Source organism: Aplysia californica, unplaced genomic scaffold, assembly GCF_000002075.1.
Source record: "Aplysia californica isolate F4 #8 unplaced genomic scaffold, AplCal3.0 scaffold00012, whole genome shotgun sequence".
Taxonomy (NCBI): Eukaryota; Metazoa; Mollusca; class Gastropoda; order Aplysiida; family Aplysiidae; genus Aplysia; species Aplysia californica.
Window position 1 is genome coordinate 166,479 of NW_004797282.1, and position 123,879 is coordinate 290,357.

Below are 123,879 nucleotides of genomic sequence, written 5' to 3' on the forward strand. Positions count from 1 at the left end.
GCTACCTGTTGTTGTGTCGGAAGGATCAATCTGATCATGTATGCAAGGTAAGAGAAAGAAAACAAGAAGCTTGCACAGAACCCAGTGGATGGGACCAGATTATGTTTAGTGTGCATGGACTTGGAAGAGGATTTATTGTTAGTACGGCGTTGAAAGCATCTCTGCCGCACTACATCATAACAGGTCCAAATTATCTGTCTATATTTTTTTAAATTTGGTAACCAAAGACCTGAATTGCCACGCTTGGCACCAAGGAGAAGGACCATTGATTGCCAATGAATTCTCTTCTTTTGTCAATAACTTCCTGGAGAAGCCTACTGACAATAAATGCCACGTTCATTACGTGTATATAGTGATGGCTGTACTTATCAGACCACAACGGTATCTTGTCAAGCACTATGAAACTCAAATACCTTGGAAAAGAACAAACGCAAATGAAAGCGGACAACACACACAGTGTAATCGAAAGGTCCCTGAAAAATGGTATGGTCTATATGCTCATGGATAATCTTGAATGTTTTTAAGAAAGCAAGACAATAGTCCCGCCCCAACCTCCCCCCCCCCCCCCCCCACACCAACTTTTGATGATCGATTTCTGGACCATTCAGACCTGGCTGAAACAAAAACGACCCCGTTGTCGCAAACGTTCATTTCTTTCGATACACACCGAACAAAAATTATTATATTATATAGTCGGCTCTTAGGCGGAGACTACTGTATTATTGATGAAAGGTGTGATTGGCAAGACCATATATTATTAGTTCTGTTAAAAATAAATTAGCTAATAGAAGTGTACTGTAGGTACTGCGATTTTGTTAAAAACTAGATCCTTACTTTCAAACACACATGAGCTACAGAGAGCACCTAGCACACCTCTGTGATTGGCTCAAATATAGATACATATTTCCGCCATCTATTTAAATTTGTCGTCTTCCGGGGCTTCCCTCGTCAGTTGACTAGATCTCACCGTGGCGGGCCCGTGCCATGGACTACGTCACTAGGTTTCATCGCCGACTGCTTGGGCGGGGTGTGCGTGCGTGCGCGTGTGTGTGTGTGTGTGTGTGTACAACTTTGTTTGTTTTAGTAAAGTGTTTTACGGCGCTCGCAACTGCATAAAAGGTCATATATGAGTACACCTAATATTTTCAGTTGGTAAAAGAAATTTTGAATTTTGCCCGGGTGGCGGCCGAAGTCTACTCTTATTGATTTTAGACCACCAAGGGATCTTTAACGTGCGCAACTTGCACACGGGCCCTTCGAGATTTTTCACCCTTGTCCGAGAAGGCTAGGTGTAGATCTTTCTTACCAGAAGATCAGGGGTGTGGCAGAAAGACAGCAGTAATGAGGAGCCAAGGAGTAGCAGTAGAAAGGCTGCAGAAAGAGTCAGGAGCCCAGTGGAGGGGGCAAAGGAGGTGAAGGGGTGGGGGCAGAAATTGGAAATGAAAGTAGACAACAGAACATTGCTAGAGAGCAGGAAAGGAGCTGAAAGGAGACAAATTTGGAGAAGAACATTTTTCGGTCGCTACCCGGATTCGAACCCGGGACCTTTGAATGAGAGGCCAACACCTTAACCTCTAGGCCACGAGAGCCCCCGTGTACAACTTTGAGGAGAAGGTAAATAAATAGAACGAGAATTGCTAAGACTGTTTATAAAAGATAATACTTGTAATTAATACACACAAAAAAGACAAAGACGGCGAGATCTAGTCAACAGTTACTGGCGAGGGAAACCCAAGAGTCTTGAGGGGGGAAACCCCGGAAGACAACAAAAATAGATGCCGGAAATACGTCATCCATATTTGGCCCAATCACAGAGGTGTGCTAGGTGCTGACTGTAACTTCATGTCTTTCAAACATAAATCCTTATTTAACTCTTTACTTGACACTGTTTTCGCCTCCTTATTTAGATAATGTTAAACTATGGAACAGTTTGCAGAAGATTTAATTTTAAACATTATGGCTTTAAAAAAAGCGGCGCTTTTTCGGTAGTTCCCACCCCGCAATTGTTATTCGCCGGTTTTGGCCCCAAGAGTAGGGGGGGTTTCGGGCCCTGAATTTTACCAATATTTAATGTTTCACAGTTGTTAGGTTTGATCTTAGCTTGCTGTGCATCAAACGTATAGATCTAGATGCAGATCAGGCTCAAATAAGGGGGGTGGGAACTACCGAAAAGCACCAAAAAAGCTTTAGTTAGGTTCTAAGGCTGATCCTCCAAAACTCTACTAGATCTAGAATCTAGTTCTAGATCTAGATATAGATCTAGCATAGAGATAGAAGGCAAGCGAAGTCATTTCATCACACATAATTGGGGTGTAACGAAATGACTGCAGAATACTCACATCGTAGGCCAACTTTAGGCGATGTTAAGATTCCCGCGTTTAATTCCGATGTGCGTTTTTCATACCCTCAGGCATATTTCGCTTTGGTCCCTAACCCTAGGTTATGGTTAGGGTTAGGGTTAGGGTTAGGGTTAGGGTTAGGGCCAGGGTTAGGGTTAGGGTTAGGGTTAGGGTTAGGGACCAAAGCGAAATATATGCCTGAGGGTATGAAAAACGCACATCGGAAATAAACGCGGGAATCTTAACAATCGCCCTACTTTATAACTCTTTTATAAAAATAAATAAGTCAGTTCATACCAGAAACTGCGTCTCTTCATCCACGGAAACTTTACGTTCAGTTCAGTCTCACTCACTCTCACTCTCGGCTCAGGACCAACAACCCAACTCCGGGCCAAGACGGCAAGGTTCACCTTACACTCTTACGCGGTGCCTAATTACCCTTACCGGGGCTTACCGAATTACCCTCTAACCAACAATTTAAACAACGATAGAAGATGATCTCTTCATACTCAACACACACATCTTTCTTTCTCGCGAATTTTTTTAAAAATGTTATATTCAATGTTATTCATTCATTGTCTTGCCCGCATATATAGACCCACCTTGTGATTTCTCTCTTTGCTCATATTTCTCGGCGTGCATTCAGCGAACGCACTCACATTGTTGACCTTATCACTGAAACTTGACACTCAACAACACAATACTAGGACTACTTTTGGAAGGCCAAGCGGGTCCTAGCGTAAACAAACACAACACTGTCCAGGCCGGCCAATAGAATAGAATAACATTGTGATGGATGTGCCATTGTCGATCTTTTCAAAGCAAGAGTTCCCCTCTGATGGCACATTATAGATTGCTGATATCAGTGGGTTGGAAAATCTCGAAATGGTGCCAAACACGTTGACTTGAAGAAGTTCCTAAAAGACCCTGAAACATTGCTAATAAATTGGTTTGGATAATATGGTGTATCACCAAGGCTACCTTAGTACTAAGATAGCCTAGCACTTATCACCCATTTCCCGCCCCAGACTAATGCCTGTGCCACTACATGTACATGTACAAGAGAATGGAGGAGAGAAATAAATTACCAAGTGAACTGGTTTCAGTGTGTTGATCAGATTTAAAAAACAATAGCTGGTTGAGTTCTCGTTTGTTCCAAGAAAGCTGGCTCTGAAAGGGAAATTATGGTTTTATAACGGGTCGTACGCAAACATGGAATAATATAAACGCCCCCCTCCCGCACGCATACACACACACACACACACACACACACACACACACACACACACACACACACACACACATACACACACACGCACCCAAAGTAGGGTATAAAAATATTTAAGTTATCTTCAATGGGTGGGAAAAAAAACAAATTACTCTCTGCTGTGCTTAACATCTCAAGAACATAACGGGTTATCAGCAATCGGAATAATATCTTCTACAATGTCAAAAGCACACATAATTCTGATCGGGATTGTTTGTTTTGTTTTGGGTTGTATTTGTTGTTTTGTTGTTGTTAGGTTGTTGTTTTGTTGTTGTTTTTTTGGGGGGGGGTCGATTAGAGGCTGAATTATGCCAAGAAGAAAAGGACAATAGGGGAAACGAACGAGAGAGAGAGAGAGAGAGAGAGAGAGAGAGAGAGAGAGAGAGAGAGAGAGAGAGAGAGAGAGAGAGAGAACGAGAAAAACAGGTGGGGGGGGGCTGTCTTATAAGGACTGTCTATGAATTTTATGTTTTGATCCCTATGTTGACTAGTCGTGAAATACGGCCTACCAGTAGTTTAAAAATCAAGAAAGGTGATGGGTTGGGGGTTGGGGGAAGGGTAAAGATGGAGTTGTCCAGCAAATTCGGGTGCACACTTGATAGATGGTCAGGGAAACAAAAGCACCGATGAAATCACAGTTCGATGTGATCACATCTGATGTGGCCTTATAGGCACTGCGCCTACCGAATCACGCCTTGCTGTAGTTCAATGTTTGGAGAAATCAAAGGCGTCGAAAATTCCACACCTGGGTGTGATTCTTTCATTGTAAGGCCCCTGTGAGTGAGGCAAACATTGTTACCAATCGTCGAGAAATTTAGAACGAAGATGTGATCGTATGTATGTGTATGAGTGTGGATGATCCATGAAGGTTGGTTTTTTTTGGTCAGTAAAACATGATCTAAATAGTGTGGGAACTTAAATTCAGACCCCAGAGTGGGATCTTAGGCGTGACTTTTCTTTAATCAAACTTGTTGGGGTTTTTTTTGTTTTTTTTTTGGGGGGGGGGTTGTTTCTTTCTCTCTTTTTTCTTCTTCTTTAAACAACGGAATCTTTAGTGAACCGGGATCATAAACGATGGGATCTCAGGTGGAGACTACTATGATAGATTAAACCGGGTACAGTACTATTAAAGAAGACTCAAACTCTTTTCACCCCCCCCCCCCCTTCCTTCATCTTTCATAAACATAAAAAAGTTATTGAGATCGCCGTTGTTGTTATTAAGCAGGTACTGGGTTTTAAGAAAATATGGAGCCGCTAGGACATCTATATTTTGACATCAGTAATAGAAATGAGATAAATGGCTTTTAAAACATAAAATAAATCTACTGAGTTTCCTAATCTCAAGGGCCTCAGAATAAAACCTTCTTTCCTATCTAGATTTCAGTGCGAGGGCGCGGACAGCCCCCAGCGCAGGTTGACTATAATCAAACGCTCTGCCATAATTCGGGTGCGAGAGAGGGCTTCTATGCTATTTTATTATATCAGGCGTGTGTTGCCGCCCACAGAGCAGCCTCAATTACTGTATAACCAAAAATGATTGGCATAACCTCCTTGCACGGAATGGGCCTTTTAATGACAGATTTTTAAAGGTTTCCTGGGGCTGAAAATGGCATTTTTTCATTTCCGCTATTCGATTTGTCATATCGCATCGCTGACAGCCGCAAACCCGAGAACACCAATCCTGACTGTACGATCACCAAGCCTATATAGGCCTACTCTAATTTTCCACCATTTTTTTACGGGGTCCCTTTTTTACGCGTTCGATTGTCGAATGCCAAAACCAGAGCACAATTTCACTTCTTTTTTTTTTATTTAATAAATTCACGACCGAGCCGCACAGAGGGACAATGGTAGAGAGCGCTCAAATAATATGTCTACAATTACTGCCGAGGGCTAGATTCTAGATCTACCGTCTGAGAAGCTAGAAAGGCAAGTGCTCTCTCTCTCTCTCTCTCTCTCTCTCTCTCTCTCTCTCTCTCTCTCTCTCTCTCTCTCTCTCTCTCTCTCTCTCTCTCTCTCTCTTTCTTTCTCTCTCTCTCTCTCTCTCTCTCTCTCTTCAAAGTTTTTTAAAAACACATGTTGCGGTAAGTACAGAATTTCGAGATAATGTAGGCTTCGGGTTTCACAAGGGCAACCTTCGCGAATCCGGTACTTTTGATACCTTTATCGGAATGGCAGTAGAACAGGTCCAACGGTCCTATCGGAGACGGACGTTAAACTAGGAGGCCCCGCCACTTAAATAACCTAATAGTATTGATAGGGGCGTTAAACCCATACCATTTTCACAGGTCCAAAATCGGAAACTAGATCTAGATCAGAACAAAAATTGTATTTTAGCTAAACTTCTGCGGTAAGAGCCGGTATGTCTTCGACATGTCGTGAAAACACGCCACGCCTTTTTTTCCACGACAGGTCGTGAAAACGCGCGTAGAATTTTTTTCCACGACAAATACCGGCTGACAAGAACAATAGCGGTATATCCGGGCACTCTGTATGATCTTTGCAATTTACACTGAAAACAATTTTCTTTTCCACCAAGACAAATTATGTGGAGGTAAAAAGTCAAGAAGGAAAATAGGGAAAAATGTTCTTTCCATACTTATCACAGACAGCAATGGAAGCGAGAAAGTGACGTTCATCTATCTAGCATCTGCGTTTGTCGCGGCCGCGATTTTTGGCAATTAAATAAATAAATAAAAAAATTTAAAAATAAAACCGCCGGGGAAAAAATCGAAAAAAGGGGAATAAATATCTGGGGAAAAAAGAACTTTTAGAAAGATAGTCTATTTTCACTTACACTTCACTTCGTCACTTTCTCACTTAGTTGACACCACGTTGATTTGTTATTTTCATGTGAAAAATATTACTCCATTACAACCTTTTATATTTATGTATAGATTGCTTTTTCTCTTTTATTTTTCCCTCTTTGTTGTGTTTTACTATGTTTTTGTGTTATTTATTTTTTTCTTGTTATTGTTCTGATGTCGATGTGCTGTTTTTCTTTTTTTGTGTTTGTATATATAGCGTAAATGTAATTTAATTTGTTGTTCCTATATATATATATATATATATATATATATATATATATATATATATATATATATATATATATATATATATATATAAATGTGTTATGTTAGAGCGTGTCTCCGCCAAAACCGAACACATGTACTGACACAGGCCCCTTATGTGTTATTCCACAATTTACATGTAGTATCCTGTACTTTTTCTTGAATTACGCACGTTCAGGGTTAAAACGCCAATCTCCGGATAGATGGATGCACGCCCTTATACTTGTTACTTTTTGTGGTTGTTTATGTTCTGTTTTAATTTTGATTTCATTCTGTTGTGAAACCTTTATTTTTCACGATTTTACACTCATTGTGGTTACAAATGATATTCTGGATGCTTAAAACAGAGCACAGAAAAATTCTTTAGATTAATTTAAGTTACCTCTATCAACGTATGCCTGTATATATACGTCGTTACAGAGAGATGAAAGCTTGAAAATTGATGGCAACTTTTATGGCAACTTTTGCCATTTTTGTGGCAACTTTTGCCATTTTTGTGCCATTTTTGTGGCAACTTTTGGACAAAAAAATGGCAACAAACGCAGAAGCTAGATATGTGCCGTAGATCTGACCTGATACAGTCTATAATACATTGTAGTCTATATGGTCTAAAGAAAATTATTTCCCGCAACCTAAATTAGCCCATGTCAAGAAGCAAAGGACAAGGGTAGTGTTAACGAGGAAAATTGAATTTACAATACATACATGTATAAGTAATGTTCAATACATGTACCGGTATACATATGTTTATCTTGTAACAGGCACCAGGTGACAGCAGAAAATTACTTCTTTATTTTAATGCAGCATCACATCCTTGATAGTTTTCTTTCTTTTAAAAAAAATTGCAGAAACATCAGGAGAAGGCATTTGAACGAATGAGCAGGAGCAGGCGTTGAAACGAGATTTTGAAAAAAAAATGGGGTGAAACTGAAAGACCTGCTCCCCGTTAACACCACAACACTGTACGAAAATAGTCTGAGTTTGTGTAAGAACTAGCCCGGGAAACACCGACAGGGTCAAAATGACATCAGGTGACAGACACGGCTGTGTCCTATCACCATTACTCTTCATCGTCTACATGGACAAGATAACAAATGACGCAAATGACAACTCAGAGGAGCTCAACAAACTGCTCTTCACTGACGACCAGAGCCTCATACACCAAGACCAGGACAGCCTCCAAAAACATAAAAGTATCACTAAATTGAACAAGGCATGTGAGAAGTATGGAAAGAAAATGGGTACAACTAAGATTATAAGTAATGAAGTTATCCAGAAACCAAAACCCGTTCACTGTCCACGTCACCCAAGCTCAACTAAAACAACTACAAGAATTTAAATACCTTGAAAGCATGCTCACATCAGATGAAAAAAATGGATAGAGAAATTGAAACATGAGTACTAAAGACAAATGTAAGGCAGCGTGGTGGAATCAGGCTCTCGTCAAAATAATCAAAGTGAGGAAACTTGCATTTTTCCGCAGATTTGTGAATTTTTATCAAATTTTTGTTTTTTGGATCAACACCTTTCATGCCTATCAAAGAACTCATTTCTGTGTTTATTTTTCTGAAAAACGATTAAAGGCACAAAAAATGTAATTTTTCAGTTACCACGGACTCTTAAGCCAAGGATATAACTAATCTTTGGAGGCCATTTTCTGACTAATTTTACCTCTGAAAACAGGTGACCCTTACCTCCTTCTTTCGAAAATATATCGACTTGTATTCAAGACAAATGGATATTTTTTATTCCAAAAAAGACAAGTGAACAAGCTTTAAGATAATACCAAAAACTCCACATGCCCAAAAATTGACGAGAGCCTGATTCCACCACGCTGCCTCACAAATGCAGTCTCATACCAAATAGAAATCTAGCTCCCATTCTCTCCCATCAAAACATCCCAATGGATACAAAGAACCAACTCATCAGATCAATCTTTATACAAATACCAACTCTTTGTTACCAGTGCCAAACTGGACCCTCAACAAAGTGCAACAGAATAGAGTAACAGCATGTAATATGGAATGTCTTAGAGAAACATTAAACACAACAAGAGGGGACAGACAAAGAAACGAAGACATTGGACATCAAGAAGGCGTCGAATCGAGCATGAAATACATGCACATCGAGAGACAACAAATATCGTGATTTGGACATATAACGAGAATGGGACCACAGCAGTCAGCCTTCAAAGCCTATAACTTACAACATGCGATTCAACGGCTTCAACGCAAAAGGAAAGCCACGAAAAAGATGGATCGACGGAGTCAAAGAAACCCCCAAACGGAACAACATGACTATCCAAACAGTAACACAGTTGGCCTATGTCCGATAATTCCACCTTCTCTCGACAACTGGGCCTAGCGGTGTAGGAAGACATACAAATTATATTGCAAAAAGGAAAAGTAATCCAAAAGTACAAAAGGCTGGATTGAAATAAAAGTGGTCAGAGCAGAGTTGACTGTTTCAGACGACAGCTGTTGTTGCAACACATGCTATCGCGGCATGATTGGTAGAAACTTTGACATACATTTGCACATCTTTTCTTATTTTGTATAAAGGGATACGACATTTGGAGAAGGCGGTGGCGATGAATTGGATTACTCTCATGAAGCCATGCAACTGCATGACAAAAGAAATATTGGATTGGAATCAACAGAATAAGCTATAACGGGAAAGGCCACTTGGAATCTGAAGAAGAGTCACAGTGATTGTTTTTGTTTTTGTTTTGGCAAGTGTTTTACGGCCCTCGCAACTGCTTAAGGTCATTTTATGAGCGTGCGGGACACATTAGAAGTATATTAGTATTTTCAGTTTGGTTAGAATTAATTTTGAATTTTGCCCGGGTAACGGTCGAAGCCTACTCTTATCGATTTTGGGACCACTACGGGATCTTTTACATGCACAGTTTACACACAGGACCTCCGAGATTTTGTTGTCTTGTCCGTCCGAGAAGGCTTGGTGTTCGATATCATATCTATCTTAAAAGCTGGTGTGGCTGAATAACAACAGTTAACATAGCTAGAAGTAGTAGAAACAATCAAGACTCAAGACACCGGAGGAGGGATAAGGGTGGCAAAAATGGGCAGTGATTACAAAAGGATGCTTGGAAGCTTCCCTCCTCCTTGAACAAGTCTCATCGGCCCTCCTCGTTCCCCGGCAATCAAAATTAATTTACTTACGTAAACGATGGACACCCATGCATATTACATGTACTCACCTCTCTCTTTCTACCCCCCCCCCCCCTCTCTTTTTATCTCTCCCTCTTAATCTTTCTCTCTTTTTCTCTATTAGACACATACAAACACCTGCACATACTTTACGACAGACACACATGCACAAATACGCAAGCACACACATACACACACACAATACGCATCCTTCCATACACGAAGTACATGCACATGTGGAATCATGTTTCTAGACCCCCAAAATACGTATTTAGCCCCCCCCCCCTCCCCTCTTCCTTTTTTCATGTATACAGACCGGTACGTTACAAAATGTACAATGTATTTTGTGTCAATTTTAAATTTGCTAGTGTGTGTGGCTAGTGTACACACACACACACACGCGCGCGCACACACACACACACACTCACACATACACCACACAACAGATTACTTTTAATTTCAAGGTAAAGTGCACCCTCGGTACTTGGATGTGGGGGGGGGGGGGGGGGGGGGCCCCCCTTTTACTTCTACTTAACTTTAGTGCTTTCTTGCCACAGGAGGCGCTTTTATGTTGACTGTTGCTGCTCTACAGCCAGAACCCGGAGGTTTCACTTGAAAGAACAAGACATATCGTGAAGAATGCGTTTTCAGAGATCCAAAAAGAGTGGTGGGGTTTGGAAGGAAAGTTTGAGTTCGATATACGGAAACTTTGATTCTTCCATTCCACCAACTACCGAACATACACAATATCTGTTCACGGTTTCTCCAAAAACAGTGCGCCGCTCCAACTGGCAAACTGGCAAACTTCGGGAAAAACTTTTACCGGAAGCACAGAATTCTACACTAATTCTGTGACCGGAAGCCGGAAGGGAAAGGTTGTTTGTAAACGCTGTAGTACCGCAACTTTCGGTCTCTATGGCGAAAAAGGAAACGCAAAAAGGAAATGACTGTGAACTTGAACACCAGAGAATCTAACTTTTACTGACTCCAATTTTTGTCCCCTCCAGTTTCATCTTTCAGTTTTAGAAACACTTACTGTTTTTGGATTTCTGTGTAAGAACAGCAGTCTTTTGTACAGTGTTATGTCCTTGATTGTCAGCAGAGAGTCCTGTTGACACTGTTGTTGTTGAGGTACTGTTCCAAGCTCATTGAGTCGAGGGAAACAGCTTGTCGTTGAAACTGTTACAATGCGGAATTCAAGAGAGCCATTTCCCATGCCGGCAGTTCCAAGAAGTTTCAAGAAATATATTCTTTTCCAGATCGTGGGCATAAGCCTCATTATATATATTTGGTATATCATAAATGGAGGTAAGCTTTGACTTGTCATAGTCATTCATATTCATATCATTATATGATGATATTATAGGCTATATTTATAATTGTTTTTTAAAATAATAGTTTATCGGAGTGTCTACATACATGGTAACCGGGCACCTATCCTCAGTGTCTGTACACAGTAATCGGCAACCAGGCATGTAGCCTAGTCTCAGTCAGTGTCACGTACACAGTAACCGGGCATATATATATGTAGCCTCAACATCTATGTACACGGTAACCGGCAACCGGGCATGTAGTCTCAGTGTCACGTACAAGGTAACCGGGCAGTTCAGTTTTTGTCATCTAGATCTAGTGTTGCCTTCAACCCCACCCCTCCCCCGACTGTACCTTTTAAAAAAATCAATAATCCCCCCATTCTGGAGCCCATATAGATCTACATATACTTTGCTTTGAATGAACTTTGGTGACCCCAACCGGTACTCATTATGTGACGCGAACACACAGGTTCACTGACTGGTCACGATGGCGAACCCGACAAGATGCCTTTATATGACTTTCTTTTTTTTGCATCAAGTGACAGCACAGGACAAATATTGATTTATTTTCATTGCGGTTACCGTGTGTGTAGACTTGTAGATACTGAGACTAGGTGCCCGGTCACCGTGTACGTAGACACTTTGATAGTTTATTGACATTGTCATTTGTGCTGAAGCCTGTAGATAGCTAGATCTAGATATCGTCTAGTGTCGAATATAAGTTATACAGTCGAACCTGCCCTGACGGCCACCTGTACAAACGGCCACTTTCCATTTCCCCCCTTGCGTTTTTTCTATATAATTTAACTGTGTAAAACGGGCACCTGTTCAACGCGGCAGCGGCCATCATATTTTAACACACAACCCCTATCACACTAAGCAATAACACCTGTCTTAGACGGCCACCTTAGTGACTCCATTACATTTTGTCATTAATTGTGCATTGACCCCTGGCGTTATGGGCGAGCCGCCATAATCTAATCACCTGTCGTTGTTGTTAGGTAGTCCTTCCAACCAACCATGTTGCATAGGCCCCTCCCACTGTTGACCAATAGGTACCAATTTCCAGCTGCTGGTGAGGTAAGCGTGTGATCCCTCATAACCCATAAGCCCCGCCAAGAACTCATACACAAATCGTAAGTGAGATGAGTGGTCACTGTTTACCCAGTCTGTAACAAAGTAACAATGGACGTCAACATGGACTTGTGACAGAAGCGTCGCTCGTTCTTCGAGTGGTGGCGACCCATATGTTTGTTTTACAATAGCACTTGGTCCTCCTTGTCTGACACATTTCATTTTATTGTCACCCTTGCTCAAAATCAGCAACAAAATAAAAATAACAAAGAAAATACAAACCAACAACAAAAACAACAATAATGCGGCTACTTTTGATTGGGAATGGGATTTGTTTTCTTCATCTTGATCAGTCCTGCCTAAGACGGCCACCTGTCTTATACAGCCACTTTTCTCCTTGACAATGGGTGGCCGTCTTACACAGGTTTGACTAATTGTAATTCTATGAATCTTAACTTGGCTGATAAATCAGTCAATAGTTATGATCATGGGCTCGAGCTTCATACAATCAAACTTGTGTAAAACAGCCACCCATTATCAAGGAGAAAAGTGACGTTATAACACAGGTGGCTGTCATAGCAGGACTGATCAAAATGAAGTCTAAAGCAAATAATTCTCTTCCGAAGTCTGAACAGGGGCTGATCTCAGTCTTTAGACTGCCGTAAGGCTGATTCAAATGGGTTATTGTTTTCTTTTTATTAAAAGTGGGAGGGTAGTGTAAGAATTTTTTTTTGTGTTGCTGTTTTGTTTTTTGGTTAGCTTTCTTTTTGTTGCTGATTTTGTGCAATAAATGAAATGTTGTTTAAGTAAGACAATGTAGACTGAGTGCCATGGTAAAACAAACACACGGGTCGCCACCACTTGGAGAACCAGCGACGCTTCTATCGCAAGTTCACATCAACGTCCATTGTTACTTTGTTACAGTGGAAGGTAAACAAAACAGTGACCAGCCACCTCACACATACGATTTGTACATGAGTTGTGGGCGGGACTTTCAGTTATGACGGATTACGCTTTCCTCACCAGCAGTTGAGAATGTATTGTTAGGTCTACCCATTGGTCAACTTGGGTAAATATTCATTGGGGGGACTAACAATAACGACAGGTGAATGAATATGAGGGCCCGTCCACAATTTCCTCGATTCAACATTTATGGCAAAGCGTCGGGCAATGAGTGACCACGCCTAGCCGCCTGAGGCAGATAAATTTGACAGTGGGTTGATAAAATAAGGTGGACCATGTTGGACAGGTGACTGTTTTACACAGTTCAATTATAAAAAATGCAAGGGGGAAATGGAAAGTGGCCTGTTTGTACAGGTGGCCGTCATGGCAGGTTCAATTGTATTATATCGTAAATGAAGGTGAGGTGAATTTTATATGGTTTTTGATTGTGCTGGGGCTGGAGGTAGTGTCGTATGACTGTAATTTGTATAGAAATCTTTAACCACTTGGCTGATGAATCAGTCAATTAAGTCAAAAGTAAAAAAATAAGGCCCTAACAATGCACTTTGAACTTTTAAAAGTGCCAGCTTGCGCTGGAATTTCTGTAACAGTTAAATCATGCAGTAAATAAGTAGTAACCTGTATGATTTTGAATTAAATATGATTATTATAAATGTAATGGCACCGTCTTCCTTGCACATTATAATTTATAACAGCTCTGTTCAATGTGTACAATATGCAACTGTTTTATGGCTGATTATTGTGTTATATTTATATAAAAAATGTGAATGTTTTAAAATGTTTGTTGCATAAAAATGAAACATTACAACAATGTTTTTTTCATCAATTTGGACTGCCTATCATTTAGTTAACAATGTGTGCCAAATGCATAAAAAATATATTGAATTTAATCTTACTTTGCATTGGTTTTGATCGCAAATTAGTTTTGAAATTCATGTTTTTTTTCCCCAGGTTTTATTCCGAAGTTTTTAGTTCCTCGACTTCCCTTTCTCGATGTTGGTCCTGATGTTGGTTGCCTTGTCTTCTTTAATAAGGATGGGGATGCCAGTAAAGTTAGATGGGCCAGAGAAGTTAACAGCAGGGAAGCAGTTAAGGCTGCGATGAAAGGTGAGTAGAAAATGCTCTTTAAAGTGGTTTTTTTTTTCAGATTTGAAGTAACTAGATTTAATGCAACCCCCCCTCACGGGACGCCAATTGGTGACAGTAAGCTGTTCCACTGGACTTAACAAGGCAACAAAAACAATGTGGGAAGGATCACTTTTTTAAACATACACACTTTTTAAAGTTTTAACTTCCCTCCTCTTCATTGGTTTATGTGGCCTTTATAGCGTGGAAATATGTTTGTTTACAATGGCTGGACTGAGAACTTTTTAAAATCGTTGAGTAGAGTAGACCTAGCGGGAGTGCTGCTTTATAGTGTTGCCACAATGAGGATTCGGGTGATGAATGTGCATATATTTTTATTTTCAATTCTGATCCCTATTTTGATGAACATGTGCAATTGCCACTTGTCAATTTTCTCAATGTCCTGAAAATTTCATAACATAATGATCAGAATGTTTTTTTGCAGAGAAACAAATATAGTACAACTACTGGTGTAGGCCAACTGCTTCCCGGTATGTGGGACAACGGCTTTACATTTTGCGCACTGTGTGTGTGGGGTGGGGGATGGGAGAGTTAAATTTTAATAAAATGGAATAAAAATGTTCAAAATTATATTACAGTTCAGTTCATTACTGGGCTCTTTAAAGTTGAATTCAAAATGTTCTCTTTATGTTTGTTATTTTTGAGTAATGATTTGAGTGAGACTCTTTCCCGTTGGAACACTGACACCGATCACGCTAAAATGTTGATAAATGTGATATGATAAGGTCTTGGCCTTCTTCATGAACGTGGTAAATGGAATGTGTTTTTGTATATATATATCTAATTTAAAGATTTCAATTAAGACAATGTAACAGACGTAACCTACTTTGTACTCTGAACAAAATTTAGTCTTTTCTTTTTTCTTCACTAAAGTCAGACAGTTCCCCCTTAATTGTACAGGTTTGTTGATTTAACTTTTGTGTCCTTCAGATGACAAAGTTGACATGATTGCTGCTGATGTGATATTACGAGGCCACGGTACCACCTCTCAGACACTTGTCCCTGTCATGGCACGACCACCAAAGACCAACAGTGACATCACTTTGAGTGACTGGCTACAAGAAATAAAATTTGGATCCAAAGGCATTAAACTTCATTTCCACTCAATTGAATCTGTTGAAATATCCCTGCAGATTTTAAAAGACTTTAATGAATTGGTAAGTACTTACGGTTCCACCAGACTCATTTAGTGAATTTTCTTTTTGGTTAACTCAAACAGTCACTCTTGTGACAAGTAGAAACACATTTAGTATGTATTTGAGGTTCTGAGTACGGAAGTCCATTTCTGTTTTAGAAAATAAGTACTTTTTGTTTTCTATTATTGCTGCTGATGATGATGAAAAATTATGAATTTTCAAGACTGAATCTGTGAATAATAGTGAGAACAAAGCCGTAAGTCCAGCAGCGAGGTCTTTTGCTACACTTCTCCATTGAATAGCTTAACTTTATTGAACGCAGCAAAGTGTTAGTGAAGGGCGTTACTCGGCTAGTGCACATCATCTTCACCCACTGCCTAGGTGGAATCTATTTAAAAAAATTTTTTTTTTGAAAAGTTGGCAGCTATTTAGATTAATGTCATTAACAATCTGACTTTAGAGCTTGTTCCTCGGTCATCCCCCAGGGGACCAACTCTTTGCTCTGGGGGGGGGGGGGGCTCAAATTGTTTGATAAATGCATAAATGTACTGCTTGGGGAGCAGATGTTGAGTTTCCTTACTTGTAGCGAATTATAAGCAGGGGAAAAGGGCGAATATGAGAACTTTTTTTCTTTGATGTTTGAAGGGAAAATCTGGAGGCCAACAGTTGTGCAGGACTTGTGAGACTTCTTCAGTGAAGTACAGTTCAAGATTTCAATGATGCATTGAGGGCTAATGTTTTCTCTTGCAAAAATGCTTTTGTGTTTAGAAATTGTCTCTATTTGGTTTTACTTTTGTTCAAGGTGAGCCCTATGTAACAGGACATAAATCTATCATTTAGCTAAATGGTTGAATTTCACAAAGCTGATATTACTTTTTTGACTACAATGTCATTTTTTAAAATAACTTTCTTGCATGTATTTTTTTAGAACCCTATGAAATATCCTGTTTGGATACATGCTGATGTCTTACAAGGGCCCCATGGAGGACCAACAGTGATAGATCTTCAGCGCTTTGTAAAGACACAGAAAAGACTGTTTCCCAGGTTAGTACCAGAGATTTTGTTTTTGTTTTTCTGGTCATTACAGACTTTAGATTTAGATAATTCTTTGATTAGGATGTAGAGTCACTGTGTTTACGTTGGTGTGAGCTCAATTTACAAATAGAGAGATTTCTTGGCTGAATATATGTTAATCGCTTTCAGTCTGTAAAAATGACAAGCAACAGTATTGGTGTATAACATCTGTATGATGATGACTTCTTGTGAGAACTGATGTAATCAGAATGTAGTATGAGGTCATGTCGGTCGTAAATCAGTCGTAGGATGCAGCTTGCATCAATGTGATGCAATGAAGTAGCCTATGACAGAAGTCAAGCAACAGCATTCTTGATATTTTCATCCGCATTGGTTTGCTGGTTTCCAAATGCTCTGTCTGTTATGGAAATGGAGCTATATATATGTGTCACAAGTTTGAATCGGGTGCTCGTCAATTTTTGGGCATGTGGAGTTATTGGTGTTATCTGCAAGCTTATTCGTTTTCCTTGCTTTCAATGTAAAAATACCCGTCCATCTTGAATTGAAGTTGAGATATTTGCGAGGGAAAGAGATGGAGTCGCCTGTTTTTTTGTTGTAAAATTAGCGAGAAAATGGATGCCAAAGTTTGGTAACTTCAATACCTTGATAGTCCTTGAATACTGAAAAATTATATATTTTGTGCCTTTAATCATTTTTCGGTAAAAACAACATGGGAATGTGTTTTCATGTGAACATAATAGATGTTGAGCCAAAAAACAAGAATTCCATAAAATTGCCTAAGTGGTGAAAAATGCCTTTTTGTTTGATTTCATTATTTTGAGAAGCGCCTCATTTCACCACGATGCCTCACATATTTCTTATTGGACATTGCTTTTTCCCTGCCGATGAACATGAGTTGTCAAGATGAAGCTGTTAAAAACTCAACCCTATCTGAGAATGAATCTGACACTTTGAGTTTTGACATTTCAAGTTTAAGATTTAATTGTGATACATGCTGTTTATCTGAGTTTACAGTTGCTTTAGGTAGATTTTTCTTTGGAATAGCCTTACTCCGTCCTAAAAGGAGACATGAATTTCTAGGTCATGTCATGGAATGTCAATGTGACAATGACAAAAGTTTTACTTTTAGTTAATTGTCTGAAATATCAAGTATCCTTTCCTCCTGCTCGAGTTGATGTTGGACTAAATCTACCACAAATAATGGACTGAGTTTTGTATATAGGGGCATAGCTTTGAATTATTGGGGAGTGATATTTTATGGTCCCCCCACCCCCTCTCTCTCTCTGATAAAAGGGTCTTATAACTTCTCAGTTACTCTTGTTGCTCACTGACTCGCTCTTTCCACCTTCCCATTGTATTGTCTCAGTTTCAGCCCCTTGAGGAAGAATACCGCATTCCTGGTTCAGTTTTCTTCCAATTCAGTTGTTTTGAAGATCTCTTGAGCTGTGATCCTTGTATAATTATTTGTGGGTTTATGTTTTACAGATGCACACTCTCCCTGGGTTGGACGACGGCCACGCAAACAGACATGCGCCAAAGTGCTTACACCTGGGAGATGGTGTGGGACATGTTGGACATGGTTCAAGAGTGGGATTTTGAAAATCAGCTCCTCGTTTTCCAAGTGGGTAAACTTTTGACCGGGCAGTGAAAGATTGAGATCATTTTTGCTGTGGTTGTCAGCGTGATGTGTGGTGTGAGCTTGTTAATATATTGTGACTTCGGGCAGTGTGTGAGTTTGTTGATGTGCTCAGTCTATTAATATTAGTTACTGGACTTTGCCAATTCCTTTTGATGCTATGTTTGAAGATGTGTTACTCTTGTGTAAGGCAAAAATTTGCCTTTGAATATAATAGACTATTTTATTCACTATACAAATCAAATTGCAGGAACTGTGACTGAAACGGTAACTTTGTTTGCATGCCTTTGATTATCAATCTTTCATTACAAATGTTGCATTACCTTCATAGAGCTCTATTTGTAACTTTTATTTCAAATTCACCCATACTGAACTATATGTAATTTGATGGTGTTGCTGGGCAGTCCTTTTTTGTTGTTGTTCTATTTATAAGTTTGTTTATCTTTGTTTTGTTTGTTTTCCCCCCTTACTATGATCTGGTTCTCTCTCTCTCTCTCTCTCTCTCTCTCTCTCTCTCTCTCTCTCTCTCTCTCTCTCTCTCTCTCTCTCTCTCTCTCAAACCAACTTAAAACCTTGTATTGTGATATTTTCAGGCCCGGCTCTCCTTGACCCACAACTCGGTGCCACAACTGAAGTGGTTAGCGGACAACACCGGCGCGAGTCTGATGGTGTGGAATGCGGATGGTGACGCGGTGATCAATGAGGATATTATGCATCTGGCGTACCGCTTCTCACTTGAAAAGATTTACTTTGACTTGGGTCACCCTGAGCTGCAGTTGCACCTCGATCGACACCGGTATTACTCAAGGACAAAGCTGGACCATTTTGCGTTGAAAAGAGACGAGGTCATGTTTAAGCACGACATGTGGCTCAAAATGGGTTTTCACCGACAGAAAAACTCAATTTTGGCGAGTACGGAGGCCATAATTCTTGCGTCTCCTTTGGTTTACATCATCACCAAGTCAAAATACCTTCCTACTTCGGAAATTTACATTCAAGGACGAATCCGCTTTTTCAATCGAAATAATAGGGAAGCAGAAGATTATCGTACAGGCTTGGACATTTATCTTCGAGCAACAAAATACGATTCATTTGAAGAAATTGTGGGGATTCGGTGCTTCATAGGTGTTGGAGGTGAGGTGGAAGTAACAGGAAGTAATCTGCCAGAAAAGATAGAGAAGTTCCGAAACACTGCTAGGGTCACCCCAACAAGTTCCAACTGCTACCGTTTTAAAATAGTGGATGAGAAGTACAGAGTCACAATTGCAGTTCAGCCTCTTCATGATTGCACTACTCTAGAAAGTGTAGAGGAGGAGGTTGAAATGGTTCCACTGGTTAAAGTTGAGATCCCAAGCAGATTAACTAGCAATGAGCAAAGACCCTTTATTCTTAAAATGGATGATGTGAAACGTCAAGGTCTGATAGATGAAATAAGTGTGAAACATAAATTATAGAATGGTTGTACCAAGGAATGGGGATTGTTCATAGCTTCTGAAACAGCGATTCTGCTTTTACCTTTATTCTCAACAAAAAACATGTTTTTGAAATCACATGTTTTCTTAAAAATGATGAACTTGGAATGATCATTTTTTTCCCCTTTGCTTTTCACTTCCATTCTAGAAAGAAGTATTTTACAGTATAAGAAAATGTACATGTCCCAGGTTGTGATTGTCATTACAATTCATTACATACATGTTTATTATAGAATATACAGCAGTTTCTGCGAACAGCAACCCCCTTGGGAAGCAAGCTTTGGTTCCTTTTAGGCAGAGATTGTTGTTAACTGAATTTACACACACACACACACACAAACACATGCAAATATGAGTCCCAATCGAATGATGGGATGATGATGATATATAACGGATTAAACTGATGCTCGATCGCTGGGCGGTAGTGTTATACACATTTGCTGAGACTTTTCCTTCCAGCCTGCAGAGACTTTGAGGGAAGGTTGCTCTTTGCAACATGGTGTCAACTGAGAGCTCCTGTACTCAGCATTGTGTATTTTCCGCCCAAGCAGTCAGTTGTTGTGAGCTGTCAGGTGATAAACAAGAGAGGAGGGATGCAAACATTCTAGGAATTTAGGCCAATCTCGGTGTTCACACTGTTTACTACAAATTGTCAAAAGTTAAGGGTTTGGGTTTTTTTTTGGGGGGGGGGGGGGGGATTGGTGAGGAGACAATTAATTGCAACAAAGGTTACTGTTAGAGTAAAAAGTTGTTGTTAAAGGGTATTGTTTATTGAAAAATTCTGTTATACAAACTAAGTCGCTGTTTGGAGGAGGTTGCTCTCCTGTGGGTTGATGATAAGTGGACAGCACTGTAACTGTATACAGTGTATACTAACTGTATACAGTGTATACTAACTGTATACAGTGTATACAGTGTATACAGCAAGGTTCAGTCTATGCTGTAGTACACGTGCTACATTCCTTTAGAAATAACTTGTTTTGGTATTTGTGGATATTTTGAATATATTATGTATGTACCATGTATGCCACGACTACAACATTTTGTTCATGTTTTGGCTGTTAGTGTGTCATATTACTTAAGCTACAGTTTTGATAAGTGTGTTGTGTATACATTCATATATATATGTGAAAGCCTGATTTAGCAAAAATGTGTTTCTGTGGCTAATATTAAATAATTCTTCCATCATTCAAATGGTATGACTGACTTGCAAATGGAATAGAGTCTCGCGTTCACCTCGCGGCCAATTTACACTCGAAATTATCAGAGCAGTTTCCTGTGGTTTAACAACGCGTGCGTCGTGTTTAGACGGCACGTCTCTTGGGTTACGGCGAGCCGTCACGACAGGTCAAAGTTGACATATCAGAAAACATAGTCTATTGAAAATTTCGGGTATGTTGAATTTTTCTTTTTTTTTGTAAATATGAATATTTGTTTACTTGTATTTTGGTATGGATATGTTTTAAAATACTTGGTAATGAAATTGGTAGGTAGAAAAAGTTGGTTTTAAGGCAAACTGAAGAGAAATGGGGGTGGCCGCATGTAAACCATGCTATATTTCATGTTGGGCCAGATGCGGCCAGACTGGCTGCACCTAGGATAGAAAGTTTTTTAGTTATAGTCTGCATCTGACATCATAGCAACCGCCCTCTCTTATCAGTGACCAGCAATTTATTGACATTTTGATTGAAAAAGAAGAAGAAGAAAGAAAGATGAAAAGGAAAGCGGAAACGGAGAAAAAGAAGGTGGAGAAAGCACAGAAACATGAAGAAAAGAAGCGTATGAAAGAAGAGAGAGAGAAAAAGAGAGAGGAGTTTAAAAAAAAGAAGGAACAGGAGTTGAAAAAACGGAAGGAAGACAGACTTAGAAAAAAAGAAGAAAAGAGGATTGAGATGGAGATGAGAAAAGCTTGTAAAGGGAAAGAAAAGGAAAGCAAGAAGAGACTCAAATATTTCAAGCGACAGTTCAGTATGTAAGTGAAATGGTACTGGACGATTGGTCTGATGAAGATATTGATGCGGGTATGATAGATGACTTGTAGGATATATACGTTTGAGTGTGAGAAGGAGTTGAGAGCATTGGAAGATGGAAAGCGGGTAGAGGAAGACAATGTTGAGAATGAAATGATGTGCCTAGATGTATGGAAAGAGAGGTACCGGTAGTTAACCGGAAGAGCGTTCATATCGATCGATGACCCAGTTACACGCGGCGTCGAGGTCAGATAGGGGTCAGGTGAAAGTGCCGTGGGAGTCAAAAGTGACAGAACAATGAAAAACATGCCTCATCTTTTACAGCGAATTGATGCGATCTATGAATAAGTATTACAACAGCATGAATGATCCCCTTAATTTATCCCCTTGTCGGTTGATCAGACGCTGAGAGTTGGGTTTGTCTTGTGTTTTTGTTTGTACATTTATTATATGGCTGCTCTTAGGCTATGCTTTCAGCTGCACCTAGGACAGGTGGCCGCACCAATGGCTGACCGGCGACCGTATCTTGGCTGGGTGGCCGCACCATAGCCGACTTTTCACTAATTGTATGTTAGTCATTTTTGCCATAAAACAGCAGCAAAAGCTTCGCGACACTTTGGACTTAGTACGTTCACATGTCCAAGCTGCGGCCAAAAACAACCTTGCACAATATGATAGTGTCGTGAATATAGAGGAAGCTTCTCTCATGGCCGCAAGTGGCCAAGTGACTATTTTTTGCTTAGCGAATAAGCCCAATGAATTAGATGTGATAATTTGTCATCATGGAGGGTCAGGTCATATGTTCTTGTCCAGCATTCCAGAATGTTAATGAACAATACCTTTCAATGTGCATACTTCAAGTTCTTGATGATAATTCTTAGCTGTTGGGCTTACTGTGTATCAGGTCTGCACACATGTGCCAGCCAATTATATTTTGGTAAGTTGAGAAATACATTATATATGGGCCTAATTCTTATTGCATGTCTATATTTTTCAGTTGTTTCCAACATTTCAGGGGTTATGGTTTTAGTGTTACCTGGAGCTAATATATCTGTACTGTCAAGAGACTCCTTTCTGTTCTCACATTTGTCATTCAGTGCCTCTCTGAATAAGATCTCTTTATTCTTTTTCCAAGTCTGTGCTCATCCCTAAGTATGTGGTCCGATTCTTGGAAACCTTTTCTGTTCGTCTTACTTACTGGTACTTGAACACAACAAGTAACAAAGTTGTGTAAATTGCCTTTAAAAACCTGTTGACAGATTGTAAAAAAGAGCTAAATTAATTTTCAAATTGACCAATTTCACTTTACTCTTCAGAGAGCCTTTGAAGAATCACAATCTGGCTACTGCTATTGGGTTGAAATTTATGTCTTTGACCCCAGTCGTGGTATTACAAATATTTCATTTTATGAAAAAGACATTTTTTTGTGAATGAAATATATAGTTTCCCTGTTCACATCAGTGTTCCATTATAATGTGTGTTTTGCAGTGTGATGATGTGGCTTATTGCTATTTCTGCTGATTATTGTAGCATTATTTAGTTTTACACGTTACTCTTTTTACTTTTATGTATGATTTTCTTATCAACTCAAATGAAACACTTACCGGTACTGGTATGTCTACTTTTTGTACATGATGTTTCCTGTTTATGGTTGTACGTTAAAGAAACCGCGAACAGTTGTTTATTATGGGAAATTGGAAAGACAGGCGTAAGAGCAATATATGGAGAAAGCAAGATGTGCCCAGTGCCATTTTTATGACATGTAAAAAAATCACTCCTACATTCCATGTAATTTCATTCCCATTATTGTATTCATGAAAAGTTTTGTATAGTCTTATTTACTCCATCTGTGAATGTGAAAATAAATATTTTTTATTCTTTATTCCTGAAGGTCTTGTATTTACATTGTTTTGAGTTTTGAGAACCGTCTCCTCTTTTTAACTTAAGGAGACCCTCACCTCTCTGAACCTGAGCTTTCCTTATTAAACATTTGAGGTGGGATTTTTTTCCCCCAAGCGTTTGCACGCCTCCATCGACACAATTTAGATCATTTTGGAGGCAGGCTTCCAACCTTGACTGTCTAGGCCAAACTGGGCTGAAAGGGATACAACATCCCAGCAGAAAGACCAAGTTACTCTATAAAAATTCTCCCCACTCGGCGCCTTCCACTACACAACAAATGCTGGTAAGGCAGGATTCTGAACATATGAAGAGGGTCATCATTTTTATTTTGAAAATGTGAGTTCAAACTAACTTTCAGCAGCAATCTCCACCACTTCTTTTCCTTCCGCTGTCGCTTCTGTTTGTCAGTATCACGTATCAGTCATGCTTTTGCCCTCAGCACTAAATGAGCTTTGTTGTGTCAAAACACAACTTTTAAAAAAATGCTGATAGTTCTTTTTTTATTTTTGCAGGTGAACGCAGTAAATCTAACATATCAAATTGTCCGTAAAACAAAAAGCGTGCGCATATTCTAAATGGCAGCGCAGATTTAGTTCCAGTCTGGGTCGTCCATATGTTGTGTTAATCAAGTAGCTTTTGAGTGTGTGCCCCTCAGCCTAATGGCTGTTCATATGAAAGTCAAATGTTTTCTAAGCTAAGATAATGACATGACCATTTTCCTGGTAAGACTAGCCCATGGATAGAAATGGATTAGGAATGGCAACAGACTTTTAAAAAAAAAGAGAAGTCAACATAGACTATAAAACACCAAGAAAAAGAAAACGAAAATTACATTAAAAAATTTAATTTTATGCTTTTCTGAGTACAAGTACAAGAAAGAATTCAAAATTGTTGACATTAATTAATCAATCTCATTGCACGAATATGCAAGTATAGCGCTTTAAAATCTATCATGGAAATGTTGGCTCAAAATTGTAAAGAAGGCGAAAAAGGCAAGGAATAATTGAGCTGTCACTTCTTGATTTGTAGACAAATTTTTTGGCAAATTCAGCAGAAACTGAATTCATCAAAGGGTTCGACAGAACCTATGTGTACACATGTGTTAGAATCTTGTTCTTTTTCCATTCTGACAAAAGCGAAAGAGAAATATCAGATCACCCAAGCAAAGAAAGGCAAGCACCTATAATAATAATAGCAATAATAATTAGTGGGCTATTATTGGAACATGAGCAACGAAAAATCTATAAATGAAAATATGCTGCCCATGTTTTTTTCTACTTCTACACTTTATATTTAATACTTATCAGGCATTTATGATTGTACATTGACAGCATGGGCATTATGCTACGAGAGCATATAATGCAGAAACCATTACCTACTCAAATAAAATAAAAATCACTTGCTTGAAAAATCTAGAATAATAAATCTGTTGCTCTGATGAGGATTACAATAATTCTGAGGAACAAATCTATTGACAAGTGATGTTATGTACATAGTCACATGACAAAGAAAAGAATTCATTTTCTTCTATTTATTTTTATGTCATCCTGACAATTTTCATTCAAAGATAGCTCAGCTATTGGTGACCGAATACCCTTTGAATTGAAAAAATGGTCGAAACCCAGCGCTGTAACATTTTGAAATCATAACAGACAAAAGTAAAAATTTGCAGTAGCTTGTTTGTGGTGCCGCCCGTGAGAGACAGCTTGAGTTTTATCAGAAATGGTGCATGAGTCAAACAAAATCAAGGACCCTGAGTTACAATTTATTCATTTTCAAGTGTAGAATATCAATGAAACAATACAAACATATCATAATGGTAAAAGTTCACAAAGCACAAACAAAACATCTGCTCAGTCCGACACAATGACGAGTGAGCGACTTCTTGTTTTCCTGGAAAAAACCTGCATAACTTAATTTCTCTTGTTTTAAAAATACTGAAGAAAATCATAAAATCACTTGATCCAAAATAATATCACCAACCGCCCAACCCCCTCCTCAAACACAGCCAAACCATTGAACAGGAAAACAGTCAATCTCTTTTACAATCTTGCCGAAGACTTGGGCTGGATGTCTTTCAACTTCATTGCCAGAGCCATGTTGCCTGTGATCTTCAGCTTTCCTTGGAAGAAAGCCTTAAAAAAAAAAAAAGAAAGAAAAGAAGAAAAAATGATAATTAACTGTTAACTAAACATTCTGCCTGTTTGTAATAACAATCAAAAGATAGGGGAGGGAAGGAGTGAATGAGGTCCAACTTAGCTAAGTTTCTAAGATAAATCATATACGCAAAAATTTCAGCAGGATTCCTAAGTTTGTAAGACAAATCATATGCAAAACTTTCAGTAGGATTCCTTGTACATATAAATACTTTCACAAAGTAGTCACTTCACATTCATAAAATTATTTTTATTACCTCGACATTTTGATATACTCATAATATGTAACAAACGTAACCATAAAGGCACTGAATCCCCACGATCACAGGAACAGGGGTAGACCACGAATAACATGGCAGGAAAAGGTGGTAGCAGATGTCCAGAAACTGGACAAAACTTGGACACAATTGAAGAAAGATGAACAGGACAGATATCTTTACAGAGTAAATGTTGATGGAATATTTGCCCGAGGGAACTAAAATACCAGTGACGGAAGTAACAAGTAAATATTAAAAATACAAAACAGACTTTATAATGGAGATGGAACTTGGCCCCTTTCTTTTCGGTTTAAAATTCTTTGAAATACACAACTTTGCTTTGTCTCCCCATAATACTAGTTTTGCTCAGCTTGGAAAAAGAAAAAAATATACGATGCAATTTTTTTTTTTCCGGTTCTGATTTTCAAAAATCTCATCATGTTTCCCATCAAATAGTCTAGCATGAGTACTTCGCATCTTGAGGTTATGGTCAAAGATTTGAAGAAGGTGACGGACAGATCTGTCAAAGTGTACTCACGTTTTGGGGGTTCAGTTTTCCAGTCATCAGTTGCACAAGGTCATCATCTTTCATGATGATAGTGGTGTCAGCTTTATCTGAAGAATAAGATTGACATTTTCATCACCCAGTAGTCAAAGGGGACTACAGGCCTTGACTGTCCAGACCCATACCATGTTAATCAAAAATATTATCATCATAATATCATCACCACCCTGAGCCTGAGTACAGACCACCAACAAGAGTTCAATCAAAAAGACGATTCAGTAAAAAATATACAGTCCGTGCCGGCTTTAAGCATGCCGGCCTTAAGCACGTTTCGGACTTTGGCACGCTAAACGGCTCTTACAGAATTTTTGCTATATAAATTACATGCCTTTAAGCACGGCAACTTCGGCTTCAAGCACGCTTCATTTACAAGACAGTCAATATTTTCATGATGACCCATCGAAGTTCGAACACAGTCTACACCGCAGCAGTGGAGTGTGTCAAAAGAAACACAAAGAACGCAAGTGATGGACACACACACACTCACATGGGCGGGGAGGAAGGCAGATGCACACAGCCGCGCGCGCGGACGTAAGATCTAGCCTAGGCCAAGGGCAAAGCTACACACAACCAAAAAAAAAAAATACAAAGAGAGTCGGGGAGACGAGAAAGGGAGGCTGGCTGCGATTTCACCTTTGACCCTCGCTATCCATTAATCCTGATTGTGTATCACGCGCGAGGTGGGATGAAGGCGGTGGTATGAGTGGCACAGCGGGCAGTGGTACGCACAGGCAGTGTGTAGGCCTAGTGTGCTGTATCGTGACTGGCTGTCTAAATTAAGTTTTCATTTCCCATTCGACCACAAAACAAAAACAAACAAGCGAACAAAAACTACCATTGTGGGTGTCTAAATAACAGTGCACACTTTTGCGGGACCACTATAGGCCTACTTACAGACAAAGGGAAATAACACAGGAAATTTTCAACAAGAAAATCTCTGGATTATGTCTACTTCGCACTCAAGCACGCTTCGGCTTTAAGCATGCTTAAGCTTTCTCCCGACTACCGTGCTTAAAGCCGGCATGGACTGTACATCAATGTCACTAGAGCAACTGGTATGTTATGCTGCTGTGAAAAGCACCACCTACTCAAAACAACCCTCAGCTCCTCCATTAATCCTGTTACTGTCTTCAGCGCAAGTAAAATAAAAAATCGTAAAGACCTCTCTTGCAAGAGTATCAAAATTACATATGTAAGGAAGTTTTTGGCTTGATACAGCCCAAGTTCTGGCAAGTGAAAATGCTTCTAATGTAAAGATAATGTTATCTGCCAAATATTTATCATATCAAACTGCGCCACACAAAATTGTAAAAAAATCGTTGGTGGCTAGACATTACTTTTCAGTAGTGTTGTCTGTGAAACAAAATAAGGCATAGACACATATAGAAGAAAAAGCATTCAAATTTTCAGCCAGTTCATTGAAGGCTTTGACACAAAAATCAGGAGGAATAGTGTATCACAAACTGATTTCACATTACACCAAGCCATGAATGCTAAACAAAAGGAAAAACAATGAATTAGAATAGCATGTTTCACTTTTAAAAAATGAGACAGCCATACATAATATCACAAGCTTAAAACATATTTAAAGCAGTGACAAAAGAATAGAGGGAATAATGCTAGCTTTAAGAAATTATTTTTCAAAACAGTGATTGTTGTTTATGTTCTTACGAGTCATAAAATGAAATCCAGTTTTTTAACTCTTTCTGGACGTACTTGATTTGGGGTCTAGATGTAATTAACTTGCGGCTCGATTTCGCTACTCGGGTGATGTACAAAATAACTTTATATAAGCATAACCATCATCCAAAACGTAACATATTATGATATATCAAATAGAAGGTAATTGAATAAAGAATACATTCCAACATGAAACAAGGATTATTTTGAACATAAGTATGTATTACAGGGTTAGAAATGGCGATGAGAAAAATAAATTTTGATGGACAAAATTCCCCACACTAAACATGTGAAAGCAAATCAGCATTGCTATCTTGTTATATTATATACAGGCCAAGAGCAGATTCCATAAATTTCTGAACATGCAGCTTTTTATTTGAATGCAGTATTCCAATTTTTGTTTGATGATATTTATACTGAGTCCGGTTACATTGTTTTGTTGACGCAAGACCGCAAGAACTAATTCACCCGTTTCAGATTGACGCTTTGACAAAGTGAAAATTCATGTTTTCATTTCCTAAATCCTTTCCAAGTTTTCAATAATAATAGTAAAAGGGAGTACTTATAAATAATGGATCATGTTAAAATGAAACAAAACTGAGGCACCCCATCACAGCCGATATATCGGCGATATGTCCGCAAGGGATGTGGACTCGTGCCAATATATCGGCGATACGTCCGGAAAGAGTCAAATGACCAAAAAAACAGTCTCTTCTGTTTCTTTCTTTCTCTCTAAACAAGAAACAAACAAAAGACAAACCTAAGCAAAAGTGAGCTCGCTTAAAAGTGAAAAAACAACAACCCCCCAACAAAGCACAAACCTGTAGCATCAAATTTGACAGCACCGTTGCCATTCTTGACGTCAACAACCCAAACACCCTCTTTTCCATCAGCTCCCTTGACCTTGAAACAATAGACACCTTTGATCTTTTTCACAAGGTTTGCACCATCCTGAAATGAAGAATGAAAAACAGTAAGATCTTGCAAGGGTGCTCCTTAAAGTTACAGGAAAGGTGCTTGCCTCATATGCTCAATTACTAGATGTAACTACAAGGCTTTTTAAGTTCCCTGGGCAAGCAGGAAGCAACTTGTCTTTTCAAATAAAAGACACCCCTTCCCCAGAAGTCAAGCCTATGTTGCACATTAAAGACACCTTAACAGCTGAAAGACAAGAGAAAAAACCCCCAAAGGAACAAAAAACAAAACCCACACAACATACACACAAAAACACCTGAGAGTGAATCCTAAATTAATCCCAATTTATATAAAAGAAAATCTGTCGGTATAAATAAATAGAATACATTCAAAAGCAGAAAAAACATGCTAAAAAAAATAATTTTAATCCACTAAATTCGGGGAAAACAGTCACATGTATGCAAAAATTGGAATGGGAGGTTAAGGAACCTGGTAACTACTCATGAGATCAAACTGGGCCACCAAGAAGAGAAAGTGTGATGTAGAATAATTATAACTTTTACAAATCATGCAATGTTTATGCAGAGACAGTCAGTTGGACAGCTGTATGTTCTGTAGTCTCAATTCCGGGACGAAACTAAATTGCAGTTCACAAAATTTAAACACGAGATTATAATCTCAACTCATCAAAAACAGATTTTGGCTAGTATTAGTAACACAGCACCAACCAACTCTCTGATGTTGAAAGTAAAAAAACATTAAAACAAGAGCATTTGACTCCAAAGTACTTTTCAAAGCTTCATGAAAGATAATATGGCAATTTTAAACTTGTGCTACCTGGTCAAGCGCCTTCTTGACTTCTGTAAAAACTGCTGATGACTTGAAGTCTTTCTCCGTAGAAGAACTTGCAGCAGCGGCTTGGATCTGCTGACTACAAAAAGAAAAAAGCAGTTAATTTTCACCCAACAGCCTGTGTGCTAAACCCTTTGAACCACAAGGGCCAGAGTAAACGAGCCTGGGGCATATTTTTCTCAGCATCCTGTTAGGTTGGTGCACATGGGGTAAACAACCATCAACCTTCCAGCTGTGCAGGGATTGGGAACCATCAAAGCCCAGGAGCCTCGCATTAACTTGAAATATCCCCCCCCCCCCAAAAAATGTTTCTTTATTAAAGAGCGATGAAAATGAACCACATTTTTAAACACAGAGATGACAAATAATTTATTACATGAGTTATAGTGTTATATCATAATTTATCCTACGAGTGAAACTCGTGATTACAACTGGCAATTTCACAAGTACAATAAATCATGGTCAACCACTATTGTTTGTTTTAGTAGAGGTTTTGTGGCGCTCCCAACTACATAAGGTCATATGAGCGCCAAGGTGTGAATGTCAACAGAGAAGCCCTTACAGGGAATCAGACTTACTCTGCTCACCTCTCTAGCTTCAACAGCACAAAGTCTGCTTCGGCTACCAAGGCACCCCAGAAATAGCGGGCCATAAGACTGTGACGAACATACAAAAGAAGCAGAGGAAAATGACGATAGTAAGGATTAGAAACGAAAAAGCAGCAGTTCCCTGTTGTAGTTCAGGCACAGTTATGAGCAAGACATTGTTGGATCAGCCCACTTATTCTACTGTGCATTAGAACAAGAAATGTCCCCCCTTTCGGAAAGGCCTAAAGACACTTCAGTCAGAGGCACCGCCCCGGGGGTAGGTCTACCACTATGACGAGAGTAATAAATTTTTTATACCATACTGATAGTAGCTAGCGAAATAGATTTCCAACGACACATATCCTTACCCTGCCTCCTCTGGGAAGCCATGTCTGTACAGAGAAATGACACAAGCTCCACCCAAGCCCAGGTTGTGCTGCAGGGCTACCTTAGCCTTTGGTACCTGTCTTTTACCAGCCATTCCTCTCAACTGCCAACAAAGCTCTGCACACTGGGCCAAACCTAAAGTAAGGAAAAAAAACAAGGAATTGCAAAATAAAAAAAATAAAGACAAATATTATTTTGCTGCCTCTCAGTTTATGAAACATTTCACAGCTTTTGACCTTCCATCAGTGCCACAACATAGCTGAAAAGTTTGTATCAGAACATGAATTCACATTTCTCCATTCCTTTTCTACTGTGTGATCTCAGCAAGTTTTGGGTATTCCAGATAGCATCCAATCCCACAGGTCTAATGTCCACAGAACTCTTTCTCAAGGTGGGGTCATTCCACTTATAATATCTTTTTCCAAAGAGATTCGTGAAGACTTTACTCCATTCTAAATACTTCAGAGGGCTGCAAATTTACTTTCAAACTAATCTCTATTTTCAATAATGGCCAGCAAGTGACCTACAATTAACTTACAGCTGCTCATATTCATGTCTCATTGTTACTGCTGTTTGTTCTCAATTAACTCTTGACTTTTCTCTTCAGTCATAAGTCAAAGTTCCTTTTTGATTATGGAACTCGTTCTCCGTCTAGATTTTATTGTCGTGTGTGTGTGTAGAGAAAAGCACACATCTACAAAACATCGGCCATATAGTGCAAGGGAAAATCAAAACAGAAACAGAGGAAAGAACAGAAGTAAAGCTATGATTTTTAAAGACTTGCAATGCTTCCTTATCCCCCACCTCCAACAAATATGGGCAATTCTATTTCTAACGTTAGTTTATTTCATTTTTTAAAAAGAGAAAAAAAATATATTCACAGCATCTTAACCAAGCTAAAATACAAGTAGACATTGAAGCTTCATGGTTTTCTTTTTCCAAGACAGATTTATTCTATTTTTACCCCATTTTTTTGAAAACACAACAGGAGCATTATTAATAAAGCATATACTCCAAAGTTAACAATCCGGGATCAAAAAACTTCAGCACGCTGAGCTATACAACATTGCTCTCAAACAGAGAAAAAAAGGTCATTTTTTTTACTCTTCGACCCGTCTCAGGGTTAACATTCTATTTTAAAAACATCTCTTGTTCATTTTTATCTGCTTTACACAAATTTTGACTTTATATCCATCGCAAATTATTAGCATGAGACATATTTTATATGAACTATATCACAACAGGATCAATGGTGTAGTAATATTTGACTTGTTTTTAACAACATCAGGGTTTTCAGCTCTGACTTAAAAAAGAATGTCAGGGGCTCCAGGGGGCATGTCCCCTGTACTCTATTTCACTATAATTTTATGTTTTGGTAATGGTATTTTCTTGAAAAGTCGATTTGCAAAGGTTTTAGTCGTGCGTTTTGCAGCAAAAATATGGCAGTTAAGCCCCAAAAACAGTGCATCTGTGGGCGTGTCTAAAAGTAAAAACTTACAGAAAAAAAGTCAGTCGACTCTAAGTCAAAGTCAAGCCTAACAAAACTTCTCATCATACATGATGATAATTGCCATTTATAATGTTATCCATCATTTTCACATTCTCGTTACACGTGTAATTAGATCTAGATCTATAACGTTTCAAGTTATAATATAGATCTAGATCTAGATCTAATCTAGATCTAGCCTACTTAGATCTAATAAATCACAGTAACCTATACTTTTAAATAATAGCTTAAGTTCACTGTCCAAGTCCAAGATTCCACTTAGAACGCACAACACAATATCTTATTATTCTTATACAATATACAGAAACTGACTTGTTTGGAATGTAAGGCCTGTTTAGTAGTCTAGTTAATGTCCTACACTAGGGCTTAGCATTTGCAGCACTGAAACTGAAATTGGCTTCTCACTCTCAATGTCAATGTAATGTAAGGCAAGGCGCAGAAATGAAAGCGCTAAAAAGTAAAATAAAAATTCTATTGAATATCCACCTCTGGTATAAAACAAAGCAGAACAGTCCAAAGGTCAAGAAAGAAAACTGACTGATAGTATCAGTGTCCGCCGGTGGTCAAAGTCTTCCGATTTGTCCAACCATGTCAACTTCAATCATGCGACCCTTCATTCAACGTTATGTACTATCATTGATTCAACTTCCTCTGCTAGGGCCTGGGCCCAGATCGATCGAGTAATGAGCTGGAACTGGAAAAGCTAAGCCTAATACTGTATAGGCAGGAAAAGTCAAAAGGCTATCCTCGATGCTACAATCTAGCTGCCACAGAACAAGAAATTTAAAATAAAATAAAACCAATGATAACGTTATGCAAACCTGAAGTTGTCTTCCAGTCTTCCACCACACACGATACTAACAGTAGCAACGATTAGTATTATTCCTCTAACTGGCCGACCGACAGTAAACAGCTCAGTATAGTTAGGGAAGGGACACTACTCTATTCGAAAGAACTGGTGACGCCCAACATGCTATCGCCTATTTACCGAAACTTGGCGAATAAGACATGGCGAAAAAAATAACTGCGCAGCGCACACACTACGTCACTACGAGCTCGTCCAGTTTCAGTGAGAGTTTTTCGGCACTTGCAACACAACAAGGTCATACAAATGCCAAACACAAAAAACAAGGAGAGATAAGGACGATAATATGTTTGATGGGAAGGAAGGAGCAATTACCACTACCACAACAGAGTCAGAGCTACGACCCTCACTGCGTGCTCAGAAGGAGAATAAAATAACTGGACTACACAAATCTCAGGGTACAAAAAAAAATCACTTAACAGTTCCCAATAAAAATTATAATAATTTCAAGAGGAGATAGCTTAAATACGAAAAAGATGAGTTGATGATAGATATCAGAAGTTGATAAAAAAGAGACTAACCAAATACAGGCGAACCTGTCTAAGACGGCCACGCATTGTAGAGGGGAAAAGTGGCTATATAAGACAGGTGGCCGTCTTAGGCAGGACTGATAAAAAAAACCAATTTATTTCTGAGGCCCCAACTGGAGGTGGTTGCATGCCTAGGACTGCCCTAGGGCTGATTAAAATGTGTTGTTGTTGTTTTATTTCTTTTGAAAGGGGGGAGAGGATGGGACGGTTTTTGTGGGATTTTCTGCTGTTAGTTTTAATTTTCTTTTATAATAAAATTACAGGGAAAGGTCAAAACAAAACAAAATGTTTCAGACGAGGATAAAGCCAAGTGTCATAGTAAAATAAATAAATGGGTCGCCACCACTCGGCGAACGAACAACACTTCTGTTGCGGGTTTGTGTTGACTTCCATTGTTATGGACTTGGTTTACAGACTGAGTTGGGGTGGGCCTTATAGGTTATGACGGATCACACGCTTTCCTTACCAGCAGCTGAAATTTTATTGTTACCCATTGGTCAACTTGGGCAAACATTGGGAGTGACCTAAGCAACATACATGACTGTTTCATCTATTGGAGGGACTGACAACAACAACAGGTGAATGAATTATGACGGAGAAAATGCATAATTTTTTACACAGCCTGGCCGCCTTTATAGGCAGGTAGATTTGGCTGAGGGTTAATAAAATATGGTGGCTGTGGCCGCGTTGGACAGGTGCCCGTTTTACAGTTAAATTATAGAAAAAACGCAAGGGGGGATATGGAAATAAGTGGCCATTTATACAGGTGGCTGTCATGGCAGGTTCGACTGTACATGCAATAGCAAGAGGGGTTAACCCTATCCGGTCATTTTGTACCCCAGGGATAGTATCCTTCACAGTTAAGAATACTTCTAGTATGAAGATCTCTTTGAAACTTTCAGTATTTCTCAAAAAATCATTTTGACAGACTGCTATGCAAAGCGTACGGATCGGATTTACGAGTAAATATTTCCTCTTCGAAAGTGGTGGCACAGTCGAGTTCCCCAGGTCGTACGGATACGATAATAAAACATGACATACAGATAGGGTTAACAAAATGGATTATTAGAATATGATATTTCACTTTATCAATAATATGTACATGTTAGTTGGCCATCGGCACAAATTTGACATTAACATAGTACTTTTCATAGCCTGAGTTCACTCACAATCAGTGACAAACGTAACAATAAGGATCACAGGAACATATAGAGGAAGACCTAGAATAACATGGTAGGAAAAAGGCTGTGACCGATCTCTAGAAACTGGACAAAACTTAAAATTAGACACAATTGAAGAAAGATAAACAGGACAGACATCTCTACAGCAAAGGCCCTTAAATGTTGGGGGAATATTTGCCCCACACAGCTAAAAGACCAGTGACAAAAGTAAAAAGGATACAATGATGTGCTCCTTTTTTCCTGTTAAATAAGTGGTGACAAGTATTGGAAAACTCCAATAAAATCAAGCCATTTCATCAAAGAGCTCATGAATTCTGAAAAAAAATCTACATAGGCAGTCAGTGCCAATTGTAAACATTGTTCTTTTTTCTCTCCATTCTCAAGACAGAAAACATTTCTCAGTGCTCTACTATATAACTTCAGTACAAAAAAGATTATCCTCTAATTCTTTTCCTGCCATTCCCCCATATGGGATCACAAGGGCAGCCAACTGTATATATATATTTTTTAAAATAAAAAAATAAATTCAACCTGCAGAAATTGTTTGCTCCATAGTATGATGCCTTTCATTTTCCAAGCAGCAATAAACTCATGTCAAAAGTTAACAAAAAGTTGCTTCAGTTTTGTGAAGATACTGATAATGGAATTTTACTACTGTGGTTTGCCCTGTAGGATTGTTCTTCTTTATCTTTTGACAGCTAGGATGTCTTTAACGTGAGCAATGTAACCATAGACCTGTGAATTTTCTATCTTTAAGGAGATGAATGGTGCTTGATTCCCTCAACCCTGGGATAACCGGAGTGGGAACATGACAAATAAACTCAAATTATCTGCAAACAATGCCAGCATCAACTGGGACAGGAACCAGACACTTTGACAAGAGAAAGCTCCTTACCTTCCCCTGAAGAGCCCCACATGTCGTTTAGACGCATTACTTAGTTCTCATTTTATAAGGAAACTGGAGAACATGGTCAGGGTGAGAATGTAAACTTCACACTTTCCCTGTTACAAACTATATTGAATTCTTTAAATTTCGGTACATAGGCCAACTATTACTGAAGCAGATTTGCCACATGTCCTCCAAGTTAAATAAACAAGAAATAGAAGAAAAGACCAGTCTTTGGTCAGCAATAGCTTGGCAGAAGTTCTTTGATTTATTGTGCGTGGCTCAAACTCTACCAGTTCTTTTATTCTTAGAAAACCTATAAATATGACAGCATGCAACTCCACTGCCATCTCACAATGTACAGTCTACAAAAGCCTTTGCCAAGGTCAAAATTGGAATAATCTTCTTAAAAGCATCAATCAAGAGATAGAAAAATAGTGACACAAGGACATATAAAGCCTCCACCATCCTTAAATCACCATTTACATACACAACAACATCTGAACTCTTTAAGGATGTAATTTTTATGTGGGGTTTTGACTGAATAAATTTTTACCCCATTTTTCGGACGACCATGTTCAGGAAAAAGGCCCTAGAAAAGTAATATCAACAGTTAAACGAAAAGTTGTACACCAAATAGGAATGTAAAATTTAAAAATATGGGTTAAAAAAAACATTGTAAAATTCAAAAGCCACACTTTTTCAGTTTAAACAGTGGTAAGTAAAGTTTGTTATTAAAAACAAAAAGTAATTACACAGACCTAGTTTCCTCAGCTTTGCCTCCTGTCAGCAATGTTATAATTCATTAATTTGAAAAGGTATTCCTATTGCAAGCCGGCTGCACCTCTTTATTTGAAGGAAATACACACAAACAGGTTTTTAAGAATATTTTTACAACATCCACAGTATCCAATGTGTTAATGTATTTGTACTATTTACAGTTGGTGTAGCTGTTGGTCTAGTAGTAGTGGCAGTACTTGTCTGAGTGGTAGACCTGCTGGATGGTGTGTCTGAAATACTGCTACAGCTAGTCCATTCTGTTCTAAAAACCACCTGTTCAAGACAATCAGCTGTACAAATGCCCCCCCTCCCCCCCGCATTATTTCTATATCATGATGACACTGTCAAGATGCTACTAAGAGAACTAATTTTTCAGGTATACATTCGATATATGGGGCAGCCCTCTGACCGGAAATATCCGAAACATGCTAGTAAGGAACTCAGTCATTGCAACTGAAACAATGGCAGTCCAGCACGCGCATTGAAAATGTTTTCCTTAAAGGTACAGCACAGCTTACTGAAGCATTCCAGTAGCCTGACAGAAAAGCAAAGAGCAAAAAAAAAAAAAAATCACCCCAAAAACAAACAACCCCCCCCCCACAAAAACAACAACAACAAAAAACCAACCTACAAAGAAGGATTCATGTCTTACCTGTGGCTCCCAGTGGGTGTCCCTTAGAGATGAGGCCACCGCTTGGGTTGACAACATATTTCCCTCCATATGTATTGTCTCCCTTGTTGACGAACGTCTCTGCCTCACCTGAGAAAAGGATTTTGAAAAACAAAATTACTTTAAACCTATACATAACAGTCTGATAGACCCATTGCATTACTTCCATTTACTTCTTTTACAAAATGGATCAATTCTAATACACAACGATACAAATTGTGCATCTGTGAGTTTTTATGTGAGTGTGTGTTTAACTAGAGGGAGAATGCGTGCATGTGAATTTTAAAGGCTAACTAGTCTATATACATATATAAAAGTAGACAAGTGTATATATCCATAAAACCAGTACAAAAAGCTTCTTCCTGACCTATAGATGCAAATACTAATCCAAAATAGAAGATTATTATAAGTTATACAAGGTCTGTTTCAGAAGTATGTTCCCTTGTTATGTAAAACGAAGAACTTTGTTCATATCTACAGAAACATGTTTCTTTCCAACATTACAACTGTAGATCTCAATACACTTTTTCATGTGATGTAGCCAGTGGTCAAACGTAGGGACCATGTCCGCTCCAGCCAGAGTCCTAAGTTTAACCACTGGCTTCATCAGATGAAAGATTTTTTAACAAAGTGCATTCAGATCAACATTCGCTATGTTGAAAAAAAACCCCCATGTTTCTGTGGGTATGTATAAAATTTCATGTCTGTTTAATAAAAATTTTTGATTTAACAGAGCAGGGAAACTTACTTCGGAGACAGACCTCGTAACGTATCAAAATGAGGCTCCGAATCCTGGTAACGATACTCATATCAGCTTAGAAAGTCAAATTTGATTTGTTCTTACGACACATTGTCTTGCATCAACTGTTCCAAAAAAAATAAATCCAGGTTTTTTCAACGGACAATTTCTCACCCACTTCTTTTTCAAAGTTTGACTGCCCAGAACCACCTTCGACCATTTAGTTGGGATTTAACAAAGTGTGATGAATGCTTACCTGGTCCACACAGTCCCAGGGCTTCATAAGTGAGAAGCTCATTGGCAGAGAAACAGTCATGCAGTTCCACAACTTGGACATCATCTGGAGTAAGACCTGCAACAGAAAAAAAAGTTAAACATCATCTACAGTAAAGACTTAAGAACAGGAACTAAAAAGTTAAACATCATCTGGAGTAAGACCTAGCAACAACAAAAAAAAAAGATAATCTCATGCAAGATTTAGGAAAAGGAAAAAAGTTGAGAATCATTTGGTAAGAGACATAGCAACAGAACAAAAGAGTGGAACATCATCTGGTGTAAGGCCTAGCAACAGAAAAAAAAGTTGAATATCAACCTCATAACTCTTCTCAACCTTATAAATGTGTCCCTGGAGGTCAATATCAGTCATATGAAGGAAATTTCAAAACTGAGTTTGCCTTTCGAGCCTCGTAGCTGATAATAGTACAGTGCATCTTACGACTGATATAGAGCTGGGAAGACAGAAATATAACACAGAGCAGTTACAACTGTGATTTTCATAATTTTCAACAAAACATTTAAAAAAAAAAAAAATTTCAATGAGTCACAAGAACTAAGAAACAAGAAACCACTATGAATGCTGTAGAAAAAGCTTCACAATACTTCCGACTCAAAATCAAAATTGTGATTGCAGAAGTTTTTGGCCCTCATAGACACAATTTAAATCACTTAGAAGAATGGCTTCAACATTGCCTTTCAACTTACATTGACCTCTGCTGAAGTGCATCAGTCATTAAGTAGTTTTCCATTGACTCAGGTATCTGTTCTTCTCATATGGTCTCATGGTCACACCCCACCCCACCACCGGCTTCTATTTTCATTTCAGTATCAGGATCCCGCACAGCTCATACAAAATATTTCAACTTAAAACAAAAATAGGTGGGAACCAGGCAGATAACAACTGGGAGCCGAGTGGTATCCCTTGAAATCTGCCTTAGATAAACCTGCTCTATGTAAGAACTGGCTTTTTCTGTCACCTGGTGACTGGGTTCTTAGGTGGAGACCACAGTAGGCCTACCCGCTTATCCTTTTGGTGACAGCGAAACACAGCACAGCATCTAGAGATTAAGGCTAAAACCATTTAAACCAGTTTATCAAATGAAAAACAGCCCAAAATGGATCAGAGCAGAGTAACTGAACCATACCTGCATCCTTGAAAACTCTTTGTGCAGTATTTTTTGCCATGTCGAAGCCGATCTGAAATGTAATTCAAGAAAAGGAAAATCGGTACGAGATCAACAGAACAGAAAAACAGATGTTGGCTCCCTATTCCCATAAAGATAGATGGTGGAAAAATCAAATAATCAATCAATACAAACAATAAAGGTAGAGGACAACCACTGACTAATCCATTAACTTTTTGTTTTAGTGAGCATTTTATGGCACTTGCAACACAATGAGGTCATATAAGTGCCAAAGATTATATGTGTTACAAAAGAGTAACCAAAAAAAAACAAAAAAAAGAAGGAAGAGAGATAAGGAAAACACATCATATCGGATAGGAAAGAAGGAGTCAACCATACCAGAGCACCCGCCAACCACCCATACCCATTAACTGAATCAGCAATTTTAAACAGAGGAAATCTATCTTGAGCTCTTAGCCTTGTATAGAAATAATTCACTTATTTTTTGTTTCATGCTTTTAGATTTTAGGCAACTTGCAAAAGGACCTAAATATAGCTTGAGCATGAGTTGATATAAGCGTGATGATAACACTATGATAACAGTTTGATATTATGAAGCTGGTTATCACCTCACAAGAAGTATCGATAGAAATCATTCTATACATATACATATCAGTTTGACCTCATTTCACAGGTCAACAAGGGGGACCTTTATCATAAATTACTATCTTCATTGGAAATGAACCAACACAGCGAAAGTGTAACACTACTCGACCTATCAATCCACACGGACAGCAACCAATTCATTGCTGTGCATAATGTGAAGAGGCTTTAATAATAATACAAATATCCCTTTCAAAAATTAACATCTTGAGAAATGCTAAACAATACTGCAATCAACCCCAGGTTTTAACTTTTAGCTTTCAAGTTGCTGAAAAATTCTAAAACATCAATTAACCCCCCCCCCCATCACAAAAGAACAAAGATTGAAAACAGAAACATAACACATGTAAGCAAATACGGGAGGAAAGTTTCGTTTCATCTCCTTGAAGATTACTGCCTCTCTCTGAAATATAATTTGTTTTAAAAAGTAGCCTACTAGCTGGGCACCCTTTCAATGAAAGGAATGATCGATGCATCTAGCACCAAGTAAAAAAAACAACATGAGGCTAGATCTATACGGGTCGTGCACTTAAAATAGTGCTCAGTATTGCGCGACAATGCGCGATAGTATCGAACGGAAATACGACTTGAAATAAACAAACCTGGCGGATTTTCTAAAATTACAGAGACAGAAGAGTCAGCCTACAAAAGTGATCGGCGAAATAAAGAAATTTAGCTTTTTGCAGCAAAACTGTCTCAAAACTGAAAAAACGAAGGGCGTCATGATCTGGAGAATATTTTAAAGAATCTTTTGACAAAAACCGCATGTCGATTGATGAAGCCATTAAAAAGCCTTTTGAATAGAGCCAAATTCTGCCACCTCAAATAGATAATAGAAGCAAAATCAGACCAACTGTAAACGTACCCTATGATTATTTCCTGAATTCAGCAGCAAAGTGGGTGAAATCAAGCACAATAAAAGCAAATTTCCATCGACCTTAGTTAATCTGTAAAAACTTTTTTGTTGTTTAGTGCCATCACAAAGAAAATGGTCAGAAGTCAATCTTCTTTAACTCCTTCGATGCCTTATGACGTTCCTGGTATGTCATGAAAATGTGTGAGTACGTCACAGAAGTTGGCATAATCTGCCGCTCTTGGTTGCCTATATGATGTTATGTTATATATGTATGTTACGCGCTAATAACTTGGCACTAATTCTTCTGAACAAATTTTTAGCCACAAACACTGCGTAGATTCGTATTCCGGAATAAACGATGCGCATATCGGTACCAAATTTGCCAGTGCCCTATTACATAACTGCTAGGCCTGCAAGCGATTGATGAACACAGATCTAGGTCCGCGGGCAGCCGCATGCTCTCGTAAAATGGAAACATCGAAATGACTTTAAAAAGGCAAATAAATTCACCTTCGACTTAGATTTGCACGTTATTCAAAGTTATGAGTAAGATGGGAGGAAATGGGGTATAAGAAAAGTGACAATTGAAAACTAGTGTCCGAAATATGTCACGAGTGCGCTAGATCTATACAGCGCGTCCATTAATACTGAGACATCAGTGTTGACAGTAAAAAGGGAACATATACCCCCTGGCAACGAAAGGGTTAATGAACCAAAATAAGAACGTGGGAACCTCATACCATTTTTATGCAGTTTCTGTCTTTAAATACACTGGGCAAATCAGTTCCAAGGCCCATGGCAACAATCTCTACAGCCTGACTAATCAGGTTATTTTTTTTCACAAAGTCTTCGCTGGCCAGGATAGCACAGGCAGACCCATCAGAAGTAGGGCTGAAAAATAAAACAAAAACCAGGACAAAAGAATTTAAGCTTTATTTTTCTTCAGTATCCTTTTCTAGAGATTTTAATTTTGAGCTAGAAATGTTCTATTAGACAAAAACGAGGATCACCTCATTCTGACAACAGTAAGCAAAGCCCCTAATCTTAACATTTTCCAGAGTAACTGAAAAACTTCAGCTTTTGAAATTTCAAAACTTCCAGGGCACAACTCAAACAAAACCCATACAAAACTGCAACTGTTATTTCTGCAATAAATATATCAGGAACACATTAAAAAATGCATTGTATTTAAAGGAAAAAAAAGTTAGTTAATATAGTTTTAATTTCCTAATTAAAAAAAAAAAGTACTTTCTATTTTCTGAAATTCACATAGCCCAAAAAACATGTGAAAGTTTATAGCAGACTGATTGCTAAAGTTGTACAAAATGAGAGCATATTAAAGTTGGTTATAAATCAAAACTTTGTTTTAAAAAACCCAAACAAATGAACAAAATGAATGCAAAACTAAAAACAAAGTATCAATACTATTATATCTTCTAACAGAACAAGAAAATAGAAAATAATTGAATTTCTTATGAAGTTTAATTTTACAAGGACAAAAAATATCCAAGGAAGTAATTGTAAGTTAGACTGGGCCAAGCTGAAGAATGACCTTACTCAGCTATTTTGCGCTTGAGAGCATAAAGGATCCTCAGCATGTTAGACATTATGCAAATACAGGTCACATATTTCAAATGATGACATTTAGCACTCTACTTAAAGAGCGGCTTGAACACCTGGTACCCACAACTCTCTAGAAAAGAAGAACCCTAACTTTTGAGCACTATCATTTACATTTGCTAATGAAAGTCCTGTGACAATGACTTAATTAAACTGCAGAGACAAGCACTTTATAACAAATATAATAAAAGATGATTAATGACATTTTAGGATATAATACCTTTACTTGGTACCTGAAGCTCATGGAAAATCAGTCTTGTGCACTTTAAACCATTTATGAACACATTAGTATATACTATATTGAGGTCCTCAACCGATCAAGCTCACAAAGCATAGAAAGCATGCTCGTCAAAGCCCATCTGAGATGGGTCGGCCATGTCATCAGCATGGAAGACCACCGAATGCCCAAACAGCTGCTGTACGACGAACTCGCAAGTGGCAAAAGAAATCTCGGGAGGCCAAAAAAGCGGTTCAAAGACATTATAAAGGAAAACCTTCAGCTCGAACAGGTAACCCCCAAAGAACTCAAAAGAACTGCCACCGAAAGAAACGCCTGGCGCAGGGCCGTCCGTATTGCCATCAGAAACTGTGATATAAACTACAGGGAGAGGCTGACTACCAGAAGAGAGAGGAGACATAAGCCAACCACCACAACCACGACATTCCAGTGTCCCCACTGCAACAGACATTGTACATCCAAGATCGGATTGCACAGCCACATACGCGTCCACAGGAGCTGCAGGATTCATCGTCATCTTTGGCAACGAAGGACTACCTACCAGTATATACTTTTACCCTATATATTGGACCAGATTATCTGCTAATTTTGTGAGATGATACAACTCAACCTTTCGGTAATAACTAGACTCAACTTGAAAAGAAACAGAGGAAGACAAATTAGCCCTTTGCTTGGGGCAATCTGTCAAATACAACGGGAGCACGAGAGATCATAGATCCTTTAATTTTAATCATAACTACTTTCAAAGATCTTCTTCAGGTGTCTGGTCTGGAGCAGACATTGATGATCATGGTACCCCATTCTTTCCTGTTGTCTGTCTTCTTGATCAGCTCGGTTTTTCTCTTTGCTTTATTTGTTGCAAAGTTGTTCAGCCTCTGCTCTTCTTTCCCTCTATCTTTCCACACAGCAGCAGTTTCTCTAGTCCATTTGATCTATTTACATGGCCACAGGATTCCAGTTGTCTTTTTCTGACGGTTCCGATTACAGATCTTTCATGACCTGCCATTTGGAGCACTTTTCTGTTTGTTTTCCTATTTACTTACAAAGATAGGGGTCGAAACTGCAAATGGGATTCTGCGTACCGCAGCACTTTAGACAGACTTACCAGCACTGCAGCTTGGTCAGAGGAGAGTGAACTTCAGGAGACTTCATGATATCCTCAAGGCTGTACTCTGTCTGAAATTGAGAGTACCTGAAGACAAAAAAAAAATTGCTTTAAAAAAGTCATCCTTACTTGAAATGTATTAAAGAATTCATCATTTAATCAATTTAAACAACTTTCTCAACAGCACATATTTAGAGACCTTTTCTACAGATAATTTACTAGTTTATTCCTGTAATATTTTAAAGAACTTAGCTTTAAATGAGAAGTAGTGGAGATCATGAACAGGCACGATATACGTAAAGAAACTGGAAGGTGGCTCTCCTTGCCTAGAGGTTAAGGTGTTCGACTCTCTCTCAAAGGTCACGGGTACAAATCTGGGTAGCGACGGAAAAAATGTTCTTCTCTAAAATTGTCTCCTTTCACTTCCTTTCGTGCTGTCTAGCAATGTTCTGTCGTCTGCTTTCGTCTCCACTTTCTGTCCCCATTCCCACATCTCCTTTGCCCCTTCCTCTGGGCTCCTGACTCTTTCTGCAGCCTTTCTACTGCTGCTCCTTGGCTCCTTCTTACTGCTGTCTTTCAGTCACACCCCAGATCTTCTGGTAGGAAAGATCTACACTTAGCCTTCTCGGACAAGGGTGAAAAATCTAGGAGGTCTCGTGTGCTAGTTGCGCATGTTAAAGATCACTTGGTGGTCTAAAATTGATAAGAGTAGGCTTCGACCGCCACCCGGGCAATATTCAAAATTTCCTACCAACTGAAAATGTTTCATGATAATGTGTCCAGCGTGCTCATATGGGACATAAAATGTCTCAGTATGTTTAATTGTGTATGCACATATTCGATTAAGGCTTCTTGAAGAGGAAACGTGTCATTTTCAATATCCAATAAATGATACATGTATCAAATCCAATCCTAATGTTATGCATTCTTATGAAAGAACTTAAAGGGCTCAGAGAATGCGAGTTTCTTTGCTTTTCAAGATACTTGTCAGGTTGACAAAAGAAATGTGGAAGAGGAAGAATAAAGAGTTTGACTTTGAGACAAACAGTCAACAAATTAAAGTATAGGAAAAGTATGTACAAATATCATAATACTGGAAAGAGATTTTTAAAAAACAACAAACACACTACTTACGGATTATTTGTGGAATGCTTGTGGTTTTTCCAGGCAATTTTGGCAAATGTTTCAGGCTTTGTACCTTAAAAAAGAGAAACACAATCTTTTTTTTATTATCTTAAAGGACAATCCTTTGACTTTAAAAATATTCATTTGCACTATAGAGTCATTTCAGAGGCAGCAGCCACAAGTTTCACTGTTTAATCTCTATAAAATATGGCAGGTAGGCCTCTTTGTTACTTTTATGTAATAACAGTGTTTTGAGAGGTAGACACAATAATGGTACTAGAACACTACAAACATGGTTTGACCACATATGTCACTTGCTCTTCTCTGACTCCAAATATAAATCAAGTTATGATCACTAAAAAAGAACAAATGGAAATAATGCTGAAAAATTACCATATTTCTCCATGTGCTCTCTCCCAGCATTTCCAAACATTTGTGGGGCAAAGGGAGCCTTTGAATAGCCGTGTCCTTCTAACATCACCTCTACGTGCTTGTCCATAGGATTTGTTCTGTCTGTATACTAGAGAAGAGAAATCAGAGTATGCTCATTTACTTTACTTCAAATCTAAAACAGAACATAAATCATTTTACATTATCACTATCCATCAGCAGTCCTCAAGACATGGTGAGTAGCAGATAATAAGAACTGAACAAAAACCAACAAACTGAGTTCCTTAAACATTAAGAAGTCATGGTACTAGTGATTGCATTGTAATGATCCTGACCTATTACAAAAATTGACAATTCGTTTGTTTAATTCTACTGAAAGAAAATTTACTAAAGCAAGCTCAAATACAGCCATTTTCATCAGATTCAATTTCAATATATAAGCAGTAAAAAGTGCTCTGCCCTTAATATTCTATAGAAAGAAAGATTTCACTCACTCATGTTATTCACATTCCATGAGCATTTGATGCTGTTCTCCTTTCACAAGGATAAAAACCACTCAATAGCCTTGTGGACTAACAGTGTGAGATGTCGTCATGAAAATGTAGAACATACCTTCATGGTCAAAGATCCTTTTTCCATTTTTTCAAATCCCATAGCCATGACACAGTCAGCCAGTCCTAAGTCACAAAACACATCATTAGTAAATCAATGATGATGTGTTATGTTCAAGAGGAAGAGATCAACATTCCCACATCAGCAATTTACAAAGTAAAATAAAGACCATGTTTGTTAGCAGCCCTTCAAATGCTGCTATACTGGGAAGGGGGGAAAAAAGCCAAATTAAAATCTTTGCAAAAAAAAATAAAATAAAGGTGTTTGGATACTTGAGCCTCAGTATATAAGCCCTGGATCAGAGACACACTGTCCTGCATACAGATGAAAACTCAGTGTATATCTGGATTATCAAAAAAAGTAACACATTGGCATTTGTGTATATTTCAGAATTCTGGAGGCTGAAAACCCCCACCTACCTATAAATCGTTTTAAAAGTTAATCTCTACATGTGTCATGATGCAATGGAATCAGGTGCTCGTCAATCTTTGGGCATAGGGAGCTATTGGTATTGTTTTAAAGTTTGTCAATTTATCTTGCTTTTGATGAAAAAATACTCATCTAACTAGTTTCAGAGATAAAATTAGCGAGAAAATGGCCACCAAATTTTTGACGACTTCCAAAGCCAAATACGAGGGCTGGCCCACGGAAAACCGGAATTTTGCTGTAATTTGAAAACTATTCAATATTTTCACATTCTGTAAACGCACACTTGTAAAACAATCATATTGGAATTTCCCGATTGAACACCATGAGCATCGCACAAACCAAACGAACACAGCAGTTCTCCAAAGATGGCTACCCACTTGGAAAATTGGTCAAGGATAGAAGTGAGATCTGTCATTCGGTTTCTGACCGCAAAAGGTCTCAAACCTATAGAAATACACGCTGAAATAAAGTCAGTTTACGGGGAGAAAGTAATGGCAAAGTCACAGGTATATGAGTGGAGTAGTAAGTTCAAAGCCGGGCATACGGATATCAATGACATAGTCCACCCAGGACTTTGTTCTTCTGCCAAGACTGAGGACAACAAGAGTCGCGTTAACGAACTCATTCAAACAGACAGGCGCCTAAAAATTCGCGAAATTTCCGAGTCGCTAAACATTTCAAAGTCAACTGTCCATAGGATAGTGTTTGATGAGCTGCACTATCGAAAGGTCTCTGCTCGATGGGTCCCAAAAGAGCTGACAGCTGACCACAAGACGCGTCGTGTTGAAGTGTCTCAGACTTTGTTGAATCGTTGTCGCCAAGCTGTCACAGGAGTCATGAACGCATCTGGAGACCTCCAACAATACGATGAAGCATTTCTGAGAAGCATTATTACAGGTGATGAGACCACATGACCCCTGAGACGAAGAGGGATTCAATGGTTTGGAAGCACACGTCTTCACCTCCCCCGAAAAAGTTTAGAGTTCAGCCATCGGTGAAGAAACTCATGGTCACGGTTTTCTGGGATGCTAAGGGTGTTCTGCTTCTTGACATTCTGGAACCAGGACAAACTGTCAATGCTAACAGATACTGCCAGACTCTTGATAAGTTAAGAGAGGTTGTGCGCCGAAAAAGACCAGGCTGGTTGTCCAGCGGGATCATTTTGCAGCATGACAACGCAACGCCACACACCGCAAACGCTACGAAAGACTGGATCCAAAGGTTCGGCTGGGAAGTGCTGCCACACCCACCTCACAGTCCTGACTTGACCCCGTCAGATTATCACCTTTTTGGACCAATGAAACGCCATATTTCTGGACAGCGATTCACCGACGACGAAGACCTCGTGGAAGCCATGAAAGATTGGTTGAAATCCCTTGATGAAAAATTCTTCAGGGACGGTATCTTCTCTCTGATCCAGCGATGGAAAAAATGCGTCCAGCGGGATGGTGATTACATTGAGAAATAAAGCACACGTTGAGGTATGATGTGTTACATTTTTATTATAATAGGACAAAGATTGTTGCTTTTATGGACTTTTTCCGGTTTTCCGTGGGACAGCCCTCGTATAATTGGAAATTGGTAATTCATATTTTTGTGCAAATATCATAATACTGGTTTTTCAGTAAAATTCACACAGATATGGTTTATACACGGAAATAAAAGGTGGAACTTCAGTAAATTATCATCACTGGGCAATGATTATATAAAAAATAGTTCTTACCTCCTGCAACAAGGTTACGTGCCATAAAAAGAGCTGTTGATCCTGTTGAACAGGCATTGTTCACCTGAAAAGTAAGTATAAAAACCAAAGCTCAGTAACTGAACAAGAAGAAAAAGAAGCAAAAATGAGCTGACAGAACTGGCAATTTCTTGTTTTGTTTTTGTAAGTGTTTTACGGCGCTCGCAACTGCATAAGGTCATATGAGCGCGCGGGACACACTAAACTTTTTCAGTTGGTAGGAAATTTAGAATTTTGCCCGGGTGGCGGCTGAAGCCTACTCTTATCGATTTTAGACCACCAAGGGATCTTTAACGTGCACACGGGACCTCCGAGATTTTTCGCCCTTGTCCGAGAACGCTAGGTGTAGATCTTTCCTACCAGAAGATCAGGGGTGTGGCTGAAAGACAGCAATAAGAAGAAGCCAATGAGTAGCAGTAGAAAGGCTGCAGAAAGAATCAGGAGCCCAGAGGAGGGGGCAAAGGAGGTGAAGGCGTAGGGGCAGAAAAAGGAGACGAAAGCAGACGACAGAACATTGCTAGAGAGTAGGAAAGGAGGTGAAAGGAGACAAATTTAGAGAAGAAAATTTTTCGGTCGCTACCCCGATTCGAACCCGGGACCTTTTGAATGAGAGGCCAACACCTTAACCTTTAGGCCACGAGAGCCCCCTTGGCAATTTCTATATGAATCATGAAATGTCAAAGGTTCACAACCAATACATCTTCGTATTTAGACCAGAGTTTTGTATAATCTTAACACAAAAAAAGGATTCATAATCAGAAGACCTGCTTGAGGGAGTACTATAAAAATCTATCAAATTCACAGGCACAATACTTACTGAGATTAAGGAACATGCCTCTCTGAAACTTTCTTTATTTCGAAAACATATCATAATCATTTTTTTGTTTTTCAAAATAGAATTCAGAGCCATCACTAGATCTATACGAATTATATGCCAAATGACAGAGGACTCACGTTGTAGATTGGAATGCCTGTAAATCCCAATTGGTAGAGCGCTCTCTGTCCACAAGTTGTATCACCTGTATAAGAAGACCTTACATTGTGACGCATATATACACTTATCAATAAAAAATTATCTTCATAAAACATGAATTAAAGGGAGATAATAAAATGATAACATTAACACAAAGATAACACATGTGATAACCATCTCTTGTTGTGCAAAATCGTTAGGAACTTCTTGCAAGACCTTCTTTACCCAATAAAAAGTTATTTTCAAAAGGGGAAATAAATACAATGAACTTTTTAATTGCACTGAGCAGAAGAAAATGAATTCTTAAACTAAAGAATTATGATTTGGTAGCTATACTATACTCTAAGCAGCATACTGAACGCCTGATACTTATACGTTGCTCTGTTACAATTATATATTTTGTTTCTGGCAGTATAAGCCATAAGACGATCAATATAAATGGCATCAATTAAAAATGAAACCTTATACGTAGCTGCTTACCATACACATAGCCACAGCAAGCTTGTTCAACTTGATCATATCGAATTCCTGCATCTTGCAAAGCTTTTGTTCCTATTGAAAAATACAATAAAAACAGATAATAACAATAATTTACATTACACACATTGTTTTACTACAGATAAAATGACAGATTCTGTCATAAAAAAATACCAGATCATGACTGTTCATCACAATCATTACTCAATAATTATGAACATGTGTCTCAGCAAGAAGGAATCATTTACAAAGATTTTAGCATACAAAAACAAGCATGTACATTCTACAAAAGTTTGACATATATATATAAAAAGTACCGTCAAAATGGTATCAACAAACATTTTAATGCAGTCTTAATAGCCCTCATCTACACAATTTAGATCACAAAGGAGGAGGGCACCCAATGATAAGGGCCTAATAGGGCTGAGAAGGGTACACCATCCCTGCAGAAAGGTGGAGATGCTTGACAACAATTCCTCTCCACTCGAGGATTGGACTTTGGTCTCCTGCATCCGACAATAAAGTATTATAAAGCGCCTTAGCACTATGTACACAACTGAAACCAGGTATAGTATAAATGAATCCTTATCCCATTAATCAAACTATAAATTTAAACATGATTTTGATAATGCAAGGTATTAAACACGAATCAAAATGTTGAGCAGCATACAACAAAATTAACAATGACACACACAAGCTGCTAATAGGGCCCATAATTAGATATATAATTTACTTTTGTTAAAAAATGTCACCAGAATATTTAAATTAAATCACGTTACCTGATTCTTTGGCCATGTCAGGATAATCAAAGTTAGGTCGGCGACCAGGCTTTTCAAACTGAAATAAAATGATATGCAAGAATCTAGGCTTAGGCTCCGCACAATTAGATTTGAAAAATTTAAACTTCACACTATTGAAATCAGTGTACCTCTGTTCGATTGCATAATTCTACAAAACATTAATCAATGTTAAAAGAAGAAAAAACATGAAAGAAGAACCACCCCGCAAAAGACAATCAATAACATGACAAAAGGACAAAACAGTTTTTCGCGCTTTAAGTAGGAAGCTTGAATATCAATCTTGATGCAACTGAAAATCTAAAAATAAATTATTAAAACAAACAAAAAAATTAAAGTAATGGGTGGTGTCGCTGTCTCTAAATGAGCTTTTCGGAGACAAGTTTACTAAAAATTTTACTGACCCTGTGATACTGATCCAAATAACAGTTTTTAATATAGGGCCCAAAAAGAGAAACTTTTTAATTACTGGATCCAAAAACAAAAAAAATTAGTTTGGTTGCTGATTTGCAAAAGTGCCACGCAAAGTTTCATGGGCACAGGTTAATTAATTAAATGATTATAAGCCTAGAGTCTGTTTGAATGGGGATCCACCCCGGAAAGTCAAAAGTCCTAGGGATAGAGATGCACTTCGAAAAAAGCAAGTCACAGTAGAGGGAAATGAACTAGAAGACGTCGAATCCTTCTGCTATCTTGGGAGTATAATTGACAGAGAGGGAGGAACAGGCGCTGAAATAAAGTCCCGTATTGGAAAGGCACAGACTGCATTTATTTCTTTGAACAGGATATTTTCAACTCAAATGTGAAGTCCGTCCTGTTGTATGGATGTGAGACATGGAATGCATCTCAGACGTGCATAAAGAGGATCCAGGTTTTCTTGAACCAGTGTCTGAGGAAGCTACGAGGATCAGATGGACAGACAGGATCACCAACGTGGAAGCACTAAGAAGAAGGAGACAGAGCCCAGTCAGAGATGAGGTGGGAAGAAGGCGTTGGCGATGGATTAGACACACTGTTAGATTGGAACCCACAGGGTAAAAGATCAAGGGGAAAACCCCATGGAACCTGGAGAAGAGTCACGGAAATGGATGTGCAGGAAAGTGGGAAGATATGGAGTGACATCAAGCGACTCGCCCAGAATAGAGAAAGGTGAAAAAGGTTTGTTCGTGGCCTATATATCCTGATCCAGGGTGAGAAAGGCAATGATGAAAATGATGATGAGCTAGAATTTTTTTTTTTACGTGAGACAGACTAGTATTGCTTGTCCAATTTTCTTCCACATTAAATAAAATCCAAACTGTCAGTAAAAATCAGTCTAGTTTCAGAGTGGGCCATTGGATCTATTAGAAGTTAGAATGAATCCAATGAGTGTAGGCAGGCTAATTCTTATTTTCTAAAAAGAAAACCTGAATAACGAGATGCAAAAAATTATTGCCTGTGGCTATGCATACAGCTCTCTAAAGTACAGACTTAGATTTCCTTGATAATTGCTCAGCTGGACCGCGTCACTTTATTGTGTGCAAACAAGATAGTTCACAACCCTATTTGAGCCAATTAAAAAAGTGTCCTCAAAATTGGGTGGCGCCCTCTTCGAAAAAGTGCGGTTGTGCCATCAGTTACCCTACTTGGGTGAAAATTATTTATAATAAAAGTGAAACTAACAAACTGTGCTATAAATTTTTCTGCTGGAAAAACGAAAGAGAGCTTCAAAACAAAAACTGCAGCGTCATCTTTTTTGGTTGAGTGAACTATATTGTTATGTACAATCTTTTTGGACAAGAGACGCTTTACGAGGTCAAGATAACTTGCAAAGTCACTAGTTACTATTTATAACTTTGACCTGTAATTTACTACGTCATTAATTCCCTATATAAGGAATACAGAAATTTTCCATTGAAAAAAGATAATCGTCTATGCCTTTATATATAGCTGTGCGCTTCCCAATCCAAGTAGGTCAGCCCTATATATATATATATATAGGGCCTGCACGCTTCCCGGGTAGCCCGGCTCACACCTTTTAAAAAGGGCCTGCACGCTTCCAGGGTTTCAGTTTGTCCACTTAATTGTAGTGTCCGGTTTGATAGTTTAGTTTATGTGCCGCCACAGAATTTTATTAGAGTCTAAAGTAAAATTCTGTGTGTGCTGCCTTCAAAGCCTAGCTTGTTATGTGAAGTGGAGAGCTGTACACATAGCCTCGAGGCTATGTATACGGGAGGGCATACGCATAGCCACGAGACGTACGCATATATCACTTCGTAAATTATTTGACTGTTGAATTTAGATTCATCTGACTGCTTGTTTTGACCTTGGCCTGGTTTAGTTAGCTCTATTGTTGTAGCCTTGTTCTTGTAGTGGGACAGTGACTATCGCCAACCACCACATTAGGAAAAAAAACCAAAACAATGGAAACAACAATCATTGGTTAAATTATTACACCCCTCCCCTAACATAAAAACAGTACCAGTTCCCTTTGTTGTTCATTCTATGAATCAACTAAAAAGTCGATTAAATTACATGAAAACTTCCTGTTGAGATCTAGATTCTAGTCTTTAACAACCTTAGTTTTTACGACAAAAGAAGGCATGAGGGCAAGGTACAATGTTTTGACCGACTTTGCTTTCTCGTCAACTCGTTATAACAACTTATGGAAGACTTTGACTGACACTGACTTTTTTAGAATTAGTAAACTTAAAAGAAACTGCAGAATACATGTCATGTGATAACAACCAAAGAAAAATACAAATGATTCACCTTGGTCATTCCCACACCAACAACAAAAACTCTACGAGCCATCTTTTTGCGTTAGTACAAGACCGTAAACAGAGGGTTCCACCGAAGTCCAAGCTCCCAAGATTAAGATAAACTGTTCTGCGATGCTGCTGACTGCTGGCTGAGCCTGATAAACAGAGAGCAGGCCTTCCTCGGCCCCGAGTGCACTTTACCCTCTTGGTGGCCTCAAACTACACGGCACTTTCAATGACGTTCAAATGACCTGCTTGCTTGATTGTACACACTGTATGTAAGTACTATTTTCGACGATCAAAAAAGGTACACCGATTCATGCGCTAGTAAACCAACTGAGCAAGGCATTGTAAAAAGCAAAGTTTTTACAAGAAAAATGGTCTTATTTTATGATTAAGATCTTTTTACTTCGGTATAATTAAATATTAAACGATAATAAGGATATTTTCTCTCAACCAGTGAACTATTTTACAGTGGATGTTACAGCTTGATGTGTTGTTAGGTTGTGCTAATTTTTGGCGCGGGGTACTGACGGATTCTCGGAAGTTATTGCAAATTTATCGTGTATTCAACAAATGTCGAACCATGGATGGATGTAATTATTAATTTGTAAATTATCTTGTATTGTTTAATGTACATTTTGTGTTGAACTTTGCCTGCCATCGCCCAGGGAGGACTGTATAAATCGGGTAAGTGCTAACTGATCAGAGGTCCTCCATGCAACAATGGACGAAATTTGTTGAAAGCTAGAGATATCTAGCAGATCAATCAGAGCAGTCTGTGTTTATTTGAACTTCTCGGTGTTGTTTAGAATATTTAAATAGATTCTGTAACAAATTATGACATAAAAAATGTTTTTTTGTTGCTCTGAGGTCCGAATATGTTATGGTTTTAATGATTTGCTGTGAATGTTTTGATTACATTTTTCTTTGTATTCATCCGCCGTGTCGTGCGGCATAACAGCTGCAACACGGTTGCGCTTAGCTCGTCAATTTTATCATTTTGGTACCCGTTTGAATTTAGAAAGTTGAAATGCAGAGAAACTTCTACTTGTACAGCATTTTCACAGCGTACTCGACGTAATTTATGTAATATTACTGCCTAAGTAGCTGATGAATGTGATCACGCTCTCTTTTGTTTGCAAAATCACCCTCAGCCCCCCCGGCATGTTTTGCTGTGTAGATCACCATTCTGGCTGACGCTGTGTGGTCAAAACGACGCTAGGCCTACTGCTACCGATTTGAAGTCATGCAATGATTGGGTAGGCCTAGTGGTTTGTTAATTGATATTATTTGCTAGTGTGGTTCCTTTCCTGATTCCCATAGATAATATGTTTGAGAGATGCATGCCACAGGGGAGCAATAAGAAAGCAAATCCTCATTGTGCCTGTCCATGGTCATGGTGTTCCCAATTTTGTGTGCTGACTGCAGTGTGTCGGTGTAGTGTAGTTGTAGTGTAGGCTAGATCTAGATATCTAGATCTAATATCTAGAATCTAGATCTGATCTAGATCTGGTGTGACATTGTCTTTTGTTTAGGTGTGCACACTTTGCTGCTAGATCTAGATCTAGAATTTAATCTAGATCCACACACCTGCAGGCTCCATCAAGAGAATCTAGATTTCTAGAGATCTGGATGTTGATCTAGATCTAGATCTAGTATCATCTAGATCTAGATCTAGAATCTAGTTTCTCTTTTTTTTCTGTCCATGTATTAGATCTCGAAGTGTATACAGACCCAGTAACCGGGAACAAAGTCACGAAGTATACAGACCCGGTAGGGGAACTCTTTTGTGATTTCGGGAAGTTTCAGCGCCCAGACCCGGTAGAAATCTAGTGTGTGTGTGAGAGAGAGAGAGAGAGATGCCCCGGTTAGCAGGAAGGAAAGATAGAGTGGGAAATAGGTGGGGACAAAGAAAGACAGAGACAAACAAAGAAAAAGAGAAGGCGAGCGATACACAGAGGAGAGAGAGAGAGAGGATGACCACTCGATTGAAATTATGTTCTTTTCTTCAAGGAAGTGGCTATTCTCATCCGGGGTGAGAATAGAAAAACGATCTACCTCTCACCGCGGGTGAGACTTGCCAGCGTAGGCTATTCTCACCCGGTGCGAAACAAGACCTGCTTTTCCTCATTTTGGAATCGAAGTGGCTAGCCGTACTTAAGTACGGCTAGACCGAGAGTTAAGTACGGCTAGACTGCCTGTCTAGCCGTACTTAGATCTAGGTTTGGCCCTATCGACTCAAGCCTGTTAAGTACACAGGTCTCAGATCTAGATCTAGTAATTATTAAGGTTCAAATACATGCAAGTCAGTAAGGCACCTTTTGGTTTTGTCTGAAATACAAATACTTTAGGCATTGCAAACTAAAAATTTCATTTACAATTCAGCCATCAATATTAAGTACGGCTAGCCTGGCTGTCTACCCGTACTTAAGTACGGCTAGACAAGAAGTCTAGCCGTACTTATCTTAGGCCCTATTAACATTAGAAAACAGGAGGTTTAAAATGCATGTACTGTCATTAAGGCACCTGGTTTCGTCTCAAATACAAATACTTTAGGTACTGCACACTAATTTTCACTAAAAATGTATATTTACAATTCAGTAGGCCTATTTTTTGTAAATGGTGAGTCTAGCCATCATATTAAGAATAAGTACGGCTAGACTGCGAGTCTAGCCGTACTTAAGTACGGCTAGACTGCCAGTCTAGCCGTCATTAAGTACATACTGTCTATCGGGGCCACCTCTATTCTCACCCGGGATGAGAATAGTGCAGGCGAGTCTTTTGGCTATTCTCACCCGGTGCGCGTTCACCGTTATAGCCTAGATCTAGGCCAACAAATTTTGCGTCCACCCTAAACCACAGAATTCTACACTGTGATAACAGAAAAATTGTAGAATTCTGTGCCGTGAACAAATGTTCCATTACAACAGTAGCCTACTAAAAGCGTACAATTTTGTCTGTGGGCAGTGGAGAGAGAGAAAGAGAGAGGAGTAGCGCGAGAACTTCCGGTCAAAACAAAATGGCGACCCGCGTAGTTCGGCTCGATTCGAAAAGTTAAATAGCCATAGCATCTTTTTTGTAGACAACCAAATTAATTTACTTTTGTATTTTAACATCATTTTTTAACTTTGTTTTGGTCAATTTGATCGTCCACACCGATAGACAGTATTCAGAAAGAGAGAGAGGGGAGGAGTAGATCTTGCGAGAACTTCCGGTCAAAACAAAATGGCGACCCGCGTAGTTCGGCTCGATTCGAAAAGTTAAATAGCCATAGCATCTTTTTTGTAGACAACCAAATTAATTTACTTTTGTATTTTAACATCATTTTTTAACTTTGTTTTGGTCAATTTGATCGTCCACACCGATAGACAGTATTCAGAAAGAGAGAGAGGGGAGGAGTAGATCTTGCGAGAACTTCCGGTCAAAACAAAATGGCGACCCGCGTAGTTCGGCTCGATTCAAACAGTGAAATAGCCATAGCATCTTTGAAGACAATCAAATTAGCTTACTTTTGTGCTATAACGTAATTTTTTCTTGGCTTTTATCAATTTGATCATCCACACCGATAGACGGAAGTGAACGCGCACCGGGTGAGAATAGCCAAAAGACTCGCCTGCACTATTCTCACCCCGGGTGAGAATAGAGATGGCCTTTCTTCAAATTGCGATTCCTCCAACTCCAAAATGGAGGAAAAAACGATCGCTTATCGAAAAGACATCCGCAATCTTCTTTTAGATCTAGATCTAGGCGAGCCGGGAAACTAGATCAAAGATTTATGTCTGTCTGCCTCGATCTAGTCTAGATCTAGACCTAGGCCATAGATCTTGAAGAACCTAGATCTAGGTCTACCCCACAGAATTCTACACTAAGTGTAGAATTCTGTGGTCTACCCTGAGCCAAGAGGGAGCTGAAACTCTCCGAAATCACAAAAGAGTTCCCCTACCGGGTCTGTATACTTTGTGACTTGGTTCCTGGTTACCGGGTCTGTATACACTCCCATTAGATCTAGCCTACATATGAAAATGTGAAAACGTCTGGAAATATAAAATATGATTTTCTACTTTTATTAGCATTTTAGTAAGGGAGTGTGCGCACATAGACCCGGTAAATCCCCCTGGGAGGGGGGGGGTGCCGCTGACTGAAGTGTCTTTAGGCCATTCCCAAAGGGGGGGGGGGTGCATTTCTCGTTCTAATGCACAGTAGAATTGTAAAGGAAGAGGCTAGCCGTACTTGATGACGGCTTGACTAGCCGTGCTCTTAAGGCTAGACTGGCTGGCTAGCCGTACTTGTACTTATTTGTGATATAATGGCTAGACTGACCCCAAAAAAAGGCCTACTGAATTGTAAATAAATTTTTAGTTTGCAGTACCTAAAGTATTTGTATTTGAGACGAAACCAGGTGTCTTAATGTCAGTGCATGTACAGTGGAACTCGGATTCAACGAGGTCGCCGGGCCTGACTTAAAATCTCATTGAATCCGTGTTCGTTATAGCAAACATGAGGTTTTGTGTAAATTATTACAGGCACTGAGCACATAATGTGTAAAGAGAAGTCACAAGTAGTGCCTGAAATGCCTGTGTATTATGAGCTGTGTAAAAAAAAAAAAAGAGCGATTCGTTCAAATGCACACGCCTGTGTCATCTCGAATGTTTACCAAAAAGTGGTGTTACTGTGTAGAGCCTAGCATACAGCAACTTTTGATTCCAGAGACCAGCTCACAATTCATTACGTAGATCTACGTGAAGACTAGCACTAGCTTATCATTGTAATAATGATCAGTAACCGAATGGGAAAAAAGACTGATATGTTTGTATCTGCGACGTTCAACACCCGGACTGCTGGTGCCCCCGTTCTGGGAGAAAAATGAGCGAAGCCACGTCTACGGGAACTGTTCACTCTGGAAGCGACCTCGTTGAATCCGAGCTCGCTGATTTAAGTGCTCGTTGAATCCGGGTTATTTTTATTGATTTTAAAGAGGAAGAAAACGGAATCTATCTCATCTCGTTGAATCCAAGTTCCACTGAATTTAAAACCTGAATAATTACTACTGAGACTTGTTTTCTAATGCTAGTAGGGCCTAAGATGAGTATGGCTAGACTGGCAGGCTAGCCGTACTTAAGGACGGCTAGACAATCAGGCTAGCCGTACTTATTATTGATGGCTGAATTGTAAATGAAATTTTTAATTTGCAATGCGTAAAGTACTTGTATTTCAGACAAAACCAAAAGGTGCCTTACTGACTTTCATGTATTTTAAATCTGAATAATTACTAGATCTAGATCTAATTGGACCTGTGTACTCAACAGGTTTGAGTCGATAGGGCTGAACCTAGATCTAAGTACGGCTAACCACTTCGAATTGTAATTGGGCTGATCCAGCGTCATGCTCTTAGCTGTGCCTGAACTACAACAGGGAACTACTGCTTTTTCTTTCTTAATCCTTACTAGATCTAGGTCTAGATCTGTCCTCATTTTCCTCTACTTCTTTTGTATGTTAATCACACTCATGTGGTCTTGACAGTCAAAGCAGACTTTGTGCTGTTGAAGCTAGAGAGGTGAGCAGAGTAAGTCTGATTCCCTGTAACGACTTCTCTGTTGACATCCACCCGTTAGCGCTCATATGACTTTATGCAGTTGCGAGCACCATAAAACCTCTACTAAAACAAAAACAACCATGAACAAAGTCAAGAAGGATACAGACCTGGTAGGGGAAATTTGTTGTGATTTTGGAAAGTTTCAGCACCCTCTTGGCTCAGGGTAGACTTGACTTTGCCACACCTGAGCACCCGCCGAGCACTCGCCAACCACCCACAGTGTGAATGTGGGGGGGGGGGATTTTTTGTTTACATGAAGGATTTTAGTTTTTTGCTTTAGGGGTGACTAAATGCAAAATTCACTGCGCACCAAGATTCGACTCTTTAACTGAAACGTCAAGTCTGTGCTCCTCTACGGCTGTGAAACTTGGAAGACAACGAAGACAATACTGGATAAAATCCAGACTTTCATCAACAGATGTATGAGGAGTATTCTAAGAATTAAGTGGCAGGATAGAATAAGAAATGAAGAGCTGTGGGAAAGGACAGGACAAAAGGATATAGGAGTAGAAGTAGGACCAAGAAAGTCAAGTGGTGATGGATGGGACACCTTAAGAAAGCCCAGCGGAAACATCACAAGACAGTCACTGCAGTGGAACCCACAAGGAGCACGAGGCAGGGGTAGGCCACGGGAAACATGGAGGAGATGGGTGGAAAGGGACATAAGAGAAATAAAGCTCATTGGAACGAGCTTGGAAGGATGGCCCAGGACAGAGATAAATGGAAGGAGCTTGTATGTGGCCTTTACCCTGCCAGGGGTGAAAGGCACTGATGATGGTGAAATGCAAAATAGATTACTGCCAAAATCGAACCGTCTTGTTTTCTCGCAGTTCCTTTTGAAGGCATTTTCAAACGAAGTTTAGTCCGTGAACGTTGCCCTAGCCACAATTGAATTATCTGAACATTCAGACATTTAAAGATCTCTAGCTCTAGAAAGTGAATTTGATGCAAAAAATGCTTCCTCCCTGTCCTTGCAGAATCGCAGAATAAAAGATGATGCCAAAATACTCAAATAACCAAACAGTCTCGAGAGTGGAAACCGTTTGTAGAAATAGAGGTCAAGTTTATTTTCCCGAGCGTTCACAGAGAAACAGTCCCTTCGTTTTAAAAACCCACATGAAGAATGATTATAAAGTTGAAAAAGCTCATCATGCACATATGTATTTTTCATCAGCCTGTCTTTGCCTTCGACTGGTGAAGTTATATCTTCTACTGCCTTTTTGGATTTTTTTGTTTTGCTGTTGTTTCGTTTGTTATTTTGCTCTCCTAGTGCCTTCATTTTTTCACCATGAAGCTATCATATTTTGAATATTTTTTTAACTTACTCAAAATATTAGTGTTTTGTTATTGCTTTGCTTAGTTGTGACCAGTTGACTGGAAGTTTGACGACACCGGAACCAAATGCGGGTAGATGCAGTATACATTTAGTGGCCAAATCAACTTTCTGGCTGCCAAACACAACATACATATGACCAGTAAAATTTTCAAATCAATAGTTTTTCAAGACAGTCTCAACCTGAGTTACAATAAAACATCAATGCAATGGAATGTTCAAACAACCATACACACACATGCTCACAAACAATTCTAATTCTCATAACATCCCAGTGCTGTACTACACTGCCTGTCTTTGATTACACCCCTTTACCCATCACCCACCCTCACATGAGTAGATTCAAGGAAGTTCTTGCACCATACACTACAAGTAATAAGGGAGGGTGCACCTTTATAATAGCATTTTATCGTATCATGCGGTAGGGGTGGGCAGATACCGTTACTGTACCGAAACTCCCAGTTCTACCGAAGGCGGTGTCAATGTTGGCTCTGGGAAGGAGCAGACATAGTTGTTGTTTTTTTACCGGGCCACGGGAAGTGTGCAGTGTGTAGGCCTAAGCTAAGGCCTAGTAGCTGTGACGTCAGATGCACAAGGCAGCGGGTAACCATGATACATGGACTTCAGATTCAAAATTGATAATCAAAAATGAAGTTTGCTTGAATTTAAACGTGGCTTCAAATCAGGTTCTGCGCTAGCTACTTTGCTTACTTCGATACCCTGACTCCGAAAATGAAATCAATTTTTAGCGGTGATAATTATTTAAAAAATTCTGCATGCAAAGTTTAATCCCGTGCGACAGCAAACTTCAAAGATATTTTGCGTCACAGTTCGCCTCTCCAATTCTGACTTGTGGGGGGGTGCGGGCGGTGCTGATAGCGGTGTTAGACGCAAGATGCGAAGTCTGTGACGTCACATTACCGGTACTGGCGATTCTCGCAGAAAGTACCGACACTGGGTTTTGCCGGTACCTCAAAGCACTACCATGCAGGGGTGAGTCAGGTGGGCTCGTGTAACCTCATACTCTTGATGATGATGAATGGGTGTTCCCCCATCTTCAAGACTGGTCAATGAAATTTAATTCGACCGTGAGTACAGGTTACATGTTATGACTTTGAGTGAGTGTCACATGTGTCGGTGATAAATGGTTATTGGGATCACGGAAAATCATTCCCACTTCTTGACTTCTAATGTGGGTTTTATGTGCGCTGAAGTGTCTTTTGACACTTATCAACAGCAAAGGAAAATGCTTCAGGGGTTTGGGGGAGAAGGTAAGGAGAAAAAACATTTTCGATGTACTTGAAGAGCTTGACATGATACGAGAGGATAAGATTTGGAATAAAAATTCTAGGATTAAAGCATTGTGCCGTATTCCGTATGACACTACTGTCGATTAAAATTGGATCTGTGATTTAGTATTTTTAAAATGCAGTATATTTACGCTGTCCGTGATACAGTGACTGCCAGATTTTCTGCTCTCCCTCAGTCCTACCAACTCCAGCACTCCGTACATAATACTCTTTTCCACTGTCAATGTTTTGTCTCCTGAATGGTTTCTTGAATGCATGAAGGCTGAAACCTAGAGAAATGGTTTTATCGCTTGATATTCTGTCCTTTCCACGGCCCCAAATTAAAATTTAATTTAAATAAAAAGAGAAAACTAGTCAAAATTGTGTGTGGCATACCTTAGTCGTACAGGACTCGCAAGTGCCCTGTTGGAATGTCATTGTGAGACAATGTTGCTTTAATAGATAAGTCTGTTGGTATGGGCTATGGGTTTGGAAGTGATTTTAGCAGTCATCCTGCGCACAAATCCACATTTCAAATGTATTAATTGATATGTGTTTTCAATGGCAGTCCATAACTGTTTTTATTGTTAAAAAACACAATCCTGTTTCAACAATGATTTCTTCACTTATATAGTATATATAAATGTGCCACAACACAGTAGAATCGGGAGTTTGTCTATTTTTGACATGTAGAGTTTTGGGTGGAATCTTAGAGCTGTTTCATTTGTCTAGCTTTCAATTTTTAAAATACTCATCTGTCTTGAATAGCAGTTGAAATATTTGCGATTGAAGGAGGTAAGGGTTGCCTGGTTTCGGAGGTAAAATTAGCAAGAAAGTGGCCACGTAAGTTTTGTGACTTCCAAAGCTTCGGCCTTTGGAGACTATAGATTAAAAATTTTTTTCGTGTCTTTAATAATTTTTTCCCCCAGAAAAATCGACATAGAAATATGTTTTGGTAAAAATTATATATGGACGTAAAAAGCGTTGAGCTAAAATAGTCCCCCCAAAAAGTTAAATGCCCAATTAAATGCGATTCTTTGTGATTTCACTATTTTGAAGAGGGCCTGATTTCATCATGGTGCCGCATATATGCACACACAAACACAAGGAAGTGGTTGGAGGGTGTGACTGGTCGGTCCTGCTTTTTTACTTTACCTCTGTTGTTTCTGTTTGTCTTACCTTTTTCCAGCACTAAACGTTTTTTCTTTCCTCTTGCTTACTATCGTCCTTTTCCTCTACTCCTATGTTTGTCACTCTCTTGGGAACTGCTTTTTTCAGGGTGCCTTGATAGTCGAAGCAGACTTTGTACTGTTGAGGCTAGAGAGGTGACTAAGTAAGCCTGATTCCCCGTTTGGACTTTTCTGTTGACATCGACCCCTCGGCGCTCGTATGACCTTTATGCAGTTGCGAGCACCGTAAAACCTTACTAAAACGAACTAAATGACCATTATGTACACTCCTCCTTGCTCAAACAAAAACACATGCATTGATACACAAATACAGTTAACCCTATCCGTTGGTTGTGTTTTACTATCGTATCCATACGACGTGGGGAACTCTGTGCCACCACTTTCCAAAGAGGAAATTTACCCGTTATTCCGATTCGCACACTTTGCGTAGCAGTCTTGTCAAAATGATTTTTTGAGAAATACTGAAAGTTTCAAAGATATCGTCGTACTAAAAGCATTCTAAAATGTGAAGCCTCAAATGGAGTTATTGGTATCATCTTAAAGTCTGTCCATTTGCCTTGCTTTTGATGAAAAATATATCCATTTGTCTTGGATACAAGTGAAGACTGGTTTCATAGTTAATATTAGCGAAAAAATTGTCGCCAAAGTTAAGTTGTGGGTAGTTGGCGGGTGCTCTGGTGTGGTGTGCTTCTTCTTTCCTATCAAACTTCTATTGTTAAATCTCTCCTTCTTTGTTGTGTTTGTTACTCTCTTGTAACACCTAATATTTGGCACTTATATGACCTTATTGTGTTGCAAGTGCTGTAAAACACAACTACTAAAAAAACAAATGTTTAGTTATTTCCATATCTTGAGTGTCCATGGAAACTGAAAATTTACATGTTTTGTGCATTTAATCAATGTTTTTCAGTAAAATCCACACAGAAATGTGTTCTTTAATTTACTTGAAAGGTGTTGAGCCAAAAAAAAAAAATCCAATAAAAACTGCCTATCCTGCGGGAAAATGACTGTTTCTTCACTTTCATGATTTTGACGAGCGCTTGATTTCACCAAGCTGCCTCGTATATATATTAGTATTAATAGAAGCAAGCTCTGCTCAAACGCAACTATTTGTACTGGGGGTAATCATTGTTTTACCCCTTCTCTTCTTTGTCTTTCCTGATTTTTTGCCAAAATACCTAAAATTGACCCTAATTCTACGTAAAGTGGGATATTTGAGGGAGGCTGCCTTGGTTCCGTTTTTCAGTTTCCAGTTGCAGTCTGCTGTTTGAAGAGGCGCAAAGTTTTGTTAAATGGCACCAATATTTTTTTAATCTAAAAAGCTTAGCTAAATCACTAGATATGTGCCAGTCAGATACTGGTGCTGGTCCATGGGGTCTCGCTTACCGTAAGTCAGTTTGATTAATTCATATGGCAGCTGAAGTCATTTTTGTTTTTAAATTAAGAAGATGAATATTTAGAGAGATTTGCTTTTGGCCAGTACATGTTTTATGTTACTGTTGTATTGTAAAGCACTCAGAGCCTGTGTATACTTTAATCGGGACTGAGCACTGCTATATAAATGTCATTCATTATTTATTATTATATAAAATTAACTCATAAAGAAATAAAAGCAACCCCTCGGGGCGGTACTACTGACCGAAGTGTCTTTGGGCCTTTCCCAAAGAGGGGATATTTATTGTTCTAATGCACAGTAGATGGGCTGATCCAACAATATCATGCTCATAACTGTGCCTGAACTACAACAGGGAACTGCTGCTTTTTCTTTCCTAATCCTTACTATCATCATTTTTCTCTACTTCTTTTGTTTGTCACACTCTTGTGACCCGCTATTTCCGGGGTGCCTTGATAGTTAAAGCAGACTTTGTGCTGTTGAAGCTAGTGTAGAGAGGTGAGCAGAGTAAGTCTGATTCCCTGTAAGGACTTCTCTGTTGACATCCACTTGACCCCCCCCTTGGCGTTCATACGACCTTTAGCTGTTGCGAGCGCCGTAAAACCTCTACTAAAACTAAAACTAAGAAATAAAAGCAATTTTTCATCATGAAAAGAGTGATTCTGACTGAAAATAGTTCGGGCTACTTTTAATGGTCTATAATCTTAAGTGATAACTCAGAACCTTACATCAGGTCTTGGGATGATAAAATAGCAGTTTATTATTATCTGAAACCATAAAAATTATACAGTACCGGTTTAGTTGAAAATCTACCACGATATTTGTGGTTTAGTTGAAGGTCTGCAATGGGACCGTTCTGATACATGTACATGTTCATTTTATGGTCTGCCAGTTGAGACAGGCTTTGGGTTTGTGACATTATGATTGATCAGTATTCATTTTCCCTTTATGTTTATATAGGGTTAAGACTGTGATTGGCTATATAATTGTTATATATTATTATTAAATGTTTTGGGGTTTTGTTGTTTGTCATTGGAGAGTGGGTGAAGTTGAGGGGGAAGGGGGGCTGAGAGACTTATGAAAATAGTTCACTTGCTGTTGCGACTTGCTGTTCAATCATGACGTTTACCTCTGAAAAATTCTTTAACGTAAATGACAACAGGAAGAAATCCACTTGCCCAATTGCTGCAATTGTATAACGCCACTGACTAGTCTAAATGCGTGGTGAAATCAGGCTCTTTTCAAGAACGATGAAATCAAAGAAACCGCCATTTTTCTGAACGTAGGGCAATTTTTTAGAATTTTATTTTATTTCAACACCTTTTATGTCCTTATGAAAACATATTTTTGTGTGGATGTTACTGAAAAACGTTCGTTCATGAAAGGCACGAAAAATATAGATGTACAGTTTCCAAGGACACTCAAGCTTTGGAAGTCTCCAAACTTTGGCGGGCCTTTTCTCGCTGTTTTTATCTCTGTCAGGCGGCCCCTGCCTCCTTCATTCGCAAATATCTCGACCTCTATTCGAGATAGTTGGGTATTTTTTCACCAAATGCAGGGCAGATGAATATACTTTAAGATGATTTTGATAACTCTTTATGCCCAAAAGTTGACGAACTCCTGGTTCCACTGCGCTGTGACACATTTTATAAATTATTATGTAACTGAACTCTTGTTTACCTTTGCATTACCTTAGTAGCTCCCGTGAGCCACCAAACCACTGGTGCAGTTATATAAACATTTTTCAGGAGCAACATTGCTTTGTATTTTTTTTACTTTAGAGAATCATTGGTGTGGTTCAAATCTTAGAAGAAAGGGCGATAAAGATCTTCGTCTTTCTCTTGAACACTTTTTTTTTTTTTCAACCCTTGTTTTCGTTCTTCGCCCATAAAGATCACCCTTTTGTTCAGCTTCCTATGCACACTACAACCTTATAAAGACCAGGGCTGGCTGCTGACTCCAGCTTTGACACACTTGCCTCACTTGAAATGAAAGCAAAGATTTTATTATTATATCCTTTAGTTTTAATTCAGGCCTGCTTGCCATTAAGGAATTGGGGTTATGTAGATTATGTAGTTTTTATTCAATTGCACAGCTTTAGTCTTTTGAAATTTGAATAGTTTTGGCTTTACCCAAATTGAGGTTTAGTCACTTGGGGAGGGGGGGGGGGAGCACAAAGGAAGAAGTGAAGGAGGACATTGAGTTAAAACAAGCCTGGTTTTCTAGCAAGTCTCAAATCTATTGGTACACGACAGGTAGCTGCTCTGTTTGAACTGATTCATGGAAAGACATATATATATATATATATGTGCATATATGTAATGTCTAAATCATAAGAATGTGATTGAAAGGAAATTTTTCTTTTGGTTTGGTGGAGGGTTTACTTTGTCAAAATTATTTTGTTTTCTTCTTTCTATTTTGACGTGGAGGATAATTTAGGGGTGTGATATAGAAGTTTATCAACCTTTAAATGTTCCTATTATTTATTTTTATTTTTTTCAGAACCAGAAAAGAGATGTAGCAGAAACATTATGAACGGCGAAACTCCTAGTGTACCCATCACTACATTGGCTGGGGTGGCCAGTTTAACAGAGCGTAAGTACAAAGTTATTTACTTTCGGTTCTGTCATTTTAAAATCTTCAAGGGGAAGATCACGTGGAACCTGGAGAAGAGTCACAGAAATTGATTAACAGAAATGAGTGAAGACATGGAATAACATCAAGAGGCAAACTTAGGACAGGGAAAAGTGGAAAGTATGTTCGTGGCCTGTATCCTGATCCAGGGTGAGAAAGGCAATGATGATGGTAATTAAAAAATCTAATCAGTTTTCATTCAGTTGCTAGAATATATGGATTTGCGTAAGATCTCAATAATTTATTTATTACTCTCACACCGTGAACTTAATATGGACATTTTATTTTATGGCATAATGTGATTTCCATTTCATGTAAAATAATTTTGACTTTCTTCTTCCCCAGTGCTGTCACAGTTACCTTTGCCCACTCCATTGCCACAGACAGTCCAGAACAAAACATTACTGTACAGTCCAAATATCGCAGAAGATGCTAGGAGGTTACTGGCTTCATCAGATGATGTGCTTGGAGCACAACTCTCCCATGCATTGCGACAAACCACAACCAGTCAAATGTATGTATCACAATTTTGGTTGACCTTAACACTTGCTGTACCGTTGGCGAACGTAATTTCCGCTCAGTACCACTCGCAAACGTTAGTCGCCGACTCGACCTGGCACACTAAACAACAAACGGAACTTCTCCACGGAAGTAAATGTCAAGGGAAATAACTCTATGCGATAACTGAATCGTTAATGTGGCGATTCAAATTTTTTAAGTGCGTTTCTTAGCTGTGAAGGTTTTTTGTTTTTTTTAACATTTTTTGTTCTGCCATGGCTTCAGCGTTCTCAGATCTCTATTCTAGATCTAGAAATTCAGGTGGGCGTGCCTACCCTCTCCAAACAGAATAGGAGTTTTATCATGGTGTCTATATGTCGCAAAAGAGGTTTTTCTATAAAGTACATTTATTTTTGAATATATCTTGAAAATTTCATGTAATTCTGTCAATGACTTCTGTTTCAATGAATTTTTTTGTAATGTACCCTAATTATTTTGTTGGCTTCTGAATCGGTGCGGTACTCAAGGGTTTTTCACTTTATGACCCTGTGGTACTGTGAGTGTTAAAGCAACTACAAGTTATGTTTGCTTTTTTTTTTTTTTTTTTTATAATCTCACCAAGTACATGAATCTTCTAACAGCATGTTGCATGGAAATCTGTTCTTGGTTTTGAAAAAGCTGAAGAGTTTTATGCTGTATGTTTCATCTATTGAGGTAATTATAACTAGTATGCTTATTCTGTAATAAATTTGCCAAAGTGAGCCCAAGGGACAATTCATTTGAAATAGCCATGTTTGATAGTATATTATGATAAAAATATTATTATGTCTGTTCTTTGTTATGTTGACTATCTTTTGTTGTTTCACATATTTTAAATTACTTTAGAAGTGTTTTCGAATTGAAATTGCTATTGATCTAAAAATAAACGTAGTCTGTAAGATTATTAACATTATGTCTTGTCATTTCTCAGAGAACTGAAAGACAACCTCATTCCCAATGCAGTGGAAGGTGAAATCCCGAGTTTGCTTCAGGCTGTAATGCGTAAAGATCCTCAGATCTTTCAAGGGAATGCACGGATTGATGGTAAATTGTATATATTTTTTGCATTTTTATTGCATGCATATTTTTTCAAACAGGTTGTTTATATTACCTTATGTAGAATATTGCTGTGTCTTGGCTTTTTTTTTTCACTGATCCATATTTAGACAAAAAAAGTCATGTGTAATGTATGTTGGCAAAATACTGTTTCTTTGGGGTTTTTTTTTAAGGGTGTTGGGAAGGTGAAATGTCTTTTTGCGACGATATCTGGGCTCTCTAGTTTGAGGGTTATTTAATTTGTTGACCTTAGTATCTGTACAAGAGGGGAACTTGCATGGAAATTAAAAAAAAAAACTGCCCTCCATGAAACGACGTCTTTCTCTTATTTGGTCCAGGTCACCTCAGCCACAATCAGTTCAGCAATTTTGTTCCTCAAGGCCACAGAATCTCCCAGTCCCAACATCATGGCTCTCCTCGAGGATACAATCAGCCTGGTACATCGCCCAGGTAAGTTTTTTTGCAAGTTTTGTTCTGTTTTTATGTGTACATGAGAAAGTTGTTTGTCTTTTCAAAAATGGAGGGGACAGATGGTCCACTTTGTGGATGTTTGGTAGTGCCCACAACAGATAGAAACTTCAAAAACTTCAGTTTGAAAATCATATCGTATTGGAAATTGCACACGCCCTCGTTGGCAGCATCTTGACCCTTAGAGTGCTGATCGAGACCGACGGCCCGAACTTCCGTAAAGTGCTTATCGCGACCGGCGGTCGAGATAGACATTGGCATAGTATAACGCGATATACGAAAAGAACGAAGTACTAATTTTCATACTGCGGACTGGTGGGCTACGCAGAATTGATTTTGCCCGCCATTTTTGTTGTCACTGGGTTCGATCGAGGCGCTGTGAGTTTTTTTGTTTCATGTTGAAGTCGAATGACAGTGAAGTCGGAAAATTCGCATTAAATTCAGATGAAGATGTTTTGCGTATTTTTCCTTGAATCGGAAGAGGGTTTTGATGCTAGAGCTAACGCTTTGTGGAATATAACGTAGGCCTACGAAGCATCTTGACTCTGGTCTAGATCTAGAGATCTATGAACCGGCAGTTTTTATTCAGTCATTTCCAATCCCATTACTACAACAATAACTTCACAAAATACTTTTTGCTTCACATATTCACAAAGAACTTTCAATATTCTACAACTTTTATTCTTACCTTCATTAGAAATTTTGACAAATAAAAAAGTTATTAGCCAAAAAAGAAGCGTATGTGCAAATCTGGCGTTTTTCCAAAATAAATTCAGCACAGAGGGAAAATATAAGGGGAAAGAAGTCAGCGCTCTAAGGGTTGAGCTGATCATGATGGTCTATTTTTTATGTGTCATGAATGTGAAGGTCCGTTCTCCCCCCCCCCCTCTTTTTTTTAAAAGATACTTTGTTCAGTGTGAAAGGAATGACATATTTGTTTTTTTCTCCCCACCCACCCAATCAGGTATAACCAGAACCAGCCCCAAAGGTATCAAAACAATGCTTATGCATCCCCAAGCAGCAGTCCTTTTCAAGCATCTGGTGCTGGAATGGGCCACTCTTCAAACTCGGTGGTATCCCACAACCACCAACCTAATGCAGGTTTGTTCTTTTCTATTGATATGGTAGTAGGGTGACAGTTGAAAGCTTAGGCCTTGATGACCATCATGATTTTATTTTATGAATAGGGTTGTCTCTTATAAGCTCATGCTACGTTTCTGTTTCTTTTATTCTTATGTGAATACTTTATTTCTGTCACTTGGGGCTCTTTGGCATTGAGTAAGACTGTGAGGATAAGGAACTGATATTAGAAAGATGGCTAAAGAATTCTAGAGTAAGTGTTACTTGCACATTAAGGGCAAGGTTATAATGGCTCCCTGGATCATGACTAGATAAAAAAGTTTTGTGTCTGTCCGAGAATAAAACCATGAATGGCAATGAAAGGAAGGGCAGAGTTGATGGTGCGGGTTCGAAATGTAATCCAACAGTGATAACCATTCACTTTAAATAAATAATATGTTTGATTATTAGCCATAAACACCTCTTCTATAGCAACCTTTTGATAGATAAAGCTGCTTCCTGTTCACTAACCATGTAAATATTAAAGAGAGATGCTTCCTATTTATAAAAGTTACATGTCTCACGACATGGTGGAGTCAGGCGCTCATCAATTTTTGGGCATGTGGAGTTATTTGTATCGTCTGAAAGCTGATTTATTTGCCTTGCTTCCAATGACATAAATATCCATCTGTCTTGGATGTAACTGAAGATATTTGCGATTGAAGGAAGTGAGGTCGCCTGGTTTCAGTGCTGAAATAAGCGAGAAAATGGCCGCCAAAATTTAGTGAAGAATCCTTCAAAACAGAAATAGGACATTTTTGCCTTTAATCAATGTATTTCAATAAAATTTACATGAATGTTTTTTTGTATGGACATAAAAGAGGTTGAGCTAAAAAAATAAAAGTTCAATTAAAATTTCCAATCTGACGGGAAAAATGCCTGTTTCTCCGATTTCTGTATTTTGACGAGCACCTGATTTCACCACCTGTCTTATGTATACTGCTAAATTAGAGTGTAGGATGTCTTTATGGTGATGTTTAGGCTGATATTGTAACTAAGGATGTATTTCGTTTAACCTCCCAGTGTCAAGTCCAGCCCAAGCAACTGCAGCAGAGAGAGTTCTTCCTCTTCCATACGCACAGAATGCCTCCCCTGTCTCCACTCACAACTCCCCCGACCCCTTAGCCAGACACAACAGGCGGACGCGAAATCCACCTTCAGTGTCCGCAAACAACAGTGTCGACCAGCAGTTTCAACATGGCATGAAATCTCAGGAACCTGTTCACAACATATCAGACAAATTGCCAAACAGGACTTGTATTCAAGGAGCACCAGCACGTGCTGACCCTGTGATTGTGTTAGATGATATTGGTGATCAATTGAACACTAGCATCAGTAGACTGCCATTGCCTCCTCACCTTGCTGGTAGTTCTGTCAAATCTGCACATTCTCCCAGCGAGAAATCAAAGAGCGCAGACACCAAAAAGAAAAACGAACCTGTTGTTATGTTGGAAATGTTGGATCCTTCAGTAAGTTCCTGTTTCATTTGTATGCATGTGGGGGGTTTTTTTCTCCCGTTCCCTCCCCTCTCTCTCTCTATATATATATATATGTATATTTTTTTTGGTGGACAGGGAGATGAATAGTGGGCTTTGAGGATTTTAGTTGGGAATCCGTGATTTGAACAATTTCCTACTTCTACTTTTGAGAAAACAGGAGATTTATATTCCTAAAAGTGTTTGTATACAGATATGTGGTCCACATTTGCAGATGGGTGATAAATTTGGTGAGTGAGTTTGTTCTATAGTTCCTTTTCTTTGCGTTTGCGTGTTGAATGTTGAGCTGTTGATTTTTTTGCTGTTGGGAGGAATGAAACATAATACTTATTATCCCAAAGTTCAGTCTGTCTGACTTTATTCAATCTTATGTTTTGCAAGTGTCTATCATATGATATAAATGGGTTGTTGATGGATGCTTTAGTGCGATTTGCTCCTTTCGTTTCAAGCAACTATCATCCTCTTTTCTTTCCTTAATTTTTTGTGTTTGTTACTTGTAACACCTCATCTTGGGTTCTTATATGATCTTATTGTGTTATATTAGTCATGGTATTAGCGCTTGACCATATAATACAGCCAGAGTGCTATTTGATAGCTTGTGTAAAATTTAGTCGAAAATCAAGCGGTTTCTCTTAAAATCGTCATTGGTTGAGTCAGAGAAAGTTATAAAGAAGGATTTTAAAAAAGAATTTTTAACCTTAACACTTTGTCGCCTCATCTCGCTGATTGGCGATGTTTACCTCCAAGTTTCTTTTGGATTTTCCCCAAAATATGATGGTTAAGTGCTAAGATGATGGATGATGATTTGCATTACTAATGTAGCATGTTTACAAGGTCTTCTATTGGGGTAAAAGACTCCTGTTTGAGCTTGTGAACATTTTGCCTGTTCTTACTTCCTATTGTTATGTGTGATAATGAAAATTTAATCCTACTCCCTGTTCTGTTGTTTTTTTCTCCCCCCAGATGCTGAAGACCATCAGCAAAGGAGGTTCAGGTAACTTTTTTTTGCTTTGTCAACATTTCATTTTTGGGGAACAGGGCTTTTATTGTGAATAGGGTCTGCCCCAGCTACATGTATCAGTGCTTCCAGTCTTCTGCAGTTTTGCGGGTTTCCGCAAATTAGTACAATTTCGCAAATGGAAAAATTTTCGTGAAAATTCGTGCAAAAAATGTTTTTAAAAAAAAATTATTTTCAAAAATGCGAAATAAAAAATTTCTGTAATTACTTATAATGGTCAGCAAAAGCCTACCCATACCGGAAGTGCTCTTTTATTTGAAAGTGTAGACAGTGTCTTGTACTTCCACTTTCTAAAGCACAAAGCAGAGCACTAGCACAGTAAACAAGAGGAAGACATGACGATTGTGGTTCAATAGATTTTGGGCCTGCCAAGAAAAGAAAACTCTGAAGAGAGCTTGATTTTTTCTTCAGACTTGTTTATTTGTACTTATTGTTGTGGATTTAAGTTGAATATAAGCTGTCAAGCTATTTAGATCTAGATTCTAGCTGTTATACTATTACCAGCACATGCAGAAAAAAAGTTGAGCATTAACTGTCAAGTTTTATAGATCTAGCTGTTATACTGCTGTTGTCGATGTACAGTATCGGTACAAGGGAGAAAGCATGACTGGATTTATATGGATTAACACAAGCAGAAAGTTATGTATGCAAGGTATGTTTTTTTCTCACTTATTTTCTTGTTAAATTTAGGCTTGAATAGCCAGAAATGGCATACTTAGGATGCCTTGAATTTTAAAAATCTCAAACGTCCCTTTCAACCCCCTGCCAGGGCTCCGCCCTGGACCCAAAAATCCTCGATAAATAACGTCAGCTGCTGGAAGCTCTGATGTAAACTTATATGTTAATGTAATGGCAAGAACGAACATAAATGTTGAGTTTGGAATATCGAAAATACCTTCATTGTTACCAGTAGATCTATTGTTTTTGTTTACTTCTCAAAATAATTTTAGTGCAGTTGTTTGGAGGTTCTGAGTTGATGATTGTTTTATTTATTTGTATTTTTATCATTTTGTAGTGAAAACTGACTGTGATAATGACTCTCGAAAGCGGAAAAGAGAAGAAACAAGCTACAATATATCAAGGGCAGCAGGTCAGGGTGACATTTCTTTTCAAGCTTTCCGTAGCCGAAAGTCTGATGACACTTACAAAAATAGGGCAGGTGAGTCCACTGTTTATTCTTTCATGTTTTGGTAGGTCTGTCTTGTTTAGAGGGGTTTGCATTGTATAAAATTAGCAGTTTATTAAAATGTTCAAATTTTTATTTCTTGAGTGTGCAGCATGCTTCAGTACATGATTTTGAAAAAAATTCTTTCAGATTTTTGTAAAGAGAAATTACTGCACTTTGTTACAAATGGAATGCAAAATAGAGTGTACAGCTGTGAAGAAAGACATTTTGTCTAAAGTGCATTAATAAAGAACATAATAGTTTGTTGCTAGATATGGGGGGGGGTCAAGCTGTAAGAATAAGGGTTGAAGCCAAACAAAATCTCAAAATGTTTATTTTATGTGTGTTTGTGCTTTTACTAGCATTGATTTGTCTGTTTTTTAGCTGTTATGTATCCTTGAATGTCTGCTGCTGGAATATTTTGAAATGTGTTTGGCAGTCATCCTGTTACAGGTATGAGATCTGGCCCCAGCATTTTGTTTTGGTCTTCCAGCATAACATTTTTTTATGATTTTTTCTTTTTTTTGGTAAACTTTCAGCAAAGAGGAGGCGTCATTCTGTTGAGAGTGATGATGCATCATCTTTGTCAGAGTTTGTGGAGGTCGAGGAAGATGAAGAGGCTTACAGTAAGTTTTTAAAAAAAATACTATTAAGTTTTAAAAAGATAATTTAAGATTAAGAGGGGTCCTTTCCTTGAAAAGGCTTTAAAAATGTTAGTTCACGAAAGTTTCTTCAGCATAGATTTTTGGAAAATATTGTGGAAGAATAGCAGGTTTGTGTATTTAGTGGCTTCTGTATTTATATTTTAGCAATCTTGGATAAATCGTAGTTATTTGTCTTTTAAAAAATATTGCTGTTAATCTTCTATTTTGTCTCACAGAAGCAAGAATGAAAAAGAAAGAAAAGCAGAACAAGAAGCGTCTGTTGCAGCCAGTGGTCAGCTTGGAGGATTTACTTGACAGTCCGATTTTCAAGAAATTCAATAGCTGTGTGGATCATATCTTTGACAGTGCAGAGGATGCAAATTTTGCAAGCATTGACAAAGGTGACTTGGGGATATTGTCAATTCTTGATATTCATGTTTAGCAGTGTCTGTTGTGTCCTTATTGGGACAATTTGGAGGACTGTACAGCAGTGGTTCTAATAAATATTTAGATTGTTTTATTTTAATGAGAAAGAGACGGACACTGAATGTGGTGGTTAGAATGTTAATAAAAGGTTTTTTTCTTTAGAACTAAGAAAATGGGTTTTTTGGGGGGGTCTTTTTGTGATCAAAATAGACATCTATTTGACAATTTTCCAGTTTGCATGCATATACCAGTTAATGCTTCCGTGTGTATGTGACAAGTGAAATAACCATTTGGTGTGTCCATTCTATTTGTGGTAGACAATGAGGATGTCGAATGCCCTCCCGAGTCTCTCATAGCAAGACGGATCCTTACAGACCTGTGCGGAGAAGCAGCAAAACTAAAGGCCATGAATGCTCTCAGTCAGGTATTTCCAAGTTTGTGAAATTGCCATAAGTTTTGTGTGTGGAGAATGACTTGGACCACCTAAAGTCATTTGTGTTTTGATAAGAATTGTTGGTTGCAAATTACCTGGAGTATAGGACAAATGAACAAATAAGGGAAGATAAAGCAACATTTGTTCTGTCACCATGAGTTGTTGTTTTTTTTTCATTCAGAATGTATGGGGTTAAAGTATTCAGAAAGAACCTTGTGTTTGCTGGAAAATATTGCAGGTGTTTTTAAAAAATCACATCTCCTTTTCGTGCATTGATATAGGTATGTTCTAAGTCTTAGCCTTTATTTTTTATTTTTTATTTTGTAGATTCCTCCAGATCGTTTGGTGAAGTTGTTGACAATCTTGCTGTGGAACGTCCGAGATGGCTGTAAAGTTACACCAAACATAAATCAGGTTAGTGTACTTATACTTTCTGTTCTTCTTTGATGAATCACGATTGTAAAGAAGATAAGTGTTTTGAGATACTTTGTGCTGGTGGTACAAATTGCTCTAAGAACTTTTTGGTTAGATTCTAGTTTGCAAGTTATGAACAATTAAAAATTATTTTTTTCTGTTTGTTCAGTCACTGGCATGTTTTTATTATTATTCTTGTCATGGTATAGCACATGCAGTACCCCAGAGTAAATGTGGTTGTTTTTTTTTGTTTTGCTGTGTGTGTGTGATTTTTTTTGTTTTTAAGAAAAATATAATTTGCCACTTGACTGCTAATGGTACATTAAATGGCATGGTGGAAAAAGTTGCTTTTGATGTTCAAGTACAGTACATATGATTCTAAACTGTTGGTAAGGTGACTGAATAGGGCAATTTTTTTTCTCTGTAAATTAGATTATGCCTCTCTGAGATTTTGCCACTTTATGTTAGACAGCATTGTTATTGCTAATGGGATCTGGGGTTTTAAAAATCCTTACAGCTGGTGGCAACCCGGTCTTGTTCTTTTAAATCTATGCAGGAAGAGGATGAAGAGGAGTCAAAATTGTGGAGAGAACTGACCATGGATCGTGTTATGAGGAGCATGGATGCGTCTCTCACTGGAATGGCTGTCATGACAGGGCGCAATATGCCGAAGCAAGTGTACCTGGAAGATGTCATAGAGAGGGTCATTCACTTTGCAAAGTTTCAACTACACAATACCATATACCCTGAGTTTGACCCTGTCTACAAAATTGACCCAAAGGCTAAAGGTGAGACTTTATAGAATTCTTCCTTTTGAGCATTCAGCATTATTAATGATACACGAATGCAGGGCTTGAAATAGACCGCGGCACTTTGCCTTGGTGCCTTTGCAATTTGCCGTAATGCCCTTAAAATTAAATTGCCGTTTGTTTGTTTGTTTGTTTTTTTTGTTTTTTTAAATGTACCGCCATGAAAATAAATTGATATTTGTCCTGTGCTGTCACTTTTGGAAGAAAAAAAAAAAAAAAGTTATACAAGCATCTTGTCGGGTTAGCCGCAGTGGCAGGTCGGTGAGCCTCAGTCACAAGGTACCGCATTGTGTGAGCACCGGTGGGTCATCATTCAAAGTCTGAAGGCCGCGAAGTATGGGACTCCGGAATTGGGGGAGGGGGGCCATTATTGATTATTTTTAATTTTTAAGATACACTCGTGGAAGAGAGAGGGGGGGGTCATGAAGACATCCTGTTAGACTTGTTTGAAATCTTTTCAAAGCTTCAGTCAGACACTGCTCAGCTTGACCATTGTGTCTGTTTTGTCATGGCAAGTGCAAACACCTCACATTACAAACCTCAGCAGTGTCTGAAAAAAGATTTGGATGAAAAAGAAGACTGCAGATGTGAGAGAAAGTGCAAGTGTGATGATTACAAACATGAATGATGTGTTGGATAAGCTGGTGCTGTGCTTGGAAGAAAGATTTTCTGGCACATCAGAAGATAAAGTTTTGAAAAGTGCAGGGATATTTGACAGGACAAATGTGCCTGAAACTGACAAAATGGATGAGTTGAAAGAATATGGTGAGACACAGATGGATGACTTGATAGCTCATTATGAGACTGTGCTTCAACACCAAGGATGCTCAACACTGAAAATAAAGAATGAGTGGCTCATGTTTCTCTCCGAAAGTCAGGGCTTATTACCTCTGAGTGAGAACAAGACAAGTTCAGTCTTGAAAAAAGCAAGGAAATTTCCCAATCTGTCTCATTTAGCTCATATAATCCCTGTTTTCTTTGAAGAGACGCATCCTTGGTGACTGAAGGCATTTGCTTTCCAGAGATATGCTTGAAAAGATCATGCTTATATGTCCCAATGGTCTTGAGACAAAAGAATTCAACCCAGAACCCTGCATTGCCAAGTGGCAAGAGATGTGTCTCACAATTAGACGTCCTGATAATACAGCACTATTCCCTGAAATCATCTTCTCTTGTGATACTTTTAAAAATCACTTGTGTTTTCCCATAAGGGACAAACAGTAAGCCAGTCTTTTTCTATCTTGTGTGTGCCAACGTATTTTCAATATTCTGATCATCTAGTGATTAACTTAGTTTTCATTCATGATTTTACAAATTTTCCGATAACTCTATACTTTTGTTGAGAGCAAGAATAAATTGCATTGTTATTTATATAAACGTTGTGATGCACGATCCAGTATTACCAACTTTAATCAACAAAATGATCACCTATAATTTTTGTCTTGGTGCCCCTAGAAAATTGCCTCAGTGCCCTCTGATTTTTAGGCCCCACTGAGGCAATTTTTGCCTGCCCTCCTGAACACCTAATTCAAGCCCTGCGAATGGCTTTATTTTAGGTTTACTTTTTTGGAACACTATCCAAACTTATCAAGTTCTGAAAGAAGATATTGAAGTCGCTCTTGTTTTTGTTTGCTTTGTGTTTAAGGTTTTCTTCAGACATATCAAGTATATCTTTTGTTTCCATTGTAGTCCCCAATTTTTTTCACCAGTGGACACATTTTAAAAAATTCTGAATTCATTAGGAATTTTCCTACCTTATATATTTCTGGGAAAGATGTGGAAAAATATTCTGAAATTTTATGTTCAATAAATTGTGTTGAACCTTTCTTCAGACGGCTACCATGGAAGTTTGAAAGCCAAGAGGGCACGTGCTGGATCTGTCAAGCACAAATCAACCATCACCCTTTACAACAAAATGTGTGAGCTTGTCAGTGCTCTTGCAAACTTACTGGAAATTCAAGAGTTGACAGATACCATTATACTGCAGGTAAGAGCATATTTGCATATTTTCAGTTGCTTCTTGAGCATTTGCACTAAAGTTTTTTTTATATCAATTGAGTGAATTAAAAAAACAAACGATTATATTTAAGTTTACCTTTTTATCATTTTGGAGTGTCATAACTTCAAAGCAACGGCAGAAATATATTGACAGGAATTTGTCTTATGAGATGTATAATGTGTAATTCACTTGTCAAACATGGGGTAAAGAAAACAGATATAGTAGAGCAGATAGAGGATGTTTGAAACTGTATGTTGGACTTTTGCTTTTTGCATGAAGTACATGCAAACTTGTCTCAGTGTTTCCTGGAATGTTTTTTGTGATACTGTAATTTTCAAATTATTGACACATTGATTCCTCCCCCCATCACAGGTCTCCTCTCTTGGTGTGTCGGCTTTCTTTGTTGAGAATATAAGCGAACTTCAGCTTACAACAATGAAGCTGGTTACAACAGTAAGTATCCCAGGCCTTTCTTCTTCTTTAATAAAAATTGAGATATAGAGGCTTTTTAGTGGTTCTGGTGCTTTGATTTTATCCTCTACCATATATACAGTTAATCTAATGACCACCTGTTCAAGATATTCACTCGTACAAACGAACATTTCCCATTTCCCCGCTTGTCTTTTTTTTTCTAAATCGCAATGACAGTGTCTAAGCGGGCCACCTAAGTTGATCTCTTTTTGACTTGACAATGGGTGGTCATACATATACTGGACAGGTTTGATCCTTTTTCTAGTTTATTGTATTGTTAATTTGATCATTGTTGTCATTTGCTAGCATCTCCTGTAAAATGTACTTTCCTTTTAAAAGGTTCCACCGTGTACCGCACAACTGACTTGGAGTTTGTTTGTACTCATGTAAACATTTGTTTTTGCTTTTAGGTATTTTCCCGGTATTCAAAACACAGGCAGCTGATTTTGGAAGACATCTTTGCTAGTTTAGCCAGGCTTCCTTCCAGTAAGAGAAATTTGAGGAACTACAGGTAAGAATTTTACTTTTCTCTGACAAAACAAAGTGCAGTCGAACCTGTGTAAGACGGAATCGTAAGGGAGCCAGAAAAAAATTCCAGACATTTTCCGTCTTAAGCCCTGGTTACACGCAGCGATAAATAGTATCAGATTCGTCGTATGGGAGAACTCTGTTTTATCGAACTGTGTTGTCTGTTTACACGTTCCAATATATCGTCAATGAGTTTACATAACAAGAGGGGCCACTTCTCTCTTTGAGCCAATTAAAAAAGTGTCCTCAAAATTCGGTGGCGCCCTCTTCGCAAAAGCGCACCTTTTGCGAACAGAGTTATCCTACTTGAGTTTTAAAAAATCAAAGTGAAACTAGCAAGTTTTCGAATGAATTTCGGAAGAACGCTTTTTTAAAATGGTTACGCTGACAAAAAACCTCTTCCGGAGGAAAGGGTGATTGTTTTCTTCGTTTAATTTGACTTAAGAATGAAAGGCGAGAGGTCATTAAAATATAAATAACCTAAAACTCCGCACTGAACGAACCCGAACTACTGACTATTCTTCTTCTGGAAAAACGAAAGAGAGCTTCAAAACAGACTGCAGCGCCATCTGAAGCAAAGAGCATACTTCCTGCGGACACTTTTTTGGCTGAGTAGCCCATCTTGTTATTTACTATCTTTGATATCGTCCAGTTTTCTGTCGATTGAGTGGACTCCTCATCAAAAAGCCACCATGTCTCTTTGCGACGACAGCTATTTGACTGCTCTCTATGTGAAGGTTTTGAGCTCTGGACCTAATGAATGAAAGGCGAACACTACCTCTAGATCACAGAAACCTGCCTTTCCCCCCTCCCCTGTACATTTTCATATAGCAGAACAGTGTCTTTAGAGAAGGGTGGCCATACTGTAGGCCTACAGTGTTGTGTGCAGAACCGGAAGCTATGACATGACTGCAGATGTGCAACGCACCGAGTGACCTTGATGCACAGCTTCACCATTGACGATCTACTAAATAATAAAATTGCTAAAATATAAATAATAACGCACCAAATCAGGTTCTACGCGAGCAACTCTGCTTACTTTGAGACGCTGATTCCGAATATGAAATCAGTTTTTACCTACGATAATTATTTTTTAAAAATTGAGCCCTGAGTTTAATTCTGCACTGCGGCAGATTTCAAAGTGAATCTACGTCACAGTGCGTATTTCTCGACCGAGTCTCCAAACCATCGTTCAATCGTCCAAATTTTGTACAATTTTGTGGTTACACCTGACGATTTATCATTTGATCGCTGGATCCACCTTGGACAGGTTTCCGTTTTATACAGGTAGTTATAGAGGAACATATCAAGGGGGGAGCGGGGAGATTCCGTTACGGCATGTTTCGGTTAAGGCATGCTCGACTGTACTTCAGTGTATTTTTCTTTCAAAAACTAGATTATATATCCATTACCTTCTTTCTTGAGTGAGACTTGGGAGGTTTTATCTGGGCCTGTTTGTCACTAAACATTGACACATGCACTTGGACTTAGTGCTACATGTACCTCTTATTTTCTGTTTCATAAAAGATACCACAAGATACGGTTCTGTTTTGTGGTTATGGTTGATTAAGTCACATGGTGGTTTTGTTTTCATTTCAGATTGAATTCAGATGAATCAATACAGATGGTTACAGCTCTGGCTCTGCAGCTCATTCAGTGTGTGGTGAAGTTACCAGACCCTGACGCAGAAGACAGTCCAGACAAGGAGGATAAAAACAAAAAGAGCAAAGGATCAAACACTGAAGAGGTAACCTTTCAGATTCTCATGAATCCAGTAAAGATGAGGGTATGGTATTCTACAACATATAAATGATTAGTTATGATTGCATTCATCCAGTAGCACTCCCTTCAGGTGTGTTGAAAACGTTTGCTTTTAAGACTGCTTTAAAACATGTCAGACTTTCTTTGTTTTATCATTTGTTTCCAAACATTTGCTATTCAGAAGTAAGCCTGATTTTGTTCTTTTTTTTCATACATTTGAACTGGTCATTCTTTGCTTTGCAATAGGAGTGCTATTTATTAGAAAGTATAATTAACAGCTATGGTCCATATTGATGTACCAGCAAACCATGGGATGACCGGTTTCTAAAGTATTGGAGGGTCTTCTCTGTTATTATATTGGGTTGGGGTTTTTTTAAGGTTCGTTCTTAGTTATGTGTGTAATAAAGAAATGGTGCTGTTAAATGCTATGATTTGTCATGAAAGATATTTTCATTCGAAAAACATTTCAGAATGTTGCGCTTGGCGGTGACAATGATGTTGTCATTGTGACGTCATATGAAACTGCGATGAGAACGGGTTACAACTTCTTGTCTGTGTTTTTGAAGAAGTAAGTATTGTACTGTTTTTCTCATGATTCTTTTTGTGCTGGTGTTTCTACAGTTGTCCACTGTGGGTTAACTCATTTATTATTATTTTACTGAGTAGTAGAGGAGAGTAGATAAACTTTTCAGAACAATAAATTTAAAGGCAAATTATTATGGCCATATGGCCACGGTTTAGTCGTAATATCTTAACATTTGACGTTTATTTTTGTGTACTGTTCTGTTCGACAATTCAGTGATTTCATATCTTGTTTTACATGTATGTGATAAAGTGGTGTTAGGTTGTTTGTTTGTTGTTGTTTTTTTTTGGGGGGGGGGGGGTTTGGTTGCTTTTTTAGTCTGGTCTCTCACTGAAAGTGTGCTAATAGTTGGCAGATGCTCTAGTGTGGGCTTCTTTCCTATCAAAATTTTTTCATACTGATCTCTCCTTTTTTTTTTTGGTCTTTTACTCTCTATTGTAAGACCTAATCTTCGTTACTTACATGGCCTTAATGTATTGCAAGTGCCGTATAACTTACTATAACTAAAACTAACTGGAAGTGTATGCTGTTTCAGGTGCACAACAAAAGGAGAGGAAGACTACAGGCCGCTGTTTGAAAACTTTGTTCAAGATTTGCTCACCACTGTCAACAAACCAGAGTGGCCAGCATCTGAGCTGCTTCTTAGTTTACTGGGAAGAATATTGGTAAATATGTCTTGCTTTTCTTATCCTGTTCTTTGTTTCCTGTGAAAAGGGGTATTATATACCCACAGGTAATATTTAGGTAGATGACTTGCTGTGGTATTGATAAAACATGTTTGCCTGAAGACGCCTTTAATTGGTACCATGCTCTTTTAAAGTTTTCACATTGTTAATGGACTTTTTTTTTGCTGGAAAGCCATTCTTCGTAAATGATTGATGCAAACGTTAGAGTGCATACTTTCACGTCCTTTCATATGCACTTTTGATGTTGGGATTAAATGTCTCTATATTCTCATGTTGTTGAAAATTATTGTTGATATGGGAGCAAACTTTACGACTATTGTGAATAAATAGTATAAGTGTGACAGCCCCTGTATTGTGTTTCCTTTTTCATGCATTTCCTAAAGCCACCTGAGGTGATTTATTGAGGTTTTTTATTTCCTTTTCTTTTCCATAGGTTCAACAGTTCAGCAGCAAGTCCACCGACATGTCACTTCGTGTGGCTTCTTTAGAATACTTGGGCATTGTCGCTGCCAGATTGCGCAAAGATGCTGTAACCAGTCAGCTCAACCAAGAAGTTATCAATGACATAGTTCAAAAGGTGAGTAATAATAGTTTAGTTGACTGTATAGAGCAATATTTGTGTCATGATTTTGTTATGGGTATTGTCTATGGAAATTTTTTATGTGAGTTAAGATTTGTGTTTCTTTAAGGCGGATTTCACGGTGAGGACCTTCAGGTTTCCCACTTTCCCATTTTTTTCTTCTAGATTTTGATCTTTTCCAAAAGGTTATGTATTTTATATAATTAGAAAGGTCTTTTAAAGAGGAATTAAAAAATGTTACAGAGACAGCAAAGACTTATTTAATAAAATGTAACCATACCTTGGTGCAAACAACACAATCCCTGACTATCACAAAATTTGGTTTGATAATCCATTTTATCGAAATCACTGGCCACAAAAATCATTATGTACTCAATAAATGAAAATAATAGAAATAAAAGTAAACAATAGAAAGAAAAACAAATCAGTTGAAAAAATGTCTCCTAACGTCTGAACAGCCTATAAGACCACGAAATCATCGTCAGCACAGATCTGAATGACTTTTAACATTCATCTGCATACAAGACAATCACAAAAGAATGTGCTCTTTTTGTTCCTTATGTCGTTTGTTTACTTCCTACATGTGTTACACTTTGTGTAGCAGTCCTTCAATCAATAAAAACATAATAGAAATGACAAATGAACATTAATAAAAACATAATAGAAATGACAAATAAACGCTTGTACTTGGATTGGATTTGAAGTTGGTGTGCTTGGGACGTAAGAGACTTCCGACAGAACAACTTAATAAACACCACAAAACATCCACTTCATAAAAAAAGACGCTAAAGAATGACGGAATGGCCCGAAACAGAAGTAGTTTTTAGCCTCGGCTTTGCGGAAAGTCCTCGGGGTCCGAGTTCGACTGCAAGATGTCGGAGGCACACAGGGACGGGTGGGTCAGAAACGGCTCTTTCTACTAAAAAATTTTTTCAATTTTCGTAAATTACGGCTAAGACCGGTGTAGAAATGAGAATCACGTAGTCTGAGTTTAAAAACTTATTAATTTTGCTTTTGGAAGTAAATTTGACACTTCAGGTTGGGTCAAACTGTCAGACTTGCACGCGCAATTTTCGACCACCATTTTGCTCTGTCCATTGTCGTTTCAAACGGATGCGAGATTATTTTTTTTTTCTTATCACATGAGAAAAACATTCCTTGCATGTTCTAGCAATTTTAAAAAAGAAAATTAGCATAATATGCCTCTTAAAAATGAAAATTGTCAAGACTCACGAACATCAGGAAATGCCGCAAGTCTAAATCTTCACGTCAGTGACACAGTTACGCAAAAAAAAATCAAACAAAATAAAAAAAAGTCAAAACTTGCTTTTTATTCTTGTGTTTATTGAGCTCAGAAACAAACAAAACAGCACAAATTGAACCCCAAACAGTACAACAGGAGAATTTTATTTTAAAAATTGGTCCCATGTTGTCTCTCACACCCTTACCGTGAAATCTGCCATAAAAAGCTCCGGAACTTGGTCATCTGAATGAATTTCGATAACGCCTGCGCCAATGTTAGCTGAATATTTCAAATTTTTTACAGGTTAGTGAAAATGAGGAGGAAGAAAGTGCATCTACCAGGAGCAAAAAGACTGAGGTAAGAAAATATCATTGGAGTGAAGTGTCTCTTTCCTTAGATAATGCATGACCTTGGTTTCAACTTACAAGTATCGGAGATTATTATAATATTCTCTGTATTATATCTTATCTCTCTAAATTGCAGAGAGCATTGAAATATGAATAATGTAACATTTCTGTCGCAATGCTATGGGTTTTTTAATTAAAAAGGTAAAAACATAAAAATGTGATACATCTCATTTCTATTGTACTATTATCACTCTGTGCTGTTATACTGTGCTTCAACGCATGCTTAAATTAAAAACCTTCTTTTTGCATAAAAATTTGTCTGACTTTGATATGAGGATAACAAAATTTGACTGAAGATGTCTCGAAAACGCACATTCACGACAACGAAGTACTTTTTGAAGTGGTGTTGGGTTGTGAGGGGGAATGAGACTAATTTAATGAATGTGACTCTGAATCAAGTGCCGTAAATTCCGTTGTGGATGATAACAAACAGAACTCATCTAATAGCGATTCAGATCATGGTGAAGGGGTCAGTACTGGAATTTGTGCTGTATCGATGGGAAGGGCTAGATCTATAAATCCAATGAGACGTGTGCGCAGCAATCAGGGTCAAGTTGGAGGGTGGAAGACACCTCAAAATCTACATTCTGCAATTGGTGTAAATCCAAACCACATACATTTACAAAAACTACATTCAATTTCTAACATAACTGCCAAATTTCCTTAAGACCTAAGAGTAAACGTAAGAAATAGAGCACTTTGAAATATACATCCTGTATTCCAGCTCGTATGACGCGGCAGCCCCAGGAAGGGGACAGAGTCTGCGGGGGTACAGCCAGGATAAAAAGAACTAAGATCTATTCTGGGGATCTATGCGAGGGTATTGGGGAAATATTGGTAACTTGTGGAAATATTCAAATTTTTTGTAACATATACCCCAAAGTTTCGTCAACTGACTCTCGGGATCCACTGACTTTGGGCTCACTTTTTTATTTTAAAGCTAGGTCAAAATCCTCACATAGATCCACAGTCCATATAGGTTTGGTCTTGTGTGCCAAATTTCAGGCTGTAGTTTCAATATTTTCTATGAAATTCTTCCGCACTAAGAAACGGGTTTGATAATCCAAGATGGCCGCCACAGAGACCCATTTTTTAGGAGAAATCAACAAATTCACCCTTAGTAAATCCTCTTTACCTATGAACTTCTTGCATAATTATATAAAAGGGAATAAAAGTCCTTCGTTTAGAAATTTTTTTCGGGAGTGTACGTCTCCCCTTAAAACAGGTTTCCATTTTACACAGGTTTCCGTTAAGGTAGGTTCGACTGTATACCACAAGCGAGTGGTTACACATACTAAATTGAAACTTTTTTCTCTCACAGAAAAGTTCTCCAGATGTTACCGAGAGACTGCAGCAAGCAATGCTGGAATATCTCGCCTACAACGCTCAAAGTGAATCAGCATTATTTGTAAGTGTTGTGATTTAATTTGCTTTAATCACCATTGCTCTTTCATTTGGCGTCGGTGGCCTAGTGGTTAGGCTACCGGACTCGTAACCCTGAGGTTGCGGGTTTGGGGTTCGAGCCGCAGGCCCCACGTTGTGTCCTTGGGAAAGACACTTCACACGAATTTTCCCCAGTTCACCCAGGTGGGAATGGTTACCCAGCTATAGACAGTGAAAGATCTTGTCAGTTTTTTGGGGTTTTTTTTAGCGCTTAACCAGCTGCTTGCACTGCTTGCTTCTCGGGAAGCTGAGAATGTATCTGAGTGTACTATGGTTTGCTGGAGTAAATATATAGTGTAAAGCGCAAAGAGCTTGCATTCAAGTTGGAACAAGTGCTATACAAATGCTATTTATTATTATTATTATTATTAAGTAATGCTGTCACTTGGTTCCTTTGCCTATCTGTGCTGGTCACCTTTTTCTAATAACAGAGGCGAAGCATTTATGGCCTGCGGGTTAAATGTAGCCATTCACAGAAAACTTTCATGCAGTCTGAGAAAAAAACATCCTAAGAGATTAATAAATTAGCATTAGAGTGATAACAATTGTCATGAACCAAGTCTTTGTCTTTTGTACTTATTTTCGCAACACAACGTCTTGTTGACCGATCAAGATAAAGAAAAGCGGAACTGAAATTAAAGAATAGGAAAAAGGTGCAGTCTTGGTCATATAGGCTGTTTTGAATAAACCATCCTCCCATTACCGAGTGAATGCCAGTGGTGGGGCAGGGAATTGCATATGTCTTGTGTAGATTATAGAACATTGAAATACAAATTGTGAATGTTTATTTCAGTTTGCTCGTCAATTCTACATCGCACAATGGTTCCGGGATACTACTGTAGAAGCAGAGAAAACGCTGAAAGCTCAACACAACAACTCTGGTGATGATCAGGATGAAGATTTCAATGAGAAGAAAGAAGAGACTTCAACTGAGCTAATGCAGAATGCTGAGAAAAGAAAGGCTTTTCTGTGCTCTCAGATTTCCTGTTCCAAAAGATCAAACATGAAGTATGTTTACAATGTGCTATCCATGTGCTTTTTTTTTCACAGTGAAACTATTGCATTCTTTACTTGTTTGGAAAAAAAAAAATCTCTTACAGCATGATTAATGAAGGGTCTGCTTAGTTTCAGCCATAATGAAATTTTTCTTGCCTGTTTCTTTTTGTCCCAAATTTAGGATAGTGGATTATAATTTCAGAATGTCTTCCAGTCATTATACTGTGTTGAAATTCATCTAAATAGGCTTAATGAGGTATAATATGGTTTTCCAAAACTGTTAACCAGTTCCATTTTATTGACGTAAATATATTGAAAAAAGATTGTCAATTTAACAGTTTCTTGTCTTTTTTTTACAGAATGCTCTTTACAAATGTTAACTCCCGGATATTTTTTCTCTTCAACAGGCATGCAGGGGCGATGCTTGACTATGATAGTGCTTGCCTTGTTGCCAGGTACCTGTCGTCAAAACGCCCATTTGCTCAAAGCTTTGATATCTACTTGACTCAGGTTGGTAGACCTTTACATAAAACTTTCATATTAATGAGGGTAGTTTGAACAGGGTGTTCAGGATATAGTTTCGCACTCAAGCAGAAAGTTTGTTTTTGATATTTGTGAACTGGTTAAGCCAGGTTTTTTCAAGGTTAGTGGTTCTGGGGTTTTTTTCAGGGTGTATTTTGTTTGTGGATTCCAACATGTCTTGGGCATTTTTTAAAAGCAACACATTAGATATTAGAACCCATGGTATCACTGTTACCATGAAATTTTTTGGGTCTTTTTTAACATGTTTGAACAAAATATATTGTATTCGTATATCTTTGAAACAACAAACACCCTGGTCAAGAACTAAAATTATTTAATATTAATCATATTATGTTCAGACCAAGTCATTGAACTGTTTTCTTGGGCATAGACTAGGTTCACAGGTCCAAACTAGTTAGAATTGTTTAATTGTAGTTTGTTAAGACATTATTTAAATGATAAAAGTGGATGGTTGGCAGATGCTCTGATGTGGTTTGCTCCTTTTTTCCTATAAAGCATGTTGTCCTGATCTCTCCTCCTTTTTTTGTGTTTGTTATTCTCTATTACCGACTCTAGTCTTAGGCACTATATAACCTGATTGTGTTGCAAGTGCAGTGAAACCCATTTTTTTGTGTCGCTTTGTGTTCCTGATTTTAATTATAGCTTATTGTTTCCTACAGATTCTGAAAGTTTTGAGCGAAACAGCTGTTGCGGTGAGAACTAAAGCCATGAAATGCCTTACAGCGGTGGTGGAAGCAGATCCTGGAATACTGGCTCGTGTAAGTCTTTTTACCATGCCATTTTGAGTTGATACCAATCTTAAGTGTTCATCTGAACCGTGCTGAATAGTCGATAAAAGTGTTTGCCATAGACTGAGTCTTCCAATTTAAAATTCCATTTTCACCCTCTTGCAAAAATTCACTCTGTTAAAGAGATATTATGGTGTTTCAAATTTAAGAGCTTGTTTTCATCCTCACCAACATGCATTTTGTGATAAATGGCTTATTCTGTTTTGAAATTAAACTCATTTTCACTGCTTGCTGACACACATACTTCAGCAAAAATCTCGTTGTAGTCATTTGTGCAACATTGATTCCCTCTTACTTTTGAGGATGATCAATTATCAGAGGTTTTTGCCCAGGAGAATTAACTGCAACAGCTATTCAAGGAGGGTTAACAATTTTTCCCAAGTTTTTGCAAGAAAAGCAGTGCTTCCACTCTTCCATATTTTTACGGAAATCCATACTTTCTGCCAGTTCCGTACTTGTTCCTCCATCGTTATCAATTCCCTCCGTAAAAAAGCTGCGACAGCGTAGGACTACCGAAATTCCGTAACAAAAGATGCGTACTCGCCTTCGTGTCGTCTAGTACTAGTATAAGTTACGGATATTTTCGGTAATTCTCTCGTTAATAAGTTAATGTTATAGAAACCTGCCAGATTGCTATTTCCTACAATCGGCCATTATTCCGCTATGCCCCATGCATTCATTGCGGGCTTGTCGGCAGTACATTTTTATCTGTGGATTGATCAAAATCTGGCAAACTTTTTGGGCCAATTTCCTCCTTTCTATCATTCGCTCATTCCGTCTATCTTCGGATTGTTGTCGCAGCTGGAAAATCTGCGCGTTGATCAATTTACAAATTTGTCTAGATCTAGAGAAATGATGACAATGACAATCTTTATTCATCTCGCAGGGAGAAATTTGTCTTGGTCGTTAACAATGGCAGTAGACGTTACAAAAATAAGACTTAAAGGTGCACTCACGCAAACACACAACAAGACAGGACATTAGGCCAAGTAAATACATGTCTCACGTGCTGGGACAAAAACTCTCTCTCTCTCTCTCTCTCTCTCTCTCTCTCTCTCTCTCTCTCTCTCTCTCTCTCTCTCTCTCTCTCTCTCTCTCTCTCTCTCTCTCTCTCCCCCTCTCTCCCTCTCCCTCTCTCTCTCCCTCTCTCTCTCTCTCCCTCCCTCCCTCTCTCTCTCTCTCTCTCTCTCTCTCTCTCTCTCTCTCTCTCAAACATTGCCATCAATGGAAATATGTTATGTAGATCTAGATCTTGGTGAAGAAAGCAAACAAGACAAAATGTTGGTGAAAAAATAAATGTTATGGTTTGCAGGCAATCTCTTCCAACAGGCTCCTCAATGCCATTTTCAACCCTCAAAAGGCACTAAATTTCAGTCCTCCGGCACAATTTTCTTTCCTTTTTAGCTTCGGCTGGTGGAAGCACTGGAAAAAGGCTACTGTAAATCGTGGTTTTTGGTTCAGAGAACTCCGATTAGCAGCTTACTCTTTTCTGTGGAAAATATTGTTGAAAAATAACTTTAGACTGGTAGTCTGATAACCATTTCGCTTTTGTTTCAAGGAGGCTTTAATTCCTGAAAATCTGAATTTCTTCTATACTCTGTCAAGTTGCAGTGTATTGTACTTTGTATTTTACATTACTTAAGGTCAAATCCTGTCTGAGAGTTGTTATTGGGATATGTTATTTTTGTATTTGTTGGCTTGAAACAAAAGCTGGAAATGGTTTCAGAGATTTCAGCAGGTCGGTTAGCTTGAGAAAAACATGTATGCGTGGTTATAATCTAGTCTGTTTTTTTTACATATTCCAGTCTGATATGCAGAGAGGGGTTCATGGAAGATTCCTCGACCAATCCACTTCAGTGAGAGAAGCTGCCATTGAGCTTGTTGGCAAATTCATTCTCATCCAGCCTGACCTCATTCCAAATTACTATGACATGCTGTCTGACAGAATTCTTGTGAGTTGGAATTTTACAAGGCAGCTATTTTCATTTATAGAAAGCAGCAGATTTTTACCACACCTGTTAATGAACCATTTTGTTACATAAAGCAAATGACGTTTGATATTTATGAGATTATTCTTCCCCATATCTAGTTATTTTACATTGGACAAGTTTATGAGTTACAAAATGTTTTTGTAAAATTCAGACTCCCAACATTTTTAGCCTTTTCATAATGATTTGATGTCTTGGATTTGTTGTTTGTTTTGTACCAGATTCCTTCCCTGAGTAATGTCTTATAGGTTGTTTAGAAAGGTATAGGTAGAGTCTTAAGTTCTCACTGATTTTAATTGTAAATCAATTAAGAAAGTAAAATAAACCCAAAAAATAGTAGAAAAGAAAAATTGTAGTAAATAGTGAAAACAAAGAATACGGAAAAAAAGATGATATACCTAATAGCACATACTGTTCTGCTATTCATACGGTTAGTAAACATTACTATCTCTGTATTCATATTTGTTTGTGCTTTTTACAGTTTTTTTCTTTTCTTTTTTCTTTTTCGCTTTTAACAGGACACAGGAATTAGTGTGAGAAAGAGGGTGATCAGAATCTTCAAAGACATTTGCATTGAGCATGGTGATTTCAACAAAATTCCTGAAATGTGTGTCAAGATGATCAGGAGGGTCAATGATGAGGAGGGAATCAAGGTGAGCAGTCATAAATGGACAATATTGTGAAAGAGACCAACTGTTTGATTTACAAAATAATAAGCGAAGAAAGAGAGTGTTCAGTTTTCAAAGAGATTATGACTGAACGTTGTGATTTGTGTTGGTATGATGAGGAGCGAATCAAGGTGAGCAACTTTGAACTGATGGTATTGTTACAAAATCTTTTTTATGATTTCCTGAATTTGTCAGTAAATATTGGTATTGAGAAGTTTGCTTTGAAAAACTAATTAATTAGAAGAGGCTATGGTGAGTACCTAAGCATGTTATGTGAGAGCTGATTCGTACAAGCATCCTTCAAAGTGGTTTTGTGCATACTCTGATTGTGGAATATTTTCATATGTGCTAGTGTACTATAATGATTTATTTGGCTTTTCAGAAATTGGTAAATGAAGTCTTTCAAACTATGTGGTTCACTCCTCTTGGAACAAGGGACAAAGACACAGGCAAACTTGTACAGAAAGTGATGAACATCACTGATGTTGTAAGTATGATCTCGATATAATTCATTTTAGTAGTAGTGTATTGTTTCCATGAATTCTCTTTTCTCTTAAATCATTTGATGGTCAAGTAGTGGTGAGATCTTGGCTTGGTGACGTGGTATAAGGGTTGAGCTGCCGAAGCATTTTCTGTCTTAGACAAGTCAAAACCTTCTGAAGAGAATGATGTCTTTTTTCATTTCTGGGTTGTGCAGGTTTTCTGTTTTAAATGAATTATTGAGGAATTTATAAAGGGGGGAGTGGGGAGATCCTGTAGTGACAGATTTGTTCACTAAAAGTTTGTTTTGTGAAAATTAATAAATTTAGCTGATTAGAATGTTTAGTTGTATAGTATTTTATGTTTTTTTTCCTAGCTGTCTTTGCAAAAAGTTGAGTTTCGGTTTGTGTGTACTTTGAACATTATATTTTTTTTCCAGGTTGCTGCAGCAAAGGATACAAGTTATGAGTTCTTTGAGCAACTTCTTGAAAATGTGAGTCTTGATGTTTTCTTTTCTCTTATGTGTCTTTGATTTTGTAAGTTCTTATGCACAGTAGAATTGTAAATGGGCTGATTCATCAATATCACGCTTATAACTCTGCCTGAACTTCAACAGGGAACTGCTGCTTTTGCTTTCCTAATCCTTACTATCGTCATTTTTCCTCTACTTCTTTTGTATGTTTGTCACACACTTGTGACCCGCAATTTCCAGGGTGCATGATAGTCGAAGCAGACTTTGTGCTGTTGAAGCTAAAGAGGTGAACAGAGTAATTCTGATTTCCTGTAAGGACTTCTCTGTTCACATCCACCCCTTGACGCTCATAGACCTTATGCAGTTAAGCGCAGTAAAACTACTAAAAAAAAAAATTATTTTTTAAAATTGCCTGTTTGCACATCTTTTCTTGACTTGGACCATAATGATATCTTTTTATACCTAGAAAACTTGGGTGCACATGTTCATTATTTTGGGCTTTTTTTGGAAAGCTGTAATGTAAATCTGACTTGGCCGATGACTTTAGCATGTTGACAATATTGTATCTATATTAATCTCCCAAGTAGCATTTTGTTCCCATTTGAAGTGCAAGTTATAAAATTATTTTCTTTTACCTCACTTTTATATGTACCCTGTTTTAATTTCATCATTGTTCTTGTATTGGGAGCCACTTTCATTTTGTGTTAGTTAATGTTGTACTCTTCATTGCTCCCCAGCTCCTGAAAAAGGATGATGATGGGAACTACAATAAAGCTGCAATTACAGCCTGCAAACAGATTGTTGATTGTTTAGTGGAAAATGTTCTCAGGATAGAGGAGAAGAGTGTTGGTGAGTGGAGTGAATGCCTTTGAATGGATATTGTTTTAGCTTTTATTTACCTTTTACTTACGTTTCAAAGCCCTGTGATCAGTGTTACTGTTATGGGAAGTGAATTTTTAGAAACCTGAGTGAATGGTTTTGTCAGTCAGGAATAGAACTGTACTGGATGGTGATTGGGGGGGGTGGGGGAGTGATGGGGTTAGAGTGAAAAGGTACACTTTGTTTCCTGTAATGGTGAACAAATCAATGTTTTGTTAGATATGCAGTTTGTAGATGTTGTATTTCTTCAATTTCATCTATTAAAATATGTTGGATATACATGTATTTTGTCTGCAATGGACCCCTTTGAATATTAGCTCATATTGTATAATTTCAAGAAAGGAGGCTAAAGCAATGTACATTTTTTTGCATGATGCATATTTTTCTTTTTCAGAGGGTTCAGAGGGTGCAGAGAGCAAGACCAGCAATACTCGTCTTGTTGGTTGTCTGTCAACACTCTATTTGTTCAGTAAGATTAAACCTGATCTCATGGTGGAACACGCAACCACACTACAGCCTTATCTTGACATAAAGTGCAATGTAAGTAGTCCACTCATGCCTAATTTTTTTTTCTGTTAACTCTAAAGATTACTGGCTTTGGTGGTTTTCATGAAAGTTGATGATGTATTTACTATGCAGATCTAAAGATTAATTTGAGTTGTATGTCACTCAGATTTACCCATTGGTTCTTGAGGGATAAACTTTCCCAACTCTTCAAATATATTATTTTAAAAGCATGGGTTGTGAGAAAATGACCAGCATAATTCTGTCTTTGAGATTCAGTAAAACAGTATGGGCAAAAAAAGAAAGGTTTGTCTGCTATTTCAGTAAATTTGGAAATGATTCTCAGGTAAGGAAGATTATCTGTTTTTATTTATGTTTTTTTTCTCTCTGTTCCCCCCCCCCCAATCAAATCACAGACTCAGGGAGACTTCATGGTGCTTCACTATGTCGCCCGAATTCTTGAACTTGTGATTCCATTGATGGACCATCCGAGTGAATCATTTCTGGCCCAGGTGGAGGAAGACATGATCAAGCTCATCCTAAAGCATGGGATGATGGTGAGCTTGTTTATTGAATTTTTTCGGTCACTAGAATGGAGAATTGGATCTTACATACACACAAGCATGTATGCTCACACTGACAGACGTACACATACATACATGTACATACACAAACACAATTTCATAATCTTTCATTCACTCTGACTTTTTGAATAAACTGCAATGTGCCCAGTATTGAGATTTTTATTTTTACTCTAATTCGGGCTCAGAGAACACAAACAGATAAGATAAACTATTTATCATTCCCTGAACTGATATCTCTTTAAAAAATTTTTTTTTACATGGTTTACCCGAATTATGGACGCCTCGAACACATTTGTGAATCCTTGATGTGTATGAGTTGTCTGTGCTCAAATATATTTAAGGCTTCTTTTACTATAAACTTCATGGTTTCAAGCCCTTTTATTAAGGATTCTGTTTTTTATGTTATAGTATTTTTAATTGTTGATGTTTGTTCATCATTTCCAAGCCAAGTGTGCTGGAAATTTATAAAAATTTATTGTTTTCAGGTTGTACAAAGTTGTGTCAGTTGCCTTGGAGCTGTTGTAAATGATGTCAGTCACAACTATGAACTAGTCAAGGATTGCTTCAAAAAATTTTATGGTATGTGTTTTTATCAGATACAGGTACCTAATTCAATTTGTGTTTTTGTTATAGCTTTCTGCAAATAAGATTTGTTGTTTTTTACCCCTAGTCTTCCTTTTGGTTGTGTCTTAAAAGGTTATGGAGGAATGGTATTAATTTGCTTTATCACTTTTTTGTATTTAAAGGGGAATTTCTTTGCACTTAGGTTTCTTGGGTCAAGAAAAAGCTCTAAGCAACTGAAGTCCAAATATTGTTATTTATTGTTCATTGTGGACCTATATATTCTGTAACAAAGTTGCAGTGTTGTTTCTGGTATCACAAGAAAATCTCAGTTTTTTAATCCTGATGCTTAACTCTGTCCCGTTTTTCTCCAGGTGTCTTAGCAAAGCTAATGCTTGATCATAAAACAAACAAGGATTGTCCAACGCTGAAGCAGAGACGACCCACATTGTTACGAGCTCTGTTCACAGTTGGGCTGTTATGCAAACACTTTGATTTGGATTCAAAAGACATGGGGGAGACAAAGGTTAGTGTTATTGCGCCAACTTTGGGATATGTCATTTTTTGGGGGAGTCTTTTGTTTGTGCTGGTATTGTGATTATGCAATGTTCTTTTCCTTTGGATAAGAACCTAGAAATATGAATGCAATACATGACTGATGATTTAGTGTGCTGATTCCTTTGGGGTTTTTTTTTGTTTTTTTAATTTTAAAATTATTATTCTTTAGTGAAGTGTTCTTTTTCTGGTAAATCTTTATTGCTGTTTTGGGTGTACTATCTTCATTGTTTTACTTGTAATCCCCTCATTTGATAAATGCCATTCAAATACATTGTTTGATTTCATCAATCACAGGTTTGTGTGAGAGAGACAGTGTTTGATGTGCTCACCTACTTTCTGAACCATGAGGATGAAGATGTACAGTTGAAGGCACTTACAGCAATTGGTAAGTCTTGTCTTTTAGTTGTAGTTGGCTTTCTATGTAACTTGATACTACATATGTGTTGGGATCTGACCATTTTCGTTTAAAAGCTTTAATAGGCTGATATGAGATGAAGTAAAGGGCTAAATGGGATGGTCCATCAATGTTCCCAGTGTTTCTGAAACTTCTTTGTTTCATAGGAAATTAGAAATCAGATTGGCTTACCTGAGTAATTTATGTGTTGTATGTAAGATGTAGTGCACTCCGAAGTGGAAAGTCCTGGTTTGAGCCTCGGTTCAGACAGATTTTTTTCGCCCCATTCTGCCCACCCAGCAGTAATGGGTGGGGAAGTAAAGGCGGTGTGAAAAGGAACTGGCCACCCTACCACAATATGCTGAAAGCCTTGGAAGTTGTCTCACTAACAAGGCAATCCCCAATGTACGGATTGGATGCTGGAACTTTTTACATGGGGAGGGGGAGGGAATTTAATTGTAAATCATAAGTGGAATAGGAATCCTTTATGTTGTCAAAAAATGCTGAGCTTTTTAAAAGTTTGTGAATGCTTAGGGGCATCAAGTTTTCAGGCTAAGAAGGCGCTTTTATTTCTTTTCTGTGAAGAAAAGATTATCTTTACTTTAAAGATTTCATATTCTATTTTTTCCTTCATAGGTTTCTTTGCTTGCCGACACTACACATTTATGTTGGCACCAACTCTCAAGGAACTGTACAACAGACTGTTGACTGACCCAATGGCATCAGTGAAACTGAGATGTCAGGTACTGTGTAAAACTGAACTTATGTGTTTATGTGACGTGTGTACAAGTTGTGCATGTCTGTTGGTGTAGCCATATTTGAAGTGGATATCAATCCTTCTGGCCTCTTGAACACCTTGGGAGCATCTTACTGCAACAGAATATTTTATTATAGTTAGGTAATGGCAAAATAAATTGGCAGTATTTGATGATATTGTTTTTTTTACAGATCTATTTCACAGCAGGGGAAATTTTCCTGGTTTTGCTCCTTTTTTCCTTTCTTTGATAGTTAATTATTCATGAATGAGGTTATTCTATAAAATTATTATCGACATATGTAAATAATTTGTGAGCGTGCCTTGTGAAAGGGACCACATGATGCATTTTGAAGAATCACGTTTTGTTGCATTTTCATGTGCAGAGATCATATCTGAACAAATTGCTTTTTGAATTTTAAAGATATCTTCAGTAGTTTTTGAGATATGGGTGATTTTGTAGGGCAGGGTACAGAAACAAAGTTTTGAGAAAAACGGCTTTAAAGTTTCCCCTTTGTTTCTGCTTCAAATAGATATATCTACGCTTCAAGACAACTTGACAACACATTTGCTACTCACAAACCAACTTTATAAAGCATTTAAGATAAAAGAACAGCTTCAAAGTGTTTAAATTACGTCTTCAAAACAAATTCACCACCACCTTGAACAAGAGTTCAAGAAATAGATCTAGGTTTGCATGGGGCAGAAAAATGCGATACAAGTTTGCTCTCCAAAAAAGGCGAAAGGGTATGAATGCGCAAAGCTTCGCTTTGTTTACATGTTCTAGATATTCATGCGCACTACCCGCCACTAGAGAGAGGAGAGAATGACCTAAATTTTGGTATGCAATGTGATTGGGTCGACTTTATGAATGGACAAGAGAAACCATCTGCAGTGTGTTCTCTGAAAACCAATTCTCTTGCGCATTTTTTGGGATTATGCAATATACATCGTGTTAAAAAACATGTAAAAAATGTATTTTAATGTACAAGAAACTCAATCCCTGTAAATATCGATATATTAATGGTTAAAGAATCCATTTTTAATAGAACTTAGTTTTTTGACCTTTGAAACCTGATATCTCGGTTTGAGCAAATGCGTCTTCTGGTCCCTTTCACCAGGCACACACACATTTTTGTTGGATTGCCTGTGCTCTCCAAGTTCTGTCGTAATCTGTTTGGTACATTTAATATGGGTTTTTGTTTTTCTTTCATATTTTTCTAGGTCCTGAGAAACCTTCAAACGTATCTCTTAGAGGAGGAGTTCCAGATGTCAAAGTCTGATGCTGATTGTAAGTGATGTTTTGATATTCAGAATAGATGGTTAGCTCTGCTTTGAACTAAATGTTACAGATGTTACTGCTCAGATTTATATTAACTGTACTATTTGCCTTTTCATTTTTGTGAATATTTAACACATTTTAATCATTGACAGAATTTTTTTTTGTTTTGTTTGTTTTGGCAACCCCATGCTTGATTTGTGTTCAGTTTTGATATACAATCAGCTTTCAGAACAGAAGCGCTTTCTAAAGTTATGTGACTATTTTATTGACTTAATAGAATGTTTATGTCAAGGAATACGCTATACTATTGCATATTGTTTTCGGATGACTTAACCCAATGGGCTGCTAAGTAAAATGTTACCAATAAGTGCTCATAAATGTTTTGTTATAATCCTTAAGTCCTCTTGAAGAAAGTGGCTCACTTGGTTTTGTTGTGCTGTCTAACTATTGCCAGTTTTTAATGTGATGCATTTTTGTCGTGTGGTTTGCTAAGATTTGAATGTTTACATATTTACTCTCATTCTCTTTGCAGGGAAGAAGCATTCCAAGCATGAAGATTTGAAAGAGATGGGAGATGTTCAGTCCGGGTATGTTTCCATCTCATTCTCTTATGGGATAGAATTTTTGTTTGTCCCTCAATCTTTTTCCTTGGTGTGGACCTATTCCATTTTGAGTATGTGTGTGTGATGATCAGTTTGTTCACCAGTCCTCCCCTCAAAATGAGGAATAATGTCATTGGTCACATTTGTATAGTTTGCACCATTGTTTGCTTTTTAAGCAAAGCTAAGTAGTCTGATGTGACAAGGCATAAGATACTGTTTCTAGTATACTTGCCGTCTTGTCCTGGATGCTCCAATGTGGTTTCAGTATAATAAATCTTAACCAGTATAAACTTAAAACACATTACACCCTAAGGGTCTGAACGGAAAGTCTACTCCAAAATCCTAAGCCAGGGGAAGGAACCCACCGCCTGTGAATACAAGCGTTTAAAAAACACATTTTAAAAATACTAAACATATTCCAAAATTCCTGGAAAAATAAAACTTGGAAAGAGAAATGATTGTAGTTTCAGAAAAATATAACTTTTTGTATGCACAAACTGTTGGAAATGTTCCCGATTCCTAGCTAGTAAGGGTGTAATGTGTTAAGTTTTTCAGTGGACTGGAAAGGTCTTTATGATTAAAAGTGCACCTCCTTTTCTTTTTTCCTATGACAACCAGCTCATATTGGTCTCATGATTTATATATGGATGCTTGGGTTCTTCTGACTTGATTTAACAATCAAAAGTAATTTTTGTCTTTTTGGTATGAATGATATTTGACCCGGTTGAAGTTCATGTAGCATGTGTGTGTAATGGAATAAGTGTTTATATCAGTGGTTGGAAATCATGTTTATTCTCACAATGTTTCAAGCTTATAGCATTTGTGTCGGCACAGTAAGTACATATATTTCCTTCTTCGTACAGAATGGCGAGTACTGTGATGCAAATATATTTGAAAGAACTTATGGAGGCATTCTTCCACGACAACTCTCAGGTCCGACTGACAGCTCTAAATGTTGTCACCCTTGTTCTAAGGCAGGGTCTTGTTCATCCCGTCCAGGTGAGTGAGAAGAATACAAGATGGCTTCAAAGCTAAAGTTGCATGCTGTGTGGTGTTTGTGGCTTTTCATGGGCAACTTCTCCTTGTTCAAATTTTTTGTGACAATGATGATGTGATGGGTTTTTATCTGAGGAAACAAGTTGAAACTTTTATATGAGGATATGGGAACGTATGTATAACAGAAGGTAGGAATATGCAACTGCATTTCCCAGTGAGGTTGACATGTTTGTAAATGCTCTCTTTTCTTTGATGTTAGTGGGATATCATATTGCTAATGAAATTTTATTAATTAAAGAGAGTTTTTTTCTTCTTTTTATTATTCATTTTGATGTTGGTGTCTTCTCTTCACTGTCAAGGGAATTCGACTTTGTGAAAATATAATATTTTATGAAGTGAAAATTTTGTTTTCATGGGTATGGATAATGAACAACTATTGCTTTTTTTTCTTCTTTCAATCTTTCCTCAGTGCATCCCTTACTTAATCAGTATGGGGTCTGATATTGAAAGCGCAATCAGAGTGAAAGCAGATCAGCAACTTCAAGAAATTGAGAAGAAATACCCTGGGTTCACTCATGTAAGAATTTTTGTATTTGTTTTCTTTTGTTCGTTATTTTAACTTTTTTTCTGCAGCAGGCTGCTCAAAGCGGCTTGTGGTTGGTACCGCTATGCAAATGATATGCTATTGACGGCTGGGTGACGTTCCTTTACAACTACGACATAATTTTTTTTTTACTATAATTGAAAATGTTTCTTTTACAAAAATTTCTTTCATAGGTGAATTGTCAAAACAGGTTTATTTGTTTTGATTTAATGACCAATTTAGTTATGTTTATGTCACTGTCAAATTTTGTACCTAAAGAGGGCTCTGGCGCAGTGAGAAAATCATCCTCCGGAGAAAAAGACACAGGACATGAATTCCAGTCGATGTACATTTAACTTGAAAGTGGTCAAATCAAGTGAAATTGTTGCACATATATAGAAAAAAACGTCATATAAAGAGTTAGATTCATCCAAGATCGACCTAAGTTTGCTTTCTTTGCTGCGGAGGTAGGTGAACGAAAATGATGAATGTCGGGAAAGAAAATGTTTTTTCCAGGTTTTAAAGTTTTAGTTTGACAACTTTTATCCTTGAATTTGCTTTTGCATTGCTAAATTTATTCTGTCCTACTTTAAATGAAGTCTTTGAAATCTACCTTTAGAATGATTGTTCTTTGTAATGATGTTACATAGTCTCAAAAAGTGTGAAAGTTTATGAATAACCTACTGATTTACCTTATTTTTTAGGAGAGAGATTGTTGTGATGTGTAAATAAAGATATATTTTTAAAAAATCAAATGCCATGAAGAATTTGGCTTCTCTTTGTTTCATGTACCTGTCATACTGCTTTTCTGTTTATCAATGCAGTTTTATAAAAACTTGAAAGACTAAAAAGTAGCTTTGAATAAATTGGAAATGAATTTCTTCTATGACAATCACTAAGGGAATGAGTTGATGACTTGGTCTGTTCCTTTTTCAGATGAAGGCCCTTCAGGGAATGAAAGCTTCTTACAGGCTCCAGAAAGTGTTTCACTCGAGTAATCCGATGGAACCGATCAGAGGGCTGAGATACAATGATGAAAATCAACCCCAAGCACTCAATGCATTCCTGTACTCGTTGCTAAGAGCAAATCGATCTCACAGACGAGGACTGCTGACTTCCACATTAAACCTCTTTGATGACTCTGCGGTAAGTGTGAGGGTAAATGTTTTCAGTCTTTAAGAACTATATCTATCTCTTAGAAGTCTGTAAAGATGTAAGTTCTGTCTTGTGGATTACCGGTTAAGATCAGGTTTCATGCGAGCCACTTTGCATATTTTGATACGCTGAGTCCGAAAATGAAATCCATTTTTAGTGGCGATAATTATTTTACAAATTTTGCATGCAGAGTCTTATCCCATGCGGCTGCAAACTTCAAAGGTATTTTGCGTCAGTTCGCCTCTCCCATTTTGACATTAGATATAATGTTAATTCAGTTTAAATCCAAATAAGAAACACGCTACAGGGGCACTAAATGGAAAAGGGACCGCAATTAGGATTGCCCAAATTACAACACACGCTTTCTTTCATGGTGAATACAAAGGTGTGTGTTTTGAAACAAATTTTCACTGAATAATACTTTTAGCCACCAATTGACTTACCTTTCATTCAGTGTCTTTAGGAAAATGGGGGAAAAAAAGCTAATTCAAGTAGTCTGTTTAAAAAAAATTAGTGCAGTTTACTGCGGCACAGCACTTACAGTGTGTGTTCTTAGCATCAGCGATGTTTGAGTTTACCGCCCCAGTTCCTGTTGTCACGGGATTAGTCAGATTCGCAGTCTGGCCCAAGCTGTACTGTCTTGTTTACATTGCTAGGTCTCTGGTAGTATGAATTTTTGTTTGAGGCTGAAGTTGTCCTAGAATTTAGACACGTCTTTTCATGAATTAATCTCTCACTTTCATGCCAGTTGATTTGGTGCTTTGAACTGTTTAATGAAAGTCTATGGCATTGTTTTGCATTAGTTATTTCAACTGCTAAGACACTGAAACTGCTGATATTTTGACTTGCAATGTTCCCTGTATTATTTTCAGAGAATCTCACTAGAGGAACAAGTGTTCATCGCTGACAATTTGGCATACTTTGTGTTCCAAAATCAAGACGAACCTTTGTTCATCATACATCAAATAGACATCATCGTGTCAGTGACAGGATCCAACTTGTTACAGTCCTTCAGAGAGGTAATGAACTTGACCAGCTGAAATGTATTTTTGAAATTGCTCTTTCTATTGTGGTTGGTTTCTTGAAGAAATATGAAAAGAATCATAATCATGTAATTTTATCGTCAGTTTTTAAAATTTGTTCAGGGGAACTTCAACTAAAAAAAGCGTTCATTAAATGACTTGACAGAGATAAGTAATGTGATTTGTGTCTGCATATTTTTGAATGACATATGAACTGAAGATTAAAAACTGAATACTATTACTACATGTACGGATAATAAGTATGAGAATGCTGGAGTTTTAAGAGTATAACTTTTTAATGTTTTTCCTCTTGATTTGTACCTGAGAGTAGGCTTTTGGGTTATGACATTTTTTCTGTTGTGTTTAGTTTGTTGATGATTATAATTATTGAAGCCATGAAATGCAGTTTTTAGTTTTAGTTTTTAAAAAATTCGCTCCTCAGAATCTTCTTCACAAGCACAGTACTGGAGTCCAGAACGGTGTGTCATCTGAAAACTTGCCCAACGGAGATGTAAATATGGTGGAAGATGATGATGATGATGATCCTGAGTCATTGATTCGTGAGTTTCCTTCATTGATGCTGATTTCAGGGTCTTTGGTAGAAAAGTTTTATCCTGTTTCTGTATTAAGAGAATCTGAATCTGATTGGTGGAAATTTTTAGTTCGGATGGATGCAACAACAGGATTGAGACCCAAAAAAATAAATAAAATTTGTTTGCTTTTTCGTTACATCTGTCTGAACTGAATGTCTTGCCCTGCAAAAAAAATGCAGGGGGGAGGGGGTGTCCTTTGTCTATTGCAAAAAGTTGTGTAGACATTCTCAGGAAGATTGTTGAGTGGGTGGTTGGCGGGTGCTCTGGTGTGGTTTGCTTCTTCTTTCCTATTAAACATCTATCGTTTTTATCTCCCCTTCTTCTTTTTTATGTTTGTTACTCTCTTGTAACACCTCTATTCTTCTGGCGCTCATATGACCTTATGCAGTTGCGAGTACCGTAAAACCTCTACTAAAACAGAACATTCTCAGGAAGATTACTGGTATTTCTTTACAATTCATCATACTTGTGTATTTTTGTGTGTGTATGTGGAGGGTAGAATTTGTAGTCCGTGGTAAGGTCTGCTAAACTGGTACATCTGTCTCCAGTTGACTTAGTTATTCAACCGTCTCTGTGTTTCTGCTATTCACAGCTATCTGACACGTGGTTGAACCGTTATAGTGTCATGCAATTTTTACAGATAATGTCCCCCCCCCCCCCGTATTTTTCTAAACTAGTTGTAAAATTACAACATAATATCTCTAAAATCAGTGAGGTTAATACAACAATACTTTTATACTTTATGATTACAAGAATGAAAAGCTGAGCCAGCAAGTTATAAAACTCCTTTAAATAACCACTGTTCAATATTGACTAGCTCCACCATTCACCATGCATAGCACAAGGGCGCTTGACTCTCATGGCGCAGGAAATTTTTTTCTCCAAGAAATCAACAGTAAATTGTTGCAAGGCATTCCCCTTCACATTTGAAATATAAGAAAGTACCATGTACATGTATTAAAATAGCATGAATAGTGACCTCACGCTTCAAAGAGTTGATGGGGAAATCCCACCCCCTTGAAATGGCACAGCACCAGTGGGCACACCTTGGAATGCTTTTATTGTGCTCATTAGACCCCAATTCAGCAGCCTGATGCAAGGTTTTCATGGCATATTGGTTGCAGTGAACCATCATTTTTTTATGTCATGAAGTGATGTTTATTCTTGTTTCTTTGACCTGTGTTTATTTGCCTTTTTTTGTTTCAGAAAAACTACCAGAGAACATAAAACCTTTAACAGATGTAATGCATCTTTCTCAAGGATGCATTCTTCTATTGGTGCTAAAGCAACATCTCAAAGAGATGTATGGCCTGACAGAAGGGTAAGTTCTGATTCAAGAGTAAGGCACTAAAACATTCTGAATTAAGTTTTTTTCAGTAGTGAAGAAAAAATGAAATCTTTTATTTGTACATATTTTTATGATTGAATTTTAGTACAAACACTTACACATCTAAACACTGCAATGTTTTGAATAAATATATCTTGTTTATGTCTCAGTTTCAGACATATTTTAAAATATTCAGGTGTAATGCACAGCTTCTTTAAATGCAATCTGTTCTTCGTATTTCAGCAAAATTCATAGGTATTCCCCAACAGAGGCAGCAAAGGTCTATGAGAAACCATTGAATCGCAAAGCATTGCCATTGTTTGAACCCCAGCACACATTGCAAGTGTTGAGGTCAACATATGAAGAGGACACGAGAAGTGAGGAAGAGAAGAGACAAAAGTTGATAGAAGACTATCTTGAGGTAAGATGGTGTGGTAAGATGGTGTGAAACTTCCGCTTTTCCATGGCATAGTCTACCTGTATGACGGGACATTTTGTTTGTATGAAATGAAGGGATCAGAGACAGAGAAAAGTGATGTTAAATTCCTTTTCTCTGGCAAGTTGCTCGCAGCAGCTTGCTGTTGGAACCGCTATGGCTTGGTCAGTCCTTTATGATAACACCAATGTTAAATTAATAGTCGGCAATTGTCCAAAACAGGTCTCTCTTACTAAAGTTTTTTAATTAGATGAAGAACTACTAAAATAGGTTCATTTGATTAAATGACCAATTTAGGTTTTTGGACTAAATGAGGGCTCTGGCATAGTGGGAACACCCCTTCTAGAGATCAATAATTTAAAACATTTGTTGATTTAAATTTTCTGTCTTCCTACCAGTGATATGTCTCTTTGCTGTACTTGATTTTTGTTTAAACATATCAAGTTATTTCATTACAGTACTGAACTCCTCTTCTTATCCTGGCTAGTCTGCTTAGTTTTGTGGATGGAACAAATATGACAAGTGCTCTTGTACATTATCTGCAGATGCCTTCTCAGAAATTGTGATGTCCGGTGTTAAAATATTAAAGGGAACAGGACATGAGCGTAGTATGTTGCAAGATGGAGATTTGAACAAGAGATTTTCACAAGCAGCTTATTTCTGGAAACGTTATTTAAAAGATATTGTTTATGTCTCTAGAAACTAGTCACCAAAGTTTTGTTTTGCATGTGCCTTTCTGTCTTGTGAAAATTAAGATCAAAGATTTCTATGTGATGGTCTTGCCTTTACTAAGCCTCACTTTAAATTATTTGAAAATGTTATTGTACAGTTCCGGGACTTGATGATGAGTATAGACCCAACGGACGATGACGACAGTGGTGACGAAGGCCGCTCCGCTGGAAAAGCCACGCCACAGCCTGGTGCAAACAAATCTCCGTCCCATCAAAGCGATGCAGGCGAAGGGGTCAGCAGGAACGGGGATACTTCAAGGGTTGAAGGGGATGGGAACCTAGATCCACTTCAAGTCAATTCATCTACCTCAGGAATATCTGTAAGTGCTCAGATTCCTTTTGTTAACTCTTGTGTAAGAACAACATGAATGACATGTGTAGCTGCTGATTGATCAGAGCAGAGCTAACACGGACGGATGTACATTTATTTGGTTATCTCGTGTCATGAAGTATACAGGAACTTCTCTGAGAATAGACATCTAGAGATGTATTTTTGTATACATAAATGTGCCAAAATCAGACTAGTTGGGAGCAAAAAATGTATTGTTTATTAAGAATGACAACTGACTTTTTAAAAATAATCTTTTTGCACTATTTGTAAACAACCTATCACATATCAATTAAAATAACTGAATTTTTTTTTTTTTAATCCAAAAAGTTTTAAAAAATTGGTGATTTTGATTTTCAGTCTTTGTGTAAATTCCAGTTCCTCAATCCTAACTGCGACCAGCATGTTATTAACCTTACATTGTTGAGAGGGACGTAAACATTTTACAGAGGTGTTTAAAAATTATTTTTTTCTTTTGGCAGGGAAATCCGTCTTCTTCATCTTCAAGATCTCCAAGAATATCACACTTTCCATTGGATCACATGCACCATCACCATAGTGAGAAAAGGAAGAAAAGCCACCACCATTCTTCTCAAAAGGCTCACAAACTTTTAGCGTCGGGAGGCCATAAAACTCCAACAGTGAAAAAGAAACGGAAGAAGAGGAAACGCTTAGATAGTGATGACGATGATGACAGTGATGATGACCCCGACTTCGTAGGTTGAAGTGTTCCTTGTTAATATAATCTCCAGCTGTTGTTGATGTTGTTCTCTTCATTTACCTTCAATCTTCTTCTGTGGAGCATTCCTGTTTGGTCAGTCTTGTCAAAGCAGTGCTTCGCGCGATGGTTCTATGAAACAGCATTTTTTTATTTTTTTTTACCTGCAAGAGTCTATTTTGTAGTGCAGTGGGTTTTTAAAATTCAGTGACACTGTGGACTAGGTGTGATTCACTAATGGGAGTGCACTGTTGCCCTTACCGGAATGATGCAGAATCCTTGACCGATTCAGAAACTTAGTAATTCTGCAGAGGTTCATGACACCAAGCCTGCTGTCAAGTTCTGATGTTTAAGGAGAGAACAGGAAAGTTGTGTGCTGCTGCCTGGATTGGTTTGGTATGAGTCATTGTGTCAAGTGTGTGGACATTTTTTAGTTCTTCATGTTGTGGTAAGTAGTGTATAACATGAACATTGGATAGATTGTGCATTCATATTATTGTAGCTTTTTGAAAAAGGGACCAGTATTGTGACTCTTAAAGATACTATTTGAATGCTGTGTGGGGAAAAGAAATGAGGTTTTCTTGAAGTTGGAACATCACATACCTCAAAAATACAATATTGTTTTCAAAGACTAGATATTTTTTTTTTAATAGCGCCTTTTCCCCCTGCCTCAGTTTCGGGGTTGTCTTAACTCATTCGGAGCGCAGGTTTTTGACCGGATTTGCACTCAGAGACGCACGATTTTGGGTCAACTTTGAAAGTCTGCCATTTTTCCACCTTTTAATATTTTTTAAGTCTTTGTTTTCTCTATCTACACGTTCAACATTTGGACTTTGCCTTAGATCTCTCCCTATTTGCCAGGATATATTCCTAAACTTGCCAGGACCCCTACAAAAATGGTGTATGAGACATAAAATTATTTGCACCTCTAAGTTGACAGTGAAGAAATGCAGGAACAAACAAGATAAAGCTACAACACAACTATAACGCAGCTAAAAACACATCCCAACACAATTTACAGTCCGTATACTGTGAAGAAATGGTTTCAGTCGTTGTGAATAGTCCTTCTTTGTATGGTACTCCTCAAACATCCGTGTTCTTTGTTGCCTCGACTGCCTTCATAAATCGCCGCAGAAAATTTATTTAAAAAACAACGCTACACGGTCATAAGTCAATAAATACAAAATAAAATATGGCTTAGCAATGTCAACCAAAAGTTCCCTGGAATACCTTCATTTGTATGAATACAACGGTGGAGAAATGCAGTTGGATGTAGGTCTGATTCGTCCCGGATGAGTCAATTGACCCTTGCGGAGAGGGATGTTCAGTAATATGGAACTAGATTATTTATTTCTTGGTTTTAGATTTGGTAATAAGGATTGAAAGTTCATGTGTTGTTTTGGTAATTATGTTTTCAAAAGTAAACATTTAGTTTTTTTGGTGTCCTTATTGGGAAAGGGTAGTGCAGATTTAAATTGCCTACATGTATTTATTGTTTACATTAAAAGAAAAAAATTCTTTATCTTTTCATGGACAGAAACAAATATGAGATAAAGAGCTCATGAACTGAACATCTTATGGGCGAGATATCATTTTGGGGAACAAGACTGGGGGGGGGGTTAAAAATTAAGTGCCGAGAACAAGGCTATGGTGGAAATTTTTTTTAAAATGGCATTCTTCTATTTTTATTAACCATTTCCTGTTCAATCACTGGTGAGAAATACTCCTCTAGAGATTTACGCTCTGAAACTTTTTGGGCACACTTCTTGTTTCTTTCATGGGAATTCTTTAGTAGTAGGATTGGCTATGATAAAAATTTGATCCCTGACTTCAGCATTTGTTTTCACAATTGAGAAAAGTGTCAGAGCGGGCATCAGCAATTGGAATTTATTTTCACAACCACGTTAAGTTGAATTACTGGGTGACCAGTGTTGGAGGAAGAATATGAACTGGAAAGGGTTAAGAGAAGAAACAACTGAAATTTCTCTGCGTAAGAAGCTTTGCGCTTTAAAGTACAAATAATTGAGCAACAGACAAGTTTTGTTGAGGTTTTTTTTTTGCCACACCATGTGCTAGGGTTTGGGTGTTTGGTTTGATGGTAAAAATTTGTTTTCAAATTTATAATGGCAATTGATTGGCCTTCATTCCAGAATATTTTCATGCACTGATTGTGCCAGGCTTCCGGCAATGGATGTGTTTGGGATGACATTCTGTTTTAACCAAGTTTTAGATTAAGCTTCTTTTGAGCTAATAACTCTGTTATGAGTTAAAAATGGTTTTCTAACTGGTCTTTGATACTGAGCATCATTTTTTTCTTCCGGTTTCAAGAATTCTTACAGCCTGATGATTTGAAACGAAAAGGTATTCTGGTTAATTGTACAGGTGGTCAGTGTATATTGTCTTGTGTTTGCCAAACCGATCCCCTCTTGGGGTATTTTGCATGAATGCTACTTGGGCAAGAGTTTTGTACATGAAGTAGGGGAATTTTGGAATTGCGGTTATTCTATTGGATTGCCTTTTATTTTTATTTATTAAATCTGCATACAAATGCTGTAATTTAAGACCTGCCTTGTGAATATGTTGAAATAAAAATGTCGAATTTGCCTGTCTCTGAAATAACTCCATAGACGTGAAAATTTTGTATTCTTTCTGAAGGCATTCTTGAACCTTCTCTGCTGTGGGTGTCGCACATGTCAAGGTGTCAGACATAAGTTAAGCTCCAGACTTTAGTGAGCTTCTGTCGTTCTCTTATGTTCAGTCTTGAATTACAGATTGTTTCTGATAGCTTTGTTTATCTTATGTTAAATCTTTTATGTAACACCTTCTAATCTTTTTCTTATCCTTTTAGTTCAAATTATGCTTTGCTTCCAGAGACTTATTTCATAGCTAAAAAAGTGAAGAATGGTTCATCACGCTGGTGAAAGCTATTATTTAAAATGTGGAAATTGGTTAACAAATCAAGGCAGACTTTTAAAGCCATGGCAACGGTTTCACTTATTGTATTTCAAAGCTGTATCTTACATGAATCCAAAGTCTTCGTTATAAGTTGTTTCCTTTGGCTGATAATGATTTTGATGCCAGTTACGGATTTGTAACAGACACTGAGGTTTATGCTTGTTCTATTATACCAAAAAGGCACCAGATCTAGGCTTCTTGTGAACTCTGGTGACACCATTTTTTGGTAGTTTGTCATTGTTATAAGGGACAAGAAGACATCATTGTCCACATAGTTTATGAGTATGAACTCAGTTTTTCATCAAAAGCAGTTAAATTGACATCACTGTGGCCTGCATGCTTTTCATAACAGCATTTTCATTTTCCAAAATGACACCTGCTCATTTCCTATTGTGAAAGTAATAGGGTGCCGAGGAAAGGACTGTTCAGTTTTCCTAATTTTTGTGAAAGACTGGATATCCAGCATCAACAAAGTAAGGATATTCTGGTTGGACATGTGTTGCCGAAACAGTTGCTGACTTTCATTGTTGGTCAATAGTGCTTATCTGTTTCACTGATGTTCTCTGTAGTCTGTGAAATAAGTTAGAAATTTCTTATTTAAGTCGGGGAGGGGGGAATTCCCGTTTAGATGTAGTATGTTATGATTGACTGTTAGCATGTAGACTCACAAACATTATCAGCATTTTCATGCATAAATTTTGAGTTTTGTATGCTCGAGTCATTGCTTTGTTTTCAGTTTCAATGTTCAAACATTTCCAGCAAAGTTAGTTTTCTGCTGGAGGTCGATTGTTATTGCTCTTTTGAATTGAGTCATTTTGCAGTGTTCACTTACATTTTATCCCTTTTATGCTTGGGATTTTAGTTTCAGGTGTGTTCGACCCATTTTTTTTTTTTTCAGTTTTGTAAGCCACAGAAATTTCAACAATAAGTAATTTTTAAAAATTTAATTGTTTTTCATCTACAGAAATGCTTTCACTTTTTTTTAAAAAAGGAAAAAAATGTGGCTCCCAGTTTTGGGTTTCACTTTGATAGAATATCTGTGTAATCATTCCTTATTTGTTTAAGATAGATTTTAGAGATGTCCGAACCATTATCTAACAAAGATCTTTGAAAATAATGGAAAAATCTCAAGGGAACCTTTGAAAGAAAAATCTTTTCCCTGTTTTTAAAGTCATGAATAACGAAATGTTATTTCACAGGATTTCACAGGATCAGGCAAAGCATTGTAATGTAAAAAGAGAAACATTGCCTCTTATATTTCTTTATTATCTATCAATGAGCTTATAAAGTTGTCAGAGTACTTTCACGTCTAACTCAAATAGCTACATTGTTAATGTTTAGATCAAATATTGTGAGAATCAGACCATGTACAGTTGTTTGAATCCAAAGTTTTTGCTTGTTTGGACATTTTGGTAGTGTGAGTGATTTGCTTTATTCCTGAGTGAATGTGTTTTGATGTAATTTCTCAGCAAGAAGTTGATGTTTGTGCCTTTGTATTTATTGGCAATAGATGAATTTGCAGGACTTATTTATTGCATCATTTGTAGGGGATGTATATCCTTAAGTTCCATTTGTGGGATGCTTAAATATGTGAAGTACTGTAGAGCTCTATTTTAGTATGCGCTATTCATTATCTATTTAAGAGATAGGAAAAATGCACCAAAAACTGACGAAGTGGTGATCTATTTGGTCCATGTATGTCTATCCTGACTGCAGTATAGTTTTCAAGAATTGCAGTAACTGAAGAAAATAGTATGTTTTGACAGAAGACCAACAGGAGTGCTCATTATTGCTTAATATGTTCCCCTCTCTCAGACATCATCTCATTTTGTAAATCTGTTTCAAGTTATTAAACATTGTCACCTTGATTTGTCTTCATATATACATGTGTGTGTGTTCTCTAAATTGTTCGACCTTGCTGTTTAATGAAAAAGTAATAATTGTCATCGTGGGCTCTGTCTGCCATATTCAGAAATGCAGGTCTTAAGTATAGTGGCCTGTTTTGTTTGTAAATAGTTTTTTAGGGTTTTATATATTGCAAGCCACTGATTCCATTTATTTTCATCTTGTGAATGTTCATTTCATCGTCTTTGGTCGGTCGTGTATGATGATCAAATCTTCCAAGGACATATTTTAAAAACTCTCAGACAAAAACAAAAAAAATTAAAATTTCAAGTTATTTAAGAATGAACATTAAAAGTGTGTTTTGTGTTTTGCTTTATAAAATACAAGTTTAAGAAAGAACCTAGGAAATTGACACTTCATAATAGAGAAGCACCAGGTGGGCGAAGTGCCAAGAAAGAGACAATTGTCACGTACAACACGGAGGTGTAGCTCTGCTCTGCATAATGACAGACTTATGAGGTGCTTTAGGTGGCTGGGGCATATTTAATAAAAAATAATAGATAACATTTGTATAGCACAAATCCTCGCTCAACAGCAAGCTCTGCACTTCACAATCTATACTATTACCTCAGCAGACCTGAGACTGAGAGCATTCTGAAACAATCTCAACTTCCTGGGAAGCATACAATGCAAGTAGCCTTTTATAGGCGCTGAAATATTGACATACTGCATACTTGAGGCAGATTTAGGTGCAGTGAACTCGAAAAAAGATACATACAATATTCCTTATTTGCAGTTTCCCTGTTGACTCCCTTAGCTGTCGACAAGGAGTTTAGTATGACTTTGAGGAGCATGCTAACTAATGTTATGGATTGAGATTTGAACCCGAGTATGGTCCCCCTCTTTTGCATTGTTCGTTGAAAATTTTCTCAGTTCAGTGTTGTAGGGGAGAGGACATGTGATGAGAAGAGAAGTGTGCTGCCTTGAAAATTGTCTGTTTGATCTTAAGTCAAAAATTGCTGTGCAAGGATTCCACTACCTCATGCAACAGTCAGAATGGCACCCTGAATTGAACTGTCTTCTTTTTGTTTCCAATTGAAGTGTAGAATCACAATGGCAGTGGTATGTAGGCTACCTAAAGTCCATTAGCACGTTACAGACTGATTGGTGATATCAGCAATATCGAATTCAATAAATCGATATTTTTTCACAAGGAATATCAATATATCAATATTTTTCTATACTACAAAATTATTATTTCCAAAATGTCGACGCCCGAAACACGGTTGTTTTCTTCTCTTTTTTTTGTTTTTTAAAAACTTGTTAAAATATACTTTTTTGGTGTTTTATTGTGGGAGAAATTATAAAATCAGTCTGCTAATTCCTGGAAATGCGGTGCTGAGTGGACGGCATATATCAAAATATAGATATTTTTCTCACTGCTTCGATACGATATCCTAGCATCTGCGTTTGTTGCCATTTTTTGCCAATAAGTTGCCACAAAAATGGCAAAAATTGCCCAAAAAGTTGCCATTAATTTTCAAGCTTTCAACTACCTGTGACGACGTAATATATTGATATAGTATAGAGGTAAATTAATCTAAAGCACCAGAATTTCTTGCGCTCTGTTTTAAGCATCTAGAATATTATTTTTAGACACATAGAGTGTAAAAACTTGAAAAATAAAGGTTTCACAACAGAATGAAGCCAACGTTAGAACAGCACACAAACAACCACAAAAAGTAACAAATAAGGGCGTGTTTCCACCTATCCGAAGATTGGCCGTTTTAACCCTAAACGTGTTTAATTCAAGAAAAAGTACAGGATATTACATGTAAATTATGGAATCACACACAAGGGGCCTGCCAGTGTCAAGTGTCGGTATTCGGTTTTGGTGGAGACACGCTCTAACATAGCACATTTATATATATTTTTTTAATGTAGGAACATCAAATTAAATGACATTACGCTATATAAACACACACACACCAATAGATATATAAGAAAAATTAACTCACCAACAAAGAGGGGAAAATAAAAGACAAACAGCAATATATATAATAAATAGTATCATATAATGTACTTTTTATTATTCTTTGCGTGAAAATAACTATACATGGACACCTTAAAATTATCAAAATACACGTCTATGTTATGAAGTAGCCTTTTCTTTTTGAAAAATGCAAAAATCGCAGGCTGCGACAAACGCAGATGCTAGGATATCGATGTGTAAAAATATAGATATTTCGATTTCAGTGTACCCACCACTATTGCAGACTACTACTATTTCACCTCCTCTCAAAGATTAATTCAGAGGTTTAGCCGTGAAAGGGTTGTAATTTTGTAAAACTTAATGCACGCGTAAGCCTCATGATAGAATAATTATATATGCAGCTTACTTGTTCGCCAAATAGTTCATTCACAAGGGGCTGATGGTAATGTAGTCTCTTTGGAAGTGTATGCATTGTTGGCCTCCAATTCCAACCACCCGAATTTCAATTTTGGCAACCCCAGCCTAAATAATCTCACGGATGTCTTTGATGGAGCAGCTTCTGAAGCGCAAGGTCAAGTTGGGATAACTCCTTGCTCCCATTCATGCTCTACTCTGGAATTTTGTTGCCTGTGCTGTGAGCAGCATGCTTTCTGTAATAACACTAACACTGAAAGAGTTTACATTCACACATGCTGGTGGACTACACTATGCCCAGTGACTGAAATACCTACTGATACGTAACATTTTAGTCAGTTAATATTTACCCCTCCAGTCGTATAAATACCAGTACTTTACATTCTGGGCTTGAGAAATGCCAGCAGAAAAATCAAGTTCTCATTTTGATTAGATCTGCAGTTGATAGGACAATCAACACATGAAGTAAATCTTGAATTTAATAACTGATTAGGTACTGAAGAGCTGCAAAATACGCTGAAAAAAGGCGATACACAAGTAGGCCTACCTGTATTGAAGTAGAAAAGATGAACGATCCCATGATTTTGCCCCCGAGAGAAAAAGTAGAGATGTTGAATTGCGTCTTTGGCAAGCCAAATAGTGGTAAATTGTTGGAAGGGTATACTTATATATAATATTAATATTATGGCTTGTTCACTTTCGTCTGACCTCAGTTAAAACAAAATCAAATCAGATCGCTCTTTTTATCTTCTCAAATCTTAACATACACGGGCCTAAAAGTTGGATGACCAACACTATCTGAACCCATTCATAAAGGTTACTGCAAACTAAAGTTTAGAAAAATTTTCTTGGATGTTGGTCTACTTCAGCTTAAAAAAATAAATAAAAGGTAATTTACAGCATACAAATTTACCTAAAAGGTTTTAAAACGTAAAAAAGATTACCCATTTTCCTCAACATATTTCAACGTATGCCTAAGAAACAGACAGTCCAAAAGACAGGTTAGTACATTTCAAGTGTTACTGGAGTTAACCTTACTTTACTTACTTCACTTTATCCGTCCTCTTGTACCTCTAGAGTAGTATAGATGGCTCTGATGTTGTCTAGTTAATCACGGGACGAAATCGACAAGCTTATAGGCCTACTTATAGGACAGGTCCATAAGTGCTCAGTTCCCCCCAGCACCAAAGCCCGCAAGGTATCCATACTGATTGTTCCGGTGGCTGTCTGATTATGGCGACGCCTTTCCCTTCCAAATAATCGTTCCTTTCTTCCTTCTCCCCTCTCTATCCCCATTTCCCGCATCCTAATGATTGCGTGGTGTTCTGCTATCTCCTTATCTTCTTCATCCCGCAACTTTTTATCCAGGGTCTTCAACACTTCTCCTTTGTCAAATTTCACCTCACCATCAACCACGGCACTGCCTGCCAGCCTATCAGCCTCCTCATTGCCTTTCACTCCAGAGTGCCCAGGACAGAATATCCACATGATGGCTCTAAACTCTAAGTGATGAGTGTTGTATTGGGTTCATCCATTCACTCCGAAGAATCCCTTTCTCAACCCTTCGCAAGATGCTCTGGGAGTCCGTGACAATGATGAGACGAGTTGTTCTTGGTCTTGTATTATGAAGCCATCCAAGCGCTCTTGTTACGGCCTCAATCTCCATTTTCATGCTTGAAGTTGTTCTTTCTATGGCCCCTGACATGCCATGAACCTTTTTGTTCCCACTGTACACCACGAAACCCCATCCACTTCTCTCACCCCTCCTGACTGATCCATTCGTAAAGATCACTGGGTCTTCTGGCTTGGAATGCTCCTCAATTAACTGTCGTATATCATTGTCGTTAATGACAGCAGCACATTCCTGTCTTTCACGACCCATAGTGATGTGAACGTTGGCCAGGCTTCTACAATCGGGGCTCAATTCAAACCACTCCTTTCCACAGCATATTTCATCGATGCCACAAACTTTCCTCAAGGAGTCTTCGGCTTCTGCCATCCATGAGCTGCCCCGTTTGATCCTGTTTCCTTTGATGCTGCCCAGGTTGTCATGCAAAGGGTGCCTCGGGTCTCCCAAAACATTCAAGTACAACTTTGCCTGTGCCACCTTATGCCTCACTCTGATGCTGGCCAGGTCAAGGATGTATCTCATACAGACAACATGGGTGTCCTTTGTGCAACCTAGAACGGCCCTCATAGCTGCATTCTGTACTCTCTCCAACCTGTCTATCTGAGTCTTGGACAGGGAGAGGATGCCCAGCCCATAGTTTATGACTGACAGAACCACCAGCTTCATTAGGAGAAAAAAGAACTCTCTGTTGAATTCCCGCTGAAGCCAAGGTCTTCACTACATTGATGCCCTTCTGAGCCCTGACAGCAACATTGTCAATATGTCCTCGGAACGAAAGTGTCCTGTCCGGAGTGATTCCCAGGTACTTCAGCTCATGCTGTCTGTCTATGAGAAAGTGGTCAAACACAATTGGAGGAGTAGGATCTTTCACAATACGGTTGTTGAGTGAGCACCAGATGACCTGTGCCTTGTCTGGATTGATGACCACATTGTATTCCTCACACCAATCTGCGACCTTGCTCAGCCTGTCCTGTAGCATCCGTCCAACCGCTAGCCTATCGCAACCTTGTCCGTAGACCATCACATCATCTGCAAATGTGAGGATTCTTCCTGCTCCACTTACACCGATTTTGGATGTAAATATGTTGAACAGAACCGGTGATAATGCTGATCCTTGTGGCAGTCCTGAGGCAATCACTACTGGGTCTGACATCCATCGCCCACTTCTCAGCACCACCTTCCTCTCAAACAGAGCTTCGGAAATCCATTGTATGAACCAGAGGTCAACATCCATTTCCATCAGGAGATCCATGAGCTCGCCGTAATCAACTCAGTTGTAAGCATCCTCTAGGTCTACAGCAGCCATTGCTGTCTCCTCCTTTCTCTGGAACCCTTCAAATACATCATAGGCTAACACAGCCGTGTTTGTGCAGGTGTCTTTCCCTGGTCTGTAGCTTCCAAGGCCGTCTGGAAGGAGCTTTTTCCTCTCTAGGTAAATTGCCAGCCTTTTGGCCACAATCCTTTCCAGGATCTTTCCATACGCGTTCTGCATGGTGATGAATCTGTATCCCTTGATGTTGGAGTGGTCTTTGCCTGGTTTAGGAAGAGGCATGAGGAAGCTGTGTAGCCACTCCTCTGGGATCTTACCTTTGGCCAGACTCTCGTTGAAGTCCTCCACCATGCCCTGTAGATCTTTTTCATCTGCATCCTTAAAATGGATGTATCTCACCCCATCAGCCCATGCTGCACTATCCTTCGTTCCACTTATGACCCGTTTCACTTCCTGTATTGTGACACCCTCTCCATACTGCACTTCTGGCACAGCAGTCTTCATAATTGCCTTGATGTTAGCACGCTCCTCCATGTTGCCTTGGTGAGTCTGCTTGATGTACCTCTCAAGGAAAGCCCAGCCTTTTGCTTCATCTGTCTCCAGTAGCCTATCGTTCTCATCTTTAACAGACAGAGAGCCAGCGTCAGTCCTTAATCCCTTCATTTTTCTGTGCAATTTCCAGAACCTGTGTAGCGCCTTCTCCGATGACCCCTCGGTCACGTACTGCTCCCATCGTTCCTGCTTAGCCTCATTTGCACTTTCCCTGAAAAGCCGCCCGTCTCTTTTCATCCGCTCTCTGAGAGTATTCTTCTCGTCGTCTGATACCTTATCCGATTTCCTCGCCCTACGCCATGCTCTTGTTGACCTTCTCTTCTGAAGCCACAGCTCTTCAAGTACAGGATTCCAATAAGGCGGCTGAACGAAGTTTGATTTAGTTGCGCGTGATGCACAGTAGAGCCACTGTCCTTCCCCTCGTGGCAATTGATCATTGCGGAACAAGGCAGATGATCGCTTCCATGGTCTGACAGAGCCTGCCATTTAGCAAGGACCTCCGAGCCTGCTGTAATCAATGCCAAATCTATGTTGGAATCATCCTCTCCATTGCGCTGTGCAATCCTTGTCATGTGTGTTCCATTGAGGATCATCGCCTTCTCCAGCGCCTTTCCTTGGATGTTATCGTGTACATTTCCCCATGTGACACTCCTGGCGTTGAAGTCCCCTACAATCATCACCCTTTCACTGAGTTGGCCGAGCTCCACCAGGAAGTCCCAATCTTCCTCTATCCTGGCACTGTTATTGCCCACATAGATGTTGACAAGCGTCCATTTCCTCTTCCTCACCCCACACTCCACAATTTGGACCTCCCTGTCCTCCCTGTTGAATCGCTTCGCATCAACCAGTCTGTGTGTAACGTCCTGTTTGACTAATATTAGTTGTCCATGATGGGTCTCACTACATGGATTCGTGTAGGTCTTGTAGCCAGGGCATTTGAAAATTTCTACGTTCGTTTCCTGGAGCATCATAATATCCGTTTCATAGATAAAAGCTTTTCCAGGTCTCTACCTCTTTTCCTGACACTGCTGCAATTCCAGTAGCATATGGCTAGGTTTTTGTTTCTAAGCCTGTCTGACTTTTTCCGACTTTTCCTCATCCCGGAACGTTTCTTTCTACAGCCTCCTCTCCTTCCCCTTTTCCTTGGTACCTATTTAGGCGATAATGCCGGGAGCGTCGTAAAGGGAGCACGATCTCCGTAGCTCCCGCGCCGTTTCCCTTTTAAAGAAATATAATTTAAATTCATGATGCGTTTTTACGACTTGGGGGATGTATACTGTCACCCTGGCAGAGCCCCATACCAGGGAAGGGGACATATTCATGCCTGGCGCCGCCCCCGAGGTCGCCAAACACCCACGTAAGCGACTGACTAACCCGCAGCCATACATCCCGAGGACTATTATATATTATAATACTAACATTTTATGTGGAGGCAGGGTGGTCTTGCTGTCTCAAACTGAACAATTTACAGGTGAAATTACTGTAAATCATTTATTTTTGTGATCCTGTGTATGGAATCAAAGAGCAGGTTCTAACATAGGACGGACCTATAGAGAAACTTTTTATTTATTACTGGACCAAGATTTTTTAAAGAAACTTTTTTGTTTGGTCGCTGGGGTGCAGAAGTGCCATGCACATTTTTTGGGCATTGGTAAATTAATAAACGAGCTAAAAATTTTTTTTAACAAGGACAAACGAAAGTGAACAAGCTATAGAAGAAATTAATACACTGTGTAAAAGCGAGTCACATAATGAGAGGCGAGTGAAGAAAGACGTAGAAAATTCATTTTTATTTTGTTGGACAGGGATTCCCCCCCCCCCCAGGCAACAGTGTGCAAAAGTAAGTCAGCAAACAGGTGAAGTTGTCAAACTAAATATATTCAAAATGCATGAAGCAGTGAACATTTTTATCATCCTCTTGCTGCAGCAAAGGCCATTTTTCAAGATTGGCCGAAAATAGTACAGTCGTATCTAGAAAGATGGGGTACATTCTAGTGTCACATTTTCCCCCCACAAAACACGATTTTTTCCTCTTTAATAGATTTAAGCATACACCAAATATCAACTTGAGCGTTACATCATGTTAACTCTACAGACAAAGTTGCTCTGATTATTCCATAACTGGGTGAAGAATAGAAATCCTTTTTTTTCTCAAAACCAGAAGAATGGATATATTTCGTTTTGTTGCAGAAATACTGCTCATACGTAAATTACAAAGTTAATATAATTTTGGATTTCAATCGTACGGTACCTTTTCAATTTCTTCCGCAGACATGATTTCTAAAATTTTCCAAGCTCTGAGGGTAAACATCAGTAGAAGTGATTCTCTCGAACCCTCTTACTTCTGACACTCAGAAATGGAAACTAAACTTCCATAGTTTGCAATCATTCTCATTACTCATCATACTTCATTCAACTGAAAACTTCCACACACATACATTAAAAAATTCTATTCTACAACGTCAGTCATCGTAAAACCACACACTCCCGAAATCCCTTTCCCCCTTCCTCTACCAATACATTTTAAAATCATGTTATATATACACATATCATCATCATCATCATCCAGGCATCGGCGATCATGGTTCTCCATTTATTCTTTTGCTCGGATGCTCTCAAAAAAGCTACGTTTCCATGATCTTTCCCTGTAAACCATTTGTTTAGGTTCCCTAAGTATGTTGTTCTGGGCCTACCCCTGCCTCGCTTGCCCTCAATTTTGCCAGTGAGAGCTAGATGTTCAAGACCCTTTATGTCTATTCAGGTGTCCCAAAAACTGCATTTTCGTTTCCTGATTGTTTTTAACATTGAGCGTCCAACATGGGCTTCATCAAGCACAACCTCATTTGATTTCTTTTCCTTCCACGATACTGTTAGTCTTAGCAGTTTCCTAAGAAACCACATTTCTGTTGCTTCTATTTAATTTTCACTGTCTTTAGTAATTGTCCAGCATTCACAGCCACATAGAAGGGTTGACCAAACATAGCATTTCAGGACTTTCATTTTGGTGTTCATATAAGTACAGTAAAACACAGATAAACATGAACTTCCCGGGACCAGAGAATTTCTATGTGCTTCAGGGAAGTTGCAATGCATAAAATAAAGAGGGGAAAGAAAAAACAGGAATGTTGTTTCAAACAGCTTTAGTGGCTCTATGACATTTTATATGCTGCGCTAACATGTAACAACCTCTTCAGGTAAAATTTAATGTCATAAGCCGCATAAATATACATGTATTTCATGCTCCAAACCAGTCCAAAACAAAACAAATAAACTAATAGTGTTAATAACGGTAAAAAAAGTGCAGTAATGACAGGAAGCCATATTTTACACCGTGACCAAGTTCACAACATTTGATTGATTGACCTAATGGGATTCATTCGAATATAAATTATTACAAGAAAAAAAATAAATCTCAAATCGCCATGAAATAGTGTGCAGAATGAAGAGAGTGGACTGAAATGACCCATGACATACAATAAACAAATATGTACACATATGGACATGGTGGGTTCACATTTCTATGTTTGAAGTGAAACTGAAATAAAAATCCATTATTGATCACAGACACATAAAAAACCCCCATTTTGTTGACTCAAAGGCTTGGAATGGGAATCAACAATTAAGCCAGATAGATGCACCTGCTGCCTTTATTGGTACCTCAACCCTTACTCTTGGCCAGAACGTACAATAATCTTACATTCTTTTGAAAGTTGAAATCTTTGGCTGGTTTGGGGGGGGGGGGGGGGGGGGGAGAAGGCTGTGGCTATGAGCGGTTAGTGAACTCAGGCTCACAAAAGGCTCAAGCAAAAGTCTGTGTCGATGATGCGTTGTTTAGTAGGGTACTGTAACTTTACCCATTTACTTTTTCTCACACATTTTACATTCCTGATTTGAGTCATCCAGTGACCTTAATGTATCTGGGTACCAGTGCAGTCGTGCCCCTTTTAATATTTCATATAACTTGAATTCACAGATTTCTTGGGGGGCTCTCGTGGCCTAGGGGTTAAGGTGCTGGCCTCTCATTCAAAGGTCCGGGGTTAAAATCCGGGTAGCGACCGAAATATTTTCTTCTTTAAAATTGTCTCCTTTCACCTCCTCTCCAGCAATGTTCTGTCGTCTGCTTTCGTCTCCACTCTCTGCCCCCACCCCCTCACCTCCTTTGTCCCCTCCTCTGGGCTCCGGACTCTTTCTGCAGCCTTTCCACTGCTTCTCCTTGGCTCCTTCTTACTGCTGTCTTTCAGCCACACCCTAGATCTTCAGGTAGGAAAGATCTACACCTAACCTTCTCAGACATGGGTGAAAAATCTCAGAGGGCCCGTGTGCAAGTTGCGCACGTTAAAGATCCCTTGGTTGTCTAAAATCGATAAGAGTAGGCTTCGGCCACCACCTGGGCAAAATTCAAAATTTCCTACCAACTGAAAATGTTTAATGTGTTCCGCGTGCTCATATGACCTTATGCAGTTGCCAGCGCCGTAAAACACTTACCAAAACAAAACAAACAGGTTTCTTTTAAAATTGCAAATGAAGAAGTGTGCAACCTCCCTCCAGTTTAAAAAAAACCTAACTAAAACAAAAGAAAAAATGGAATACAGTGTTCACTGGGATGTGTCCGGGAACAACACACTTATAATCCTAGCTCAAAATCAGGGTGCTGCACCAGTGGTGGTGGGTGAATCAAAATGTGGGTGGGAATTAAAAATGAGGGTGGGTTACGTTCAAAGGAACTCAGAGAGGAGTTCCCTCTCCTATAGTTTTCACGCATTCTTTTTTCAATCTTTTACCTTTTCACAAGAAGACTTTAACATCATAAAGAAAGGACCGTGGGAATAAACTCATCCTTTGTTGAGCCCTAAAAACATTTAATTTGGCTGTTCAGTCACTATATATATTGGTAAGCAGTAGTAACAGTGCCTGTATTCACTGTGAGCAACTGGAGGTGGAAGGTTCTAAAGCAGTCTTAAAAGTGTCAACTGATTACTTTGTTAATTAAGAAACATTCATAAAGGGAAAGAGTAGGGAAAGAGGGGCTCAACCCCGCGCCACTGTGTTGCACATTGGGGACCAGCATTGGTGTATGGATTGACTACATTTTTTATATACAGTGGAACTCGGATTCAACGAGCTCGGATTCAACGAGAACTCGGATTCAACGAGATGTGATAGATTCCCATTTTTTTTTTCTTCTTTAAAATCAATAAAAAATAACCCGTATTCAACGAGCACTTAAATCAGTGAGCTTGGATTCAACGAGGTCGTTTCTAGGGTGAACAGCCCCCGCAGACGTGGCTTCGCTCATTTTTCTCCCAGAACGAACTTTATCTGTTCCCTGAAACCATCCATTGCACCAGCATCGTGAACCATTATTCACTTTGCCGATTGCATGCGACCAAGCAGCTGACTTTTTTCATACCAACACATGCGTTGTTGGCACGCTCACATGTCTATTCTGGCATGTGTCGGGGTCGGATTGGCAGCTTGCACACGTGTCGCTGTGTGTCGGTGTCGGAGAAGGGGAGGGGGGCCACTAGCGGTCCGGGCATTAAACGTCGCAGATACAAATCCTCCTCAGGAACTGATCACTATTACAATGATAACACAGTCTAGACGTGGATCTACGTAATGAATTGAGCGCTGGTCTATGGCTGTATGCTAGGCTCTACACAGCAACACAACTTTTTGGCGAACAATCGAGATGACACAGGCGTGCATTTGAATGAATGTTTTTTTGTTTTTTTTACACAGCTCATAACATGCAGGCATTTCAGGCACTACTTGTGACTTCTCTTTATACATTACTTGCTCAGGGCCTGTAATTATCTACACAAAACCTCATGTTAGCTATAACGAACACTCGGATTTAACGAGATTTTAGGTCAGGCCCCGAAACCTAGCTGAATCCGAGTTCCACCATATGTTATTCATACATTTACCCAAAGGGATGAATAAAGTGGGCGTTCGTATGAAAAGGGTATCATGGATCTATAAAAATGACATAGGGTGTTAATGAATGAGGACATGGACTTAATAAATTTACTGTTTACGCTTGAATAAAGTGGAATCTATTATTTCTTTTTTTTTTACTAGACCAGACATGTTTCAAAGAGTAGTGACAGAAAAGCAAGGCAATAGAAGTCAATTATTTGGGACTGAGACTGAAGAGATGGTCAAAAGCAATACATCATTGTCCAAGCTCTATGTTGCCCTACTAAAGGCAGACCCACAGGCTGACTCGCTCTATGAACAGAATTGACAGTTGATGTTGAACCACATAAACATCACTGTGTCAGTCAACATGGGACCAATCGTCCAAAATTTATCCGTCGAGTTTGTTCTTTGTCTCATTATCGCTTATAGTTTTTATCAAGACCTATGCATGTTCCTGAGTTATACATGAATATTCAATATATATGTTATACATGTATACAGGTCAATGTGCTTTTTTCGATATATACCAGATTTATGCTGTCTTTGAATTATACATGCAAAAAAAAAAAAGACAGATATAAAACAGAAGGACAATGAAATAGTACATAAGTGCATGATGTATTGAGCAACTTGGTATCAACCTGAGAATCTGAACCTGAACCAAACCAAGATATCATGAGAAACAAAGGAACAAAGAAAAGAAAATATTTAACATAACTGAGAAATTTGATAGAAATTTAGAAGAATCTTTACATTTTACATTGATGAAAAAATGATAATAGTCTGGTTGAATCTCCACCCGAACAACTTTTGCTTTGCCATTACAATGAGATTCAAACAATGTCATTATACTCATAAATAGCCTTCAAGCCAAACTAGCCATCTGTAAAATAAATTTTCCAATTTCTCCAGGAACAGATTTAGATTTCAGCAATGACTCTCTGTCTGAGAACTCTTCTGGGTCTGGATGGGTCCAGTGGAATGCTAAAGTATCTTTTCTCCAGGATAGAGATGGGGATTTCAAGTGGTCCAAATCAGCTTCTTTGTACCCACCCAAAAATGTTGCATGACAGTTGCCGACAGCACAGGACACCTGCGAAAACATTCAACAATGAAGATTGTTTGTAATTAATAAGTCAAATATTCAGAAACAAGAATGTGGTCTGCATGTCAACTTTAATTAAATCAATTCATCAGTTTTTTTTTTGGGGTGTAAAGCATGAAGTCCGCACAATCAACAATTTCAAAAAGATGCCAAGAACACCTTATAGTACTGAGTCTCTATCAACACTGACATACCATCTTAAAATTAAAATCACTTATGAGTTGATTTGTACCTGAAATTATCAAACTGAAAGAAAAGCTAACTGGAGACAAAATTGCAGCAGTATTTTAATTCATGTACCCCCCCCCC

General features: G+C 38.3%; 5 protein-coding genes across 6 annotated transcripts in view; 2 read left to right on the forward strand and 3 right to left on the reverse strand.

Moving 5' to 3' along the window:
* Nucleotides 1-3,221, reverse strand: part of LOC101862917 (zinc finger protein 26) — a 12,644-nt gene extending 9,423 nt beyond the window's left edge. Inside the window, exon 1 of the mRNA XM_005090039.3 lies at nt 2,942-3,221. The gene's annotated coding sequence lies outside the window, so the exon portion shown is untranslated. The remainder of the gene's footprint in view (nt 1-2,941) is intronic.
* Nucleotides 3,222-10,722: 7,501 nt separating this feature from the next.
* On the forward strand, nt 10,723-23,478 carry LOC101863315. Its single transcript, XM_005090041.3, has 6 exons — nt 10,723-11,155; nt 14,149-14,304; nt 15,274-15,500; nt 16,408-16,523; nt 18,000-18,135; nt 18,744-23,478. Exons 1-6 carry the CDS (start codon nt 11,035-11,037, stop codon nt 19,602-19,604), a joined length of 1,617 nt encoding a protein of 538 aa, XP_005090098.1. The 5' UTR covers nt 10,723-11,034; the 3' UTR covers nt 19,605-23,478.
* An 844-nt stretch (nt 23,479-24,322) lies between these two features.
* LOC101863558 (non-specific lipid-transfer protein) lies at nt 24,323-53,460 on the reverse strand. The gene is made up of 18 exons (XM_005090042.2): nt 53,229-53,460; nt 50,460-50,517; nt 49,684-49,755; nt 49,185-49,249; nt 48,213-48,276; nt 46,061-46,125; nt 45,452-45,578; nt 45,068-45,131; nt 43,934-44,020; nt 41,711-41,861; nt 39,473-39,524; nt 38,308-38,403; nt 37,295-37,402; nt 30,875-31,028; nt 29,905-29,998; nt 28,974-29,103; nt 26,446-26,522; nt 24,323-25,629 (listed from the first exon to the last, which is right to left on the reverse strand). Exons 1-18 carry the CDS (start codon nt 53,268-53,270, stop codon nt 25,537-25,539), a joined length of 1,599 nt encoding a protein of 532 aa, XP_005090099.1. The 5' UTR covers nt 53,271-53,460; the 3' UTR covers nt 24,323-25,536.
* Nucleotides 53,461-53,667: 207 nt separating this feature from the next.
* On the forward strand, nt 53,668-111,035 carry LOC101863947 (nipped-B-like protein B). Of its 2 annotated transcripts, XM_035970435.1 has the most exons (49): nt 53,668-53,908; nt 54,376-54,480; nt 66,522-66,614; nt 66,999-67,167; nt 68,122-68,234; nt 68,585-68,696; nt 69,679-69,815; nt 70,857-71,302; nt 72,293-72,323; nt 73,363-73,506; nt 74,052-74,138; nt 74,393-74,557; nt 74,900-75,006; nt 75,343-75,429; nt 75,986-76,217; nt 78,071-78,225; nt 78,610-78,690; nt 79,119-79,219; nt 80,836-80,983; nt 81,468-81,565; nt 82,116-82,245; nt 82,700-82,843; nt 84,393-84,446; nt 85,818-85,904; nt 86,733-86,947; nt 87,343-87,445; nt 88,138-88,236; nt 90,072-90,218; nt 90,773-90,907; nt 91,305-91,409; nt 91,842-91,895; nt 92,612-92,723; nt 93,148-93,293; nt 93,674-93,814; nt 94,327-94,420; nt 94,777-94,928; nt 95,255-95,345; nt 95,991-96,097; nt 97,333-97,399; nt 97,923-97,977; nt 98,856-98,991; nt 99,458-99,565; nt 100,508-100,717; nt 101,599-101,745; nt 102,191-102,308; nt 103,548-103,662; nt 103,912-104,089; nt 104,934-105,155; nt 105,646-111,035. In XM_035970435.1, the coding sequence occupies exons 3-49, from the start codon at nt 66,551-66,553 to the stop codon at nt 105,886-105,888; spliced, it is 6,192 nt and encodes a 2,063-aa protein (XP_035826328.1). In that variant the 5' UTR covers nt 53,668-53,908; nt 54,376-54,480; nt 66,522-66,550; the 3' UTR covers nt 105,889-111,035. The 2 variants fall into 2 exon arrangements, with proteins under 2 accessions (XP_035826328.1, XP_005090101.1); XM_005090044.3 differs by lacking the exon at nt 54,376-54,480 and having other exon boundaries at nt 53,669-53,908.
* Nucleotides 111,036-122,609: 11,574 nt separating this feature from the next.
* The window catches only part of LOC101864351, a 10,891-nt gene continuing 9,621 nt past the window's right edge, over nt 122,610-123,879 (reverse strand). Inside the window, exon 3 of the mRNA XM_005090046.3 lies at nt 122,610-123,558. Coding sequence (XP_005090103.1) covers nt 123,331-123,558 — 228 coding nt within the window. The 3' untranslated portion in view covers nt 122,610-123,330. The remainder of the gene's footprint in view (nt 123,559-123,879) is intronic.

What these genes read in the sequence shown, in the direction of transcription:
- LOC101863315 (XM_005090041.3), top strand. Translation starts at nt 11,035, where the DNA reads ATGCGGAATTCAAGAGAGCCATTTCCCATGCCGGCAGTTCCAAGAAGT. An exon ending in AGTTAAGGCTGCGATGAAAG is followed by an intron (nt 14,305 to 15,273) that starts GTGAGTAGAAAA and finishes TGTGTCCTTCAG; the next exon opens with ATGACAAAGTTGACATGATT. An exon ending in TAAAAGACTTTAATGAATTG is followed by an intron (nt 15,501 to 16,407) that starts GTAAGTACTTAC and finishes GTATTTTTTTAG; the next exon opens with AACCCTATGAAATATCCTGT.
- LOC101863558 (XM_005090042.2), bottom strand. Translation starts at nt 53,270, where the DNA reads ATGGCTCGTAGAGTTTTTGTTGTTGGTGTGGGAATGACCAAG. An exon ending in TTGCTGTGGCTATGTGTATG is followed by an intron (nt 49,250 to 49,683) that starts GTAAGCAGCTAC and finishes CTTCTTATACAG; the next exon opens with GTGATACAACTTGTGGACAG. An exon ending in AAGCATTCCACAAATAATCC is followed by an intron (nt 44,021 to 45,067) that starts GTAAGTAGTGTG and finishes TTTTGTCTTCAG; the next exon opens with GTACTCTCAATTTCAGACAG.
- LOC101863947 (XM_035970435.1), top strand. Translation starts at nt 66,551, where the DNA reads ATGAACGGCGAAACTCCTAGTGTACCCATCACTACATTGGCTGGGGTG. An exon ending in TTGCTTCAAAAAATTTTATG is followed by an intron (nt 94,421 to 94,776) that starts GTATGTGTTTTT and finishes GTTTTTCTCCAG; the next exon opens with GTGTCTTAGCAAAGCTAATG. An exon ending in TGTTACAGTCCTTCAGAGAG is followed by an intron (nt 101,746 to 102,190) that starts GTAATGAACTTG and finishes TTCGCTCCTCAG; the next exon opens with AATCTTCTTCACAAGCACAG.